The 136,411-nt window shown below is 49.2% G+C and overlaps 35 protein-coding genes across 35 annotated transcripts; 23 read left to right on the top strand and 12 right to left on the bottom strand.

The window, feature by feature from the left end:
• Positions 1 to 1,440: 1,440 nt before the first annotated feature.
• On the top strand, positions 1,441 to 3,722 carry Triagg1_10328 (uncharacterized protein; the record flags this gene model as incomplete). The annotated part of the gene is made up of 3 exons (XM_062894388.1): positions 1,441 to 1,543; positions 1,739 to 3,315; positions 3,411 to 3,722. The coding sequence occupies 3 exons, from the start codon at positions 1,441 to 1,443 to the stop codon at positions 3,720 to 3,722; spliced, it is 1,992 nt and encodes a 663-aa protein (XP_062750751.1).
• A 272-nt stretch (positions 3,723 to 3,994) lies between these two features.
• Positions 3,995 to 7,413, bottom strand: Triagg1_10327 (uncharacterized protein; the record flags this gene model as incomplete). The annotated part of the gene is made up of 3 exons (XM_062894387.1): positions 3,995 to 6,913; positions 6,986 to 7,300; positions 7,381 to 7,413. 3 exons carry the CDS (start codon positions 7,411 to 7,413, stop codon positions 3,995 to 3,997), a joined length of 3,267 nt encoding a protein of 1,088 aa, XP_062750750.1.
• A 2,315-nt stretch (positions 7,414 to 9,728) lies between these two features.
• On the top strand, positions 9,729 to 12,382 carry Triagg1_10326 (uncharacterized protein; the record flags this gene model as incomplete). The annotated part of the gene is made up of 5 exons (XM_062894385.1): positions 9,729 to 9,844; positions 9,931 to 10,067; positions 10,574 to 10,886; positions 11,114 to 11,646; positions 11,739 to 12,382. The coding sequence occupies 5 exons, from the start codon at positions 9,729 to 9,731 to the stop codon at positions 12,380 to 12,382; spliced, it is 1,743 nt and encodes a 580-aa protein (XP_062750749.1).
• A 999-nt stretch (positions 12,383 to 13,381) lies between these two features.
• On the top strand, positions 13,382 to 14,978 carry Triagg1_10325 (uncharacterized protein; the record flags this gene model as incomplete). The annotated part of the gene is made up of 2 exons (XM_062894384.1): positions 13,382 to 13,611; positions 13,679 to 14,978. The coding sequence occupies 2 exons, from the start codon at positions 13,382 to 13,384 to the stop codon at positions 14,976 to 14,978; spliced, it is 1,530 nt and encodes a 509-aa protein (XP_062750748.1).
• A 3,115-nt stretch (positions 14,979 to 18,093) lies between these two features.
• Positions 18,094 to 20,809, top strand: Triagg1_10324 (uncharacterized protein; the record flags this gene model as incomplete). Its single annotated transcript, XM_062894383.1, has 2 exons — positions 18,094 to 20,326; positions 20,424 to 20,809. The coding sequence occupies 2 exons, from the start codon at positions 18,094 to 18,096 to the stop codon at positions 20,807 to 20,809; spliced, it is 2,619 nt and encodes an 872-aa protein (XP_062750747.1).
• Positions 20,810 to 32,179: 11,370 nt separating this feature from the next.
• Triagg1_10323 (uncharacterized protein) lies at positions 32,180 to 32,578 on the top strand (the record flags this gene model as incomplete). Its single annotated transcript, XM_062894382.1, has 1 exon — positions 32,180 to 32,578. The coding sequence occupies one exon, from the start codon at positions 32,180 to 32,182 to the stop codon at positions 32,576 to 32,578; it is 399 nt and encodes a 132-aa protein (XP_062750746.1).
• A 914-nt stretch (positions 32,579 to 33,492) lies between these two features.
• On the top strand, positions 33,493 to 34,181 carry Triagg1_10322 (uncharacterized protein; the record flags this gene model as incomplete). The annotated part of the gene is made up of 2 exons (XM_062894381.1): positions 33,493 to 33,862; positions 34,054 to 34,181. 2 exons carry the CDS (start codon positions 33,493 to 33,495, stop codon positions 34,179 to 34,181), a joined length of 498 nt encoding a protein of 165 aa, XP_062750745.1.
• A 5,439-nt stretch (positions 34,182 to 39,620) lies between these two features.
• On the top strand, positions 39,621 to 41,140 carry Triagg1_10321 (uncharacterized protein; the record flags this gene model as incomplete). Its single annotated transcript, XM_062894380.1, has 2 exons — positions 39,621 to 39,894; positions 39,996 to 41,140. The coding sequence occupies 2 exons, from the start codon at positions 39,621 to 39,623 to the stop codon at positions 41,138 to 41,140; spliced, it is 1,419 nt and encodes a 472-aa protein (XP_062750744.1).
• An 898-nt stretch (positions 41,141 to 42,038) lies between these two features.
• Triagg1_10320 (uncharacterized protein) lies at positions 42,039 to 42,917 on the top strand (the record flags this gene model as incomplete). Its single annotated transcript, XM_062894379.1, has 2 exons — positions 42,039 to 42,678; positions 42,775 to 42,917. The coding sequence occupies 2 exons, from the start codon at positions 42,039 to 42,041 to the stop codon at positions 42,915 to 42,917; spliced, it is 783 nt and encodes a 260-aa protein (XP_062750743.1).
• Positions 42,918 to 44,725: 1,808 nt separating this feature from the next.
• On the top strand, positions 44,726 to 47,050 carry Triagg1_10319 (uncharacterized protein; the record flags this gene model as incomplete). The annotated part of the gene is made up of 1 exon (XM_062894378.1): positions 44,726 to 47,050. The coding sequence occupies one exon, from the start codon at positions 44,726 to 44,728 to the stop codon at positions 47,048 to 47,050; it is 2,325 nt and encodes a 774-aa protein (XP_062750742.1).
• Positions 47,051 to 49,164: 2,114 nt separating this feature from the next.
• On the bottom strand, positions 49,165 to 49,719 carry Triagg1_10318 (uncharacterized protein; the record flags this gene model as incomplete). Its single annotated transcript, XM_062894377.1, has 1 exon — positions 49,165 to 49,719. The coding sequence occupies one exon, from the start codon at positions 49,717 to 49,719 to the stop codon at positions 49,165 to 49,167; it is 555 nt and encodes a 184-aa protein (XP_062750741.1).
• A 2,146-nt stretch (positions 49,720 to 51,865) lies between these two features.
• On the top strand, positions 51,866 to 53,232 carry Triagg1_10317 (uncharacterized protein; the record flags this gene model as incomplete). Its single annotated transcript, XM_062894376.1, has 2 exons — positions 51,866 to 51,877; positions 52,132 to 53,232. 2 exons carry the CDS (start codon positions 51,866 to 51,868, stop codon positions 53,230 to 53,232), a joined length of 1,113 nt encoding a protein of 370 aa, XP_062750740.1.
• Positions 53,233 to 55,778: 2,546 nt separating this feature from the next.
• Triagg1_10316 (uncharacterized protein) lies at positions 55,779 to 57,466 on the top strand (the record flags this gene model as incomplete). Its single annotated transcript, XM_062894374.1, has 2 exons — positions 55,779 to 55,948; positions 56,098 to 57,466. The coding sequence occupies 2 exons, from the start codon at positions 55,779 to 55,781 to the stop codon at positions 57,464 to 57,466; spliced, it is 1,539 nt and encodes a 512-aa protein (XP_062750739.1).
• Positions 57,467 to 58,378: 912 nt separating this feature from the next.
• Positions 58,379 to 59,715, bottom strand: Triagg1_10315 (uncharacterized protein; the record flags this gene model as incomplete). The annotated part of the gene is made up of 3 exons (XM_062894373.1): positions 58,379 to 58,706; positions 58,787 to 59,432; positions 59,538 to 59,715. The coding sequence occupies 3 exons, from the start codon at positions 59,713 to 59,715 to the stop codon at positions 58,379 to 58,381; spliced, it is 1,152 nt and encodes a 383-aa protein (XP_062750738.1).
• Positions 59,716 to 62,280: 2,565 nt separating this feature from the next.
• Triagg1_10314 (uncharacterized protein) lies at positions 62,281 to 65,752 on the top strand (the record flags this gene model as incomplete). Its single annotated transcript, XM_062894372.1, has 2 exons — positions 62,281 to 62,706; positions 62,798 to 65,752. The coding sequence occupies 2 exons, from the start codon at positions 62,281 to 62,283 to the stop codon at positions 65,750 to 65,752; spliced, it is 3,381 nt and encodes a 1,126-aa protein (XP_062750737.1).
• A 3,440-nt stretch (positions 65,753 to 69,192) lies between these two features.
• On the top strand, positions 69,193 to 71,341 carry Triagg1_10313 (uncharacterized protein; the record flags this gene model as incomplete). The annotated part of the gene is made up of 4 exons (XM_062894371.1): positions 69,193 to 69,220; positions 69,640 to 69,926; positions 70,047 to 70,509; positions 70,593 to 71,341. The coding sequence occupies 4 exons, from the start codon at positions 69,193 to 69,195 to the stop codon at positions 71,339 to 71,341; spliced, it is 1,527 nt and encodes a 508-aa protein (XP_062750736.1).
• A 905-nt stretch (positions 71,342 to 72,246) lies between these two features.
• Positions 72,247 to 73,833, top strand: Triagg1_10312 (uncharacterized protein; the record flags this gene model as incomplete). Its single annotated transcript, XM_062894370.1, has 2 exons — positions 72,247 to 72,498; positions 72,613 to 73,833. The coding sequence occupies 2 exons, from the start codon at positions 72,247 to 72,249 to the stop codon at positions 73,831 to 73,833; spliced, it is 1,473 nt and encodes a 490-aa protein (XP_062750735.1).
• Positions 73,834 to 74,010: 177 nt separating this feature from the next.
• Triagg1_10311 (uncharacterized protein) lies at positions 74,011 to 77,207 on the bottom strand (the record flags this gene model as incomplete). Its single annotated transcript, XM_062894369.1, has 2 exons — positions 74,011 to 74,555; positions 74,636 to 77,207. 2 exons carry the CDS (start codon positions 77,205 to 77,207, stop codon positions 74,011 to 74,013), a joined length of 3,117 nt encoding a protein of 1,038 aa, XP_062750734.1.
• A 1,777-nt stretch (positions 77,208 to 78,984) lies between these two features.
• On the bottom strand, positions 78,985 to 82,869 carry Triagg1_10310 (uncharacterized protein; the record flags this gene model as incomplete). Its single annotated transcript, XM_062894368.1, has 3 exons — positions 78,985 to 79,107; positions 79,165 to 80,012; positions 80,103 to 82,869. The coding sequence occupies 3 exons, from the start codon at positions 82,867 to 82,869 to the stop codon at positions 78,985 to 78,987; spliced, it is 3,738 nt and encodes a 1,245-aa protein (XP_062750733.1).
• A 1,462-nt stretch (positions 82,870 to 84,331) lies between these two features.
• Triagg1_10309 (uncharacterized protein) lies at positions 84,332 to 85,113 on the top strand (the record flags this gene model as incomplete). Its single annotated transcript, XM_062894367.1, has 6 exons — positions 84,332 to 84,376; positions 84,442 to 84,472; positions 84,545 to 84,627; positions 84,685 to 84,797; positions 84,854 to 85,024; positions 85,077 to 85,113. 6 exons carry the CDS (start codon positions 84,332 to 84,334, stop codon positions 85,111 to 85,113), a joined length of 480 nt encoding a protein of 159 aa, XP_062750732.1.
• Positions 85,114 to 85,681: 568 nt separating this feature from the next.
• On the bottom strand, positions 85,682 to 86,522 carry Triagg1_10308 (uncharacterized protein; the record flags this gene model as incomplete). Its single annotated transcript, XM_062894366.1, has 2 exons — positions 85,682 to 86,322; positions 86,441 to 86,522. The coding sequence occupies 2 exons, from the start codon at positions 86,520 to 86,522 to the stop codon at positions 85,682 to 85,684; spliced, it is 723 nt and encodes a 240-aa protein (XP_062750731.1).
• Positions 86,523 to 87,980: 1,458 nt separating this feature from the next.
• Triagg1_10307 (uncharacterized protein) lies at positions 87,981 to 89,374 on the top strand (the record flags this gene model as incomplete). The annotated part of the gene is made up of 2 exons (XM_062894365.1): positions 87,981 to 89,112; positions 89,184 to 89,374. The coding sequence occupies 2 exons, from the start codon at positions 87,981 to 87,983 to the stop codon at positions 89,372 to 89,374; spliced, it is 1,323 nt and encodes a 440-aa protein (XP_062750730.1).
• Positions 89,375 to 90,045: 671 nt separating this feature from the next.
• Positions 90,046 to 91,374, top strand: Triagg1_10306 (uncharacterized protein; the record flags this gene model as incomplete). The annotated part of the gene is made up of 1 exon (XM_062894363.1): positions 90,046 to 91,374. One exon carries the CDS (start codon positions 90,046 to 90,048, stop codon positions 91,372 to 91,374), a length of 1,329 nt encoding a protein of 442 aa, XP_062750729.1.
• Positions 91,375 to 92,355: 981 nt separating this feature from the next.
• On the top strand, positions 92,356 to 94,289 carry Triagg1_10305 (uncharacterized protein; the record flags this gene model as incomplete). The annotated part of the gene is made up of 6 exons (XM_062894362.1): positions 92,356 to 92,562; positions 92,623 to 92,644; positions 92,733 to 92,818; positions 92,872 to 92,914; positions 92,976 to 93,530; positions 93,598 to 94,289. The coding sequence occupies 6 exons, from the start codon at positions 92,356 to 92,358 to the stop codon at positions 94,287 to 94,289; spliced, it is 1,605 nt and encodes a 534-aa protein (XP_062750728.1).
• Positions 94,290 to 94,620: 331 nt separating this feature from the next.
• Positions 94,621 to 96,024, bottom strand: Triagg1_10304 (transcriptional regulator family: Fungal Specific TF; the record flags this gene model as incomplete). Its single annotated transcript, XM_062894361.1, has 1 exon — positions 94,621 to 96,024. One exon carries the CDS (start codon positions 96,022 to 96,024, stop codon positions 94,621 to 94,623), a length of 1,404 nt encoding a protein of 467 aa, XP_062750727.1.
• A 730-nt stretch (positions 96,025 to 96,754) lies between these two features.
• On the top strand, positions 96,755 to 97,689 carry Triagg1_10303 (uncharacterized protein; the record flags this gene model as incomplete). Its single annotated transcript, XM_062894360.1, has 3 exons — positions 96,755 to 96,977; positions 97,350 to 97,543; positions 97,606 to 97,689. The coding sequence occupies 3 exons, from the start codon at positions 96,755 to 96,757 to the stop codon at positions 97,687 to 97,689; spliced, it is 501 nt and encodes a 166-aa protein (XP_062750726.1).
• A 389-nt stretch (positions 97,690 to 98,078) lies between these two features.
• On the bottom strand, positions 98,079 to 99,716 carry Triagg1_10302 (uncharacterized protein; the record flags this gene model as incomplete). Its single annotated transcript, XM_062894359.1, has 2 exons — positions 98,079 to 99,162; positions 99,226 to 99,716. 2 exons carry the CDS (start codon positions 99,714 to 99,716, stop codon positions 98,079 to 98,081), a joined length of 1,575 nt encoding a protein of 524 aa, XP_062750725.1.
• Positions 99,717 to 100,846: 1,130 nt separating this feature from the next.
• Positions 100,847 to 103,107, top strand: Triagg1_10301 (transcriptional regulator family: Fungal Specific TF; the record flags this gene model as incomplete). The annotated part of the gene is made up of 3 exons (XM_062894358.1): positions 100,847 to 101,251; positions 101,330 to 102,015; positions 102,087 to 103,107. 3 exons carry the CDS (start codon positions 100,847 to 100,849, stop codon positions 103,105 to 103,107), a joined length of 2,112 nt encoding a protein of 703 aa, XP_062750724.1.
• A 1,707-nt stretch (positions 103,108 to 104,814) lies between these two features.
• Positions 104,815 to 106,674, top strand: Triagg1_10300 (uncharacterized protein; the record flags this gene model as incomplete). Its single annotated transcript, XM_062894357.1, has 1 exon — positions 104,815 to 106,674. One exon carries the CDS (start codon positions 104,815 to 104,817, stop codon positions 106,672 to 106,674), a length of 1,860 nt encoding a protein of 619 aa, XP_062750723.1.
• A 1,050-nt stretch (positions 106,675 to 107,724) lies between these two features.
• Positions 107,725 to 109,105, bottom strand: Triagg1_10299 (uncharacterized protein; the record flags this gene model as incomplete). Its single annotated transcript, XM_062894356.1, has 2 exons — positions 107,725 to 108,840; positions 108,899 to 109,105. 2 exons carry the CDS (start codon positions 109,103 to 109,105, stop codon positions 107,725 to 107,727), a joined length of 1,323 nt encoding a protein of 440 aa, XP_062750722.1.
• An 803-nt stretch (positions 109,106 to 109,908) lies between these two features.
• Triagg1_10298 (uncharacterized protein) lies at positions 109,909 to 111,225 on the bottom strand (the record flags this gene model as incomplete). The annotated part of the gene is made up of 1 exon (XM_062894355.1): positions 109,909 to 111,225. One exon carries the CDS (start codon positions 111,223 to 111,225, stop codon positions 109,909 to 109,911), a length of 1,317 nt encoding a protein of 438 aa, XP_062750721.1.
• Positions 111,226 to 111,989: 764 nt separating this feature from the next.
• Positions 111,990 to 113,717, bottom strand: Triagg1_10297 (uncharacterized protein; the record flags this gene model as incomplete). Its single annotated transcript, XM_062894354.1, has 5 exons — positions 111,990 to 112,627; positions 112,679 to 112,796; positions 112,844 to 112,858; positions 112,934 to 113,070; positions 113,132 to 113,717. 5 exons carry the CDS (start codon positions 113,715 to 113,717, stop codon positions 111,990 to 111,992), a joined length of 1,494 nt encoding a protein of 497 aa, XP_062750720.1.
• A 1,526-nt stretch (positions 113,718 to 115,243) lies between these two features.
• Positions 115,244 to 117,228, top strand: Triagg1_10296 (uncharacterized protein; the record flags this gene model as incomplete). Its single annotated transcript, XM_062894351.1, has 2 exons — positions 115,244 to 115,382; positions 115,442 to 117,228. 2 exons carry the CDS (start codon positions 115,244 to 115,246, stop codon positions 117,226 to 117,228), a joined length of 1,926 nt encoding a protein of 641 aa, XP_062750719.1.
• Positions 117,229 to 117,559: 331 nt separating this feature from the next.
• Positions 117,560 to 120,523, bottom strand: Triagg1_10295 (uncharacterized protein; the record flags this gene model as incomplete). Its single annotated transcript, XM_062894350.1, has 1 exon — positions 117,560 to 120,523. The coding sequence occupies one exon, from the start codon at positions 120,521 to 120,523 to the stop codon at positions 117,560 to 117,562; it is 2,964 nt and encodes a 987-aa protein (XP_062750718.1).
• Positions 120,524 to 120,953: 430 nt separating this feature from the next.
• Positions 120,954 to 126,958, top strand: Triagg1_10294 (uncharacterized protein; the record flags this gene model as incomplete). The annotated part of the gene is made up of 2 exons (XM_062894349.1): positions 120,954 to 126,818; positions 126,875 to 126,958. The coding sequence occupies 2 exons, from the start codon at positions 120,954 to 120,956 to the stop codon at positions 126,956 to 126,958; spliced, it is 5,949 nt and encodes a 1,982-aa protein (XP_062750717.1).
• Positions 126,959 to 136,411: the final 9,453 nt, after the last annotated feature.

Below are 136,411 nucleotides of genomic sequence, written 5' to 3'. Positions count from 1 at the left end.
AAAATATTTTAGTATTAGTTACTAATACTAAAAGTTTCAGTTTTTTAGTATTAGTTACTAATACTAAAATTTTAGTAACTAATTTACAACCCTGGCTACGAAAGAACAACAACGGCAGAGATTTGGTCCTGCTGCTGGTCTACCCCGTTGTCGGGGGAGGCGTCGGAGGAGGCACCGAAGGTAGCTTTACCAGGGGTCTTGTCAATGCCTTCCAAGGAGACACGATTGCTGTTGTCGGAACACAGAATGCAAATGGATACACGGGCTTTAAGGGCATGACGATGGACGTGTTTATGGAACAAGAGCACCCAGAGTGGACCAAGGTGGTACAGATTCCCCTGCCAAGCTTTGCGGGCAAGGATGAAGCACTGTACGTCTTTCAGAGAGGCGACAGAGCGCCCAACAAATCAAGTTGAAGCGGGAGTGGGAGAGTCGAGTCGAGTCGGGGTTGAAGTGGAAGTGGAAGTGGAAATGAATGTGACGTGTCTCGGGACGCAAGGGGAAGGACGTACATATCATGCCTGTTCTCTGTGGATATAGAGCCCAGTGCAGTGGAAATGAGATGAATGAAATAGAAATCAAATGTGTTAAATTATCTGATGTACCTTGTTGGTTCTTTGAACGGCTATTGTCTACCTATTTCCCTTGTTAGATGAAGTCAATCTATGTGTTTCGTGAGATATAGCTCGAAAGGTCGGACAGACTGGACGCGGTGTGGACTGCGTACTCGCACTGCACACACAAGAGCCTCGGCGCTGCCCGAGTCCCATCATGGCATGGAGCCAAACAGCACATCCACGATGCATGATGATGTCTGTCCCTCGGTCCCTTGAATCGAAACACGCACAGTGGCGGAAGTAAGCTTACCTGCACTCACTCACGGGACGGGAGCCTTTATTTTCAAAAATGCATGTCGAGCACATGATTGAGGCTCTGCAGGGGAAACCGCTGGCACCGGCACTAGTGGTCGGGTCATGCTGGCCCTTTTCCTAGTCGGTGTAGAGAGACTGATGCCTGCATTGCTCTACTGTCAATGGTGTACTGTACGAGAAGAGCACAGACGCAGATGCGGATACGATGATGGCTGTGAGAGGGCGCCATTCACCCACCATCTTCCACAAGGCTGGCTGGTGTGAGTGAGAGGAAACAGCGCGCTGGGCCTAGCACTCGTATGACGGCGCGAGTTTCAACACGTTTGACCATGTGCAATCGGTGTTTATTCTTCGAGGCGCGCGCCTGTAGCTCTGCTCTGCTGTGTTTCCAAGCTGCTGATTTGTTGGGTTGCTGCAGGCAGGAGCCTCAATGTTTGAGCCGTATCGATACTATATGGCAGCACTCCAGAGCCGTCTGCTTTCGACACCGAAGAAACAAAAACTGTCAATGTTCTGCTACATGCGTGCTGTACTCGTCGGCGTCATTTCAGCTTCCCGTCGCGGTCAAATGAAAGCGATGGAAGCGATCAGCAACGATAGGCACGGCCTTGACCGCGCTCAGCTCGCTGGAACTGCCGCAGCTCGTGCAGCGGCTCTGCGCTCTAACCACGGTAGGGCGTAGCGCACATGCAGGTGGCCTGGAGTTTACTAGCAGCCCCCAGCTAGGTGCATATGCGCTGAGTCCACGGATTCTGTAACCGCCATCCGTGCTGAGAGGCTCCGGCGTCTTTTCATCCTGTCTTTTTTTTTTATTCTTCTCTCCTCCATCACCATCCTCGCCGCTTGCCATTGTCGCTGCTCGCCAGAGATCAGGTCAAGTTCTGCGCTTGTTCTCGCCGGTTCTCGACAGCTTCCGGTGGATTTCGCACTAAGCCAGCGGCTTCACAAACCCCAAAATCCAAATCCCCTCCCCCAGACGCCACCCCGCGCCCCAGCTTCCCAAGCCATGGACCATCCCGGCGCGACCATTTCCCTGTCCTCAATCACCAACCCTAGGGCCAGGTCCAGGTCTCGCGATGGCCGCTTCATCGAGGAGCCCAGGCAGTCGCGGCCTTCGTACGGCGACTCGCGCGAGTCCAGCTACGTGTACCCGGATGACGACCTGCGATCCCCTCATGGGTCTGGTGGCCATCTGCCGTACCCGAACGACGACAAGATGAAATATCTGCCACAAAAGTATGGCCGCACCCTACTCGATGACGAGGACAATCTGGCCTACGGCATGCCGGCGCCACATTCGGGCCGGCCCAGCGGCCATCGCGCCTCTCAGTCGGTGGACCTGCGAAAGCACTCGGACTCGGATCGGGACGACCCCAGGGGTCACCGACGGTCCAACACCCTGACTGTCGATGCCGCCAGCCGTGACCGCTCGCGTTCGCGGTCCAGGGACGGGCGAAGCGGCCGGGACCGGTCACCGCAGCCGCCTACCGGTCGCATGTCAACGCTGACGGTCAACACCGGCCGAGGCGCGAGCCTGTCGCTTGCCTCGGCACCGGCTTCTCCGCTGCTTGAATCATACCATGGCACATATCAGAACTGCTCGCCCATGCCCTCCCCTCTGCTGCTCGCGTCCAAGCACCCGGGAGACCTCCCGAGAGTCGTGGATGCCCTGTCGCCCATTTCTGACGGCGAAGGCGATGGCACCAGGCTCAATCGACGGGCTCGCTTCCACGATACCGAGGACATCTCCTCTCGTCTTGCACGCGCGCTAAAGGGCACTCACAAGCCCGACGTTGCGCCCTTCATTGAAATCCTCCCCAGCCTGTCGCACGAGCAAGTCATGGAGCTCCGCTCCGAGTACAAGCACATCGTCAAGACTGGCACGGACCGCAAGGGCGTCAACATCGCCAAGCACATCCGCGCCCGCTTCAAGGACGAGGATCCACTTCTCATGAAGGCATGCTACACCGTCGCTCTTGGCAAGTGGGAGAGCGAGGCCTATTGGGCCAACTTCTGGTACCAAGGCGACAAGACTCGTCGCGAGCTGCTCATTGAGTCGCTCATGGGGCGGACAAACGAAGAGGTCCGCCGCATCAAGGACTCCTTTTCCGACAAGAAGTACGACAACAGCCTGACCAAGTGCATGAAGACGGAGCTCAAGGAAGACAAGTTCAAAAAGGCCGTCTTGATGGTCCTGGATGAGCGCCGCATGGAGGAGTTTGACTACGAGGGCCGCAGGCTCCCGCTCGACTATAAGCTCATCGACCAGGACGTCGACGACCTGCACAAGGCGGTCAAATCCGAAAAGGGTGGAGAGACGTTGATGATCTCCATCGTCGTCCAGCGAAGCGACGGCCATCTGCGTGCTGTGCTCAAGGAGTACGAACACCAATACCGCAGCAACTTTGCCCGCGACGCGCTCAAGAAGAGCAACAACCTTGTGGTATGTAATTATTCTCTTTCCATGCCCCCTTTGCGAACTATCTTTCTAGAAGGCATACGAAATTCCAATGCTAACGAATGCTTCTTTCAATCCAGGGCGAACTCCTCGCACACATCCTCAACGGCGTCATCAACCGCCCCGTCCGAGACGCCCTCCTCCTGCAACACGCCATCACCGCCTCGCGCAAGGACTCGCTCCGCCGGGAGCTGCTCATCTCGCGCCTCGTCCGCTTCCACTGGGACTCGTTCCACATGCAAGACGTCAAGAGGGCCTACCGCGAGCGCTACGGCATAGACCTGCAGGATGCCGTGCGCGAGGCCACGAGTGGCGAGTGGGGGATGTTTTGCCGCGAGCTGTGCATTGCTCGGATGCCCAATGAGATACGAAGAATGGACAACACTAGGTAAGTAAATTGGTAAAAACTACATATAGATATATAGATAGATATATGTTAGTGAGATGTATGAAGTATGATGGTTTCTATTTGGTTTGATATTGTTCGAACAACACCGGTTTGGGATCGGTATGAGGCTAGGAAACGACTGACATGGCACGATTACGATTGCGTCCAATTTCCCAAGATATGACGACTATTTATAGCTATATATAGGCATATATAGATATATACATATACATATGTGCATGCTTGCTTACTTGCTCTCTTTAAACCATCTCTAGTCTACTTCTTTGATCCTTTACCCCCTTTGCCCCCCTTTCCTTGACTCTTCCCACCACTTTTACCCTTCCCGCCGCCGCCGCCGCCAGAACCACTTCCTCCGCTGGCTCCGGCCATCATGACTCTCAGCTTGCCAACCGGCACACTGTTGGCAATCTCCTCCGGCTTGAGTCCCTTGATGAGCTCAACCTCCCTGGGCCACATCTTCTCCGAATCCCTCGCCGCCTCGTCAATGACTCCCTTTCTGGCAGAGTCCGTCTTCAGCCGCTCCAGCACCTCCTTGATCGCCTTGCCCTTCTTCACGGAGCCCGGCTGCATCTTGACCTTGTACTTGTATCGAACCAGGGCGCTCCACGGCGCGCAAACGGGAAGGACTTCCAGAATCTCGTCTCCAGCCAGCGGCGTGCCAACCAACGCGTCCAGGTTCGTCGCCTTCTCTGCCTCGTCTGGCTCCCCAGCGTCCAGGCCCTCGTTCATCATGGCGCGGCGAATCTCCTCTTGCTCCGCAACCTCCTTCTGTTTCCGCTCGTGCTGGGCCCGCCGGCGCTCCTTTTGGGCTTCCAGTTCGGCCTGGCGCTGGGCTTTCGCGGCAGCTTCTGCTTCGGCCCGCTGTCGTCCTATCGTTGCTCCTATCAGTGCTTCTGCTGTGGCGCGGTCCTCTTCGTCCTGGTCCTTGTATTTCTGAGCCATCTTTTTCGCTTTTCCCTTTTGTCCACGTTTCTGGCCTCTTTTCTTTGTGGCAGCCGAGGCTCCCGTTGTATATGAAGCAATATCAGAAGCTTTGGTAGGGGCCTCAGAGATCTCGGTGGCCTGTTCGGAAGGTGTCACCTCGTCTTCCTCGATGTCATCCTCTTCTTCAATCGTATCTGCCTCTTTTTCTCCCTCTCTTAGCTCCTCTTTGGATGCATCCGTGGTCAATGGCTCAGCTTCATCGTTCTCAGGCTCGTCACTGATCCTCACAGCTGACAACTTGTCTGCTGTGTCGACTGTGGCCTCATCCTCGTCGCCAGAGCCTTGTAGGGGGTTGGCTCGTTTGTCCTCACCAGGCTGATTCTCTTCGGATTCGGCCCCCGAATCATCTGAATCATCGTTTTCTTCAACGGCTTGCAACTCATCTTCGCCTGTCGTCGCAGTCTCGGTTGTTTCCAATGAAGAGCGCTCGTCGTGTACCCGGTGTTTCAGATGCTTGCTTTTGCTTTGCTCGCTAATCTTGAACGTAAACCCCAAACCAAGCAAAAGTTGTGTCGGAGGAAGATAGTTCTTCTTTCCCTGAATTGTGAAGCTCCCAGCAGGTAGAATGTCACCCGTCGGGGTCGACTTAGATACTTGGTCCGCATTCACCCACCATCCGCCCATGCCCGCCTTGGAATCCCAGGCATCCGAGGTGCATACCGACAGTGAACCTGCCTGTGACAGAGTTGCCGGAGGAATAGGGGCATCTGGCGTATTTGGGTTATTTTTAATCACAATATGCGCAGCGCCACGGATATCGGCGTGACAGTAAATGTCTCCCTTGCGCAAATACCTTCTGTACAGGATTTCAGTCTGCTGAGGGTCTTTTCCTCCAAGGACCAAGTACCCATCCGAGGAAATGAACCAAATGAATTTCTCAAACCACATCTGCTTGCGAATGGGCTGTAACAGGGCCTTCTCCTGCTTTAATCCCTTCTTCAGATCTTCTGAGATTTTTTGCTCGGTGCTCTTCAGGGCCTTGTTCGCTTGAAGTTGAGTTTTTTCCTCCTTCATGGCAGCAGACCTTCGCTCTTCGTAGTAATCTCTTGCGGTGCTCCAGGGGCTTATGTTGAGAGCGATGTCGACGGTGAGTAGCTTGTCGCTTTTTTTATCTTTAGCTTGGGCAACTTCACTCGCCTCTGCTTCAGAATCACTGTCGTCCGTTTCGAAAGGATTATCTTCTTCCGCCTCGTCTTCATCAAACTCTTCTTCTGCGAGGAAGAGTGTAATAGTGTTTTCCGCTAGTTTCAGGGGAAGGCTGATGGTCTCAGCAACTGGATTCTGCCGTTTCTTCTCTCGCTCAATGAGCTTTCCAATATCAACCCAATCCATGCCTTGGGCGAGAAGGCCATTTACCGCATCCATGGCTTCCTGCACACGCTCCACATTGGCTTCAATTGCAGCTGCTTTGCGGAAATTCATCGCCTGTGCATCCTGTAAACCTTCGATTCGCTTGGACTGTTCGTGCCGGGCTGCTTCAAGCTTCTTCCTGGCAGCTTCTTCTCTCCCAACAAGACGAGATTCCAGCTTCTGGCCCTCTAGAGATGAAAAGAATTTATCAACCGTTCGATTATACCCTTCAAATTCTAATACTTGAATAGACGGGTCACTCTTGAACTTTTGCGGGACAAATGGATGAAAGTCTTCATAGAGCAATCCCTCATGCTTAGGGGTTTCGTCTGTCTCGTCCGTTCCGCTCGAGAGGGTGGCCTTCTTCTTTGCAAAAATGTAACCCTTGCAAGTTGTAGATGCGATAATGTTTTCAACAATATCACGAGCCTCAGACAAGTGTTTGACCAATTCGTCCAGGAGCAGCTCATTATCAACCACATCGGCCGGCTTAGCAGAGACATCAAAGTTATTTGCCTGAAGAATATTCTCAACCAGGGCAGGGGGCAGCTCTGTTATAGAAACTGCCAACGCTTTTCGCAGATCGCCACCAGCTTTGCCTTTGGCTTTCTTGCCGGAGAAAGTAGCGGCCACTGTGCTCGCTTCGGCCTTGTCGGCGGCAGTATTAAGGGCATTCCTTATCCTTTCTTTTGTCAAGGCCGGAATTCCACCAAAGTTCTGCCTATTCTCCAGGGAATACTGGAGACCAACCCCTTGTGGCTCCTGCCCCTCTCCCTCGCTGACATTGCGAGAAATGGCCAATATCTTCAAGTCGGCATCGGTGAGAATAATATTTCCACTCTAGAATAACACCATTGGTTAGCCTCGTAGAAACATGCTGACGGGGCAGCCAAGGTACAGTAATTAACTTACGGCAAAGAATTCGAGAAACATGCGATATTGGCCATCGCTAAACTGGAACTCGAGGATTCTGTCGGTCCCTACTTGCGCAACGGACGTCAACCTCCTGGTCTTGAGATATTTCCGTAGCCGGGCTACAAAGGCAGACGGTGCCGCCGCAGTCGTTCGGGCAAAGTCGGTCAAGTGGCAGCGAAATCCATTGTCGATGAGAAGTTGCTGCTTGTTATCCGGTTTGGCGAATTTTAGGAGCAGGATCTTGGAGGAGAGGTCGTAGACATTCGAGAGTCGCAGAGTCACCAAGCTCCCTTGGAGCTCATGCGCAATGACCTAATCAGGGCAGTGATTAGCGGGCGATTGGTGACGCTGGTTTGCTCATGCAGAGAGGAAGAGGCGGAATCGCAAAGTACCTTGACATCGAGAGACGAAAACCTCTGCTTCATGCTGGTAATTGAGTTTGCGCAGGCCCTGAAGCGTATATATTTGAAGCTTGATGGGAAACTTCAACATTGGCCTCCGTGGGGCACTTTGGCCGCGGGGCAGCTGTGACGACATAAGCATGGGCATCACGTGGCCTGGCATAACGCATAATGGCAAGGAACCAGAGCCGAGATGGGCAATGTAAGTAAGGCTGAGGCAAACATCCTCGCCTTTGGGGAAATAAGAGATTGATTGCTATGGATGGCTAAGATGTAGAATAGTGAGTGTACAGGTATGATCTACAGGTCGCTGTTAGACGAAGCGTGCATTGATGGTATCTAGGTGGAAGACACGGAATGACAAGCTCAGCATAGCTCTAGCACTGACAGCTACGCTACCTACTAAGGTATGCAGAACACCAACTGCTGTGCATTGCTGTGGCGGCAGCTGACGCTGATTTGCAGCACATGCAAGCGCTGAGAGCTGAAGGCAAGCAGAGCCAAAAGACTGGCTGGAAGAAATCTGTCTGAATCTCCGGCTTACGTTTAGCTTTTAGTCGAACATGCAGTCGAGAAATTAGTCTGCCAACAGGTGAGACACTCTGATACGAGTGAGAGGCACTAGAAGTTGCCCAAAGCGGACATAACAGTCAAAGGAGGAGGCTGGTGTTATTAGGGAAGGACCTTTGCAGCCAAATTCCTCGTCGCCTCCTTACAGCTGCGCTCGTAAGCAAACACGCCGACTCAACTAACCGTCGACAAACAACCAGGGCAAAAAAAAATGAAAAGTGAGAAGTGAGAAACAGCAGCAAAAAAGCAGAGATAGAAGCAGACGACCACGCCAGGAGTCGAACCTGGAATCTCTAGAGAAGGTGATTCTCTGAAACCGAAATCTAGCGCCTTAGCCATTAGGCCACGCGGCCGCTAATCTTGAGTTGGTGTGACAGCTGCTCCAATGCACTCAACAAGGCTTCACGCTCTTCCGGGCAAACCTCTGGGGAAACCAGCAGCTGAAGCCATTCGACCGAGGCACATGCGGCCACGATTGGCCCCGCCGCGTCCATGTCACCACTCCAATCGAACGCGAAACTGAGCTTCTTCCTCGGTCCACCCGCGATTCGCGAGAACGACGCGTCGCAGCACAGCACAGCACGGACCTGCTCCCTGCCACCTTGTTGGTGCTGTCCAAGTGGTACAGATTACAGCACGGGTTGAAACGCTGGCGATATCCTTGTCACCCCCCCAGAGCAGAGACAGAAGGATCATCTTGGGCAAATGTCGTCCCAGCAACCAGATAATTGAGGTGGAGAGGGAGACGGGAAGACAGCCAAGGTCCCCAGCATTTGGCAGCTCCTCGTATGCACGAGACGTCGATGCCCACGAGATCCATGCTGATGTTCAGGACGAATGTACGGGCAAACCAGGGGCGCCCGACAGAGCGAGCTTAAAGGCACAGATCTGCCATGGATTGGGCACAAGGCACCGCTGCGTATTCCCGCCAGAACGTCATGGCCAACTGAGAAGGAAATGAGCTGCCCGAAAAGCGGACCGAGGCCTGGCCCGCGACTGGTCGACCAAGGTTGCCAGCCATCTCTATCTGAGCCTGAGTCTGGAGCTAGGCAGGGGCCCCCTCTGGGACCGATCCGACAAGTCTGGATGCTTGTTGCCACCCAGCCACATATTTCGGGTACTACAGCACAGCTGCCGTACAAACGAGTACGCAATTATCCTGCTGCATTAGCATCAAACAGCCCAATGGCGGCTTTACACGATGTCAACACGCACGGGTGGCAGGGAGCGAGCACCCTTTACATTCTGTACGTGCAGCAAACCGCAGCCATAGTCTCAGACGGGCGGCACACCAAGCTGGCCAATCGCAGCCCCGTGTGTGCAGCTCCCCGAACAACGACGGGCTCTCGAGTCTGGCCAGCGAATAGCCAGAGCGCGACAAGATCGAGAGTCGCCCTCCCCCAGCCATCTCTTGTTTTGCGCTGCTGCAGCTAAGACTGCATGTGCATCACAAAAGTGGGCGCTTGATAGACCTCCTCCAGCCGGTATTGGCGAAGGAGGATAAACGATGGACAAAGATGCAGCATCAGCTCGGACGGAGCCTGCCCTCCCTTGATAAGCCAAACTCTTTCCCGGTGGCGCCATACGAGTGCGGCACATGCTGCTGGCAGGACTATCAGTATTACCAGACTCAATGGCACGGCACGGGCTGCTCCCCAACCTCTCTCGCTTGCTGTCTCGTCTCTCTCGCTCTCGCCCGCCGTCTGCTGCCCCCAGAGCCGATGAGGCTGGATCGGGGAACCCTCTAGGCCAGGAACCAGTCGCGCCAAATGATGGCCAAAAGGCAAAGAGGGATGGCCAGAGTCGCGCTTAAAAATGGGCCGGAGCTGACCACACCAATACTTACTGTATGGGGAGCTACCACAGCTACTACGGGGTACTACAGGTACTAGATTACATTACCGGTTTATTACTGCCACTAGTGGCAGGGTAGCCATGAACATCAATCGCCGAGCCTGACTGGTCAATCAGCGGCCGATTCAGGGGGACGCAAGGGAAGCAGGGAAGCAAGGAGGCTGGGGAGCTCTTGGTCGCCCTTGGGGTCCCATCCGCTTACCGCTGGGTTGCAGCATCATGTCCGAAGAGTCCACTGGCGACTGGAGACTCTAGTACGCCTGAGACGCAGCCTCGGGAAACCAGTGGACGAGACGCCTGCTGAGCTTGCTGAGCTTGCAGGGGAGTTGGATGAGGTTGGCTGAATGTGGAGACGATGGCGGAGACGAGAGGCCAGGATACGACCAAGACTAGGCCGCTTGTGATGAGAATAAACAATAACATGGCCAGTCCCGGTGGCAGGTAAACATGGAGGGCCGATAGGCTTACCCTCCTTGGCAACGCAACACAGCGAGCACGCCCTCAATCGCAGGCCTAGCCCCCGACCTCAAAAGCCCATCGAGCGTCGTTGCTTCTGATCCGCCATTCCTTCCCTCCAATTATCTCAATCGCCCACCAGAAACAAAGGAACAAAGAAAGAAAAGACTCTCAGAGGTATCCAATCCCTCTCTCTTTTCTCTCTCTCTTCGACTTTTGTTTCAGGAACAAAAGCTTGAGGATCCTTCTTGTCTTCCTTTCGTGATCTTACGGAAGGTTGTATGAGAAGATTCTCTCGCGCCAGCGCAAGCCGTCAACCTGGACTTTGAAGCCCGAGTTCCCGTGCCCTTTAGCATCTTCCCGTCCACTTATAAGGACAACGAAGCAGCACGCCCTCAGACTCAAATCACCACTCACGAGGAGGTTCAACTAACCCTCCCTCAAAAGAAGCCAGCCGGACGGGAGGGTCAACTCTCTTCTTTCCCCCCAAGCACCGAGCTAGCTCCTCCTCGCAAGGAACACCGCTTTGAAGAAGAGGTCCGTATCACTCGTGAGGAAGAACGTCACCGCCGTCCCGGTTCCCGCCAGTCCGAACGCTTCGTAAAGGAAGAGTTCCGGTAAGTTGATATCTGTTTCTTTTGGTCTTTTTACAATTTTCTCTACCCTTATTCTGTCCCTTGCGGTGTGAGCCGCCGAGGGAGGGAAAAGGGGGGGAAAGGGAGCAAGCGCCATGGGGACCCCGAGTGAGCAACGCAAAGACCGCCTGCCAGCGCGGCTGCTGAAATTGCCCTTCGTATTCTCCTTGCAGCTTGTGCCGCGGCTTCTAGAACGCGTCAATTGCGAGTGGGGATGAGAATGGGCACGGGGAGGGCGGCGGAGCTCACTATGGGGAGCTGACAGCCGGGGTGGGAGTTCAGCTAGGGTTCCCAGCCATGCCATTTTATCCCGGCTCAGGGGTGCCCGGGCCCACAGGTGTTGGCCCAGAGACGAAGGAAGCTCAAGCACAAAAGGGAATCTCTCCAACTAACTCGAGTACTTTTAGACCTATCCCACCTCCTCCTCGAGACTACACTGAGACTCAGGTCAAAGTTGATTCATCTCGCCGCTTCTCCAACCCCATTGACGTTGCTGAGCGCGAATATCGGGAACGTTTCCGTCCTCAACAACCCGAAGCCACTACCGGTCTTGAACTAGTTCAAGTCCGTCGTCCTCACCACCAGAAGTCCTCTACCAAGGTCTCTGACATCACCGTCGACGAGCGTGTTTCCATTGCCCGTCCCAACTTCCGTGAGGAAATCAAGATCACTGAGGAAATCCGCGAGTCTACTCCGTATCCTTCCGAACAATCAGCCAAGATGGGTTACTACGACGACGAAGGTAAGCTACTACTAACCTTTCTTTCTGTTATTGCTTTCCTTCTTTGGTCTGCCAAACGCGTGCAAGCGTACGCTAACGCGTGTCGCCGGTAGGCTCCTACCACTCCATCCGCCAGGATGTCAAGCACGGCGTGGCCAAGGCAGTGGACAAGCTGCTCCCCCATCACCATCACCACCATCATCATCATCACAGTGACAATAATAACACCACCATTACAGAGCACGTTGAGGTCGATGTTGTCCGCCACGATGCTAACTCTTCGCGCCGCCCAGCTCCTGCCACCGAGTCGCAGCCTAACACTGTGTCCATCCCCTGCCACCACATCCGTCTGGGTGACTTCTTGATGCTCCAGGGCCGACCATGCCAGGTCATCCGCATCTCGACCTCGTCTGCCACTGGCCAGTACCGCTACCTCGGTGTTGACCTCTTCACCAAGCAGCTGCACGAGGAGTCCTCCTTCATTGCCAACCCCGCCCCCAGCGTCGTTGTCCAGACCATGCTCGGCCCTGTCTTCAAGCAGTACCGCGTCCTCGACATGGCTGACGGCTTCGTCACTGCCATGACCGAGACCGGCGATGTCAAGCAGGGTCTGTCTGTCATTGACCAGTCCAACCTTTGGTCTCGTCTCCAGCAGGCTTTCGAGTCTGGCCGCGGCAGCGTCCGTGTCCTCGTCCTCAACGACGGCGGCCGTGAGCTCGCCGTTGAGATGAAGGTCATCCACGGCTCTCGCTTGTAAACAAGCTCTGCTTTGTTCGCAGGGAGGGTTATCCACCCATCCTATGGATATTCCAGGCTCGGTTCTAGTCTGAATAATGTGAAATATACCCCATGGGCTTGGAGGGTGCGCGGAATGGATTGTCATTTTTGGATCGGTTAGGGTTGTATTTTGGTTATGAGGCAGAGTGCCCAGTAGATAGGATCTACCTATATGCCGCACTGTAATTAAGATGGATTTTGCATAATGTCCTTGTACCGCACTATGTCTTGTGATTCCATCGTGTTGTGTGATTTCAGCCTTTGTCGCGTATTAATGCACAGCCTCCAAGCGCGTACAGTACCTAAACAACTTGACATGTATCATTCAAGTACCATTAACCGGCTGAGTGGTCATGAGATGCATGGGGAAACCCCACAACTTACCTAGTAGGTACCTGTATTGCTGTACTCGTACACAATGGCTGGTTTATGAGAGCTGATAGCGTTCTCTGCCCGGCCCCACAGTGCCTGATTGTGGCTTTGTGTTGCTCAGTGGTCCTAACCTTGGTACCCAAGCTACCCTATACCAGTATTTGACATTCATGGATCATTTATTTCCGTTACAGATACCAGTAGTATTGCCCAGCAACAGAGAAATATGACCTTGATGGCCAAGTGATTGTAAGCAGGCACCCTAAGCTGGGGACGGGACGTGGAATCGCCAAAAGCAGATAGCGTGGCAAAAGAACCAATCTGGAGGATTATAGCCGACAAATGACAGCCCGCGATTTTGACTTATAGAGAGGGGAATGAGGGGGAGAGGCCGGATAAGCAAAAAAGTATATGCAGATGATCCATGTCTGTGAGATAAGAAGCTGCTCCAGCGTTACGTCGACTCGCTGGTCGTGTGCCGAGAGTTTGCTGCTTCAGATATACTACTCGTATATCCTGTGACATACGCCTGAGAAGGCTGCCACTGTCGGCAAGAGAAGGAAGATACGTGAGAAACACCAAATAATAGCTTCCACGAGTCGTCATCATGGGTGGCCAACCGTCCAAGCCGGTCACGGCGTCGGAGAGCGAGAAACTCATACTGGAGCGCCTCCGCAGCTTCAAGGTGGAAGATGAGGACTATCTCAAAGTCCAGGCCAGCGGCGATGCTGAGAAGACGGAGGGGCATCATGAACATATCAAGCGGGAGCCCGAGGGCCTGCCCGTCTCGTCACTCGAGCTCTGGATAGACAATGTGATGAAGGATCCTAAGAACAGGTGAGTCGACGGGCTTCCTTGAGCGGCGACATGATTTGAGATTCTGACGGCGATGCTTCCTCTTCAGACTGGCGCATGCCACCTTGAGCTCGTCTGATCCTCGGCAAGCTCTGGTTTCGCCATCGGTAAAGATTGCGAACCAGCACGTCTTCAACGTCCAGATCCCGTTTGAAGGCGATCCCATCACCAACCAGCGGTCGAGTGGGCGTTGCTGGCTCTTTGCCTCGACAAACGTGTTCCGCGTGGCCCTCATGAAGCGCCACAACCTGGCGTCGTTTGAGCTGTCCCAGGCCTACCTTTTCTACTGGGACAAGCTCGAAAAGGCCAACTGGTTCCTCGAGCAGATTGTCGAGACCGCCAAGGACGACCTCGACAGCCGCGTCGTGCAGAGGCTGCTCGGGGACATTGTTTCGGACGGCGGCCAGTGGGACATGGTGTACAACCTCGTCGAGAAGTACGGCCTCGTGCCCCAGAGCCTGTACCCGGACAGCTGGAACGCACAGAACTCGAGCATCCTCAACAGCATCATCAAGACCAAGCTCCGCGAGTTTGCGCTGCAGCTGCGCGGCCTGGTCAACGGGACCCCGATCCCGCCGTCCGTCATCAGCGCGTATAAAGTGTACATGATCCAGGAGATTGCACTCATCATGACGCTCCTGCTGGGACAGCCTCCGAAGCCGACCGAGGAGTTTACGTGGCAGTTCGTTGACAAGGACGGCAAGGCTCGCGAGGTCAAGACGACTCCCAAGGCGTTTTCCAAGGACATTTACAGCTCCGAATTCCGCGTCACTTCGGATGTCATTACGAGCATGGTTTCACTGGTCCACGATCCTCGCCACGATCCGCTCAAGAAGCTCACCGTTTCGAGACTGGGCAACATTGTTGGTGGACGGGACATTACATATGTCAACGTGGAAATGGACACTCTCAAGTCAACGTGTGTCAAGATGCTCAAGTCCGGGTTGCCCATCTTCTTTGGCTGCGATGTTGGCAAGTTCAGCGACAGAGTGGCGGGCATCATGGATCTGGATCTATTCGACTACGAAGCCGGCATCAATACCGGCTTGAAGGGCATGACCAAGGCGCAGAGGCTCCAGACGGGCGAGAGTCTCATGACGCACGCCATGGTTCTGACGGCGGTCCATGTGGATGAGAAGACGGGCAAACCAGTTCGATGGAGGGTGCAGAACAGCTGGGGCACTGCAGCTGGTGACAAGGGCTGGTTTGTCATGAGCGATGCCTGGATGGACGAGTTTGTCTATCAAGCTGTTGTGGACCCGAGATTCTGCAGTAAGGAGGTGAGAGATGTGTTGAAACAGGAGCCCATTGTGTTGCCATTGTGGGATCCGATGGGTTCACTGGCTTGAACCACACATCAGTCGTGAGTAGAGTTGGCTCATGGTTATCTATTAGTTCTTATTCCCATGTTGACTTACTGTGTATGCCTAATTCCTGGTTGCAAGTTATAAGTATGTTGAATGAAATGGAAGCAATTTGCAAACTTGTCGAGTCCAGCATCTTTCGGTGTCTGTATCTCATCACGCCTTGCAAGTATGACTTGCGAGATGAAGATGTGCACGTGTAATTGAACCGCTTCCAGAAGGCCATGGTGAGACTGCCACAATTTTACACATGTATATACCAACACACACCTTCAAGGGCAATAGCTGTGTGGCATACAAGTCCAGCTCAGAAACCAGCAATTGACCCGAATACGGCTCGGACGCAACCGTGACGGCTCAGCGTCTCATGGCTTCTGGAATAGTGTACGGATAGCATCCCCCCCCCCCCCCCCCCCCCCTTGTCATATGTGCCCAACCCGCGCTTGTTCTTGGCGGGAAATGGCCGCATTGGGCTTCAACGGGAAACAGGGATCCAGCATGTGCTATTTAAGTGCTATTTAAGTGCGGGACTTGTCGAGCGGGCTTTTGATGTCGATGCTGCCAAGGTTCTGGGAATGCCCAGAGACTGCTTTGCCCTCATCGAGAGACCGCAGAGCAGGGAATACCATGCCTTGCCAATCTTCTCATGGGTGGTACAGCCATGGTGCTGTCCTTACCTAGCGCAGCGTTCTGAACTCTCCGTGCTCGCATGCCCTTGGTTCCCTGCCGTCAAGGTTTGGAGGCGAACCTCGCCCAGGCGTGCAACGGGGATGCGAGCACGCCTCCATGCCCACATATGCCCACATACGGGCGTCCGCAGAGTATCTGTATGTATTTCTTGCCTATGCATGGCATATGCCAGTGCATGCACGTGTCAGACGGGAAGGACTCGAGATCAAGTGCCGTACTGGGATGCCGCATGCCAATAGTTTGACGTATAAGTAGACGTAAACTCAATCCATATCCATATAGGCAAGGCATTAGGGTGAGATGTTGGCCTCCAATAGCATCCCTCTACAGAAGCCATTGCATGCTGAGAAGTCATTCGCTTTGATGGGACCACGTAAAGAGCCATGCTGGTATCTCGGCTAGACAGCAATGGGTGTCACGTCTCTCTGCACATGCTTTGCAAATCGTCCCAAACGGTTGACGCTCTCCCGTAGGAAAAGGCCCGAGGTTTGTTCGAGCCCTTGTCAGGTTGGGCACAAGCATGGACCATTATGGCAGCCCAACGTTACGAATGTGTATTGAAGCCGATCCACTCGAGAATTAGCCATCAGGATTGGCGTGTGGTCTGGGAAAAGACTCCAAGGGCAGCGATCAATCAGACGGCGTTTTGTAACCATCAAGACGAAAGCCGGCGAACTTTGGTTTTCGTATGACGGTGGAGTAAGGTTTTGCTAGTCGGCAGACTCGGTGTAGGGGAGGGAGAGAAGCCGTGGCTACCGACTGATTCCATATTCGACTCGGGTTCACGTAGTCTGTCTCCCACACCACATACCGGAGAAACGCCCTCTTTGCGGATTCCCAATTCAGCAGACGGACATGTCTCTGGGTCGGTAAATTCGAAAGAATCCGGAGGTGACACCAGATCAGATGCGGGATATTAGCTTATCCAGTGCGTTCCTGGCTAATTCCTCGCACGAACGGGTGCGGGAACATGGCTAACCAGGGGGGCCACTCCTCCGGCATGGGAAGGAAAAAAGAAACACCATCTCGGTGCTTGGCTTGGGCACGAGGAGATTGGCAGAGCTATGCACATGGCCCCGATAAGAGGAGGGGGGAAAAGGCAACTGGAGGCGTGCAGTTCAGCTAGCTCTGACGCTGGCGTGGTGGCGATATCAAGTCGCGACGTCATAATCGTATTTGTCCCAAACTTGCAAACGAGGCTATTCCAGCCCACCAGCGTAATTCTGCGCCCAAGGATTCAAGGCAGCTTCTCCAGAACTGCGAGGCCCGCGACCTGGACGTCTGTGCCCAAGGGGAGATGATGGTCCGGATAATTGAGCCCCTTTGCTGGTTTCCACCGTGCCGGCAAGTCGACTACAGCAGATGCCAGCCCGAGAACTCTCTGGTGTCTTCCTCCGTGTTCCTTGGTGTTCCTCCACATCCGAACGTCCGGGAGAAGCTTACCAAGTAGGGCTGCGTCGACAATCAGCGAGCCGAGGATAGCAGCAGAGCTTAATCGTGTGTAGCTCAGCTTAGGCAATTCCCGTAGCAAAGCTTCATTTGTTCAGTCAGTCATCAATCACGAAGCCGCAACTCTGATGCCACCGCAGAGGTTCCACCGCCATCCAACAGCAACTACATTACTGTAAGCAGCTTCTCATCAGCTCGAGCCGCAGCAACGGGCGCTGGTTGGCAACTACCGGACCGCCACTAGGGCCTTGTCCCGCTAAGAATAGGCACATTTAGCACGCTGATCGGTGCACTTACAGCGCCTGTAGTGGTTGGTGGCTTCTCCCTAGCCGTAACCTTACGGGGACTCTGCCCACTATCAACCCCTGGCACTGGACAAAAGTCGTCATATAACCCCAGACCGTTTTGCCTGCATCGCGCACATTAACCGTCTGGTCTGGTGTCCCCTCTCCCTTGCGTCGGGCGAATCACTCACCAAGGCAAACCCTTCCTTTTTTCTGGACCCTGCGCTGCATGGCTCTGGCTGGGGCTCGGGCCTTTGAAGTTTTTTTTTTTTTTTTTTTTATCCCTGCCTGTCTTCAATTCTTATTATCCTCGTAACCGTCCCGTGGGAGACCCCCTGGTAGAGCCGACAGATGCAGTGCTGGTACTAAGGCTGACGGAACCCCGCGATCATATATACAAGGATTTTCTCCCACCAGAATTATTATCTCACGACGTGGACGGCGACCCCTCATTCCTTTGCAAACCCGGCTCTTTGCATTGCCCGGTTGGCTGTGACGGGATTTTGACAGCCGCCCTGTGACGTGTGTCTCTGGCATCATCTGCTTCTGCTTCTGCTCTGGCGCAGGACGCTCTCAGTCTGCCTCCGTTCTACCTACACCCTTTTCTCTATACTGCTGTCGGCCGCCTTTCGCATCTTGTCTAGGGGACACATCGTCTTGTGTCCGGGCCCAGCACCATGACTGATCGATATCGAGGGTATCCTGCGGCTGGCCGGTCCGCCACCTTCAACAACCCGGCCCGGATCTCTCTGCCCGCTGTAGGCGGATATGGAGCCTTGTATGCCAACGACCCGGATTACGTCGCTTCGCCCACGAGATATTCCGCAGCCACGCCCAGAGGCTACACAGCAGCTGCGCCTCCTGCAAGCGTGCCTCCGAGATCGTACTCGACCGTCAACCCAGAGCCGCGGGCTCCCAGGCCGGGCCCTCGTGAGCCCAGCCGCAACCGGCGCTCTACCCTCGATGCGTCCGCCAGGCCTCCCATCATCGTCACGACCATGCAGGATCACCGTCCGCACACTACGGGTCCGCACACTGCCGATGTCCTTGCCGCCCACAGGGGAAGCCCCGTCCTCCAAGACACGTACCGGTCCAGCGACGGGAGGCTCTATTCCCAGCCGGCGTCGTCCATCAGATCCCGGAGCACCGCCCGGCCATACCACACCTCCTCTGCCAGCGACGACTTTGGCCGCTCCCGGGAGCAGGGAGAGATCGTGCTGGCCAGTCGCGACGCCGATGCCTATCGCAACTCTCGGCCTCACGTTGTGTACCCGAGCAACTCTCGCCACAGCAACGCCGCTATTGACTACGGCGATGACGGGTACCAGTATACAAACGCCGGCGAGCTGGTTCGATATGATCTAGACCATGGGGCCGCCCCCGCTCCGGCCCGATCCCGCAGGCATGACAGCTTTGACCGGGCATATTCCCGTCCCAACATCAATTATAACGCGGATCAGCGAAGCTTCAACGTCAACACGACGCTCGATCCCACCCGAGCTAACCGGCCTTACGACAGTCGAGGTGGCCCTCCACCTTCGACCCGTGGGTTTGACAAGATCGGCCGAGCATATGAAAACGTTCCCCCCGCTGCACCAGCTCCCCCCAACCCCAACGCATCTGGGCCGCTGGACGTTGTTGGAGGATCTGCAGAGCAGCGTACCATCCGGCGTCCCAGACCTCTTTCGCTCACACAGGAGCCAGGTGCTCGTGGCTCTCATCCTGATGACTATTACAGAGGCTACGATGATGATGGCTATGAACCCCGGCGCTTCTATGACGACAGCGTCAACGCCCGAGGGTTCGGTCTACGGGTCCAGCCTGATGAAATCGAGGACCCCCGGGGCCGCTACTATGATCAGCGAGACGACCATGAGAGGGATGATTCAGCCAGGAGAGACCATTCTCGTAAGAGAATAGAAGCTCCAGTCAAGGAAGGACAGCGGCCTCATGGTGAAGAAGATCGGGGATCTGACCGCGAGAGGGAAGATTGGTACCGAAATAAAGATAACCTCCGTGAGAGGCTAGATGGCAGGAGAGACGCGGATCAAGAAGACAGTGACCGATCCCGCCGAGAGAAGGTCGCTGCCGCGGGTGCTGCTGCCGCAACTGCGACTGCAGCTGCAGCTGCCAGTGGCCTCTCATCAAACGCCAAGAAAGATGAGATGCCAGAGCCAAGTTCACCACGCAGACGCCGTGCTTCTGATGAGTCTGAAGAGCGAGATGAGGACCGCGAGCGCCAAGCCGCAAAGTCAGAAGCTGAGGCCAGAGATCGAAACAGGCGATCGGCTGAGGCCAAGCTGAATGGCGATTCGGTAGCAGTTGTGTCCTCTGATTCCGACGAGGGGAAGAAGAAGACGGCGCGCAGACATCGTCCCTCTCACAGCTTTGATCCCAACGACACTGGCGATCTAAGGCAAATCCGTGAGCAGCTCGCCGCTGTGAAGACGTCTGACAGCGAGAAGCCCGAAACCAATGGCAAAGACCGGGCATCTCCTCCGGCCAAAGAAGACCGTCGGTCCGAGTCACCACCTGCCGGGGAAGACAACCGTGGGCGCGACCTGGTTCTCCGCTCCCCAGAGGAAAAGCAAGTCCGCGTGGTATCGCCGCCGCGCGAGAAGAAGGAGGAGAATAAGCCCCTCAAGGGCATTCTCAAGCAGCCAAGCGCCAAGTTTCCCGAGGAACTCAATCCCATCCGCGAGGGCGTGGCACCGCACAAGGAGGATAAGAAGTTGAAAGAAGTCCCACCGGGCGCTCGATGGACCAAGATCAATCGCAAGATTGTCAACCCAGAGGCCCTTGAAATTGGCAAGGAGAGATATGAGCTCCGTGATGACTTTGTCATTGTACTCCGAGTCCTTAGCAAGGAAGAGATTCAGGCTTATGCTGCTGCCACGCAAGTTTTGAGAGGTAAGACGACTAATACGCTCCCATACACATCCCCTTCCCCCCTTGTTCACTTGTACTGCTTATGTACATGGCTAACATGTGGACTGCGTGGAAACAGAGAGGCGACGGAACAAGGAGTCTGGTGGTGATCATGACAGCGACCGTGACCGAGACCGTGAATCCCACGGTCGAGATCACGAACGAGAGTATGATGACCGAGATTATGATGGAGAGTACGGACGTGAGTACGATCGCGAATATGACCGGGAGTACGATCGAGAGTACGACGACGATAGGGGACGTCGTGGAAGCCACCGTCACCGCCGTCACCGAGACGACCTCGATGTGGTCGACCCTCGTGAGGCCGATCGCGAACGTGACCGTGACCGTGATCGTGACCGAGAGAGGCGGCGCCGACACAAGCGCGATGACGATGACGAGTATGAGTCCAGATCACGAGACGCAGACCACCACCATCATCACCGATCCCACAGAGAGGCATGATGATGTTTTACGAAAAGCATTCTGGAGCAAGATCGCAGCATTTCCCAGCTTAGGCGTGCAAGCTTGTTATGCGTGCGTGTTGTGATGAGCGTGTTCCGCGAGATACGATGTTGATTATTTGGCGCCTTTTCTTGGGTTCTCTTTTCCTACAACTTTCTTCCTCTTCTTTTTTTTCTCTTGTCTTTTTCCATCTCATCTCTTCATGGGTTGAAGCTACTACACAAGGCGTTTTCCTCGGGTTATATCAAAGTTGTTGTTTTTTTTACTTTTTATACGTTGAAGTAAAATGTTTTTTCGACGAATCTACGCTGGTGGTAGGTAGAGGATTACGTGCCAATGAATGAATGATGGCGAGCGAGAGATTTGGTTTTATTGGTTTCTCACATTTACTCTTGTTTCTCTCTTCATGAGTTTTTCTTCATGAGTTTTTCTTCATGAGTTTTTCTTCATGAGTTTTTCTTCATGAGGTTTTTTTTTTACAATTGGATCTAAGGGAATAAAAGCTTGGGTTGATTTTCTCTTGTACATTCACGTTAACGCTGTGACGATGTCCTATAACTGCTTGCATACAATGTGGCGATATACACACACTATCGTCTATTCCCATCAGCCACGAAAGGGAATCTACAACAACTACAATCTGCTCTGCCGCATCGTCAATCTGAGACATGCCCGCCATCATGGGTACCGGTCGCTTCTTTTTGCCTCTGCGCATGTGCCTGTACTCGTACATTCCTCTTTTCATTGCCCCTCGCATGGCCAAACATGGGGGGGAAGCATGGGCTAGATGCTCGGCTATCCCAGCGAGACGGAGCAACAACTCCATGTCCCGTTTACTCTCAGCCCCAAGCCAGAAGCACGAGCAGTTCCTTGCAGGTATTCCCTCCCCCTTCCCCCTCTCGCATGTCTTGGGGGTGAGGGGGGGGGAAGGCAAAAAAAGGCGTACTAACTACAGTACGAGTATACGAGTAAGTATGTACATACAGTAGAGATTGTCGCCCCCCGAACCCTGTCTCGCCTGGGGAGATACAATGTGTGGCGATTGTGTAGCAGAGAGAAAGAAAAAAAAAAAAGAAAAGCTGGGTTGCTGGATGCTTGTACTTTGTTGCTTGTCTTTGGTGTTACCCCTCCCAGGGCTTCTTTTCTTATCCCGGAGGAGGGGGGGGGGGAGGATCTTTGCGGGCTGTGCTCGTGTATCGCATCGGGCTCAGATTGACGGGAGGGTGCATGTTGCGTGGAACTGGGTTTTTGAGTTATGGGGATGGGGAGTAGATGAGATGGAGAGCAAGAAAACCCCAAAAAAAGTTGATGCTCTTGGAGATGCGATATAGAGTTGTAGGGTAGGTACCTCAGTAGTAGATGGTATTGTTTTCTTAGCATCTAGGTACTTTACATGGAGATCTCGCAATGTCATGCCTGGCAATTTACAAAGTAACATTTGGTTGACTGGGTTTAGTACCTAGGTACTCTATACTTGAAGATTCGCTCCAACAGGTACCTCTAGACCTGCAACCACACCACAGCCCACCCCCTCACCACTGAAAAAAGTTGGTCGCACGACGTGTAAGAAAAAGAAGAGAGAAAAAAGAGCGAGACAAGAAAAGCCCCAAAAGAATACGAAGTTACAAATGACGTCCTCCTCGCCGAATCTCAATGGCCGATCTTCTGGCGTGGTAAAACCCTCCTTGAATCCTTCATTCTTGTTCCCCCCCAACACAATCTCCTTCTTCTTCTTGCCTTGGTACCAGTTACTTGTTTACGAGCACACACCGCATCTTTTTTTTGTTTTGTTTTATTGCCCGTCGGATTCTTTGGTTCTCCCAAGGTCCTCCTTAGACTTGTACTATATCTGCCATGAACCTGGAATCAGGCACTATAATACCAATACTACGGAGTACTCGATATACCCGGTACCTTAGTAGCTAAAGACGAGATATGTCTCTGCTCTCATCGACATTCTCTTCTTTCATCTCCTTGTCCTTCTATGCTCTCAACTCGTACTCGGACTGTACTCCGTGGACACTCCAAGTGTGGTAGCTTAGCATCGCTTTGTAGCCACACAAGTTCCTCTTTTTCCTCTTTTCTTTTCTTTTTCTCTCTCTTCGTAGTGGTGGGCTGCTGTAACTCCAACATGTGCTCATGGTGCCATGATATCATCCATCAGTATCAAAATCCACCTCATTGGGTGGTTCAGTCATTACGAGTACCTGTGTGTGTACCGGTACCGGTACCGGTACCAATACCAGTACCAGTCCTGCCTGTACCTGTTGCCTCCCCCTCTCCAGGCCGCGCACCGGTTTCTGCCAGAGCATCGCCTTACAGCGCCATCAGTGCCAGCCAAGCGCCAAATGTCACCGCTAGTGTCCCGTTACGGGGTCAAACATCACTAACCCGTCTCGCCCAACTGTAGGTACATGTACCTGGTACCCTCGTTTGTACGTGTACGATACCGGGTGGGTACTCTCCTCCGTCTTCTTCTTTTGTTTTAACCCATTGATCCTTTTAGTTAGTGCTTTGCTCGCTTCTTTTCTTCTTTTCTCTCTCTCTGTGTTTTTGCTTTTTATAACGCACAGCGAATTGCCCTTCCCCTTTCCGTCACCGCGTTTGCCTTTCTCTTACCCGCCTGCAAAGCCGGTTTTGTTTTCCATCTCATTCGTTTCCTCCCAGCCCCCAATTATTGGCCTTTCCCCCCCTCATCTGGAATGTCACCACTGCCGTGAGCTGCCAGTCGCTGCCAGCAGATGGCTCGAAACCTTACCAGCACGTCTAAATGGCACACTGACAAGCTGCCAGGCCCCCCTTGATCACACATCTGCACTGCATACGTAGGTATTGGTAGTCCGGGTGCTGTATATCGTGCTGTCCTTGACCCCAGCTCCTGGACAGCAAAGCAGGTACCAAGTACGAGCCCTCGCCCGGACCGGACAGTTGCAACACCCCACACCCGCCACCGTCTCTTGTCCCCCCGGCGAAGCACAAGTATCGTCTACCTGGAGCAGGGGGTGTGGTTTGGCCAAAAATCCTTCCAGGCCCCCCCGCGCCCCTTTTCCAGGCCCTCGCCTCTCCACCAAACCCACCCACACCCCCTTAATCTGTGCAGTTCATTCAGACGCGCAGCAAAAGGGAATCTCACTACTTCTGTCCTGGACCGCCGACCGGCTTCCTGTCTGCTTGTTCCCGGCGCGTCGTGGCGGTTTGCTTTATACCTTGCAGGTAGTGCCAGTGGAAGTACCGGTACCGGTACCTGTCGACTCCCTGGACGGACTCTGTGGCATGGGCATGGCATGGCATAGGATTGAGTCTAATAATATGCACTCGACATCTGCCAAAGCTCACCCGTTAGCATCGGCCCACTCTCTCCCCTGCCCGACAGTGCAAGGTCAGCAAAGAACAAGTCTAGAAGAGTACGATACTCGTAGAAGCAAGCTGTGAGCAAACAGGCGGTAACAGATGCTGGCAGATGGCACTCCGTCCTGTACCGTACGAGTACTCCCACTCATGATGCTGCTGCTCTGTACGGGACGGTGTGATGGATCGCGTCCGTCTGGACTCGCTCATCAAAGGGTAGCTGCGGTTTAGCATGCTCGTACAAGGACCAGCACTGTCCAATGCCAGTACCAGTACTTGCGGTGGTATGCCGCTTGTACCACTCCGTTCTTAGCAGACTTCCTGTTAGCCTCACATGATGCTGTCGCATGTGTTCTCCAGTGTGCGCATAGGTACCTACACACACACATACTGCATGTACAGTATGTACTCGTACTGCCTGGAAAGAGGCAAACCAACACGGCACATGGAAATACGCACTCGTACCCAGACTGCCGTGTCCAGGCCTGTACTGTGCGTACTCCGTCCCTGTTCATCAAAGCAAAGAGGCTTCAGCGTCAACCCCGGAACACGCCGGTGCTCTCTCCCCTGCCCTGTCCTGCGCTTATTCCAGCCTCCATGCTTTGATAAGTCACAGAGCATCAATCCCGCTCTTCATCATTTGTGGCTCAAGTTCGTACCTGGCAGCTGGATTAGCAGAGTACCAAGACGAGTGTTGAGCATCTTTGATTGATTTGCACAAAGTACAGTACCTCAACGGGTATTCCATACTCCAACCACCAGCCCCTCTTTCAAAAAGTCCCTCCAGAGCATTACCAATCACACGGATTGTCCAGCTCCAAACTTTAACAATGCGCTCATTTGTCCTTCTGCCTGCGGGTTTTTCTCTCTCTCTTGAGCCCTTATACTGCCATATCAAATTTCCCCAATGACGACCGGGTATAGTCGCCCCCACCCCTTCATCACCATCTCACCGTGCAAGAAAGAACCGGACCAATGAGCCATGTGCCAGGTTGACGCAGAGCCTGCTTTAGTTGATATGGTGGGACGCGTTCTTTTCACAAGAGGGGCAGATGAAGCCGTTTGAAGGTTCGATATTGATGGCGGTGGGTAGCTGGTACCTAGCGTAAGCCACTTGATAGCACCAAAAGGTTTTTACATTGCCAATGTCATATGTAATTGACATGAGTTAACGGGGATCGGCGGGCCGTTGCGGTGCCCATGCATAATAATAACATGTCAGGACGTATGATTAGTCTTGGAGCTATCGAACGCCGCTAAAAGAGAGTCAACAACAAGTACGAGTATGTACGAGTACTGCAGCAAATTGGGCAAAGAAAGGAGAAATTGGAAAAGTGGGTGAAAACATGAGAATGCCCACTCCGAATTGCTCTACTCGGCGAAATAGCAATAATACCACTTCGTGCCCTCTGACAAAGCGCGGCTGCTCCTCAAGACTCCTGTTTTAGAACATGTCATATGCCATTGGATCGTCAAGTCGTGGCGGACAACAGGGCATGCTGACCGTCGGTAACGGAGCGAAGCTGATTCCGAGGTGAGAAGCGTCAAGTCTCCGTTAGCCCTCAAAGGCACAACTCGCGCCAGCAGCAGGCTAACTCGTTGCGGCGAGAGTGCACGCTTCTCTCTCTCCACTGTACCGTGGCGAATGGTGCCCTGGTCACGATGACATACACGCGGCTGCAGCCGTGCTGGCCGTCTTACCTCCCCACGAAGATTAGCAGGGAGTTTCGGATGCTTCTTGACGGGTGCAGTGGGCTTGCTGCAGAGGGTGTAGCTCAATGCGTCCGGACCGCTTGCTGTCTGGCAGGGGATGCAGACTTCTCACCAGGATGACCGGGAAAGGCTCCATGCACGTACTCGTAGAAAGTTGCTGGTGGTGGTATTGCAGCACCCACCCCCCCGTTACCATGTTCGTTTTAGGGCAGATATATTGGATAGGGGTCGGTCCTTGGGGCAGAGTTGGGAGATCTCTTACCCACTTTGTCCTCCAACAAAGCTCCCTTGTTTCTATCCTTACCGAAACTCCATACAGTACCTGGCCCCATACGGTACGGAGTACTTCTCCAACTTCTTTGTGGATTTTCTGAAAGTGATTTCGACAACAAGCTCGTGTGCCTGGCATAGCGGGTTCAACTCCATTAAAACCTCAGGGTCGTAGCATGAACTAGGAGAGCGAAGATGGGTATATGTAATGAGAAGCAGAGCAGAGTGACTGTAGGAAGCCTATTGGTAACTTGCTTGTTAGTCGCCGATACAACATACTGTAGCTCAATTGTCATAGGGCAAAGTGTTCCGTCTTTGTAGATACGACGTATACTTGTGAGGTAACAGATACCACCGCGAGGTCAGCGAATGCTACTGCTGGGAGATTGATGTGTCCAGCACATACGAACATATAAGCAAGTACTCGTACAGTCGCAGTGCTCGGGAGAAACTGCCACAACACTGCAGCCGCGTATCATGTGCATTGCCAAATATGCCAACTCACATATGTATGCAGTGCCACTCTGTATGCAATAGTTTTCTCGAAGCTCACCGGCTCACCGCTACCTTGAGGCTTAGAGCCAGGGAAGACGCGGAGCTGAGGCGGGGACGTGTCAGGCCACTGTCACATTTGGCAGTTGCAGAGCCCAAGTGTACCGGTACCTATCGACCAAGTTTAGCATCTGTAACTCCAGGTAAGAAGCCAGAGTGATCTGTCATATAACGCAGGTGGTGAATCAACGCCGCCTACGGAGTACTAGAAGTAATACTCCGCAGTGCCCGTACCTGTATGCATATTTTATTCTCGACCTAAGGACACGAACCGTGCCTAGCCAACGGCTGCAGGTAAACAACAATATTAGTGCCTGGATGCCATGCATCACAAATGCGTTCTAGGGGTTGGGCTGGTTTGGACCTGAGAACGGCCAATTCTATGCGCAGATCTGTTGCCGGGATGCCACAAACTGAGAGCCAGCCCAGTGTATAACTACGGTCCCGCAAGAAGAACCAGCTGATTTTGCTTGCTTCACTTGCTTGACCTGTCGTTGAGCACCGAGTATGTATATGGAGATATCCGGAAGCTTTGAGTTGGGCACCCCCACGGCCAATCGCTTCAGGAGCATGCTTGGAGGAGCATGTACATGGGTATGCATATTGACCTCCCAGCTCGGCTGGAATCCGCTCAAGCCAAGCAACCTCATCTGCAAGTACGAACCACATGGTACAGAATAACACTGCCATTTGGAGAATACTCCGAGGTTGAAGAACAGCAAGCAAGACGTTCCATTGCAACGCACAGCGAATCTTGGCATAATGCCCGACTCCACGAGCCTCGGCAGAGCCAAAGAAAGCTGCTTGTGTGGTCAGAGGAATATCCATGCACCAAGAGCTAGGAGACAGTGAAGAAGGTCTGACCGCCATATGCGAGGTAACGCAGGTTTGGATGACATGAAGCGCGTGGCAGTTGGGAGCGGGAAAATAGCAGCGAGGCCGGTAGCTATTACGAGTACCGCGCGCGAGATGATGACTGCCAGGTGGTTCTAACCGCTGGAACAATGTACTCGTACCTGGTGTGAGCACGGAGTTCAATCGGCCTGCAACTCTTGCCTGTTTAATCGTGTACATCGCTTCCAATGAGAAGGCCTGTCGTCCTCTTCTGCAGGCAGTGACCGGAGAGCCGGAAAGCCCTCCTAGCTCCCATCTCCCGCATGCAGCTAGTAGATTCAGTAGCATCCAAAGTGCGAGGAGGATGAGACTCGCGAGCTAGGCGACAATTCTCGCGTGTAGATAGGTATGAAGTACCTGACAGAGTACTGGTACATGCGCATGTACCAGTAGTACACATGCACCGTCATGCACTGAAGACGAGACGAAGAAGAGGGAAAGGGAAGGGGGGGGGGGGGGGGGGGGGGTGACCACAATAAGCCGTGCAGACGGCGAACTTGCGGGATGGGGCTGTTTCTTTTGGGGGCCGTTTCTGCAACACGATGAAAGAGCCTCCGGTCTTGTGACGACTCTTGTTGCTTTGGTAATGCTGAGTTCCCTTGACCGACATCATGTTACATCTCAACAACGGCGATCGGCCAATCTTCATCCATGCCTCGGAGTATCCACTACTTGTGATAGCTCTTATTAGCCAGTAACAAAGCCACTCTCTGCTTGGCCAAAGAATCGGCACTTGATACGGAGGATTGTACGGAGTATGGGCATGCAAACAGTCCTGCCTAGTAGAAGTATGGCTAGGCGACAAAACGGTGAAAGACTTGCTATGTCCTCGTACGGAGTACCAATTCCGCACAGGGCTTGTCTGTATGAGCGCCAGGAGTGCTGACCTGTATGAGTAGAGGCACACAAGAGACACTGATTCTAACAGCGGCCGTCTTCGAAGAGGTATGCGGCGTTGTATTGTGCCTGTTGCCCGTCAGTATGAATCACCGGGGCTAAGTAGACCCAATATCTCCGGGCAATGCCTCTGGCCACTCACTCAGGGCTGTGTCTCGTGTACTCGTCAGTACAGAAGCTCGCTCTCAGCAACTTCAAATCATTCACAACGCATGTGCCAACCTTGGAGTCGCGCACCCGTCTCGTTGAGCTACTGGTACTGTACTGTACTCGTACGCGATGGCCGGGTGCTACGCCGTATTAGAAAATCCGCGTCATGGTGATTGTCCGCCAATCGAAGGTTGAATTTGGCAGGGACATCTGCTCCGTCAGACCTGGCAGGATGGGGCATCGCGTGGTGGAGTAGCTCGAGACGTGAGATGAAAAGTCAGCCATTGTGGTGTAGCGCCATGTTAAAGGTTTCTCGTGTTTAAAATTTGAGCCCACACTGCTTAGAGCAAACGCAATAACGCTCGGATATACTGCATTCCGCACTCCCGTACCTGCAAAAACTCGCACGTACGCGCACGTAACACTCCAAGGTTGCTCATTGCCTCGAGGGCTCTTGCCATGTTACAGTTATCACACGCCACAGCAAGAGGTATCTACCAGACCTAGTAATAGGTACCTTATTAGTACTACTCGGACCTTCTTCTGTCGGCCACCAAGTGAGGTACTACGAGTAGGTAGGTACGCAAGGTCTTTCTAACCCCGGATTATCCAAGCAACTGGTAAGGTCTCCGAAGTTGTCTAAAATCTGGTACTCTTATGTCCTTGGAGAAGAGGCAAGATAGATTAGTAAGGAATCTATATCTTGAATGTCCTTTAATCTCCAGTTCCTTGCTATGAGTAGGCAGGTGCCCTCGAGTTATCGTTAAAGTGAACTGCCGCGACAACATACGTAATAGTACCTTAGTATCTATAGAGCCATGTAAATCAAGAAACTGCAATCAGCGAATTCTCACAACCATTCTATCAACTGCTCACCTCCGGAAAAAGGTAGCTCGCAGTTGGCAGCAGTGCCTCAATGTCCGCACAGGTCAATCAATGCCAAGCAATTCGGCTCAATTCCAGAGAACTTTTGAGACTCTGGACGGAGCAGCGCATGGTCGGCGACTTGATGATACTTAGTACAATGAGCGGTAAACGGTGCAGCATGCATGGAGCGTCTTACATACGTGTACTTACGTACATGTACCCGTAAGTAGAGCAATCGGCGCTCCGGTGACCTGCTAATGGTGTTGCTAACCTCCAAACAAGTGCTAACCTCGAGTTCGAGTCCTAGAGAGGCAGCGCTCAAGCACTAACTTTGTCAATCATTACACCAAAAAAAGACATCCAAGAATAAGCGCTTGTCACAATTCGAGTGTCCTGATGTGACCTCGCAGAAGAGCTACTGGGCGCCTATTGTCTCAACTAAACAAGTGCAAGCCTAATAAGAGAACAAAGCCACGTTCAGATGGCCCGGCGGACTGGTCTCTTCCGTGGGGCCGGAAAGCCCTTGCCGGAAACCATGTCGCCACGAATCTTCTACCGAAGCACACCCACAGCGGCCGAAGATCCCTGCTCGCACCCTTCTTGTCTCCTCCCTGCCTTAGCGAACAGGCGTTAATAGGTGCACCAAGTACTCGTACTCGCATGTACCTGTATCTTGCGTGTCTACGGGCGAGCAGTACGAGTACACGTATCAACCAACACAGCATCAAGTAGGTAATGTACAACTCGCGATGTGTGGAGCCGGGATGACACGCTGAATCATGTGGTGTTGAAGAGCAGTAATCCAGAGGCAGACTTACCCGGTACAGATAGATATCCATCTCGAAGAGAGAGGGGAAAGGGGATGCAAAAGTGGCATGATGTGTTTTCAAGGTTACGTTACCAAGGCAGTCACTGGCCGTCGCAGGTCAAAAGAAACCATCTGCGCTTGGTCCTACCTATTCGCCCATCGTTTCTAGCTGTGTCGCCATTCTTGTAGTTTATGGAGGTACGTACGGAGTACGAAATGCTGCAACGAGAGCCATGACCTGTCGACCTCTGGGTAAGCGCAGGCAGATTCGCCGGCCGGGGAGATCCCATAGCCTGCTCTCCGTACCGCGGATGAGATGCTCGGAGCTTGCTTCCGCACAAACCACGCGGTAGGGATACCTAGATGGAATGAACTGGCCCATCGATATTCCATCCAGAGTAGGTACTCCGCACCAACCGCCTATCTTCACTGGTCCAAGCCAGGGGCGACCGAAGCGGCGTCGATGAGAAGCATCTGCCGTTATAGGATGGCCACTGCTTGTGCTCCAGCCTCGTGCAAGGACGTCGATATGGCGCTTACCGCCATTGAGGGCAGCCGACGACATGGTTGCCTGAAGGCCTGCGCAAGAATATGCCGGCGTTATTGATTGGCAGTAAGCATGTTCTATTTGGCTTCCATCGAGGTCACCATCGTCTCCATCATCATTCTCCGTGTAATTGTAAAAGTCCGTCAACCAGACGCTTTGCTCTTTGCAGAGGAGTTAAACGTTACAGGTACTAAGATCTCACCGCTAACCCTTACTCAACACGTCGAGTCCAGATAAGTAGGTATAGACGGTTAGGTACTCATCCACGCCCTCGCAAGAGATAGTACATAGTATCATTGGCCCCTATTCTTTAGTTGGCCTACCATCGCAGCTGGATATCGCGTCAGAGCTGGATTATCTCACCCCTCAGAAAAGATCTACGGAGTACCACCGGATGAATTGAAATCGACGATTGCCGGCTGCAAAAACAACAGTAGCGCCGTGACTGAGCCGCAATCAAAACGGTCATTTGGCCGAAACTTGCGAATCGGCTTGCCAGTGCCTCTCCACCTGCAAAAGGACTTGCGTCTCCAGTGATGGCTAGTCGAATATTCAGCCTGAAGCAGAATCAACCATGGGAATATCAGTCGCTGAACGTGTCCAGGTATTGCCCCTTAACACCGAAGGCGGGCTCGAGTAATAGTTATTTCCTGTTTTAGTTGTGCGAATGACATGCCTGCAGTCGGCATGTCCGGGCATTGTCAGTATGATTTCACCGACGTCGTACGTGTAGTTGCATCGACGACTTGAAAGGGTACCTGCTAGAGTACATCGTAATACTCGTACTGGTGTCTCAAGTGCCCATTCCCTCTCCAGCATACTAGGTAGTAAGAGCCCGATGCGATTACTAACGGCCATGGCGAGTTTTGCACTGGTAACGCCGTCCTCTGAAGCAAAAGTCGCCGTTTCAACCGCAGTCTTGGCGCTGACATATTTTCTGGGTTTGGAGCGTCGCTTTAACCACCAAGCGCGGATCGCCGCGGCGTCAGATGCTGAGATGAATTGAGCGATGGTTTCACAGGTTGGTACTGATGTATCACTGCGGTAGTGCATTGATTCTACCTTGCCTACTAATTCTCCATTAGCAGGTGGTACTGTAGTGGTATTCTCGCCTAGGAGATCCAGGGTCTTTGATGAAGAGAGATCTCGAGTTTCTAGAAGCGTGCCCAAGATCCTTCTCTTGGGGTCCTCACAGAAAAGATACATGTAGCTTACGCGGGATGTGGAGTATCCTGGACATTGATCAAAGCGTTGCGGGAAGAGAGATGCAAAGTACCAAGTACTGCGCCGTGTGTACTGTACTGGGGGCCATGCGACAGGCGGCATGGGAAAGGGCGAAGAGGACCCTCGTATCTTCTCCGCGCTAGGAGAGGCAGCAGCGACCAGGAGCCCCGGCCAGCCGAGCTTGAGATTCCACAAGGGCAAGGATTTCCCTCTCCATCGACCAAATGGCTGGACTCTGTCCATCCCGGTCTGCCGTTCGGCCGCATATCCGCCAGACTCTGGCCGCTCCAAATCCCTGCAGCGAGCACGCGTAGGTATTGCACCGTCCTGTGTCGACAACTCTAAAGATGTCCGTGCCATGGGGGACGACGACGGAGTCGAAGCTCCTACTCCGTACACGTACAAAGCATACGCTTATACTCCGAGATTTGTCGACACAAGGACCTCCTTGAACGAGCATAATCCATGGAGCTTGAGCATTAAGCGCGTCGGCCCTTAGCGGACCAATTCGGTAGCAGCGGCTTTTGCGATTGATGACAACCTCCGTGCACGGGCAAGCCGCCAGAGGGACAAGCCAAGCTGCAACATCAGAGAAGAGCGTGGGCGTCGCTGCGACTTCCGCCGGTGACAAACCGGTGTCTGAGGGAGATTGTCCCGGCTTCTCCCCATCTGACCGCTCCGCCCAATGCAGTGTACGAAAGGGTATACTCCGTCATGATATAGTATGGTAGAGACATTCCGCTGCGCGGCCATTAACTGATATTGGGAATCCGGACAGGCTATCCACTTATGACCCCTCGTTGCCGCATCGGAAAGTGATATGCCGCTGCTACCACAGATGCGATGCGCAACGAAGGAAGAAGGCTGGATCTTGGACGATCTCACGAAGTCTGGTGCGAACAGGCATGCGCATCTGGAGAGGGTTGACTGCCTGTCAATAATCCTGGGCGGCGCCAACGTTGGCCCATTGATCTTAGTGGCATTCCATGTTTCCACGTGCATCAGCCTCCTCGCCCTGCAGCCGGCAAAGCTGTCTTTCTGCGAGTCAAAGGACACCACGGCCACTCGTCGCCGGCGGATACGACAAAGCCTTAGCGTACCAAGTTACATTTGGGTACTCGTGCTCGGTTCTACTGTTGACGATATCTCCCTCGAGTGGGCAATGGAAATTTTTTTTACCGCCTTCTTCTGTGTCTACTGCGGACGATTCAAAAGGAAATTAAAAATGTGTCATTTTGCCTTAGTGGCATTTGGACGTACTAAGGCAGGCAGGTAGCGGCACTAGTTGGATTTATGCGGCTACGAGAGGGTTGCTATCCTCCGCATCTGCGCCGAATTGAGGCGGCAGAAGTGAGCCCGAGCCCCTCATCTCGTGCCACTTCATCATGAGAGCTCTGCTGAGCATGAGAGACTATGAACCTTGTGGAACACCACAATTTCCTCGTCCAAGTCTTGGCATCCGCCCGCCGCCCTTTTACTTGGGAAAACGCCACACGCACGCCCAGCGTGTGCAGTGCTTCGGACACGAACTACAAGTGCCTTACTATTAATAACCCCCCAAAAACATTTGCTTGCCTCGCCCCTATGGGCGGCGTCAGTGCCACAGCATTGATTGCTAGCTCAAACGTCGACCCGATGTTCTTCGCTGAAGAGAACCAGACAATGAGGAAAAGAAGCAGTGGAGGAAAAGAGGAGGCCTCTCCCCCCTCCCCAACGGCATACGCGCATCGGGCTAAGCAAGAAATGCGGCAGCCATCTTGGACGCCGTCTACTGACCTCCATGGTACACTATCGTGAACTCGACGACGCAAGGTACGAGATAGAAGAGTCGGTATTGCCGCTTGCTTTGTTTGCTCGTTCCATGCACGCAGACAAAAAAATCTCTAGTCCAGGCGGCTGGTCCGGCCCGTTTTGTACATGTGGGTATTCTGAGAGGGACCGAACCGCGACTAAGCTGCGAGAGGTTCTCCGCAGCCACGACAGAAACGGAAATTGACAAGAGTGGACATGCTCGATTCGCAACGTACGAGTACGAGTACCAAGCCGCGATGTTCCTCTTGACAGACAAGCACTTTGCTCGAAACATGGATACCAAAGAATAGGATCACGGTCGCTTGGGGGAGGGCGTGGGATATTAGCATTCCATACCACTACCGTTACCTCTTGGGCGTTGCACCTGCAAAGTGTCTTTGCGGCTGGATACCAAATGCTAATTCTCATGAACAATGTCCTCAGCTCATTACGCCTGTGGCGACTGCGCAACATGCGTCTTGGAAGCCGCTTGCAACAAAGCAGCAGTCAGCAGTGCAGAGGTGGCTACTCTGTACTACTGCTACTAAGGACAGAGGATGAAATCATAAAGCTAAGGAGAAACAGGCAATCATCTACTTAAGACGCCAAGCCGGGGCTTAATATCGACACGCACCGGCACGAGGTCAATTACAAATGTTGCGCAGATATTCCACACACAAACAGGCTTTGACATGTCCCAGGCCAATGGAAGTTGAAGACGAGAAGACGACGACTCCACGCCACTCTCACGCGCCGTATCTGAACAGCAGCATGTACCTCCCCATACAAGTTAATATCGCGACCTACTTATGCAGGACTTGTCTACTCTGCTCTATACTGCCATGTCCCACGAAGGGAGGCCCCACGGTCAATCTGCCTAGAGTGGCGTCATGAAGACTTTCGTAGAGCAGTTTCTATTCCTGGATGGCCTGGCTATACCGGGACATGCGGCTTGGGCATTGCTCAGCGTGACGCCTCTCAACCGGCTTGAGCGCAAAGATGCTACTCGTACTGCCACCACTACAGACGTACAAGTGCTGTTATTGACATGGCATCGCCACTGCGCGACATGCACCGGTCTCTGGGTGCCTGTATCTTTAATCGCCCTTCCAGAGCAGACACTACCAAAATCGGACAGTCGCAGTTTTTGACTTGCAAGCATCTTGCCGCACCTTGACCAGGGCTTTAGTGCTGACCAAGTCCACTAACCATTTGGCAGGTCTTTTCTCCCTGGACGGTTCCACCATCGTGTCCAAAAGAAACGACCTAGCCAGATTGGCATGCTGCTACGACGTTTTCTGCGCTTGGCCTTTGGAGGACGCGAGATTGGTACAGGTAATGGTATATGGGGCTTTTTCATAACTGAATGCCTCGAAACGTGATTCTCAATAGCATTGTTGGCATAAGAGAGGTAGCATAATCGAGCCTGGGCTTCTCGAAATAAAAAAGAACCTGAAAGGAAAAGAAGAAAGCAGTTGCTGCTACGTGACCAGCTGATGAGCTCGACTACCTGTTCTTAGGATACACCAAGCCGATCGATATACCACTGTCCCTTTAGTTAGTACATCCAATGTACATACAGTACCACTAGTACCCGTACTACCTAGCATCACCACTGCTTTGGAGAGCACCCCTGTTCAGGTCTTTAAGCCGAAGCGTGAGTGCCGATGCCTCGGAATCGCCCGCCTCCCAGGGTAAAAGGGGCCAGCACCAGGCCTGCGCGGTACGCGAGTAGGTACCTACTCGTACGTGTACAGCACTGAGCTGTAAAGAGGAGGTACGAGTACTTGCCCGGACCAGGTACGGAGTACCTGTACTCCGGCTCGCCAGAGAAGGTACATGTACTTGTGCCTACCTTCTTGCTGCAGGCAGTAGCACCGCTAGATTATTCCTGTCCTGTCATCTCCTTACCCTCTTCGAGCGATGTCGTGTGCATAGGATGATCGCCTCGAATTTCTTTTTGTGATTGAGCGTATCCCGGCTTTGCATTTTCCCCCTCCATCATTCTTCATTTTGCTTATTTACTCTACGTGTTCCGTGTTGAATCACATTGCGTCTTTTCCATCGAGACATTTGCGAGACCGGCTCAGTTCCTCAGTTCCTTTTGTACGAGTACCTGTGCCTCAGTGATCCGGCTGCTGCCATTCTCCCTCTGCTCTGGTTTGTACGAGTACGCATTGCCACGAGCGTCGATTGGGATGCCGCAATATCCTTGGACTTGCATGAACTAATGTAACAACTCGAGTAGCACCTACCGCTGAACCTAGCACCTGAGCGAGACGCCTGCAGGAGGCTTGCCTCTTAGGTACGAGTAGTCGACGCAACCGTGCCGCCACAGTTCAACGTTGGGCGGTCGAGATATCACAAGCCATCTGGCGACTGGGTGTGGCTTTGCATCCGGTGTCTGGTCTGTCACGGTACAAGATATTGCTTCAATTCAAAGCAATTCCTTCAAACAAGCGCACTCTTTCAAGAAGCGACAACTCTGCGCGTTGGTCCTTGTAGCTGGCCCAAGTTGGATACCGAAAGCAATCTCGTCTTCGAAGTGAGTACTGCTTCATATATTCTGTGCTACCTATACCCATTGTTCGAATTCGATCCCAATTTCCTCTTGGAGCTTCCTTGCCATGATTCCATGATGACATGACTGGATTGATTACACTCTTCTCTCTGCATAAACCACACCTCTGGTTTCCCGGAACCTCTCCATCCCCTTATTTCAGACATATCGCTTTCTGCACTGGAGCATGCCTGGACGCGTTTGTCCCGCATATCCCAAAAAGGAAAAAGAAAGAAAAAGAAGAGCAAAGAGAGAGAAGTGGCGGCTGATCGTCTGAATCAGCGAACCCCCAAAAAGGCCAGATATAATAGCCTATCCCTAATTCTTCACCTGGATGACCTGGCTTGCGGCTTCATCCTAAATCTAGTCTTGAAGAGCCAGCTATTAAAATAACATTCAAACAAGGTAAGCAGCCTTGTCGCTGTACAAAATTTCCAAAGCAGAACCTTGATTTTTTTTTTTTTAGATTACTCTTCAAATTCATGCCGGGCTTCACTGATTTGACACTACCTAGCATCTCCAAGCCTTCGATTTAATTCTTCCGATTCTGCCATCATGGCGACCCTCAGCCAACCCCGAGCATACTTTCAAGATCACACCAATGAACTGGTAGGCATTCCATTCTCTCTTGACCTTCCTGCGCCCCCCCTTTTCCTTCACGCTCGACACTTGTCTTTCGTCCTACGACTTTCATCCAGAATCACAGCACCAAGCGGTGTCAGCAAGCAATCTGTAAAGGCTCTCTCCGTCGTTCAAACCTGGTATGATCTGTGGCCTTGAAGGTCGCTAGCGTGCCATGTCGCAAGGTTAACCACGCCGGGACTCACTGAGTGGGCATGGGAAAGCAGCTCCTGTTTCACCAGCGGCCAGGGCGCGCCACCTACGACAGGGTCGAGTGGACCCAATGGTACCAGTCTGGTTGCTCCGCAGTGTCAGTCAGCGGTGTTGGAGCAATGAAGCTAGGCGAGAAGAGCCCTGGCCTGGATTGAGAAGAAACATGGCCTAGTGGTCAAGAGGTAATGAAGGCTGCGACCAACGGCTCTGGCTCTCGTCATTGCACCGCCAGAATCAACCGGCGTCCTCAAGCGATTGGAGGCCCTGGGAGGCGGTTTGGCGTGGTTGTACCGAATTTCACAGCACTCCACAATCTTTATTTCGAGCAAAGTTGCGTCAAGGGCAAGGGGCCGCCCGGTACTGGAACGAGTACAGGTACATGGCATTGCGTTGGCTGCTGGCATCAGTCTGAGCCGCGCTTACAGGCACAAGCACAAGCACAAGCACAAGCATGCTGGTGCGAGTACGGAGCACGGTACCTGGTACTGGTACTCGTACGCTGGACATACCTGGGCAAGGCTACGAGGACGAGGACGAGGACCTCTACAGTACCCAAGATCAGTGGAGATTGAGCAGTCAGATGGCAACACAGTTGGATTCCACGGGTCCAATACCACCCAATCGTCAAGCTCTGAGTGGGGGGCCATAGGCACCACATCTCTCACAAAGCCTGTCTCGTCCCAAGGCTGATTCAGCTGCCCGGAGTGGCGTGCCGCGGCGCCATGCCATGCCATGCCATGCCATGCCACTGCTGCTGGACGAGAAGCCCTCTTGCTCAACGAGAGCAGCCTGTTACTGGCCAAGATGCGCGCAGGTCACTCTCATCTCTGCCATGGTGGTGCAAGACGCAAAGAAGAAGAGAGGACAAGGATGAATGGGGCACAGAATGGCTCGTCGGGGGTTCGGTGCCCGCCGCGCCGGTAGCCGAAACCGGGGAAACTTCATCTGGTCTATCACCAAGTCTCTGTCTTGCCTCTGTCTTGCCCAGGTGCTCCCATGCCCTCCCGTACGAGATTGAGTACGACTCGCTGCGTGTGCGGTCCGGAACCTACCTGCGCTTGACTGTACGAGTACAGGTGCTTGGTTGTGGTACGAGTACTTTGCTCATACATACTCACACGGCACTGAGCCTAGCCTGACTTGCCGGCTTATGGATGGCTCCTTGTTCGCATTGTCGCTCCGTCAAAGAGAGTCTGCTGGCCCTTGGTACCGGTACATGCTGTCGACCTTGTCTCGCCCACCCACACACACCGCCTGTGGGCTAACGAGACGGAACATGGTGATGGCAATCCCGGCGCAATCCTTGTCGACTGGCTAGGCCCGGCTGGCCAATGCCTGATTGGGCAGCTGGTCCTGGTCGTGTCGCCCCTGGCTCGACCTCGCAAGGCCGTTATTGGCCGTTTAATCAAAACCTCTGCGCCCCTGTCGCGTCTCCCATGCGCTGGTCTGCCCCGGTCCTGGCCTATCCCTGCTCCCCGTCGCTCTCAAGCTGCCTCCCCCGTCCGACACCCCCTCCCCCCTGCTAGCAGACCCAAAAAGTATATGGGACTTGGGTCACCTAGGCCCTTTTTCTTTTTTTATTTTTTTTTCTCAATCCTCTGCGCGTTCCTCGATTTTTTCTTTTCTTTTTAAAAAGCCCGCTTGACAATTTCTCGGACGAGAGAAAGCCGAGCAATCTTTTTCTCGCCGAGCGCGTTTGCCCTTTGCGTTTGCGTTGTTTTCTGCGCTGCAATTCCCCATAGAAGTCGTCTCGTTTCAAGGAAGCGTACACACGATAGCAACTTTCAATTTCGACCACACCGTTCTGTACGGTACGGCGGTAAGCATCAGTCTGTACTTTGCATACCACGTCAGTCCTTGGTTCCAAACGCTTGCTGGCTCCCCCTGCTCTTCTTCACCACCCCTCCTTGTCCTGCTCCCAGGTCTCCTGCTCTTCCCCCTGGCTTGTCCTCTCTGTGCCTGCGACGGCGCAAGAAACCGCCCTGCCACTTTTTCCTTCTCCCCTTCTTCGCAAGCCATGCCCCCCGGTCTCCCGCTCATCCCTCGCTGGCGTCCCAATTCATCATCTGGAGCTAGGCGGTACGACGTCCCCACGTTGCCTCTACCCCAAAGCCCTGCCCTCCGGTACGCGAGACCAAGATTGCTTCTACCGGCGTTGTCCTTTCAGGCCTAGCACGCCTCACCCGTGTCATCCCGGTCAGTCGCCAGGGGATGGCCCACCCCACCACGACGTGCTGGGCCATCAGTCTGCCAAGGGGGCAGATAAAACATCAAACGCGTCCTATCTCGACATGTTTTTCTCTACCAGCTTAATGAGTTATTCGACGTTGAAGTTTTACTGATGCGTCTTCTCCATATGCAGCATCAAGCCCACCACCAGCAACAAGGTCACCCGCCTTCACAGCAGCTCCAGCACTCGCGCCCTCCAAGCATTGTCCACCAGCATCACCAGCAGCATCCGCAACACCAGCCGCCGCAGCATCACCAGGGCGCATACTCGTCGCAGCACACTCTCCCACAGGCGTACCAGGCCAGCAACCAGGCTACCAGCACGCCCGAGGCCCTGAACTACTACAACCACCCGAGTCCGTACAGCACACCAGGTGCTACGAGCGGATACACGTCCGCCGGTAAGTCGTCTTGCGCCGCAGCAAACGCACGCACGCACGCGCGAGCGATTCATCGGCGTCCCAAGATTTGCTAACGCAAGGTTTTTTTTTTTGCTTCCTAGATACCTCCGACATGATGGCCGCCGCCCAAATGCCTAGACCTCCCTACCCTCCAATGTCATATCATACACCACAGTCAAACTCTCCCGCATCAGTAGCGTCGCCGTCGCAGCATGACCAGCACAGAAGTTTGTACGGCCAGCCGCCGTCTCAGCATTTGCAGCAGTCCATGTACTACCAGCCTCAGCCCCAATACCAGTCAATGCCCCATCAGGCGGCACCCTCTCCCTACGCGCAGCACGCCCATCATCACCAGCAATCAATGGCATCGCAGCCCAACATGATGATGTCGCATGCAGCACCGCAGAACCAGATGCCGCCGCACGCGGCGCAGCACGCACAGCATGCGCAGGCTGGCATGACGGGCAGCCCGCGGCCCAAGATTGAGCCCCAAGTTCCCCTGCAGCTGCAGAAACAGCAGCCGCAGCCTTCTCCCATGGCGCAACCCCACCATCAACAAGGCCCGCCGCAGCTTCAGAGTCCCTCAAACCCGACTCCCGCCGTCAATCCCAATGCTGCCCCCGGCCCCATCCCCGCGACGACGCCCCTCGTCGTAAGGCAGGACGGCAACGGTGTCCAGTGGATTGCCTTTGAGTACTCGCGGGACCGGGTCAAGATGGAGTACACGATCCGCTGCGACGTCGAGTCGGTCAACATCGACGAGCTCTCCCCCGAGTTCAAGCAGGAGAACTGCGTCTACCCCAGAGCGTGCTGCCCCAAGGACCAGTATCGCGGAAACCGTCTCATCTACGAGACCGACTGCAACAGGGTCGGCTGGGCCCTGGCGCAGCTCAACATCCCCCTGCGGGGCAAGCGAGGCCTGATCCAGCGCGCCGTGGACAGCTGGCGCAACAGCAACCAAGATCCCCGGCTCCGAAGCCGAAGAGTCCGCCGCATGGCCAAGATGAACAGCCGCAAGCAGCAGCAGCAGGTCCAGGGCGCTCCGCATCCCGGCGCCCACATGTCGGGCCCCGGTGGACCAGGAGGTCTCTCTGGCGCTCCCGCACCCATGCCCACGGCTCATGCACCCAACATGGGCAAGCCAACGATAGGCAGCATGGGGCAGCCTATGCACCATCACCATGCCGGGGGCCACCCTGACGGCGCACCGGGTGGAGAAGAAGTCGGTATGTTTCACCAGATGTGATTGATTTCTTGCTGTCGCATCTGCTGTATTTGCATCACTTTTCTGCCTTGCAAACCTCACTAGACAGTTTTTACGCCGTCAAAACGTTGTGTTGATTTAATGATACCAACTCATTTTTAACCCTCCTGCAAAAAGCACTTTACACTCTTGTTTGAAGGGGGGGCCTTCTTTCTTGATTCACCGGCCCCCTTTTTGCTTTTTTCTCACTGGTTTTTCTATTTATCTTTTCCTTTACAACTTTTCCTTTATTCCCTCTTCGGCTCTCTATGACTCTCTCGGAATTGGGGTTCTGTAACAATTTTTTGTGTGTTCTTGACGTCTTTTTGTTAAATAGCAATGGGCCGGCTTCGCTTGTCTTACCGCGCATCATATTACCTATCTTATACAGCATGCCTTAATGGCAAGAGGTCGATAGTCGGTCCCTCGGTTGGCACAATCCTGTATATTACCATAAAAGTCGCATCGGCTGCCGCTGCTGTCAAGTTGTCTGCTTTGCTGCTGGTTTTCGCGCGACTCTTAGATGAGTTCAAATACGCCTTAAGGCTATAAAAAGTTATCCCCCCCTCCTCCCGCTGGCAGTTACAGATTGCTATGGCTAATAAGGGGTTCATTCAATTACGCATCTAAACACTCTTATCCCTCTCTCGCTCTCGTTCTTCAGTTCGTTTTGCTTGATCCCGTTGCTTTTTGCGTCTTTGCTATATAAAAAGTTCGAAGACGGGTTTCGTGTGCTTTCCTTGTCCTTTATCGTACTGGTCTTTTTCTCCTTGTCACTGTTATTCGCGTTTGCCCACCGAGTAGTAATTATTGGAGAGTATAATGCTAACGCGTTTGTTGAGGCGAAGGAAATAATTCCTACGAAGACCATCACCACCACCACCAGGCGCCAACAGCTCAGATGCCCCCCGTGGGCAGTGACGATGTGAGACAGGCTCACGTCTTTGCGGGATACGCGGGCCCGGGCTCATACCCTGTCGGCCCTCAAGGCGGGTCGATGTCTCATATGGCTCCCCGGACCAGCGGGCCCATACCGGCGAGGAGCCACGGTCGCGTTGACGATGCCGGGGACGGTCTGTTTCCCGACATTCCCGAGGCCAAGAGGCGCAAGTTCATCCTGGTTGAAGACAATGTTCGGGGATCACGCCTTCGGGTGCGTGTCACGCTCGACGGCGTTGATACCAATGAGATCCCGGACAGCTTCCGCAAGGGAGCCAGTGTCTTTCCCCGAAGCTACTTCCCTCGCGAGATGCAGAGCCCGCCTCCCAGTGCTACGGGCTCGCGGTTCTTTGTTGACGACTATTCTGATGACGGCACACAAGAGACTGAGGGCCGCGAGGCCTCACGTCGTGGCGCCGAAAAGCTGAGGGGAGAAGTGGTCAAGGTTACCATGGCAGAGGGCCAAGAGGGAGAGGCAACTATCCCAAGACTGAGGAAGTCTGGCCGCACCAAGGAGGTGCGACTGAATGATCTCGGTTATCGTATGGCCTGGCTGCAGAGCCGAGTCTTTTCTGGAAGGACTGTGTTCCTTCAGCGAGCCCGTAAGTGTTTTTTTTTCTCCCCCTCCTCCACTGGCCCGCAGCCCTCACGCGGATTTATGAGTATATGAGAGAGCGAGGGCTGACCGAACTATTCAGTTGACTGCTACCGAAACAAAACCCGTGCGGCCATTGAGAGTACCATGGCTGACGTCCACGCCGTTGCACCTCATTTCGAGACAAGGCCAGGGAAACGGCGATGGGCCGGCCGAATGAAGCGTGGGGCGAAGAACGACGATTAAAGCTTTTCAGGCGATGCTTGTCATGACGACTTCTTTTGACTCTACGTTTTTGTACCTTTTCATTTTGTAGCTATTCGATATGCGTGAGTGTGTATGGTGGCAAACCCTGTATTCCTTGGTTGGATTGCTTCCAACCAAGCTGGGATTATAATGAATACGGTGTCGTTTGCTAGTTGGCATTGTTTGATGGAGATTTCCCCCTGTTTGTATGCTAGGGCTTTGGAGCAGGAACATGTCGGGCAAGCGGTTTGCGTGCTGTGTTGGAATATGGAACTAATTGGCGGCTTTTGCAAGCGGGTTTTTATGTTTGTTTCTTGGGGGGAGGGTTACAGAGAAATATAATGATGGATCCGGTTTGTCTGAGGATATATGTATGTATGTGTGGCGGAGCGGGGGTAGTAGAGGCATGATTTAACGTCCAAGCATGAAATTGAAATTTTGTTGATCACATCTTGTCACATCTCACTTACATCTGCTTCTTCCCGGGGTGAGCGTCGAGGTCTCATCTAGCGTCTGGGACTTGTAAGGTATATATAAAGTTGAAAGGGGAGTGGGTTCTCTTCTGCTGACAGGGTGGAACTGTCATTATTCCTAGCATCATCCTCTGCCGTCGACGAAGTTTGAATCGAGTTATGATGTGACGATGTGATTCGCAGATTCGATGGGCCTCTTTGTCCAATGGGAAAACCGGGTGTACGAGGATGCTGGTGCTTTGCCGCTGTGGTGTACAGAATCGAATGTACTCGTTACATACATCTGGAGGCAATGCAAGGGGGAGGGACCTCACCATGTAATGCCATGTAATGTAAATGTACCTACACACTGACTCTTGCAGCAAGCAGGGCCCATGTTTGGTTCCCGTTGCAAAAAACGAGAGGCAAAGACACAAAGTGGATTCCAGCTGGCACATGGCAGATTCCCTGCCCCTTGCGCAGATCGCATGCCAGCACTAAGGTTAGTAGGTAGTTTTGCCCGTCCGAAAGAGAGACCTTGTTCGTGTCGTTTGTTGTCTCGGCGCGGGCCCCCTCGCCCCTAGGAGAAAAAAAAAGAACGACGAGGTTCAGCAGGAAACGTGCCCCAATCTAGTCACTTTGGCCGCAAAAAAAAAACCCACAGCACGCAAGGCCAGGGTTCAGCTTTTGATTGCCGGCATTATGAACTAGCCAGGCGGCGCGATCCAACGGCCGCAGGGCTGGCGAGGGAGTACTCGTACGCGTGAGTAGCAGTACTTTTTGGTTTGTTACGAGTACTTTGCGCTCTGGCCTTACGTGTTGGAATGTGGCTGGCTTTTTTTGGTGGCCCGCTTTTGCGCGGCTGTGGCTCGTTTCGTGCCTTTTACAGGCAAGTTGCTTTGCTCTTGTTTGTACTTGGTACACCAACGACATCCTGAGTCTATTGCAACGACGAGCCTTGGTTTTGTGTGTTTTGATTTCTATTTTCCCAACTTTTTCTGCTTTTTCTTTTCTTTGTTTGTTTCTTGTCATTCGCTTTAAGAACAGCTGGAATAAGGGGGGAAGAGGCAATCCTTTACCGGTCAACTGTTCATGGCAGCGGTGGCGTCCGCGTGATTCCGTCGGTTTCAGCTCCTCGGCGTTGCGATTGCGCTTGCGATTGCGATTGCGACAAAGCCCCATCTGCGCAACGACAGCGAAAAGCGACGACGATTTACGACGTGCACTCATAGACGCAGCAGCAACAAACGATTAGACGCGGGCGAACGTTGAGAAGAATTAAGAGGGAAAGAGAAGAAACCAAATAAAACAAACCTGCGCATTCGCATCCTCCTCCCCCTTGGGCTCCCTTCGGCCATGGCGCATCCGCAGTATCGCGGCGCCGTCGAGCTCGACACCTCGCCTCGGTCCCACCTCGACGGCGAAGTCTTCGAGATGCCCGGCGACTCCGTGGTGCCCAGGGCAGACGACGAGCCGGGGAGAAAGCCGGTGCAGGCGCAGGACGGAGACGTCGTGCAGGCGAACCCGTGGCCTTTCTATCTGGACCAGGACGTCAAAACGGAGTCGCGGGTCGACGTGGAGGAGCAGGAGAAGAAGAAGCAGCAGCAGCAGCAGCAGCAGCAACCTGGCAAGGCGGAGGCAAAGAGCGAGGAGCAGCCGCCGCTGGCGAATCCGTGGGCGTATTTTGGGCCCATGTCGCCGAGTGAAGAGGACGGGCCCAAGGCTTCCGTGGCGGTTGCGGCTGGACCTGATGTTGGTGGGCTAGGGGTCAAGGCTGAGGAATTCCGAAATGCAGAAGCCAAGGTTGAAGATGTCACGGCAGCACCGCGGCCGCTACGCCTCAGCACTCACGGCGAACCAGCCGGAGACGGCGCCTCTCCTCCTGCTCCTGCCCCTGCCCCTGCAGCAGCGAGCAAGTCTTCTTCGCCGCCGTCTTCGTTTTATGTCGCGCCTCTCCGGGTGTCGAGGAAGCAGATCCCACCCGCCGGCGCTGCACCGGCGTTCATACCGTACAGCCCGCCGGCAGAGGACGTCGCGCCGGTTGCGCCGCTTAACGTGAAGCACCAGAGGCCTTCTAATGGTCCCCAGGGCGATGCGACGACGGCGTTGCCGTATCGGCCGTATCGTCCCGCCGGATATGTGGATGATGCGGCGGCAGCTTCGACTCCTCCGGTGCCTCCGGTGCCTCCACAGCCTGTATCGTCGCCTCCGCCGCCTCAGTCTCATGGGCTTCCGGCCGTAGAGGCCGTTCCTCCTCACGGTGTTACTCCGCAAGCCGTTCCTCCTCCGGCGGCTCCTCCAGCTGCTCCCCAGGGGACGTCTTCGCAATCGATGAATGCGGTGGGGTCCGCATCTCCGGATCTCGCTCAGCAACAGCAACAGCGACGGCAACAGGATCAGCACCCGGCAGCAGATTCATCTGGTTCGGCAGAGGTACCCTTGGTGGGAGTGGCACCGCAGCATCCACATCAGCACCATCAACCAAATCAACCTCCGCCGCCAGCAGCAACTGGTCCTCCTCCTCCTCTCCCGCCTCCTCTTCCCCTGGCTGCTGCTCCCCCTATCCAGGAGCCCGTTCCAGTGGTAGCTGTAGCAGAACATCCACCCATGGCCGCCCCAACTCCACGTCTCAGCTCTCAACCTCCGGTGCCTCCGCATCCAGCACCGGCGGGTACTCCGTATCAACCATCACCGAGTCCTTCACATCCAAGTCCTGTCATGGGCTATCCTCATCCATCACCTAGTCCTTCACACCCAAGCCCTGTAATGGGCTACCCTCACCCATCACCAAGCCCTTCACATCCAACTCCGGCAATGGGCTACCCTCCAAACTCAAGTCCTATCCCAGGCCACCCAGCATACGGACCGCCCCATTCGGCGCCGACCTCGTCCGTTCCCAGTCCACAGCTGGGCTCTTTTCAATTCCAGCCCATCAACCAGGCACCCGCGCAACATCTGTATGCTCCCCCGAGTCCCACGCCTCCAGTGGCATTAGCATCGCAAGCTCCCCCGAGCCCGGCGCCTTACCCTCCTCCTCAGCACTATACGCCTCCACCACCGACTTCAGGCTATGAGATCCCGCAACCTACCTATGCATCTTCAAATGCGAATCCACCTCCTCAGCCGCCGCGACCGGAATTCCAGCAGGCAGCGGTGGGTGCTTATCAACAGTATCCGCAGCCGCAGCCGTCGCCAACTTATGGGTATGCTGGTGCTCCAAGACCAGGCACGCAGCCTCCTCCTGCTACGCATCCTTCAGGATATAACGCACCATACGGCGGACCGGCAATAGCCCCTCACCAGCACCAATATCCAACCCAGCCTACTTATGCGGCGGCTAATGGTAATATCCCCTCGTCTCCAAACGTGCCGCAGGCTCAGTATGCGTCTCCTCCTCTGCCGCCACGCCCAGCAACAACGCAGCCTCAGCTGTTTGTGGGGTTCAACTCTCATAACGTCGTGTCATATCCCCCGCCGCCACAGAGAGTGTTTAGCCCGCCGCCTGCGGCTCCAGGCCAGGCTCCTCGGCGGTCGTCCGGAGGAATGAGCAGTGGCCGGCTATTTAGCAGCTCGTCGGCGTTGAAGTGGATAGACAAGACGGGCAAAGGGCTGGAGAATAAGCTTGATGCTGTGCTTGGACCGTCTACCAAGCCACCGCCTCAGCCCCCTCGTCCTACTTAGACGGGCGAGGGAGGTTTGATTTCTGCTTTTCTACCATTATATATCTGTTATATAGATGTTGTTGCATATCTGGCGAACATCTTTTTGAATCGATGGAGGTATTATTACGTCGATAATGAGAGCGAGAGAGAGAAGGTTGTTTTGGCATAATTATTTGGTAGAGCATGGCTCCGTACATCTTAGTTTCACAGCGAATATATTCATCTTGAAATGTTGGGAATAGGAGCACAATGTGACCATATGTTTGTTATCAAGAGATGTGATCAACTGCTGTTCAACAACTTAGAATCTGCTCTTGCTGTGTCTTGCATAGGTAGACATTGGAATGAACACAATTATAGAGATATTTCAATATGACGTCAAGGCCGACTCTCTCACATATGGTAGGGAGAGTGCCTGCGCTTAACCTTTCTTACAATGTACAATTCTCTGGGTGCTCACCAAAGACAGACTTTGTCAATGTAATCGTATCTGCCTCCCCCTCCTTTACATTGTACATGTGGACTCTCCGAAGACGGACCGTCTAACTAAAATAACCCGCAAAAAAAAAAAAAAACCGGAAATAAAGACAAACGGAAGAGAGAGAAACGACCTCCGATTTCGTATGAGATGATTATTATTATATAAGTCAAAGTGAGAGATTTTACGGACAATTACGGAGGCGGAAGAGGTAAAAGTGGCTTTTCCTCCCGATAGCTGTTTTTCAGACGGCCCGTCCCCATGATTTCGGTATTAGCACGGTTTTGATACGTCAAACATGGCTGCCAGGCTGCGTGCGAGTGATGAGGAGAAGAGTCATGATGATGAGGGGGTCATTCGCCTCTCTGCCACTGTCTCGGTCTCGCTATTTTTCATTTCATTTCGCTTCTCTTTCTCTTGTTGGGGATGAGAAGCTGGTCAGAATGCTTTGATTCCCTTCCTATAGAGTACGGCCGAGATTACTTGCATGCTGTGCGACCGCACTGACTGACGGCCTCTCTAATGGCGCGGTTGTGATGTCTTGAGTAGCGAGTTGCGTCTGCATCAAGTCTGCACGTCTATAGTCTGTATAACGACTACTGCAATACTGTACAGTCACATTGTAGATACAAGGTCTGGAGTCGTAGTATTTACTTCTACTACTGCATATATTATTGAAGTACCGTGATATGATACTGTGCTCATTGGAACTGAAGAAACGCCGCAGAAGAACGTTGGAGGCTGATGTGATGAGTGTGGGGGACAATCTATTTTGGGCTGTGCACAGAGCCGTGCCGGCGACTAAGAAATAGCTGCTGGCGGCCCGACATTGTGCGCAGCTACGCAGACACCAAGGCCGAGTTTCAATTAATTTTGGCGCCGGTTTTTGCTACCTCATGCTGTGCAAGTACAGTGGTGTACATAGCTGTGTGTATTAGCTGCGTGTACTAGCTGGGTGCTGCACCAGAGGAGAGGAGAGACCGAGGACAGGAAATCTATGTAACGGCGGGAAATAGACGCAACATGGAGAAAAGGGGCAACACTGCTGCTCTCTTGGCCGGTTTCTTGATATTACGAAAAAAAAATCACACGACGGACAAGGGCTTCCGAGACATTTGTGGTGAATCGAGGCGAGAAACCCGGTACGACTTGCGCAAGGGAGTCACTGTTTAGATACGCTCTCCCGCGGAGACTTTAATCTCTGCGCCATCACACCTCACTTGATACTACTAATGCAGAGGCGCCCAAAGCGATAACCCTGTGCTCTCGGGTCTTTTTTTTGTCGATTGAGCTGAGCGCTTAAAACGACACACGAGTCTGTCGCATGCATTGTGCATGTCCATCAGTCAGCTGGTCCGGTCTGGGTAGCGGCCTGCTTCGCTTCGTACAACTTAGTAGGGAAACGCTGGTTTTGTTGGCCGGAATTAGCGAGTTGAAAAGGCGGAAATGTACATGATCAGTGCGAGTCCTCGTACCATGTTTCCCCTTCTGGACTTCTTTTCTTACACTTGACATGGCCATTTTCCCTCTCTCCCTCGTAGAGGCTCAGACTACCGGCCGGTGTCACCGACCCGGGTAGTGTTACCAAGGGCGCAGCAAAAGGAAACACAACACAGTAAAAAAACTGTTGAGCCCATGGGCGCTCGGGATTCCGCCTACCCCAGGAATTTGGTCAACCGGTGCCGATCTGGCTTCGCATGCCAATGGTGGTCAGGTGAGGGCGCATGGGTGGCGTTTTGAGGGGTTTGCAGGCGACTTGGTGAGGCTTTCCGACTTGCAGATGCAAGCATTTTCCTTTGCGGTTTTTGCTGTGCACTCTCGCTTCCCGCCCAAATAACGAGCACATGCTCTGAGCTTCTCTCGCTACCAATCCAGACGCGGGCACGCGCTAGGTGAAGAGAGAGCTCGGGCTCGGGCTCGGGCTCGGGCTTGGAGCTTTGGCCTGTAGCCGAATATTTGAACATGGCCAGCGGCGTCTCAAGAGGCCACGAGCTCTGGTACTGCGCAATATACTTGTACGGAGTAATTGTAGCCGTGTTTCTTCGTGAGGAGACTACTCGTACTGTCTGAGGCGGCAAAATCATGGCCACATCATGCACGAATGCAAAGCCAGCCCGCTCGCGAGCCCTCTCGGGATTCTCGTATCCCGAGATGAGGATGCAGGCGGACAGACGATAAACCCCCCGAGGGCTTGCCACATTTCGAGGCATATTTGCCAGTTCATCGCCAGCGCACGTCAGCGCTGCACGTCTGGCTGGCTGTTACCTAGTGATCATATGCAGGGCGGTAAATGAGGCATCTCGGTGAGCCACTCCCCTGTCCTTGTGGCTCAACAACCCTGGCAATGGCAGCCAGTGAATGCGGCTGAGGCCGTCTCTCACAACGCAGACTCTTGTACTCGTCTGGATGCTTGTTTCCCCGTGCTCTTGCTTGCTTGTTTCAATATTGCCTCCAGGACAATCAATTTTTAGCGCCGCCATACTTCACCGAGCCTCAGCTGTATTTCCCATCATCGTACAGGTATGAGCGGCGATGGACTCGAGTCTCTGGTTGGATCTGTCTTCTTCCCGAGCTTTTTCTCCGTTTCACTTCTATTTTGGCGTCTCCCCCCGAAGCGGCTCGGAGGCATACAAAGGCACCTAAGCGACCGCTGAGCTCCACACTTGGGTTGAACTGGGCTTCACCAGGCTGCAACGACGGGGAGAGGGGCTTAAACGACGAGCACTGGTTGGAACACGAAATCAACCCGATACGTGACTTGCATCGTGACCCAATTTTCTTATATGAGCGTGCTGGTGGGAAGAAGACGGATTGATATCTGAGAGAAAAATGGGTTCAGGGCTTGAAGAGAAAAATAACAATCGAAGAGAGGGAGGGCTGGTGCGCTCGGACGGTTGTGAATGAGGCAAGTACTTCGTAGTAGGAAGTTGGGCACGATTCAGCAACCTGGTCCTCCGTCTCGTTAGCAGGCGAAAGAGGCAGCACAGGCACTGTAAGCCGGGGCATTGGATCGCTGGCTGTGGTGCGATGTACTTGGCAGGTCACCGCATCGTTCCCTCGAGCGGACGCACCAAGCAGCGTCGGCGCTCTTTGACGCCGTGGCTGGAGAGCGATGCTCCGTCGTGGTACTTTGCGGATACGGGGCATCTACTTACGAGTATACCTGCGCCTGCACCTGCATCTGCATCCTTTGGCCATCAGCAACGGGCCAACGCAGGAGCAGAAGCAGTGGCAGCAGCAATCCTCCTATTTGTATTTTTGTCTATTTGTGGACAATCCGCCGTCGCGTTGCATTGCCCAAGCAATCTGATTTGCAAGGGCCTGTTCGGTAGCACCCGGTGCCTTCCCCCGCCTGGCCAGTCACCAGCGGCCTGAAATGCTACTCGTTCACTGCTCTGCCCACTACCCACTGCAGCTCAGCGCCAAGCGCCCAGTTACAGCGCCCACAGCAGCGCGCGCGCCACAGCACTCGCCCGCGCACAGGCTCAGGCTCAGGCTCAGGCGCCCTTCCAAATCTCAGCTCTCCCCCTTCTTCTACTATCCATTCCTCTCCCTCCGCTTTTTTCTCCCTCTTCCCTTCACTTTCTCCCTGACAACCTTCGCCCCGACGAGAGCATCGCTTCGTTCGGCACTTTTTCTTTCGAGCATCGCCGCCTTTCCGCTCGACTCGATTTCATCGACGCGCCCCGCCGCAGCACCTTCGATCTGCAATAATTTTTTTTGATTTTTTTTCTCTTCTTTTTTTTTTTTTTCGCTCAGGCCTGCCTTTGTTGCCACGCACCCGCTACCTCGTCACCGACATATCGAATTTGGCGCCCTCCCCGTCGGCTGCTGTCCCAAATTCTCCTCTGCAGGTTAGTTGGCCTCTGGGTGTTTCCATCTCGGTTACTTCGTGCCCATCTTTGCCATTCTCCCCTGTTTTGCATTGATTCCTCCTCCGTGGCATATGCAGCCCTGATGGCGTGGTTCTGCCTCCTATCCTGGAGCAAACGTTGCTCTCGTCAGGCTCTTGTCATGCATGATTCGGCCTAGCACCGGATTTTGCTGGTGGCGGATCTAGCCACCGCCCTTCAGCAGGCCCCTAGGCCCACTCCCTTTGTCCAACCATTTCATCACAGCCTCTTTGATCTCCCTCCCTCCATCTCTTTGATTTTTTTTTTTTTTTGGTTCTACATCTTACGTTTTGCGTCCTTCGTCGCTACTCTTCACGCTCGCTTCATTTGTATGGCAATTATTCGGCGGCCGATATTGACAACCTCTCAGGATTTGCAGTTTTACCGATCCCGATACCCAACATAAACCGACCAGCCTGCTTCTTTCCCTCGAGGAACGAAGCATACAGTCAATACAGTCACCATGACGACCATGGTAAGCATCAAATTCTCCTGATTTTTTTCTTGTCTCGCGTGGTACGCTTTCAAACTGGGTGCATCGGTCTCGGCGTCCAAACCGCTGGCCAATGCACCTATCGGCAGTGCCGAATGGACTCACCGCTGCTCTACTCTAATCTATGCCCTTTGGAGAGAGTTTCGAGAGATGGTTGCATCGGTGGAGCGACCAATATCGCTGGCATCATGCTTGCTTTCTTCAATCATTTGCTAATCTGTCTTTGCGTTGCTTAGGACCTTCGCGTCGGTAATAAATACCGGATTGGCCGAAAGATCGGCTCTGGTTCTTTTGGCGACATCTACCTTGGCACCAACATCATCTCTGGAGAGGAGATTGCCATTAAGCTCGAGTCTGTCAAGGCCAAGCACCCTCAGCTTGAGTACGAGGCTCGTGTCTACAAGTCCCTTGCTGGCGGCGTTGGAATTCCCTTCGTCCGCTGGTTCGGAACTGAATGTGACTACAATGCCATGGTTCTCGACCTCCTCGGTCCCAGTTTGGAAGATCTCTTCAACTTTTGTAACCGCAAATTTTCCCTGAAGACTGTCCTCCTCCTTGCCGACCAGCTCATCTCCCGTATTGAGTACATCCATGCCAAGTCGTTCATCCATCGAGATATCAAGCCAGACAACTTCCTCATGGGCATTGGCAAGCGTGGCAACCAGGTCAACGTGATCGACTTTGGTCTTGCCAAGAAGTACCGCGATCCCAAGACTCACTTCCACATTCCCTACAGAGAGAACAAGAACTTGACTGGCACGGCCCGTTATGCCTCCATCAACACCCATCTTGGTGTTGAGCAGTCTCGCCGTGACGACATGGAGTCGCTCGGTTATGTCATGCTGTACTTCTGCCGAGGCTCTCTCCCCTGGCAGGGTCTCAAGGCTGCCACTAAGAAGCAGAAGTACGACCGCATCATGGAGAAGAAGATGACCACTCCTACCGAGGTCCTCTGCCGTGGATTCCCCAACGAGTTCGCCATCTACCTCAACTACACTCGGTCCCTGCGTTTCGACGACAAGCCCGACTACAGCTACCTGCGCAAGATCTTCCGTGATCTCTTTGTTCGCGAGGGCTTCCAGTATGACTACGTCTTCGACTGGACCGTGTACAAGTACCAGAAGAACGCCCAGGCCATTGCTCAGGCTGCCGGCCAGGCTAACCCCGAGGATGAGGACAAGGCTCGGGCTTCCCGTATGACCGTCGCTGCCGCCGTCACTACGTCTAAGCCCGGTGCTGTGCCCAGCTCCCGCCGCAAGATGCTTGAGCGTGGCTCTGGTGCTGGCGTTGATACCCCGGACACTAGCCGTGCCATCGGTGGAAGCGATAGGATGTGAGTTTCTAATTTTAGCTTAGCCCAACAGCTCTTTCATCGTAAGGGGTCACTTTTCCTCCGCGCGATTTGTATTTTCTTGATACCGCTAAAGGGAACTGTGCTGACAAGTATGGCTGACTCAGTGGACGCTAAACAGGCTTCGCTCTGCTTCAAAGGGAGCGGGATATGCCTCCGGCAACTATCGGCCAAACTGAAAGATAGTACTTTGGGCTTTTTTTCTGCACCTCTCTTGTGAGATCTGAGCACAGTGGTTGCGGGTTGCTGCGAGAACCTCTTTTTCTTACCCTTAGTCGACATTCCCAGACACGCAACAAGCCAACTGTGGTCATCTGATGGTGGCTCTGGTCGTCTTGGCGCCTGATATCGATCTTTTGTGGTTCTCAAATTCGCCTTTATGCACCTCCCCTCCCCTTTGTTTCATTTCTTTTCATTTGCCCCTACGCATCGCTTTATCTTGTTCTTCGACGCATCTCTAAATTCACGACTTGACGCATGGCTCGGATTACTCTGAATCATGAGGAAGTGCTTTTTTTTTTGGGACTGGAGCCTTTCAACACTCCACCCAAAAGCACCTCCTTGTGATTTAGGGACGTTAATCTGAACGGCACGTCCGGTAACATTTCGTTGTTGGACCGTTGCAGCAATCTCAAAAACTTGGTGGCTGCCGTCTCTGATGGCTTGCTATCAGTTAAGAGACGGCCGTACAAGCCTTGCCAGCTCGAGCGCTTAGAATGCCGGGCTTGGACCCCAATGGTTCTTGACAATATTCTTCCGCCATGGTCCCAAGCTCAGTCGTTGCGGTACAGCTGCGTCTCGGTGAGCGGGTGGTTCTCCTTTCTTTCCTTGGTCAATTAATACTACGCATCATACTTTCTACTTCTCGGTTCGATTTTTTTGTTTTCTATTTTTAGGCCGGCGTGTCGAAGGGCAGCTTCTGGGGAAGTCGATGAGATTGGCCTGCAAGTGGAAGGGGCAATCTCTTGGTGCGGTTAACCGATATTTCATTATTTTTGATGGTGAAAGGTTGTCCGCGAAGCTCGCCTTGAGGAACGTGGTGGAGGGACGGCAATGGCGACTAATTCGACACGACTTCGCTTGCAATTGGGCTACCGACAAGACAAGATTTACATTGAAGTGAATCAGCCTAATTTGTCAAGAAGGGGGGTCGTCTCGAAGGAATTGGTACTATGGCTTAACTATATGGTATACGGATCACGGCCATGGCACCTGACGCCAACTCGTTGTTGTTGCCGCCAAATACACACTGGTGTCTGTCATTGAACTCGTCGCGCTTGGACAAGGGATTTGACGGCACATGGGACAAGAAGACTGTCAAAGCTTCATGGCACGGTCAAGGCATCAACAACGAGTCTCTTGTCGCAAAGAAACAAGCTCAGCTCAGCTCAGCCAGTAGGTCATATAGTCTGCAATCAAATTTGGTTTTTGTTTTTCCTTTGACACAGCTGATGCAACTGCCACTCAATGTCTCACCCGCAAAGTGTAGAAATGTGTGTACGAGTATGAAAATGTCCATGTAGTCGCGTGCCTGGGCCAGCAAAGGGTCCCACGAGGCCACCCGTGATCACATGTTGTCTTGCCTGACTGAACCCCATGGCGTTGTGCCAATTAATTAGTCTTGACGGAGTATTAGTGGCGTCGCAGCGGCAGTCGCCATTGTTACCTGGCCCTGTGCTAATCTCCATGGATAGCTTGAATAGCCAATACTTTACCTGTGGCCTAGTAGTCAATGGTAGTACTAACTACGGCTGCTGCCTGAGCGAGGGCCTACGGTGACGGGTTGATCAAGTCTGCTGTGGTGTTGAGGTGGATTTCCACGATGGATTCAACACTTCAGGTTGGCGTGGATAGTAGAACTGCTAGCACCACATACCTTAGCACCTAGTGCTACCTGGCACCGCCTAGAAGCAGTCGATTTTAGCAGCATGCACTGCCTGCAGCTGACCTGAGCCGTCCAGTTATTCTTATGCGCTGACGCAGGGTTAGCCGGCAAATCGAGCACTCCGTCTGGCACCCTGGCGATAGTTGCATGACCCGCGACGGTACATGACTGTACCTTTCAGCCACACGGGATGCCTACCGGCGTTGGGCGTACAGCAAAGTACCCGCCGCTGTCGTATCGAGAGCCAAGCTGAAGAGATCAATGGATATATATTAGGAGGGCTGTGTCTTGGGCCTGGGAGGAAGAAAGCTCCAATCGCAAAGGCCAGATTCACTATTCACTCTTGGTTCAGCCCTTTTGTTCATTTTGTCGCCCACTCGCCGCTTCCTGCTGCAGAGCTAAACAACATAGGAGCTGCGAACCCCGCTTGAGCGGCCTCTCCTTGTTCTTTCTCTGTTCAATCAACTGAACACGGTGCCTGGCACGGTGCCTTTTTTTTTTTTCTTTTTTTGGCTTCGCGGCAAATCCAACAAAGCGAAGCAAAGCAAAGCAAGAAAACCCCCCCAGCTATAATAATACCGGACCAGACGCTCCAGCCGTCATTTGACATTCGTTTTCTCTCTTCTGTTTCTTCAATCCGTCGCAGCATGGGAATCGACCAGCCGAGCGACGCGGCAACGATGACGCCCTCGACGCTGGACCTGCTGGTGCTGACGTTCAACTGCGCCGCAAAGCTCATCAACGTGCCTGTTTTCGCGGGTCATTTGCAGACTGCTCTGGCGCGGAATGCCGCGGAACTGCCAGAGGTGGTTGTCCTGTAAGTTGGGATTACCTCATCACGACTTCATGTTGCCCTCCCCCTTTTTTTTCGCATGCTTTGCTCTTATCCTTTCTTTTTGCCCTTTTCTCAATCTTCTAGCTTTTCTTGCTATGAAATGGCTGTATCGTGTACTTACTCTTCGAAAGGTCGCTGCAAGAGATTGCCCCCCTGAGCTATGCCTTCATTGGGGGGGACTACTTCCTGAAGCCGTACGTGGAGCGGTTTGAAGAGGCAATCAACCTCGCGGCTTCACTGCATTCGCATAATGGAGAGAGCAACGGCACCTCAGAAGCTGCTGCTACTTCCGCTCCTACATCACAGTCTCTGTCACAGTCACAGTCACAGCGTGGGAGAAGCCACTACACACTTATTAGAAGCCTCAACGTGGGGTACACGGCCATTATGATGTTTGCCAGAGATCCAGACCGGCTCAAGGACATCCAGGAGGCCGAGGTGGGATTCGGTGCTGCCGAGATGGGCAACAAGGGGGCGGTCGGCCTGAGGGCGCTGTACGAGGTCGACGGAGAGTCAACAGAGCTGACGTTTGTGGCGACGCATCTGGCGGCCATGGAGTGGAATCTGCCGCGGCGCAACGCCAACTGGGGCGCCATCATGCGAGGGTTGACGTTTGAGAATCCGGAAGAGGTGCTGAGCAAGATGAGGCGGGACGCCGAGTCGAGGAGCCAGAGCTTGTCATCCGAGGAGAGCGACGCTTCGGAGCAGGCCCGCTTGCTGCGTGAGGAGCACCACGAGCAGGACCTCCGGCTGCAGCAGCAGTTCCACAACCTTTCCGTCTTCAAGCCGTCGTCTCACCTGTTCGTTGCCGGAGATCTCAACTATCGCATTTCCACCACGTCTCCGACGCCCTACTCTGCGTTCCCGAATCTGGATCCCGGATCGGAAAACTACTACACCAACTTTTTGCATCTCGATCAGCTCACTCGCGAACGGTTGGCCGGCCGCACGCTTCATGGCATGTCAGAGCAACCTGTGGCCTTCCCGCCGACTTACAAGTATGTCGTGGACTCCAAGACTCCTCCTCCCGGCACCGCCGGCAGCTCCGTCGATGAGGTCAAGTGGGAGTTTGCCTCGCACCGGTACCCCGCCTGGACAGACCGCATCCTGTATCTTGAGCTCCCGTCATGGATCGGCTCGAAGATGAAAGTCCGGGCCTACGATACGCTGCCGGTCATCCGGACCAGCGACCACCGCCCCGTCTTCCTCCGTGTCGACGTGCCACTCATCTCGCCCGACGAACTCGCTCCCTCGCCCGTAGTCCGTGAAGTTGCTTCCGGGTCCGCTTCGCCCGGGGGCAGCGGCGTTGATCCGCGTGTGAGGCTACCTGTGGAGATCGATCCGGAGGCTTGGGAGCGCAGAGTGGCTGCGCGGCGGCGCGAGATCGCGGCCGGGTGGACCATGTTTCTCTGGAGCACGAGGCAAGGGGCGTACATTCTGGGCTCGCTACTGGCCACAGGCGCGGGCGGATACTGGCTATACCGTTCTGCATACATGTAAAGAAGGGCCGTGTGGCTTTTGGAGGAAGGGGATCTATCTGTGTGTCTAATTGGTTTTGGGCTTTGCATCTTTTGGTACCGGAGCATACTAGACAGGGGAGTTGTTTCAACACGGAAGTGCAGTTGGAAGGCTGGGGGCGGGGCTGGCGTTGTGTGTTTCTTTCATCTGGTTTGTCTTTGTAATGTTATTATGGCGGTTGAGGACTGGGTTGGAGCATGCGTTAGAAGTGCTTGCTGCAGTTCGCTCTGCACAACGATTCATCATTATCGGCCGGGTATTCGGCCAAGGTAGATAGATAACTTGGTAATATATACATACACGCGGTTTTTATGATCAAGATGTCGTTTCGTCACGCCTAAGACGCATATTAGTAGTATTCCTCCCCCCTATAGTATGCTGTGAGACTATACAACACAGGCTGACTTAGTTCCTATTCCTAGGAGGGTTGTCTCCTCTTTCGGTCTTTTTTTTTGTTCTTTTTAAAAACTCTTTTTCATATTTCATTAAATAACCATGTATTTGTGAAAAAACGTCGTCAAACGCTCACGTCTCCCAAGCAAACATCGACTCTCTCTTGTCTCTTTCAAAAGGTCCTCTCCTAAACGGGAGTATGCGCCGAGACCCCAAAAACAATTATGGCAATAACATTGGGAATAATAACATTGAAAAAGGCAGGTACCACGTAGAAGCGTACGTATAACGCAAATCATTTACCGGCGAAAGGGTGACACATCATACAAAGGGAAAAAAAAAAGCAGCAGTAATAACCTATTACACCCACCCACTCTCTGTGCCAAGTAAACGTAGAACCAGCGCCTTCGGAAAACACAAGAGCCAAAAAGGAATAAACAAGAAACAAGATTATGCAAGCTTATGGCGGGTAAGTAGTAATTTGTGTTTTTTTTTTTTTTTTCAAAAATCTTCAAAGTAGCGGTCGTATCTATTGGCCATGTCGGCGGTGTAGGGGATGCGCGTCCCGTCTTCCTCGGGGTACTGGTCGAAACACTGATCGTCTCCGGGATATCGAAGGGGAGGGATAATCGGGCCGCGGTGCCGACGGCTGAGCATATCGTCCCAGTTGACTCCGCGGAAGAAGGGGTGGGCCTTGACGCAGCCGGCGCCGCCGCTGATGTTGCCGAGGCGCCTGGAGCGGTCGATTGTGCAGAAGGACTTGATGATGTCTTGGGCCTCGTCCGATATGGTTGGCTCTTGCGGGAATATAACGGGCTTCTCAACGATTCTTGGTACCCACGAGGTAAGCGATTATACCGAGGAAGAAAAGGGGGAGCTCGTAAGAACTGTAGACATCCGAAAACTTACTGCTTGTAAATCTCAATAGGATTCTGATGCCAGAAGGGAGGGTAGCCCGTGAGGAACTCGTATATTAGAATGCCCAGCGCCCACCAGTCCACCGCTGTCGTGTGGCCCTTGTTATGAATGACCTCCGGCGCAAGATACTCGGGCGTACCGCAAAGCGTGTAAGTCTCGACAGGCCTGTCGTCTTTGTAGCCCAGCCGTTTCGCGAACCCAAAGTCGACGAGTTTGATGTGTCCTTCCTGGTCCAGTAAGAGGTTTTCCGGCTTGAGGTCTCGATAAGCCACTCCACCCTGCCGCTCGTGTAAAAACTCCAATACAAGGACAATCTCGGCGGCGTAGAAGCGCGCAACTTGCTCGTCAAACCGGCGGTACTTCCGTAGATAGCTGAAGAGCTCGCCTCCGGGAACGTAGTCGAGGAGCATGTATAATGACTCGTTGTCGGAAAATGAGCCTAGTAGATTGGTGATGAAGGGATAGCCTGCCACGTCTGCTAGTATGGCTCGCTCATTACGCACGTGGTCGATTTGCTTCAGCTTGATCACCTCCGTCTTCTTGAGAATCTTGAGAGCGTATACTTCAGGGTTCTTTTCCTCCTCCAGGGGTTGGGTGGCGCTGGCAGGGCGGACCAGACATACTCGAGCAAACGTGCCTATGTGAAAGAAATTATGTATTATTTAGTAAAACCTGGTTATCGCGATTCAAGCCTTGCTGCTGGATAAGCACAATGGTGGATTGAAGAAGGTGTAACACGAACCCGTGCCCAGAGTCCGCACCCGCTTGAAATCAGACAGCTTGAAGCTGCGAGTAGGTGGTAGAGGATGGGGTGCGGAATCGGTAGAGGGAGCGCTGCCGGCATGGCGTTGATGAGGCGATGCCATGCCAGCCGATAGCGCAGTCGTCGCCGGCTGCGTCTCAGCAACCGTGGCCGCCATCCGCGAGGCCTTGAACTTGCAGAACGGTTACGAGGCCGGCCGTAAGCGTGCTTCTGGCGATGAATTGGTTGGTGAGTTTGGTTGGCGGATGAGGTTCAGGGGAGGTCCATGGCCTCGTGAACGAACGAGAGGGCAAGAGACGGAGAGACGAAGGGCGAGGGAGAGATTTGCGCATGCGAAAGATGGGATGCGACTTGTGGAAGGCGACACAAAGGAAAAAGCGCAAGGATCGGAGGTAGATGTCGGGCTACAGCATCAATCGAAGCATGGCGGGAGAGGCAGCGGAGGAGCTGGCGAAAGGAATCCGGAGGATGGTGGGTAGGATCGATAGGACTGGTTGGCCCGTTGGACTTGGCGCTGACTGACGGATATCTTTCTCTCTCTCTCTCTCTCTTTTCAGAGCTCTTTTGTCCCAGTTTGCTTCAGTTTCCTTTCTATAGCCGGGGCTTGAAACAAGAGCACGTCGTTGGCTTCGCTTTGCCCTGTGTGTCTAGTTCTGCACCGAAGCCTCTGGACGTTTGGGTTTATCGTAGGGTGAGCACGAGGTGAAACGAAAAGAGGCGGAAAAAACAATGAGGCGGAAACTGAAGCCGAAGCAGAAAAAGATGGCAGAGGCTGAGGCTGATGAATATCTACTAAAACTAGTGCAAGCAGCTCAGCAACCATTTCATCGTGGGGATTCGGCGAGGGGCGGTTATGACGCAACAAGCCACAGGCTAGAGGAGCCCTAGCAGCCGGTGTCGATACACCAAGGGGCACGCTACGTCTGCGCTACCGGCTAGCATCGCGAGAGGGCAAAAAGAAGAAGAAAATTTAAAAATTGATGCTGGCGGTGGACCGGCTGTTTGTGTTTGTTTTTCTTGTTGTGAGAATGTTGGAACGATGGAACATGTCGATTCGAGAGAGGCAGCGTCCTTGGTACTCTGGGTGTAGCAAACATTTATTGAATACAGGAGACTCATGCTGTATTGGTCAGGTACATGTACTTAATAGAGCTTCGTGTTGGGAATGCTCCGTAGTGTCGGAAACACATTGATAGGCCCTGTCACATTGGTGGGTTACACGTTGATAATACGAGTCAATACCTGGAACTACCTTAGAACATTGAGTGAGGGTTTTCTCATCGCCTCAGTCAATTCAATACCTTGGCAGCCTCAAGTAGAGTCAAGTGGAAGGCATCCATCGCATCCGATCCGTTGGCACCGGACCAGCTGCCGTCACGACGTCCCATCCTCGGGTTGGGCGCATGCATGCAATCCGCCAAATATGTAAGTCATCAATCAAACCGCATTTGATTTGACAGGGACACGAGATTAGTGATGCTACCGTGCCCTCTTCAGGTGCAGTTGGCCCAGAGCCAATGAAAGACGACACGGCAGCCGTTTTATGGAGATGCGGCTTGTCAATCGCCAAGTGCTCACGGCTTCAGCGGCCGATGATGGATGGCAGAGTGTGTCGATATCAGTCGAGACGTAGAAAAGGTCACTGCTAGGTACAGGCACGATGTGATTGACGTCAAGTCGTATTCGATCGTGCTGATGACTCAATAAATGGATTCCAGGTTGCTTCTCCATCTCTGACAGTGCAACATTGGCTGTACATAGGACCTGGACCCTGAACCCGGCGCCGAGGACAGGGGATTCAATGACGATTTGGCTTCAGGTAGGTTGTTACCAAGCATCAACTTAAAACAGCTTCTCACACACGTACGAGAATGAACAAGGAAAAGCAAAAATAAACATGGACAACAGCACAGCATGGACAGCATTACTCGCACAAGTCTTGCCAACCACCTACCTAAGTAGGAGAGTTCGAGGCAGCGTTAGATCTCACCAAATCCCCCCCCCCTGGCCTGGCCTGGCCTGGCCTGGCCCCTTCTTTGCTGACGTCTCTCGACGCTGCACAGCGGAATTGAATTTTAGAGTACGAGCAGCGCCAGGTGCCGAGATGGGCACGTTCTGCCCCCTGTTGTTGCGCGGGATCAGCGGACCTGCTAGTGCATTCCAGGCACTCCAAGGTGCTACAGCGTCCACCAGTGCCGCCCGGGGAATGCAGTGCAGTGGTTGGCCGTGGAACTGCAGCCCTGCAGCTAAGGCAGACTCGCTGGTTGGCGAAGGGGGGACCGGGCTGAATGCTGAATGCCTCAGCACAGCACTTGAAGGGTTCAAGGTTCCGTCGAGCCCCGCCAACGGCCGCTAGCAGCAGACAGCTGCAGCCTGGACCGCTGCTGTCACTGGACTCCCGACCGAACTGCCCTCACCACCACAATCCCCCCTCGAAGCTCCCATCGCCGGCATCATCCCCAGCTCTCGCGCATCGCCACCATCTTGCTCGCCCTGTCAGCTTTCTGCCGCCCTCTGCTACGTCTCCGGGCTCTGTCGCAGCATCCTGCCCTGCTCCCCCCTCTCGCAACGGCCCAATTCCCGGCAGCCCGACGCTAGCAAACGGAGCAACCCAGCGGCTCATTCAGCCATCCGACGGCCGGCAGTCTCTCTGCGGTCGCGTGGGCTGGTGCCATCGCCTCTCTCATAACACCGACATGCGTCCTTGAACGTCCTCGGCACCATGTTTTCCAACCTGTCCAACATCGTCCAGAGGGCCCAGCAGCTCATCGATCCCACCCAGGGACTGAACCTCTCCAACTCGGATCGCAATCCCTCCAAAGCCTCCCTCTTCCAGAGCCAGTTCCGCCTCCCAACTTCCCAGACGCCCCTATATGAAATCAATGCCGAGTTGACCATTCCGCCCTCAAACACTACACGCGGCGATCCGGACCACGACAGGGGTTGGCACTACGCTGGAAAGCTACACCTTTCGGAAGCCTATCTTTGCTTCTCGACGACGCCCACGAGCTTTACGCAGTCGGCGAGCACGTCGACGTCTTCTGCCTTTACCGGACAAACCAATGGCAGTGGCCCAAGTGGAAGCGGCTTCACATTCCCCCTTTGCGCCGTCAGGCGAGTGGAGAGGCTAAATAGCCAAAACTTTCAGGTATGTGCAATCGATTGGATAATAGCATCGTCTCCCCCCTTTCAAAGTCTACCCCAGAAAAGCTCTACGGCTGACCAGCACATGCCTACAGTTTGCTCTCGCAATCACTACCTGGAATGGCTTATTGGCAGACGTCGCAAAACCAAAGGATGGCAACAACGGCAACAAGGATGTTCGAGAACAACGAATCACGATCCACCTAGCGGGCACCCGGCAAGCTTGTGAGAGGTTCTGCGATGGCCTGAAACGAGGCCTAAGAGCCGGAGTGGGCAACGTGGGCAAGCTGCGCAAGGTAGTGGCCGAATGCTACTCTGAGCATCTCTTGCGGACCGACGACAGGGCGAGCGTGTCACCGCCCGATGCAGGCTTGGGCATGGCCTTCCGGTACCCTGGAGACCCAAAGAAGCTCCGTGACAGGGCCAAGATGAGGCTCTGGGCCGAGTATCTTCGCGACAACGGTCGAAACATGATGCTGATCCGCCAGCCCACGTTTCACAAGCTCATCCGCGTTGGTCTCCCTAACCGCCTACGAGGCGAGATATGGGAGGTAACCTCTGGTTCTTTATATCTCCGGCTGGAAAACCCAACGTTATACAGCGATACTCTGGCCAAGTTTCAAGGCCAGGAATCGCTTGCCATTGATGAGATTGAAAAGGATCTCAATCGCAGTTTACCCGAATACCCCGGCTTTCAGAGCGAAGAGGGCATTGGCAGGCTCCGCCGCGTTCTCACGGCCTACAGTTGGGTCAATCCAGATGTGGGCTACTGTCAGGCTATGAATATTGTCGTGGCGGCGCTGCTCATTTACATGTCTGAGCCGCAGGCCTTCTTCCTTCTCTCCGCCCTGTGTGATCGTCTGGTCCCTGGCTACTATTCCACCACCATGTACGGCACTCTCTTGGATCAAAAAGTTTTTGAGTCTCTTGTTGAGAAGACCATGCCCATTCTCTGGGAGCATCTTGTTAAGAGCGATGTTCAGCTGTCCGTCGTATCACTGCCTTGGTTCCTCTCTCTGTATATCAATTCAATGCCCCTGGTGTTTGCTTTCCGTGTGCTGGACGTCTTTTTTGTCGAGGGCCCCAAGGTACTGTTCCAGGTCGGTCTTGCGATCCTTCGCATAAATGGCGAAGAGTTGCTGGATGCCGCCGATGATGGTGCTTTCATATCTGTCCTCAAATCATATTTTGCCAGACTCGACGAATCCGCACACCCAAAATCTGAAAACCCCAAACTGAGGGCGGTGACGAGGTTTCAGGAGCTCATGGTTGTGGCTTTCAAGGAGTTTGCCGGAGTCACTCATAGCAGCATCACAGAGCTTCGGCTCAAGAATAAGGATGCCGTTCTGAGCAACATCGAGAGCTTCGCCAAGAGAACGGCCATTCGCAACCTGGGGCCTGACAGCAAGTTACTGAGCCCCGAAGAGCTGGGCTCCTTGTACGATCGATTTTATAATGTCCTCTACGAGCGACAGCAACGAGATCGAATGATTCAGGAAGAGCTGCAGCGCCAGGCGAAGAGCCGCAGACTACGAGGCTCTGATGCCTTCGCTTCGGCTGCCCCCAACGAAGTCGAAAAGGGCCGCGTCGGACTTGGCCCAAGCACTAGCCTGATGGACTACGATGCCTTCCGCGAGTTCTTGGCCGGCATGTCGAAATGGGCCATCTCAGACTCCCAGGCGAACGAGGCCAAGCTCTACAACACCAGGAGGACGCCCGATGCAATGTCACCGTGGGGAAACGGACCCGAGCCTGCAGAGCACGAATTTTTGCGACGCATCTTCAACAAGTGGGACGTCGACGGCACATCAGCCTTGACCCTCCAAAATGTGGTAACCGGTCTGGCCAGAATTAAAGGCAAAAAGGATATCATGGGCACAATCACGTACTTCTTCGAGCTGTATGATGACGACAGCGATGGCAGGGTAGATCGAGAGGGCATCTTGCGTATATCCGAAGCCCTGCTCTTCTTGTCTCGTCGCGGCCTGGAGGGAACGTTGACCCCTGGAGCTTCAACCGTCGGACTCAACGGCGACGGTATGAGCGCCAGCGACTCGCAGAGCAGTCTACCTCCCGAGATATCCAATGCGGAGCGGTTTTTGGGCAGTGTCAGTGCGTTCATCAGGCGATGTTTTGAGTACGCCGACCCTGATCACCCGAAGAACCAAGACAGCACCGGCTTCGACGCATTCGGGTCAAACGACGAAATGGTTGATCCGAACGCTTTTGCCATTGGGGACGATGATGACAGCGAAGAAGAGGAGGAAGATCTCTTGGCGCTTGATTCACCGACGGCCACCCCCACGAAAGCCAAGAAGCCCGTCGATTTATTGAGTCCGAATGACCAGAACGACGGCGTGGACAACGAATCTCGTCGGCGTGTATCAAAGGCCAAGGCGGAAGCGGCTAACGCGGCGCTCGACCCAGCTCATCCCCTTCACATCACTTTGCCGACTTTCCGAATGGTTGTGCTGGCCGACGAGCTTCTCGAACAGTTCTTTGAGTGCTCTTTCCCAGCATCGCTCCACATCATCGAGGGTCTTCAAACTCCTAGTAGCTTCTCGTACGCCCCTTCGCTTACGACATTCTCCAACCTGGGCTTTAATACACGATCACAATCGCAGAACCAAGCTGGGCCCATTGGAGGCGGCCGTGGCCTGCGCGGTGTTTTGGATAATATTGTTACCGACGGAATGCGCGTGGCCAGCGAGGTGCGAAGGCGGATGGAAGAGGCCCAACGGGAGCTTGAAAAGAATGCCCTACCCAGCCAGCGGACGGAGGAGGATGAGGAGGACGATGATGACGTCGGGGTTGCGATTGGTGTAAGGAGGGGAACAGGAGGCGCCAGCACAGACGTTGAACGCCGATCAGTCATGAGCACAGACCGTGATCTATTAGATGGAGCAGACGCGGAAGCCGGGTCAGCGGTGGCTACGAAAGAACCAGGACACGATCACAACTTATTAGAGGTTGACACGGCAGCTGGACGGCGCCGAGCAAACAGCTCGTCGACTACAGGGGGGCCGGGAGTCGTAGAATTTGAAGGGTAATCGGACAGCTGGAAGGGGATGGAGATGAATGTCACAATTTATGTCAGGTAATTTGATCTCTTTGGTGGGAAATGAAGGTATCGGAGTCGAAACCCTCCTACTTTTTCTTTACTTTTCTTTTTTCTTTCTTCATCTCTCATGCCTGTTTTTTCTCTCTTTACACTATCAGTCGGGATAAGATGGGGAAGCACGTGTACATACATTGACAGAAGAGGATAGAGTAAGAGGCATGCAATTGGTTTTGACTTGACTGGACCATTGTTTTCTCTCTGCCTTTCCATGCGTGTGTTGAACAATATGGACATGCATGGTCTGACGCGGGATTTTGCCTAGACATGAGATAAATACATATCAATCAATATTTCGTCGTATACAACTCTCTTACGCATATTCGTGTAGTCCAACAATGTGTTGGGAGGATGTTTTACATATGGTTTCTCCGACCAATCGTGCAGAAAATGGAATAGCCGTCACATATTCATCGAGTGCAGGCTGAATCCACGTGTCGATTTGCGGCTTTAGGTTACATCTTTCTATGCTTTCTTTCTATTTGCCTCCATGTTATTGATGGAAGGCGTTTGCGATTCATTCTATCCAAGTAATGGCCTCCACGTATGTACTTGGTACCCTCTAATTAGAAAATCCATGTAAACAAAGCTGGAGGAAGACATGCAGTTGTTGGGGCCCTAATGCGAGTTAATGCCAGTCGCGAATACTAGGCGGAAGGTCGATATTGGGGATTCCGGGTTCGGTCTGGTCGTAATTGGCAATGGGGCGACTTGGACACGATACGGAGCAGGGTCTACGGGGAATATAGCCTAGCAGTGCTATTTACGTGTAATCTTGGATCCATGGGCCAAGAATGCTGAAACTGCTCGCCACATGCGTGAAGTTGTCCTCGTACGGGCCTTGATCCGTGCGGTATGGCATGAGGCCACTCGCCTCCTCATGGCAACGCCCAACTTGTTTCAGGGCCTGTCTCTCTTATCAGCCATTTCTTGCAGAGTTTTTCCAATGGGCTATTTACGGCATCTCATGCCGACAATTAAGCGTCTGGCATCCCCTCTCTCAGGAGCAAGGATCGTCGTCATTAAACATGGGATCTAGCGGCGGGCGAACACACATACCCCCTGCTTTGTTTCTACAGTGGCAACGCAAAAGCAAAAAGAGGCAGCAAAAAAATTTGGGCGGAATTGCATTTTTTTTCATTCATTTCCCTTTACCAAAGGAGAAAATAAAACAAAACAAAGCGGGATCACGGGGGGGGGGGGGGGGAAGGGCATTGATCTCTCATTTCCCCCTTCGTTGATGAGAATTGAGATTGTGGGATTGGAAGGCAGAGCGAGGCGATGCTTTGATTTCGGTCAAAGGCCAATTTGTTTGGAGGGGGGTTGCATGATTGGCTGGGGGGTGGTTGAGGAGGTACTCATACGAGCAGTTGATTGGGTTGGTTGCTTGGACATTGGCGACGGGACAGTTCTTTGTTCTCTTGAAATTACTCGAATCACTGAGAGCAATGCGTAGGTATGTACGGTACGAGTACGAAGCATTGAGGCTATATCGGTTGCTCTATCGCGTGTCTGGTGATTAAAGGCGGCTATTGATTTAAGAGTAATGTGGCTAAATCGGCAAGGCGCTGCTGCACCTCGGAGCAACTAGAAACTCATCAATGGGGTTGTCTAGCAACAGAATGACTTGAAGCTACTTGTACAGTCTCAACTCCCAAATACGGTATGAGATTGAAGAGCTGCTGGAGTTTCGAAATTCGCACTGGGAGGGCATTGAACACCAAGTTGCAAGTCACGAGTACAGCATCAAGTGGACAGGAATCACGGCAATTCATCACTGGGTCAGTCATGCACGCTCTTTGTCCTCAGGCGCAAAAGTACGGGGTACCTGCAAGTGCCAGCGTGATACGCTCTTGTTTCAGGTCGCCGTCATGTTCCCTCCACTGCGCGTGCCTGTGCCTTGCCTGTGCCTGTGCCTGTGCCTGGATGAGAAGCTCCAAGCTCGTACCAGGTACTTACGGGGCCGCCTTTGCCCTTTTGCCGCCCTTGTTTCTTTGTGGCTCCCGGTTTCGCCTTGAAGCATTCCTGGGCGGCATCTGGCATTTCTTTGGCTACCCATCTAATCTCATTGAATCTCATTTGCATCTCATTGTCTAGCCTAGGGGTTGGCATCCTCTCCTTGTATTACATGGTACCCGTACCGTATTAGTACCTAGTGAGTTCGAATACTCCTGTAAAGGCATTTTGATTTCATGCTTGTACGGGTACTGCCAAAGTCAGGGTCCAAGGCCTCCACTGGGAATCAATCTCCAAACTTGCACGAACCGATGCATCAATAGCGGCCAGCTGCCTCATGCGGAAAGACGCTCTAGCACTCTTGAGCTTTAGCCCGCCGTCTGCAAGTCAACTTCAATTGAACTTTGGCACAGCTCCGGCACTGAGTCCTTGCTGCTTTGGGCCTTGTTCGGGGGTCAACAATCCCAGGGTCCACCACTTCCGAGGCGATAATCTCGAGTAAAAGGGGGAACATGCCGAACGCTTTGATCATCGCGGTATGTAGTAGTAGTAGTAGGTATTAGATTACTACTACCACTAGCATCAAATTGATCTCTCTGCTTTTGTGATGGAGGTACGGAGCAGTGATAATGATGGAACGGGGGTCCTGGGTAGTAGCCGGGGTAGCTTTTGGCACTGTGCAGAATACGCTTGATTATGTAGGTTCTTTTACCATTTGGACTCTATGATGCAGTGCAGGCATTTCCGCATCCGTGCAAAAAGCCCCTCGTCTAGTCGCCGCATCTTGTCTGGCCGCTTGCGTTCTGGTGTGTGTTGATCGCCCATTCGCAGCACAAACACAACGGGGCTACGAGACCCCCCTTTTCTGGATCTGGACTCTGGAGCGACTCAACACTTGCGAGTACGTTCGCGTGGTATTGGCACAGTGTGGAGTTGGCCTGGCTGCAGAGCGCGGGACTGTGCAGCTCATCATTTCTCCTACATACTCGTTACTGAACAACTCCGGGGGGAACCACCTGCTAACCTCGACTAGCAATCAGCCAGTGTGCACTGTTGCTGCACTCGAGCAGAGCGTTTCGACAGTTGCCCGCCAACCAAGCCTGAACCTACAGATCCATCCTCGTCCCCCCCCTCCAGTGATTTGCATTTGCATTTGCGCACTCTCGCTCGCTCCCTCACCTCTCCATCAAATCAAATCCGCCGCACTCGCGCCTGGTCGAATTACTCGTTACAGGCCATAATACCGCTATTGGGTAGATGCTATTAGCTGCTGCTGCTGCTGCTGCCGCTGCTTTGCTCGGCTTGGAGTGACGCCAGGCCCCAGCCTTGCACCAAGGAATTTAACCTGCCATATTCCCCTGTGTCGCGAGTCAACCGGCTCAAGACCCCTTTGGACACTGTCAATTGATAGCCATCATGGCCGCCAACAGCTCTTACTTCGCCGGTAAGCGCCCTCCAATCCCCAGCCCTGATTCTGATTTGCCTTGTCGTGACGTCGAGAATCCCGTTTGATTTCCATGGGGGGGGACTTCATCTTGTTTGGCTGTCGTTCGATCTCGCCCCGGTGCCGCGTTGCCGACCGCGCTGCAAAGACCAAAGTGGCCAGCGGCAAAGACGCGCAAAGGGGGCAGCAGCCGTCTGCATGAAGCCTCTCATCATCGGGTCGAAACAGATCAAGGGGGGCCAAAGCGGACCTGGGCGGCGCATCCAAGATCCAAGCAGCCAAGCCAGAGCATCTCGTCATTCGACCCTCCTGCCTGTGTCATGTAGACGAGACGGGATGCCGTCTTGTTTCATGTTTGCCCATCGCTCGCCTATCTGGCCTGCACTTCTCCGTCGACTCTTGGCTGATGACTCCTATAGGGCAGCAACCCGCCGGCCAGGCGCCCAGCCTGTCCTTCAATGGCGGCAGCATTGATAATAATGCCGACAGCCTGGCCTCCAACAATCCGTTCCGCAACTTTCGCGCTGCCTCTCCAAGTCACCTCAACTCTTCCTTTCCCACGACGCCTACATCCCCCTTCGACGACCCGATGCCGTCCTCGCGCCCTCTGTCGCGGAACCCGTTCCTGGACCAGCCGCTCGCTCCACGGCCCGCCGATGTGGCTGCCACCGCCAAAACTCAGTCCCTCACTGCTGAGGAGATCTTTGTGCGTTTGCCCGTAGCCTTTATGGCCCGCCGGTGACCCCCAGACATGAGAGGGAAATAAGTTCAGAGAGTATCTAGCAGACCAAGCGCTGACCTTTGCCCGTTTGCTTTTTAATTATAGGGATCTCTGACGCTTGACGACTCTCCTGCGTTTTCGGTCAAGCAGCCCGTTGATTCAACCCTGCTGCAGAAGCGCCCAACAGACCGGCCCGTACCTCCTCGCCGTGAAAGCGAGAGCACGGCATCCGGACGAGCTGCTGACAAGCACCGCCCTTCTCACTCCCAGGAAGAGGCCCTGAGAGCCCGCAAGCCGCCTCCGCCAGGAGCAAAGGCGCCAGCACCCAAGCCGACAACCCGCCCCAGCCTTTTGGATGATTCGCCGCCTCGTAAGCCGGTGCAGCGACGCCCAAGGCGCAACTCCGACTCATCCGTCATGGACTTTGATTCCAAGACCCTTACAGCCGAAGAAAAGAGGATCATTGAGGCCAGACGCCGCCAGCATAGCAAGAGCAAATCGACACGTCCCAGCCGTAAGATGGACATTATTGATCAGCTGGACGCCACCAGCATCTACGGGACAGGCTGTTCGTATACCCTCTTCCCTAACCCCCTTGACCCCTTGACTATTGCTCTCGTGGCTGTGCTGTATTCTAACCTATCATCACAGTGTTCCACCATGATGGACCTTTTGATGCTCTGAACCCTCATCGGAACCGCCAGAACAGCAAAAAGCTGTCTCCGATGCAAGCATTCCCCGAGGGCTCCCTCAATAACACACTTGGCGGCTCCGGCCCCCTCAATGCGTCGGCCGATCACTCGTCCTTTATGGGTCAGGGTGGTGATGAGGCATTCCAGGACTTTGCCGCCAGCGGGAAGGGCAAGGCCCCCCGAGAACCCATGATTTTTGATCCCCAGGCCCGCGCAAGCTTGGTACACGGCGATGAAAGCCAAGGTTTGGGCACTTCAACTTTCCTCGAGGGAACGCCCGCTGCGCGATCGGCCATTGTTCGCCGACAAGTAGAGCATGCTCAGGAATTGGCCGAAGGCGGCTTGCAGCGGAAGAAGTCTGTAGCTCAGAGAATCAAGCAGAGGGTGCGACCCGACTATAGCAACAGGCCCATGCCTGGCCATGGCCGCTACGACTCGGACGATTTTGGCGAAGAGCGCATCAGCGTCCCCAGACCTCCCCCGCGCGAGCGCGAACGCGAACGCGAACGGGAAGGCAGACTTTCGCCGCCTCCCATGCCACGACGAGGCTCAGGAAGTGCCTTGGAACGACGAACGAGCGCAGACGAATTGCCGTCCCCGTCCAATGAGGCCCCTGCTAAGCCATCGGGCCTCCTGGGTCGCATGAAGAGTTTGAAGGGAGGAAGGCGACCAAACAGGGGTGGTGAGGCCGGAGGAATGGCCACCTGAAGCAGGCTGTGTATTGCAGTTGGTAGGGGCGTGAGTATTAGAGTAGCTGGACGATACGAATGTTCAGTTCCATGGTCCATAAATATGATATCCGCATGATGATGAGAGAGCGACAAAGGGGCGCTCTCTCTAGAGGAGTAACGTTCGGGCAGAAAGGTGCCTGTCCATTTAAGAGTTGAGCCTTGGTTATTCGTCAGGCCCGCATATGAAGACTTGTTCGTTTTTTTTTCTTATCTCAGCGGGCTGTGTACTTAATATATGGAATTGTTTTTTTTTCTGGGCGATGTCGATTCTCCTTTTTTTCTTCAATTTTCTCCTTGCGATACATGACAGAATCAGGTGGCATCTGAATCCCTCCTCTGCCACGGACAAAACGAAGAAAAAAATGGAGGAAGGGATTGGAGAGGCCTGGCGCTGGGTGCCAGGATTTGGGCTTGGTTTTCCTTATTAGAAGACGTAGATTGCTACGAAGAAAAAGATTATTTTGACTCATCACGATGCGAAGTGATTTTATAATGCGCCATCTCTTCGGTCAGGTGTGGTGGCATACTCGATTGTTGTTGTGTGTCGGCATACTTACTACAACAGACTTCTTTCTGCCATGTCCGCTCTCACGTACTTTCATCTTCTCCACCATCACATCACACACCTGTGCAGCAAATCATCCCATCTTAGCAATCTACAGCCACACAGCTAATTATGACAAGTACGAAAATGGTAATGAAGATATCATGAGCTGATTGCTTCAATTATATCACCATTCTGCGTCTACCTAAGCTTATGGTGCTAATGGCGCCAGTCATTCACACGGAGAGCTAGCTCACCACCTCAACTGGTCATCTGAGAAGCTCAAACACACGCAAATCGAAGTCTAGACTGGAGACTATTCAATATTATCTAGCAGAATGGCAGCACTGCATCATCAAACTCTCCCTTTACCAGCTCGCAACTCACAGGCTCCGGGTGCTTCTCAGCCAAGGCTCGTCTCAGCTTCAGCCCTTGCGAGCGTCGAGAAGCGGCGCCGGGACTTTGTGCGAAGCTTGGGCCCATGTCCAAGCGGATGCGAGGATCTGGATTCATATGTTCTCCTTGGGGGATTTGAGCGTGGGAGCGTGGTCGGGATAAGCGCCGAGGACGAGGATGGAGTAGGTGTGACGGTGAGTTGGCCGTGCCTTTTGTGTGTGAACCTGTGGAGAGGAAGTCCTTGGTTCACTCTTGTTCATTTCTCATATTTCTACTTCTCTACCAGATACTGATTCGTGTCATGGCAGCTAGGGCTACAAGTGCTGGTGTGCTCTCTCCTAGACAAGGCGGTTCAAAAAGTCCAGATTGTGACGCCCAAGCCTCCCAGCACCGTTGTCGTCTTACTCAAGAACAGCATCACGGCTGAGCTCAAGGCAAGAGGCATCGCGGCTCCTGGCGAGATCGCGGCCCAGGGGAGAGAGTGTCTGGACAGAATCTTGCTTTCGCGCGTCTTCGACATGGATGGACTGTGCGAGGTGCTGGCGGACTTGGACAATGCAGTTGCCCCCGGAACCGAGGAGCATGTTCTGCACAAGCCGGAAGGGGATGACGCACAGCCAACGGAGGAGAGGACGGCCAAGACACAGTCTAAGACCGATGCTGCTGCTAGAGACTTGGAGAATGAACCGCAGGGTCCATCTGTTGTTGCTGAGATCCAGGACAGCCAAGACGAGGATGAAGCCCTATCTCCTTCGCAGCCCTCGGAGACACCGCCTCAGCCCAAGGTACTGCATGAAGTGCAAAAGAGTGAAGCAACTACTTCCGGCGAGCAATCAAAACAAGATTCAAATGGTTCTAAAGACACTACTACCGCTACTGCTAACAACGACAACAATTCAACATCGACAACCCCCGACATCATCCTCATCACCCACTTCTCCTCCCTCCTCGCCAGCTTCTTCACCCAGCGCGACAACTCAGTCGCTCATGCAACCCTCCGCCTGCTCGCCTCTCACCTGCGTCGCCTCTCCAGAACACTGCCCTCCAACCCTCTCATACTGCTCATCAACTCCACCGACTCCGGCGCCGCGTCATCTACAACTCCAACAGCAGCAGCAGCAGCAGCAGCCCATTCTTCAGAGCCTCACAGCTACGACATCCCGCCGCCAGAACAACCAACCACGCAGAAACCTTCCGTCGACCCAACTCTCCGGTCTATTTTCAACCCGGCCTCCGAGTCGTCGGGACATGGACACGCCGGCGGGTACAAGCCCAATAAGCCAACCTTCGGCCTCGTCTTCACACAGCTGCTCGACGTGCACCTCCTTTGCACACGGGCTCCTCGCCCCGGCAAGGCGTCTTTACCGCGTGCACTGACGGTCGTCGAGGTGCTATTGGATGACATTGGCCTGTGGGGAGGTGAAAGGGGTCTTAGAAAGAGAAGGGAGCAACGTTGGACCGTCGTGGCCCCTTATAATGGCCGCATTATCAATGCGTCCGACGGTAAGAAGCTGATGGGTAAAGGATGAGTACTGAATTGATATGCTACCGTTCCAACTTGGCCGGTACAGCTTTCACCCCCAACCCCGACTGTCATCAATGTAGCAAAGGATTGATGAAATTCAGCGCATTCAAAATCTTCAATGATATTATAACGTCTAGACCAGTTAAAGATTTATTAATATAAACTACATCATCACGTCTATTTACTCGCCCTTGAGTTTGTCCTGCGTAACACTGAATGCCATCTGCAAGAAGTCCTGCTCCTCCCTGGTGTGAACATTCTTCAAGCCAGTTGCCACAGAGGCGCTGGGGTTACGACCAGCATACATGACGTGCTTGCGGTCGTGGTGTTGAGTCTGATTCAACAGCGTCTCGATACGCGGCTGTGTGAAGCTCCAGGCTCCCGCGTTGAGAGGCTCCTCCTGTGCCCAGACAATGGTCTTGGCATTGGGGTACATGTCCAGGTTCTCCTTCAGCTGCTGCCAAGGGAAGGGGTTCAGTTGCTCAATGCGGGTGAAGGCAACGTTGTCAATCTTGTTCTCGGCACGGTACTTGTGCAGACTGGCCCACACCTGACCTGTGCAGAGGATGACTCGGTCAATCTCTTCGGGAGCCTTGATGGCACCCGTCTCGTGCTCCGGGTCGGGAATGATCCATTGGAATCCAGCATTGGGGCCAGTGAAGTCCTCAATGTTTGATCGCGCCAATGGGTGGCGGAGCAGTGACTTTGAGAAGAAGATGATGAGGGCTGAGAGGAAGTGTTAGTCTATAACGGAGTAAAACACCAGATATATGGGTAAACTCATATCCCAGGGGAGAGAAACTTACGTTTTCTGAACTGTCGGTGCATTTGTCGGCGCAAAACATGGAACAAGTTGGCAGGGGTTGTCATATAGGCAATCTGCATGTTACAATCTTGGTGCTGTCGGTGAATCTTGTCCTCAGATGGGAAGACACGGGGGTCTTCGTTGCAAAGCTGCAGATAGCGCTCCAGGCGGCCGGAGGAGTGCTCGGGGCCCTGGCCATCGTATCCGTGGGGCAGAGACATGACCAAGCCAGTTCTTTGCATCCACTTGACTTCACCAGAGGCAATGAACTGGTCAATGATACACTGGGCATTGTTGGCAAAGTCACCAAACTGTGCCTCCCACATGACAAGCGCATTGGGCGACGACAGCGAGTAACCGTACTCGAAACCCAGGGCACCGAACTCGCTAAGAGAAGAGTTGGAGATGACAAACTTTCCTTGGTCCTTGCTAATGTGCTGCAGAGGGGTGTAAGTCTCCTCAGTCTCCTCAGTTTCTTGGTCGTGGAAGACAGCATGGCGCTGTGAGAATGTGCCACGCTCGACATCCTGACCAGAAACTCTGACATGATAACCCTCAGTCACGAGAGAGCCAAAGGCCAGAGCCTCGGCGGTAGGGAAATCAATGTTCTTGCCCTCGACAACAGACTTTGTTCGGCTGGCCAGAATTCGCTTCAGGTTACGGTGGATCTGGAAGCCTTCGGGGGCCGATCCGATGATCTCACCAATGTGGTTCAAGGTGTTGCGATCGACGCTGGTGTCGTTGTGGGGTAGGATTTCCGTAGCGAGCTCCTTGGGCGATTTGAAGCCGTTCCAGGCCGATGTAGTCCATTCCTTGGACGTAGGTTGGTAGTCTTTGGATTTGGAGAAGCTCTCTTCGAGCATACCCCACACCCACTGCTTATGCTCTTCGATGTCTTCCTTGGTGAAAGTGCCTTCCTGCAGCAGCTTGTTGACGTAGACATCAATCTGAGGAACCTTCTCCTGGATGCGCTTGTACATGAGAGGCTGGGTAAATGAGGGCTGGTCCGTCTCGTTGTGGCCGTGCTTGCGGTAGCAGATCAGGTCAATAACAACATCGTGCTGGAACTCAGCTCGCCAATCAGCGGCCAGCTGGCAGACAAAGTTGACGGCTTCGACATCGTCAGCGTTGACATGGAAAACGGGGGCGTCGATGGCCTTGGCGATGTCCGTGCAGTAGGCGGTTGATCGGGCAAATCGAGGATCGGTGGTAAATCCGATCTGGTTGTTGACGACGAGGTGAACAGTACCGCCGGTAGAGAAAGCAGGCAGAGAGTGGAATCCAAGACATTCATACACGATACCCTGCGCAGCAAAAGCGGCATCACCGTGCAACAGGACGCTCATGGCAGTCTTGTGATCTTTCTCATCGTTGTTGTAGTGCTGAATGGCACGGGTCTTGCCGAGGACAACTGGGTCTTCGGCTTCCAAATGGGAGGGGTTGGCGACGAGCGAGAGCTGCACGCGCTTACCAGAAGGCGTAGGTCGCTCGAAGTTCATGCCCAAATGGTACTTGACATCACCGGAGCCTTCATCTCCAGCAGTCAGGGTTCCGGCAAACTCGCTGAAGATGGATTCGTTTGGCTTTCGGACGACGTTGCTCAAAACGTTCAATCTGCCACGGTGAGGCATGCCAATGACAATGTCCTTGACGCCGTAATCGACACTGCGGTCGATCAAAGCCTTCATACCGGGGACCAGCGTCTCGCAACCCTCGAGGCCAAATCGCTTGTCGTTGGGGTATTTGGTCGAAAGGAAAGACTCAAAGCTAGAGCTCCAAATCAATCGATCGAGGACACGGCGCTTCTCATCGATGGAGTACTTGAAAGGCTGGGGAACCTCGAGGCGTTCGCGCAGCCAGTCACACTTCTCGCGGTCGGGGATGTGGATGAACTCCACACCATAGGAGCCAGAGTAGATTTTTTCGCACGCAGCAATGATCTCGCGGAGGGTCATTTTATCACGGCCCTCGCGCTTGAATCTGGGCAAGATGCCAGGTCCAAGAGTGTACTCGGTGTCGAGATCCTTCTCGGTGAAGCCATAGTGCTCGAGCGTCAACTCCTTGGGCTTGATGTTACCAAAGCCTGCGGAGGTGTTGCGGATGCCAAGGGGGTCGATATCAGCCTTGTGGTGTCCGCGAGCTTGATATGCGCGCACGAGCAGCTGGACCTTCAAGTGGTTGGTGACGTCGGAGCCGTCCTCAAGGGTCAGGCCGCCGGCAAGACGAGGGACGCCCCCTGTCATGCCGGGAACCAGGTTCGGGGGAGGCTGGAATGCCTGCGAGATGGGCATGTCGCCGCTCTCAATGTTCTTGAAGTAGACCTGCCATGAGACGTGGACGCTCTTGGGGTCCTGCTTCCACTGCATGTACATCTCATCGACATAATTGGCAGTGCTTCCCGACAGGAAGTTGTCGCTGGGGTCGGGGGGCGAGTAGGTGGCATTGGGCGTCGTCGTCGCGGCGTACAGTCGCCTCGTCGTCAAGGGGAGGGGCTTGCGAAGGGCTGTAAGCCTCGTTGCCCTCGTTGCCAGGCGGGTGCCCTGGACACCCCTCAGCAGTGAATTTCTCCACATGGTGAACAGCTCAGCTCAAGCAAGAACAACAAAGAGGTCTATTTGGATGTGTGAGCATGCATCAGACCCAATCCGTTGAGCAATCGCGAAATGAGCGGCGGAGTAAGTCGTGAAGATGGGAGGCGGCAGAATTTGCTCGAGGGAGAAGTTGAATTGGGGATTTCGGGCTGTCGCAGTCAAGCAGTCACCTGCAGCGAAAAACTATGACGGCAGCGGGCTAATAATACCGCTCCTGCCAACTGTTAGCCAAGGTTAACGAGAATAGGGCGGGTGACTTGTGGCTGGTTAGGGGGGCGCATCGGGCTTGCCGGAACAAACAAGCCCCTAGAGGGTTACCGAGTATCGCGTACTAACAGAGTACAGCACAGTACCTCACGTACAATGGCTACTCGACATTGGCCGCTCCACCCAGCAGAGCCTTCTCTTCCAATGAGAATTCGCAGACCGCCATACGTGTTAGGTAATTGAGACGAGCACAAAGCAGGCTCTGGCATGGGAGTTGTCTCGTGCAGGGCATCCATTCAGCTAGTACGGAGGCCATCAGCGTCACCCGGGCACCTTGATGATGCAGATGAGAGCATGTGGCAAGTTAGAGGTACCGTAATACGGCAGCAGAGAAGTTGGTGTGCGTTTCGATACCCGCGATACTTGTGACTACCTTTGGCTGCTACGAATATTAGCGGCGTTGATGAGTTGTATTTTGAACAGTACGAGTATGTACGTGCAACTTCGCTTTGAGAAGCCGAAAGAGGGCTGCTCCAATAAACGGCTATATGCCCCCCCCCCCCCCAGCCCCTGGACCAAATAGCCAGGAGGCGTCTCCTAGTCTACCTACCTCATGGATACGTCAGATCCGATCGGCCGAACCAAACCTTAGGGATATGAGTTCCAAATCTCATACCCAGGAACAATGCCGAAATGACTTCGAAAATAACACTCGAGACTGACCGATAAACAAGGAACGTTGCAGACTCAAGTCGCCGCCTTAGTATCTAAGGTGTCCAGTACCTAGACAGTCAGCACCTCCTATCTACCTGACATAACCTCGAGAAATAAAGACTCGGCAGATCAGGGATTCTTGCAACTCTAACCTGCCAGCAATCATCGAAAATAGGGACGGGAGCTGCAAGTCAATGTAGTGAAATCATGAACAAACATGCCAAATGCTGCGGGCTGCCTCATCTACTATAAAATATGAATATGCACGTGAATCAATCCACCTCCAATTATAAAAACCTCTGCCCCAAAAGTATCCGTCGCTACAGCTCCCCAAGCTTGGGACGCATCCTCCAAAAGTTACATAAATTCCTTGTCCATGACTACATACATATCTTTCCTCCACTTCAATGCCACAGCTTCACCTTCCCATCTCAAACGGCCATGAGCAAGCTCACTCACCAGCCTCCTTCCTCCACCACCCACTTACAAACTTCAAAAGAAAGAAAAAGGAACCCAAACATTCAATGGAAATTAGAAAATAAACCGCAGAAAGATTTGAGACAATCCTGTGTAAGACGCTTAGTGGTAACCGCAAGGATGTCTCTTGATCTTCTGCGCCTATGTAAAAAAGTTACCCCTGTGCCCAACCCAGCGAGAGTCGCAACGCTTTATACGGTGTATGTAATCGGGGAGAGAGAAGAGAAGTAGGTCGAAAACAATAGTCCGCTCATACATATTGCCCTCAGAGTTGAGCCACAATATCTTTGCTCTTCCATGGATACAAGAAGGATTTCCTGGAAATTAATAGTTCTAATATGTTGTAGAACAAACGCCGCCACTATCGCGGGTGGGCAGGTTGTGATGGCGGCAGACCAAAGACGTCTGACCGTCTGTTGCTTTGCCAAAAATCGATAGATTCCACTACATCCTCTCCCCGTTCATCTTCATAGGCAAATAAAATCTGATGTAATAGGTTAGTAACACAGTCAGTGGGTGGAATTAAGCCACAGGCACATACCTCGTGAGTGCTGCTATGGAGCATTCTTATGTTCTTATGCGGTACAATGTGTACGGCACCATTCTCAATGTTGCGCAGCTCAATGAAGTTGGGCTCAAACGCAAGAATCCAAGGATAGCTAAGCGCAAAACTCTGGGGAGAGCCTTCCCAGTCGATTCGCCATTCCGGTCGAGCCCTCCACCCGTTTCGGTTGACGAAAAAGGAGAATTCGGAGTAGTTGAGTAAGAATTCTCCGTTGAGGCGTTCAATGTGAATAGGCTTCGCTCCTTCTTTGCGGGCCACGAAGTCCAATGAGGTATCCGCTTGATCAAGGAGCGACTGTGTCTCAAGAGTCTCAAGAGAGACGACTTCAAAGCCCCTCGCACAAGCCACGCAAAGCTTCGACTTCAGGAAGTGAACTGAGGACGATTCCGTCGGGATATAAAACTCCTTGAAGGGTCTCAGCTCATCAAAGCCACCGCCCATGAGTTTTCCGAGACCCTTCTGCTTCTTGCCCTTCGTCATGGCATCGTTAGGCTCAAACACCTTGATCGTGGTAGAAAGGGTTGAGGACTTGACACAGCAAACCAGATGCCGTCCCATGCAGATGCCGGTTTTGAAGAAACTACAGTGGTTCTGAATCTTCTTAGGTCTCTTGGCCAGAGCAGGATCGTCGGACGTCAGAGCAGACAGTGAATATGACTGTAATGTCTTGTTGGAGAGTACGAGAAGAAGTTGATATTCTTCGAGGATATCAATTTGAGTGACGCTAGTTGTTTCAAGAACACGTCGGGGCACCGCATCCTTGTTCTTGCGGTCTGAGATGTAGACGCCACTATCGGTACCGTAAAGAAGTTTGCGACCACCGTCTGGATTGCGTTAGACACAGACTACCAAGAGCAAAACAGGGAGGGGGTGGGAGCGAGAGCTATCACGTGTATGATGTATTAAAGACTTACCAAATGGCGAGACACAGTTGACCTGGTTAGTTCCGACAAAGAAGTTGCTTGAGATAATGTTGGTAGTGAAGAAATCTGCACGAGCCCGGAGGCGCTGTTGCGCGGTGTCAATATACTCTAGCCACTTCTTACGTGCTGCCTGGTTCGAGGCATAGACGGTAAGCTCATAGCCAGCTTTGCCAAGATGCCTAAAGGTAATTGGCCAGCCGTCTCCCTTTTTAGCATCAGAAGCATTGGTTCTTATGACTGGTATGATGCTGGAAGATGTGCGCTTGACGGTACCGTCAGAGGGGATGACTTCTTCCATCTCCCGAATTGCAAGCAGTTCTAGCGGAATTGGCCGGCGATAAGCCTTTATTTCCTCCGCCTTGCCATTCTGTTTAATGCGAACAAGCAAGACAGCATGGTCAAATAGGAAGGCTGTTAACTCGGCAGGGTCAGTTGGCGATTTCTTGAACTGGCTCTTGAACACAAGCTCGCGACCATCTTCAGTCAGTTTCAAATCGACCCGTTCGTTGGGTCGGAATCGAAGCTGCTCTTGAAGTCTTCGGAGGTTGAACCGGTTCTCGGCTTTGCCAGACTCAGCGTTTACTCTTCCGAGAAGATCTCGGATAATGGTAAGGACCTTTGGAATGTCTTCCTTGTCAGGGTTACCATCCTCCGTGTATTTCAATACATTCTCCAGTAGCAGAGGGTATCTGGCCAGACGCGTGGTGGGCTTGGTAAGGTAACCGTTGAGCTCCAATTTTCGAGACTCTTTTCGCCGCTCAATTTCATCAACTAGTTTGGAGAAGAGAGGGTTGACTGATCGCTCATTTTCGAATTCGAACTTGGCTTCCAGTTGTTTAGAGCCGTAGAAGATGAAGGGTTCGAATTGTGGCACATATTCCAAGAAAATATCACCAATGTTTTGCACAATGGGATCCTTTTGTTGTCGGGTCGTCAGAGAGCTTGCGAACTTGGAGCTAACACCGTGGACACTTGGATGGTCGATGATGTTGGTGAAGATGTTTTTGACAACTTTCTCTCGGCGCTGCAAGGGAATGGGCGAGGCCTTAGATCGCAGAGGAATAATCCAGAAGTCGCGGAGGTACTCGAGGTCCTTGACGAAATCTCGCTCGGTGTAGCATATTTCAGATATAACCTCTTGCCTCTTCTTTTCTCGCTCACTCACCGCATCAGCAACTTCCTTAGGTACTGAGTTGATCCACAGCTTCTGCTCATCGGTTTGGTCGACTTCGTCGTCATTGACATTCGCCGAATCCTCTTTACGCAGCCCACCAGGGTTAACCTTCAGGTTTAGTCTAGAAACCTGCTCTAGTCTTCTAGGGCAAGCAATGGAATAGCAGAGTTGGTCTCTCGTGCAGGTAGGCGAGTAACACTCTGAAAGCAAAACGAAGACACCATCGACAGGGTTTTTTCCTTCGGGCTCGTCCATGAGAGTTTCGCGGAATTGATACATTTCTGATTGCGAGTCACGCAACCGATGTTCATAAGTGACATCGTGAAAGAACTTCTGCGCATCCAGGGACCGACCAAGCAGTAAAGCCAGATTTCGATCAGTGGTCCTAATGATGTAGGACAGCACATCAACTGCCTCTGAGCCGCTGAAGGCATTCTTATACGTGAGCTCGTTCTTCGTCCTGTCGCCCACGATAATCTTCTGCCGAAAGCACTCAGCCACTCTTGAAAGCAGGGCCGGGTATACGAGCGGGGGCCGGATTTTCGTTGTGGCGGTCGTCGGGCGCTCGCTCTCAATTGACTTGCTCCTCGATGGTCTTTGCACGAGTGTGGCCGAGTCAGACTCGGATGGGGCTATCGTTGAGGCCACAGAGGCCATGGAGAAAGTCCTTCCATGATCCGCACCGCTAGTCGAAGAGGCCATGCTTGCTGTCCGTGTCTGAGTACCTGGCATAGGAGGATAGCCACTGTTTTGAACCGGATATCCAGCCCCTGAGGTGAGCTCAGCTGGTGCCCGCCGATTGGGAATCACTCGCCCACTCATGGTCTGTTGGCCATCGCGATCTTGAGGGTGATAAACCCCAGTCAAGGACATTGAGCGATCCTCATGACGATCTGGCACCACCCTACCCTGAGCAGTCGTCCTCGACTGGGCAGCATGATGAGTATAGGGTGCTTGTCGAAAATGATTTGCGGACGATTGCTGGTAAGAATTCTGCGCAGGAGGGTACATCTGTGGGCGAGGCATGGAAGCCAAAGACTGTGATCGGTATGGGTCACTATTCAATGCAGGGCCTTGTCCTCCTGGGTAAGGTCTCTGAACTGGAGCCCTGGGGCCTCCAGATGGCAACGGCGGACCACGAGAATCAAACCGTGGAGGCGCAGCGGCTGGGGGCCCCGGGTACGGGCGCCTCGCCTGCTGTTGTTGCTGTTGCAAGTATTGTGCTTGGGATGAGAGAACTTGGGGCCCACCAGAAGCAGAGCGTTGACCCGGATAATGGCCGTTTGCCATATGATTATCGCCCGGTCGAGGTCTTGGTGGTGGCTGCCCGCGGTCGTCATAGTATCCCTGGCTTGGGCGAGGAGGCGGTTGGCGCATACCAGAGGCAGACGACATTGTATGCGTCCTGCCTTGGTCAAGCATTGGCGGGACGGAGGACGATGTCATGGTCTGTGACCTCCCAGGAGGGGGGGCAGCGCCAAAGATGTTTGAGAACGCGGCATCTCGTTGGTAATTCCCGTTCTGGTCGGGATACCCCCGCTGACGTTGAGCAGGAGCCCGTGAATTGTATTGATAGTCGGCCATGTTCGCTGCGCTGCAAGAAGAGGGACAAGATCAGTCAGGCGGTAGGTACTCGGGAGGCCAAGGCGAGGGGGAACAAACAAAGATAGGCGTCAAGCGTCAAAACCGGCTGCTGGGCGGTCAGAATTCCTCCAATCCCAGCCAGCAACGTTGCCTCGCGTCTCACCGTGAAGCAGTGTAGAGAGTGTTGGATGCCCCAAGCCTAAAGTCAAGCGTCGTCCTTGGAAACGAATTCTCGGCCGTGCCAGAAAGGGGAGCAGGTGGAGCGCTCGTCTCCCTTTCCAAGGCGTTTGCAGTTACCGGGCCGGGATGAGTAAATATGCAACGCCTATATCAATGTCGCTATGTTCGTAACCTTGAGATGAGGAAGAAGAGATGCTGCGTCGTGTCAAGAAGGTGGCATCAGGGGAGCGGGCGCAAGATTTGTTTGCGGCGAGAGTGACGATGGCGGTCGCGGTTTGAGCCCCGGGTAGCCGTCCAGACGCAACAGAGCAGACGCTTCGCGATGCACAACCAGCAATTTGTATAGACAGAGCCTCGCAGCTGGATCGGCAGAGGCTGGTTGACGGCCGACCGACCTACCTTGTGGTCAGTAAGGCGGCTTTGCTGTTGTATCTGATAACCTGCTTGAGGCAGCTGGGGAATGAGAAGTACAGACGTACTACTAAGGGATACAGGTGGTATTGGCGGCGTGCTGTTGGCACCGGCGCACCGCCTACAGGGGATTTGACATACCCGGAAGACAGCAACCTGGAACCTGTGCTATCAATGCAGCGCGCCACTATGGGGGGGGCCACTGCGCTTTCAAAGCGACCCCGGGCTAGGCACGTTCTGGCGAAGTACTTGTACCTGATATGTAAAGTATGGGACTACTAACCTATAGGTAAAACTTGCGTGCTGCGGGCAGGAGATTTCAACTGCTAGAGCCACGAATAGGTACCTGGGTAGATATTCTTGAACAGCTCAAACTTACCTTAGTAGATTCCGAACAAGTGCTCCGTGCATTGCATATTGAGATGGTGGAATGGTCGGCATTCTGCATTCTGATACTTACCTGTACAAAGGCAAAAGTACACAGTTAGAATCATGCGGAGCACGCTCAACTGCTGAGGTACTAATGCTAACAGATAAGGCCAAGCGAACAAGTGCAACTTCAGCAAGACCCAGCGTCCTACTCGACTGGGAGAACTTCGGACAATGCTTCTTTAGTCGAAGTTGTCGTTCAAGCACACGGAGCACTAGTCTGCACTCCGAAGCTCTTCAAAGGATGCAGGGTAGCTCGCCGGACCAATCATAAACGAGAATAGAGCTCTATCACGTGATCTGCGATGCCTCTATTGGCCGTGATGACGCCTGCTTCAACACCGGGTGCCGAAGCCTCACTTCTCCCATCTTGTTGCGCGTGGTTGTGTCGTCGACCGTCTTTACTTCTCCTCCTCCTACGACAATAGCCACAGCTACAATCATGGAGTCGGAACTTGCTCCCAAGTTTGCGCCGTTCATCGGCATGGTGAGTCTTCTCCTTTGAGCGAGACGGGGGCCCCTGACAGCTACTGACTGACACGCTTCGTCAAGGGCGGCATCGCGGCTGCAATGATATTTGGATGTACGACTTCCTCTTCGCCGATTTGAACTCTTATCTATCGTTCGACTTTGCTAAGACCTCACGATTTATTAGGTATTGGTGCTGCGTATGGCACGGCGAAATCAGGCATCGGCATTGCTGGCGTGGGAACCTTTCGGCCGGATCTCATCATGAAGGTGCGTTGTTCAGGCTCGTCTCGTAATGTGGCACTCGGGCTCACTTACAATTTCTAGTGTCTGATCCCCGTCATCATGTCCGGTATTCTGGCGGTTTATTCGCTTGTCATTGCAGTTCTCATCGCCGAAGATCTTGCGGCTCCTTCAGCGAAGAGTTATAGTCTATTTACGTTCGTCGAATCGATCGAGAGTCTTCCTGATTCATATCTGCTAACATCCAACATAGAGGCTTTATGCACCTCGGCTGCGGCTTATCTGTGGGATTGACTGGACTTACAGCTGGATACTGTATCGGTATTGTTGGCGATAGCGGTGTCCGTGCTTTTATGGCACAGTCTAGAATATTCGTTGGCATGGTGTTGATTCTTATCTTTGGCGAAGTCCTAGGTCTTTATGGGTATGCAACCTTGCTCGTATCATGCCAACGATGCTAACCATTTCTTCTTTAGACTTATTGTTGCACTTTTGCTCAACACAAAGAGTTGAATTCGACAGTACCGAGACGGGCATGTTTTTTTTTACCGTTTAAAGGATGTTTACAGCTAAATGGCTCTGGTCAATATTCAATTTTTTTTTTTAAGTGTTTGTGTTTCTAGGCATCGTGCACATCAGAAGATGGACAAAGGAAATGTCTTACTTGCTACGCGATGTGTATGGCAGCGAAGTGCGTAAATAATGTACGAGGGTTGGAATTCAGGCTGTTCGTGTTAGAGATTTTTATTAACTCATCGGAACCGTGTCAAAGAGTAATACACTTCCTGGAGCGCTGATGTTGCGGAAGTTGGAATAAAGTGGCTTGTAAATAAACGATATGTGAGAACCGTATTTTCGGTACTAGATGCTTAAGGATAAGAGAATAACTACTGTTCAACCTAAAGAACTAACATACACCAATGTGGCCTACAATGGCTGGACCAAATAATTCGAGCAATTGTAAGTAACTTCCAAAAGATAAACTCCTCAACAGCAACCATGATGGCGTGGTTAACATGGTTAACATGACATGTAGATGTAGATGTGAATGATAGATGGTAAATGATAGATCAGTCGTCGCTTATAGTAGCCGTCCGCCAATTCGTCGAAGCAACGTTTTCCGCCGGCTGTTGACTGCCTCTTGTCGCATTCGGGTCCAGTTTCTATCTCGTTCCTGTCGCTTCATCTGAGCCAACATCCAATCCCACTGCTTATCCTCTTCCCTCAACATCTCCTCCCCAACCTCACGGGCTATCCTCCGCTGGCGGGCTTCAGCTGCAGCTTCCTCGCCCACGAGATAAGGATCCTCTAGCGGACGGAGAACAGGGTCTTCGTTGCTCTCGTTCTGCCGATTAATCGTGGAGGCAGAGTCCCGCATACCAATCAGGTCAGCCGCGGCTAAGAGTCGTCCATCAATGACCCGTCTCTCCGCTACCTTGCGGTAATGACGGGCTGCTGGAGCATTGCCAGCCGACCATGTAGGAATGCGAAAGTTATGCTCATTCAGGATCCTCGGGGAGGCTAACGGTGGAAGTGGCGGTAGCCCAACCGTCTGTCTTCCGGTTAATGAGCTTGAGGCTCCGGAGAAGATGCGCTGTGACGTCCCCGCTACCGCAATTGTTGCCGCTGTCGCTGTCGTCGTCGTAGTTGCTGCCCTTGGCGTATATGCTGGAGACGCCTCGTTATACGTAGTCCTCGAACGGTATGAGGGCACCTCCGAGACTGTCTTTTCCGTTAGTAATCCCCATCTCCAGACGTTCACCGCCAGTGTGGATCGACGACCGTTTATTTCCCAACAACATCGAATCTTAATCTATATTGGCCGCGGATTTACACATACCATAAGATGGAGCCGCGGAGCGGATTGAAGCTGTATCAAAGTCATCCGCGCTGTAACGCGGTGCGGAGACGAGTCCTGTCATGATGAGGGCGAGGCGGTCGGTAGAGAGTACGGGTAAGACGGTGACGAAATATGGGGAATATAGTGGTTATAGTTCAGGAATGTGTCCTTCAGTCTGAGTTTACGCAGAGAAGGGGATGTAGAATGTAGCAAATGTCAAGCAGCGCAGCGTTCATCAAGCGAAGGTTATATATCCATATGGTGGCAAGGATGATATGTGAACAAGCTTGATCACTGTCAGAGCGGGGACCTTGCAGATATCACAAGTATCGTGCGGGATAAGATGACGAGGTTGACGTCGACCCTGAGGCTCAGTTAAAGGGGTAGATGTACGATTTAAGTTTGGATGCACTGCGAACTCCGGGCTGAAATGCGCATGCCAGCAAGCTATCACGCGACTCTGCTCTCCGCAGATGGCTATCGAGAAGCCGTGGGGGCGGAGGGAGCGGCGGAGCAAACCTTGGCGCTGTGCCTAGAGCACATGGAGGAGGTCTAGAGATGCAAAGCTGGCCTGTAGTGGATAGGTAGGTCGGGCAGCTAAAGTTTACCGCTATTGGTGTTCTGCAGGTAACCTGGAAAAGCTCCGTTGAACCGCGGACTACGGTATGGTTATGTGGCTTTCCGCCATGTAGGTACATGTAGTACACGTACGGAGTACTAGGTAGGTTGGTTGGTTTAGTTGCATGTGCTTCTGGAACAAGTGAATGAACACTGCATCTGTATGTGAGACGAAGCGAGAGTTATAGCGCCCGAAGCTCTATCCTAAGGTACTAATCTTAGTACCTACTAGGTACCTATAGTAGTAGGTACAGACGGAGATACTGTCTATTAGGTCGATATTTGACCGGTTTGATGTTTCTGCACGATTACATGTATATGATGTTGTATTGAAGTCTTGGGATGAACCAGCCTAGCAACAAACAGCTCCAAGAATATCACTCATTGGTAGTGCACGTTGCGGGCAAAACAGCCAATAGTTGGCCCGATTAGCCGACGTTGGCGTAATTGTTTGCAAATCGGGGCCCTGTTCGGTTTATCAGGTACGAAGTGCAGTAGTGCTAAGCCATGTTCACCACCATGGTGCATACAAGTGGTCGTTTGGCCGTTGCTGTATTATCTGATTGCGGAGCATCTCCAGGATTGATACGAAGAACGGAAGCAAGTGCATCTCGAGGCACTAACGGACCTTGCGGGCCTTTTGACACGCGTGAATTAGCGTGATTGTGTAGGTGGTTACCGCCCAAGGCTAGCGCTGTATTACCGCGTAAATGGTTCAACGCAAAGCGCGTCCAGTGCTTATCATGCACTTTCGAGTTGAGACTTCATGGGCCGCATATAGACTTGCATCTTGCATGTATTTTGGCCTCTTCAAACGCCAAATAACCGAGCGGCTGTAAGCTTCACCAGGGCCTCAATTATACTCTGCTTATGAAATTCGTCCATCCTCCAATCACGACTATGACAACAATCATCTGCAGTCATGTCAGCCCGGAATCTAGAACCTCCAAGTGCACAGTTTGATGGCTCGGAGCAACCACACCACCTGCCCTCACGAGGAAGCCTGGCTGTGAGGCAGAGAGGAGACTCACAGGGCCAAACGAGCGCCAAACGAAAGCGCACCGACATGGCTTCGCGAGACCGAGATTCTACACCAGCTTCTACAATGGACGATGATGATCTGGACGATGTGTATGATCCGGATCAACCTCTAGAAGAGAGACGCAAGGTCCAGCAGGGATTCCGCGATCTCCTCCGCGACATCACAGAAAACAGCGAGGAATATCTGCAGGGCGATTCTCACGGTCTGCACGAGACCATCTTACGAGCCAACGAACTGTCCAAGCAAGTGCGACAAACTACGGAAGCCACCATTGATTCACGGCTGCTTGTCAGCACGACCGACCTGTCATATCGGAAAACACTACGCCTTACTCAAGGCAGCCTATCACAGGGGCTTGACGTTGATGACTTCATCTCCAGGTGCATCACATATATGCGAAATGGTGGGGGTATTACGAGTGATCAATCACTGGAGCTTTCAAGCACCCAGAGGCAGCGGAGGCGGACAGTACACGATAGATCAAACGACAATGATAATGACGATGTGGGAGACGAGGGAGACATGATGAATTGGGCCCACCTCGGTCGTTTTGCTTGCTTGCCATACATCAGACGACCTGCGCTGCCCGGATTCCTTCTAGGTCCACTATCGGTAGAAAAGAAGGCACGCAAGGCAGCAAAGCGAAATGCCCCGTTTCGCCCAAATAGTTTGACGGAGACGAGGCCTGAGATACTCAACGTGGACGACCTCGCCAAGAAGGAAAACGACCTTACCGTCATATGCGGGAAGATTCTTCAACAGCTCTACAAGATCCAGGCTGATACACAGCAAACAGTGGCAGACTTGATCACAGACGACATGGACGAAGAGGAAAACACCCGGATTATGCACCAGCATGGGCTTCGAAGCACAGGAGGAATCGACCTAATGCGATTCGTGGTCAATCCAAAGTCTTTTGGACAGACCATTGAGAATTTGTTCTACGTGAGCTTTCTTATCCGTGATGGGAGAGTGGAAATTGATTTCGACGAGCATGGTCTCCCCGCATTAGGTAAGTGTTGAATTGGTGCAGGGCACATATAAGCTTCCGCGTCGTGCAACTGACACTGATACCGCGCGCAGCACCAGTAGACCGAGAGATAGATGACACCACCCCTATTCGCCAGGCAACATCCAAGCATCAAGCTATTTTTTCCATGGATATGGAAACATGGCGAGACATAATCGACACAATGGGCATCAAAGAGCCCATGATTGAACACCGACAAGAACTAGCCGTTTCCGGCCCAGGAGCCAGGGGCTGGTATGGCTAAATATAGCCCCTTTAAGTAGTTGAAATGAACAAAGACGTTTTGTGCCTATGGAATGCTACCGGATCCTGATTTTTTTTTCATGTGTTGCTATAAACAAAGAAGTGTTGGAAGAGGAGTGGAGCAAAGCTTTGGATGAAAGACGAGCCAAATGGATTGCGCCCGCACGTTATGAACAGTGCCCGCTCGCCACAATGTTATTTACCCCATTAACATACTTTTTGGTCTACACAACAAAGAAGGCGGAATCAATCCCCAACGGGGCTACACCATGGTGTTGAAGCAAGCGTGAATGAAGCACTGCAAGGTGACAAAGAAAACACCTTTTCAGTCCCTACTAGATAGGAAATCATCTCTTTTGACTAGAAGCCCCTTTATTCATCACGTTTTTGTCAAAGGCAAAAGTTTGTATCGACAGCCCGTTTTGACGATTAAGCAAGGGGTTGGGTCTTGGAATGGGCTATATATTCTGCACATCTCTGCTAACCGTATACACTCCTTTCTGTGACCTTGAAAATCAAGACATTTATTTACACAGCCGAGCATATAGACATTTATGCGTCCTCTCTCGACATAACGATTCAATTTGGCCTTTTATTTCTAAAGACTTTTCAAATCATCCTACCCCTGGCCAACCCTTGAACTGCTCGGATCCGCGTCTCCTTGAACTGAATATGTCTGGAAACGAGCCAAACCCGGTTGGCACCGAGCAACCAAGCACATGGGAGGAGAAGGAGATTCCTAGTGACTTTGCACAAGCAGACTTAGGTTACTTTGCGGAACGGCGCAGACGGCTAGCTAGAAGCTCAGCCCCAAAGAGTGAACATGGCAGCCTGACGACAACTGCCACTGCTGAGCTAAATAAGAAGCACGAAGATGGCGAATCGATAGGGGCTACAGATGTAATTCCACCCAATGCGGACGACCATACCAACCCAGCAGTTTCTGGAATCGCGGTTTTGGACGAGCAGTCTTGTGAAGGAGAGCAAGCGGAGAAATCTGAAACCGAATCTTTGATGGGAGAGGAAAGCCCTACTTTGGAGGGCAACGAGATGCCGCTTTCGGTTGTGGATAACAATGAGACTGAATCCTCGTTTCCGCAAGACCTGGCACAGGAACTGGAACTGGCCGCTGCTAGCGATGAAAGAGACGAGGAAGACGGATACAACCCTACTACTAGAGAAAACAGCTTCCCAGTTAACCTATCACAATCAAGTCGGTTGATATCAAGCGATGGTGCGATGGACGCCGCAATCGAAACAGGAAATAACATCGTTTCCTCTATCGACAGAGAATCGAATCAGAACCCCGAGGCAAATCTTGACGAGATTCTTGCAGAACGCGATTCCTTGAGAAAGAAGATAGAGCCACAAGATGATACGATGGAAGCAATGCGTCGAGAAAATGCTTTGCTAAAGGAACATCTGGAGTCTTGCAGGAAGATCATATCAGCACGAGAGGCAGAAATCACAGCTCTCAAGAAAACAACAGTCAAGACAATTCCATCTGCTAATGTTGGTACAAACACCGAGACGCCCGCTAGACAGTTTTGGCAACCAAACTCCCCGAGAAAAGATGATAATGAGCAGGGACTTATCTCGTCCAAGAAGCCTTCACCATCGCCGCCAGTGTCTTTACTTGCGATGCAAAAAGCTACAGCGGTCCGATTTATCCGACCTTTTCTCGTTATGGCAAAGGATTTATATTTCGACTTCGCTAAGGCAGTGAACGTGGGATCAGTACCAATTTCTTTATCGGGGATGGCATATTTCTTCCGAAACTGGGCACAAATAGCAGTCACTTTTCTAGCAACTCCGTTTTGGGTGCTCATGAGTTTTTCTGTTTATGTGTCTATGCAGCACGAGAGGAGTTTGTGGTTGCAGGCAAATGCTCTGACTAGGAAACAGCTGTTGGGACATGTAAGCGGGGCAGCAGGAGAATGGAATTGGGACATCCTTTGCACCATTGGGAGCGTGATATTGTGGTATTATGTACATCTTTAAACACGTGTGGATGAAGATGTTGGGGATAAGATGCTTGGACGGTGGTGAGAGGTTGTATACAGGTGATGAGATTTTAGTTGTCGTTGGAGTAGATAGTCTACGAAAGTAGTAGTTTTCCTTACATTAAGTAATCAGTCGTCATTTTTGGATAAAGAGAGAAATACACAACTTAGATCTTGGAGCGTATTAGAAGAGCCGACTTTATTTGACAAACTAGTCCTTGTATTGGGTATTCATGGAGAGAAAATTCCAGCATCAATGAATTCGTGTATCCGGCGTCAAATCAAGCACGGGCTGGCTGCAAATGTGCACCTACCTAACAAGGCGTAGGTACCGAGGAAGAATATCCACCCCACTGCACCCCGCGACTCTCGGTTCCATGTTTAAAGGTGCGAACTATAGTAGCTTAGAGGCCTTTACGCCTTAGTGCCTGAATACCAAGGCGTTGAAGCGATGCGACCTGAAGACGAAGTAGCATATTTGTCCAGAAATACCGAGAAGAAAAGGAAATTAGAAATTCCGGTTGAGTGATTGTGTATCGTGCTAGACAGTAGAAGCCGGACTTGAGCACCGTGAACTGCCTACCTTAGTACCATTGTACCCCCTCACAAGCACAGGAGGACTGAGGCAGCACCACAGCAGAGAGAGCACGCCTCAGGAATATCATCAACAAATAGGGTTGGCAGTGCGGTAGTCGAAGAGGAAACTTGGCAGCGCTGCTAGCCGGAAAGACACGGAGTCCTACCGCTAGCACGCCGCTGGAAATCTCGCAGATGGGGGAATGGGGTCAAACGGCCCAAAATCCAATCCTAGTGGCTGCACGTGACCCGGAAGAAAGCTCTTACCGGAGTAGTCGCTTTCCCGTCCTAAACTGCTCATTTTGAAAACTTCTCCCGGCCTTAACCAACTCATTTGCATATCCATCGCTGATTGCTCTCTGTCATCTGCCAAGATGTTCAAGAGGTGAGTCCTCACGCCTCAATGTGGCGCCGCCCATTGATCCCTTGCCCTGCATGCGAATTGGAACAGACCTCTAACCGTGCCAAACCCGACAGCGGCGTTTCGTCCCTCGCAAGGGCTGCCCGCCCATCAATTGCCGCTCGACGAGCTATCCGACCAGCCTTCCCCCGATCCCCCCTCGTCAGGCTTGCAAGCACTCAGAGCGTTGGAGATGGCAAGATCCACCAGGTAAGCCGTGCCTGGGAACAAATGGTCAATGGTGAAAACTGTCGCTAATAACCGCCTTAGGTCATTGGTGCCGTCGTCGACGGTTAGTGAAAACCCTTGCGTTTTTTTTTATATCGACGTGTATAGGAAGCATTGCGGCACCATTGAGCACGCGGCTGATTTTTCCACAGTCAAGTTCGACACCGCCAAGCTGCCACCTATCCTGAACGCTCTGGAGACCACCAACAACAACCAGAAGCTGGTCCTCGAGGTCGCTGTAGGTACGCCTGGTTGCTGCTGTTAAGTACCGCATCTGACGTCTTTGTCTAGCAACACTTGGGCGAGAATGTCGTTCGCTGCATTGCCATGGACGGTAAGGATATTTCCGCTCTCTCATCTTCGCAATGGACTCTGAAAGCTCATGAGCATGATAGGTACTGAGGGTCTTGTTCGTGGTGCCAAGGCTTCCGACACTGGTGCTCCCATCACCATTCCCGTCGGCCCCGCCACTCTCGGTCGTATCCTGAACGTCACTGGTGACCCCATTGATGAGCGAGGACCTGTCAAGACAGACAAGTTCCTGCCTATCCACGCTGACCCCCCCTCTTTCACTGACCAGTCCACCTCTGCCGAGATTCTGGTCACTGGTATCAAGGTCGTCGATCTGCTCGCTCCCTACGCTCGTGGTGGAAAGATTGGTCTCTTCGGTGGTGCTGGTGTCGGCAAGACCGTCTTCATTCAGGAGCTGATCAACAACATCGCCAAGGCTCACGGTGGTTACTCCGTCTTCACCGGTGTCGGCGAGCGTACTCGTGAGGGCAACGATCTGTACCACGAAATGCAGGAGACCTCTGTCATTCAGCTTGATGGCGAGTCCAAGGTCGCTCTGGTCTTCGGTCAGATGAACGAGCCCCCGGGAGCCCGTGCCCGTGTCGCCCTGACTGGTTTGACCATTGCTGAGTACTTCCGTGACCAGGAGGGCCAGGATGGTAAGTTTTTTTTTTTGGGATCTCGATTTTTCTTTAAAGATACATGTCGCTAATATCCTCTCCACAGTGTTGCTCTTCATCGACAACATTTTCCGATTCACTCAGGCCGGTTCCGAGGTGTCTGCTCTGCTTGGTCGTATTCCCTCTGCCGTCGGTTACCAGCCCACCCTCGCCGTCGACATGGGTGGTATGCAGGAGCGAATTACCACCACCAAGAAGGGTTCCATTACTTCCGTCCAGGCTGTCTACGTCCCTGCTGACGATTTGACTGATCCTGCCCCTGCCACCACCTTCGCTCACTTGGACGCCACCACTGTCTTGTCCCGTGGTATTTCCGAGTTGGGTATCTACCCCGCCGTCGACCCTCTTGATTCCACCTCCCGTATGCTTGACCCCCGTATTGTCGGCCAGGAGCACTACCAGACCGCCACCCGTGTCCAGCAGATCCTCCAGGAGTACAAGGGTCTTCAGGATATCATTGCTATTCTGGGTATGGACGAACTGTCCGAAGCCGACAAGCTCACCGTCGAGCGTGCCCGTAAGATCCAGCGTTTCCTCAGCCAGCCCTTCACCGTCGCCCAGGTTTTCACTGGTATCGAGGGTAAGCTCGTTGACCTCAAGGACACCATTGCCTCCTTCAAGGCCATCCTCAACGGCGAGGGTGACAGCCTGCCGGAGGCTGCTTTCTACATGGTTGGCGACCTGGCTTCAGCCAAGGCTAAGGGTGAGAAGATTCTGGCGGATCTGGAGAAGAATTAAAAAGGCCTCAGTTAGCTCGTCCCAAGAGCTGGGAATGGTTGGCCTGTGTATAGACTAGTATAGTAGTAAACAGCTATCTGATAGTAAGAGTTCTTCAAACATGCTATCCATGGGCTATATGTACAAGAGCTGAGAAATTTTTGCGACTATTAATATAACAAAAAAAAGTTCATTCAAATTCACCGACGTAGGCTTATATGTTTGATCCATTCATCAATTCATCGTATTCTACCAAAGTTCTATCGAAACAAATACAAGTACTCAAGAAGATGATCCAAGAAGACAAAGGCTCCAGGGACATGACAAGACCAAGCTAATGAGGACCGTAATCTCACAGCAAATCTAATGATTGGTCTACATGTGTTTCGTATTCTAGAAGGTAGCCTTGGGGCGAGACCAGCTCTGTATCTTCAAGTATGATCTTGGACAGCTGTTTTCGGTCTTGAGCATCGAGGGCCGCGTATGGGACTTGCAAGAAGGCCTGCCATTCCAGACCGAGATGGCCGCAGATATCCCGTATTGTGCGATCTCCCACGCCCTCAAGCCACCAAACTTCCCACTGAACCAGCTTGAAAAAAGTTGCAAAGTAAGCAAGGATGACTAAAGCGCGCGGTTGCGACATGCGCGCAATGTCGATGAACTGGCTAGGGAGATATGTGAAGATGGTTATGATCCTTAGGCTCCTCATGGATGAAGGCCCTTGCGCCAAATCCATATATAGACTGCCAAGATACTTCAACGTCTCAACATATGCCTCCCTAAATGAGTAATCGAAATCACTCGGTGTGATGGAAGAAACCATCTGTAGGAGTTGACGGGGAATAAAAGCAGTCTTTTCCACATCGGTAGGGGGACGGAAGAATAGGCTATTCAAGCCGCTCTCGACAACGGTAGACTTGGAAACTAGATCCATAACGAGCATGATGCCCTTCCATACGACAAGCCAGTCAAGAATATATAAATGAGTGCCGTCTAGCTCCCGGAAGTTCTCGGACGACAAGGCCGTTAGAAGCAGAGAGTTTGCGACCAGAGCGGGGAAGTCTGCCGGATTAGCTTCTTCAATTGCCTTGCGATATCCTGCCAACGACTTGACCCGATACGCCAGAGCACGCTTTGGATCGAATTGTTGGTTGAGACGCTGCATATGCAAACTAGCGAGGGCGAAAATGGAGTCGAGCAGAAAGGGAGATTCGGATCCAAACCGAACCAACAGGCTTCTCATGATATTTTTATGGCCGTCGTTTGCGACAATGGAAAAGGAGCCACATGTCTGAGTCGCATAAAACCATAGTGCCTTCATATCCGCCACGTCAATCCCGACTGGACACCATAGTAACTCGGCAGGTATAGAAGCAGTCTGGTTGCTATACTTCTCCGCCAGCGAAAGTATAGGCGCTGAAAACAGGACAGACGATGCCGAAGATATACTTGTTGAAGTCGTCGCGGACTTGGTATGATGCGCCAGTGCTCGACCCCCGAATGACTTCGAATCCGAATCCCACGGCGCCGAAGTCGTCACGGCGGAGGGGCGCGGCTTTGGGGGTTCAACATAGACGCAGTCGGCCTTTCGCAGCTTACACGACCGGCACACGGGCCTCGATTCGTCACATTTCACCTTTCGCGCCTTGCAGTTCTGGCAGCCGGACCTGGACTTTTTGTGAGGGCGCTTCGCATGGTAGGGCTTTGGCGGCGGGCTATCTAGTTCTGGTGCTTTCTCAAGCGTTGTCTCAGCCATAGTTGGCGGCGGCAAAGAGCCTTGTTAGACGTTCCATATGGAAGTATTGGCGCAATGATGTGTGATGCAGTTTGGAAGGCTGCTGTTTGATGACAATGCAGATCCGCCATGCGATGCACAGGCTAGTTCGGAACAAGGCAGCACCGGGTACAGGGCCCTATCCCACCATGGTGTGATTTTACACGCTGAAGATGCTGGGTAATAGCCTCGGTTAAACCAATTGGTGATGATATTAAATTTTAAGCAGTATTTTTTTTTAAAAAAAAATGGCATCTTGTATCTTATCAAAATAAAAAGAACTAAATACAATATTATATGATATTTTTAATAAAGTTCCTTAAAAAAGTTCAAATGTTTAAAATAATATCAAAGTGCTATCAATTAAAGGGAAATAAAGCTTGAATAAAATAATGCTATTTACTAAAAGTTAATATTTCATTAGTAAACTGATATACTACTGCTTTTATGCCTTGAAATGCCCACCTGCAACATTTTCGTAGTGCGGCTGTAGATAGCTTAGCTGCCCACAAGGCAAGTAGTCAAAGATTTTTGCGCTAATCGCTCCATACTCATCACCAGCCAACTAGAAGTCGTATGATTTTGTCTAGTCAAAGACATATGGAGCACGGGAATTAAATCCCCTCGCTGCACTACCGCAACCACCGTCAACCTCGCTGCTACCTCTCAATTGAACTCCCCTCGAGCTCCGTCAATCGCAATCCCCTACAAGATGCTGCGCTCTATGGTTCTGCGAGGCAATGCCTTGACGCAGACCACCCGACTGGCTGCGTCCAGGGCCATGTCGAGCCAGGCGCTCTCCAACCCGACCCTGTCCAACATCGAAAAACGCTGGGAGGGAATGCCTCTCCAGGAGCAGGCCGACCTGTGGATGGCTCTGCGTGACCGCATGAAGGGCAGCTGGAACGACCTGACCCTGCAGGAGAAGAAGGCTGGTAGGTGGTGCACCTTGATTATATTTTTGAGAAAATCCCTCCCGGGAGAGCTGGCTTGAGCTTCCTGCCTCGATCCGGAGCTGCGGACTCTTTTCTTTTCTGTTTTTCTTCGCTCGAGGACCTACTTCAGCTCGGACGATAACGATCCGGCAATCCGCTCTTCATTGGCACGGAAACTGTCCACCAATTCGAGGCGAGCCGAGGCGCTTAGTGTCATCAATTCCTGGACCGAGTGGGCTGGGAATTTCATGCCAATCAATAAAAGAGCTTTTGCTAATACGCTTAAAACATACCTTGAACATGTCACCACCACCACCACCAGCAGCCCTATCATCTTCTTCTTCAGCTGCTGACTTTATATCATGACAATAGCTTACTGGATCGCCTTCGGCCCTCACGGCCCCCGCACCGTTGACGCTCCCGGAACCGGTGCCCGTGTTGCCTGGGGAGTTGCCGTCGGCCTTGCCGCCAGTCTCGCTCTCTTCGCCGCCATCCGAGTTGCCGCCAAGCCTGCGCCTTACACCATGAACAAGGAGTACCAGGAGGCCACGAACGAGCTTCTCAAGGTATATATATACGTTTTCAATCTGACGCTGCTAGGATATGACTAACTAAACTGTTTGAATAGGCTCAAGGTGCTGATCCCCTCACTGGTATCTCTTCTCCCGGCTATACTGGCAAGGGTGTTGTTCAGTCACCTCCCAAAAACTAAAAAAACACACGATAATATCGCTCCAAGCTTCGCGCAATCGGGGCGGGCATGGGAGAGGTTTTATCAAAAACGACATTTGTACATGTATAGCTTTAGTCCTAGAGAGTATGCAAGACAGGGTTCTCGCATGGCGTTGATTATTCAAGTGACGAGTCTAGAATGATGTTACATCAGGAGCCAGTGCCATTCTTCCAAATCATCACTTTATCCATCGATCCGTGATCAAGGTTTCAAGCCATTCACGGACAACAACCCCTACAAGATAAGTTTTGCCTCGAAAGTCTCTTCGAAGTGCCCTTATGCATATTACCACCTAGTCTAAAACACATACACATATACACACAAAAAAAAAGAAAAAGAAGAAACTGTTTCCGCATGCTTCTCAAATCTCATCCTCTACCTTCGTCTACCTGCCCCAGTTCCTCTAGTGAGTGCTGTGAGTTGTGTGGGTTGAATTGCTCTTCTTCTAGCCTCCGGATAAGCTCAAGACGTCCATCTTTCCCCCAGTACGGTGCTTTTTCATGCCCGTTGACGCAGGCTTCAGTGATGAGGACGTATGGCGTCGGGGCGTCAAACATTGGTTCAGCCAAAACGCGCTCCATCTCCATCTTCAGTCCTCGTGCCCCCGTTTCGGCTGCGAGTGCCCGTTCGGCAATGGCGCTTAGTGCTTTTTCCGTAAAGTACAGCTGGGACGGGTATGTCTCAAACAGCGCAGTATACTGAGCCACCAGGCTATTGCGTGGCTCGGTGAGAATTCGATAGAGGTCTTCCTTGGACAAGGGACTGAGAGCGCAGATGTTGTGCAGTCGGCCTATAATCTCAGGAATAAAGCCGAACCGCTGGAGGTCCTCGGATACTACCAAGTCAATTGGAGTGAAACTTGGTGCAGACTGTTCGCTGTAGTGTGCTAGGTGGGCGTATGTTTCAGGTGGCAGGTTGTAATTGTTTCCCGTCCCGGCTTGTCGACTTTGAACATCTCCTCCAAACCCCATGGCCGGCTTTGAGACCCGCCGAAGAATGATCTTATCCAGCCCCACGAAAGCGCCGCAGAAGACGAAGAGAATGTTGGTGGTGTCGACGGTGTACTGGTCCACTTTACCCGGCGGACTGCTAACTGGCATTGATGTTGTCGGGGCACCGGATGCAGTGTAATTGGTGGGAATGGGTGTAGCCGCACGAGAAGAACGATTGTCCTTGACGTTGATGGTGACCTTTGTTCCCTCAACGAGTTTGAGCAAGGCCTGTTGAACACCTTCGCCACTGACGTCCCGACCCGTTGCTGTCTCTCGTCTTGCTAGTTTGTCAAACTCGTCTAGAACCACCACGCCGTGCTCTGCCGCCTTGACATCATAGTTTGCTTCTATAAGTAGCCTTTCGATGCAGGATTCCACGTCTTGTCCAATGTAGCCTGCTTGGGTTAGGGAGTTACAGTCGCAGATGGTGAGCGGTACTTGTATCTTCTTGCTCAGAGTTCTGAAAGTTCCCATCAGCTAAAACGAGCCATACAATTATGAAAGGTGGGGATTGGGCCCTTACTCTAAGATATACGTCTTGCCAACACCAGTCGGCCCAATCACAAGGATATTGCTCTTGTCAATCTTGATGTGCTCGGCAACAGCCGGCTCCTCGGGCTTGAAAATCGGAGCATTAAAGCTTGCTTCGGACGCGAGCTCAGATGCCTGGCGGCCCAAGGAACTTTGTCCAGAAACTTCGTCTTGATAGACCGTGTTACCGGCATGGATCTTGATGTCTCTGTGAATAGTGAACTTACCTTCGAGAGGGAGAGCATCCCATCGCCTTTGGGACAGCTCTCTATCACGTGCGAACCGTTGGCGCATGAGTTTCTCATGCTTCTCCTTGTCCTCTTGCTCGTGCTGACGCCTCCTCCTGAGATTCTGGTAGTGGTTGAAGATGGCAGAGCAGATTGTCTTTTTAGCACGGTCCTGGCCCACGACGTATTCGTCCACACGCCGTTTCAAGTCACGAGGGTAGAATTGCGGCACTCCGAAATTTACTTTTCTAAACATGGGGCCACGGCCAGATTCCAATGTAGGATCATAGCTTCTGGTAAAGCCAGAGCTAAAGTCCGGCGTCTGCTTAGATCGAAGAGACGGATATACCGAGAGATGACGGCTATATTGACCTGGCAGCACCGTGACTCTATATTTCTGGATTGAGGAAGAGCACCAATGGGACAAGAGACGCCCCCGACTTAGTCTCATCATTGTTGAAAATGAGACTTGCGGTATTGCATATCTAGGAAATGGGAATGGCGGTTGTCAGGGATCCAAACAGTTGGATGGTTTGACTTAGGGGCGTGGCGACCCGTTCAGGTCATCGTATGGGGTCTCAGGATATCGTGTCAATGTGAAAAAATTGGGTAGAAGGGATGAGCGGTTTCAACGTTATTAGGAGTTCAGGTTGTAAACAAGAATCGAATCTCTTCTAGGGTGCGCCTTTAAGCAGACCAGGTGTATTTGTTCATATTGTCTTGCAGCAGGCCATGCGGTTAGAAGCCAAGATCCGCGAGCAGTGAGACGATGTCGGAGTACTCCAAGATGAGGTAAGCAGCTCTCCAAAAGTTTAAACTCCGCAGACCGGTTTGCCAGCCAATCAGCTTATGGATCACCGTTTGCATTGGAGCTTCATGTTTGACAAAGGAGTGTCTAGCGATGAATGCTGTAAGTGCAAACTTCCGTAAAACTGCATATACAATCAGTAAGTGGAGCAAATATGCTCTTGGACGTCATGTCTGCAAAGCCTCACTGGTTAGATGAATATCACATGGGAATTCGGTTTATGAATCCTGGATAGGTGAGGTACTAAATAGTGATGCTTGGTTGAGACAAGAAACCATCAACTCAACGAAAACGGTCGTTGAAAAATTTGTCGACGGACTTGGGAGCTGTTTCCGACAAGCAACAGTTTCTCTATTTCACAAGAAGAACTGTGTCAGTGAATAATACTACCTAAGCTATCATTGGCTGTCTCATGGCATGATGTCAGAAACTAATTCGTGCCCGCGGAAACTCCGCGGAAAATCTTTCGACAAGCGACTCCCCCAATGCCCATGGAAAATGAATGGCAACTGCTTCCTTTCATTCCATGGACTCTTCGTAGAAAATTGTTGGCTTATCCTGTTGAACCATATTCCAGAATGGGTCGCCAACCGAGACAACGCCCAATTTCGTGCCACCTGTGTAGGGTACGCAAGTTGCGCTGCAGTCGCCAGTTTCCATGCTCCAACTGTACGTCGCGCGGCGTTGTTTGCCAACATGAAGGGGTGGCGGCCGCGGCAGCGACGGGAAGTCAAGCGCAGGTCAAATCGCCTGCTCTGAAGGATGCGTCGACGCTGGAGCTGCTGGCTCGTCTGGAACGTCTGGAGAGTCTCGTTGCAGCCCAGGGGAGCGAAAAGGATGGCGACTCCGTGAAAGGGGCTGAGAAGCCAACACAACAAGCGCATACTCCTGCTTTGGCCTCACGCCCAGTGCCACCTAGACTGCAGCGCTTGACAGCCGACGCGCTGGAGCTGGAGCGATCCTGCTCCGATCAAAAGTTGATGGTGAGCCCGAGCATTCCTCCCCAAGGGGCTGTCTCTGCGCGGTAAGATGTGCTTTCGTGAGACTGAGATCTAGAGTAGGATTCCTTGATATCTGACCCCATCATCTTTCGTACCTGTCCCATTCGATTAGCCCCAACTCAGCCGTCCCATGCGTTTCAAAATGGTCATCCTGCGTCCATGACAGGGCCGGTGGATGCCGTCAAGTGCATCTGGCTGCCTCGCCGAGATGAGATGCGCATCATACTCCAGAAGTACATAGCTGATATCTCCTTGTTTTACCACATCATACATGTTCCCACGGTGCAGAGCCTCGTGGAAGACATATACGCGGGACTGGAGGCAAACGTTCGTGTCGACGTTGGCGGCATATTGCTTCTCCTAAGCATATGCGCAAGCACAACGTATGCGTGGTCAGCCCCCGATGACATCAGGTGTTTGTTCTCAGATTATTCCGAGGCGAATGTGCAATCAACCTTCTGGACCAAGGAGGCGCTAGATGTCGTCGACCATGCGCAGAGAACCGCACATGCGTCATTGGAATGCATCCAAGGCCTCATCATCCTGTTCTTCGTCTTCTGTAATCACGAGAGCGTCTCATACCGTGCCCGTAGTGTCTTCATGTCGGCCATTGCAATGGCCACGGAGCTGTCGTTGCATCGTCTCGATGATCCTCGAGGCAGCCCGATGCCGACGCTTCTTCGGATGAGCGAGGCCCGGAAAGAAATTGGAAGGAGAGTTTGGTGGTTCATGGTTGCAACTGACTGGTAAGTCTGAGCCTTCCAGCATATGATGACAAACACATCATCATCCAAAGACTGCTAACCGATCTCCAAAGGACACTGGCTCAATTCAACTGTCCTCAAGAAGGCTTTTATCTCATCCACCAAAATCAGATGGCTGTAAACAAGCCACGGAATGCAAACGACGAAGACATCATGGAGGGGGTAGAGATCGTTGATCGGCCAGCAACCGAGGCCACTTGCATCTCCTATTTCGTCCAGCGTATCCGTCTCGCAGAAGTATGTCGGGCACTGGTTGACCGCATGCCTTTGGCCACGCCGACTTCCGAGTCCGAGATATACAAAAATGTGCTGGATGCGGATGCAAAGCTCAACCAGCTCATTCGTGAAGTTCCAGACTTCCTTTCGATCGATTGCTCAAGCCTGGATGATCTCCCTGTCACTGATCCCAGACGCTCGCCTTTTATCACTGCGCAACGCTACATGTTGAATCTGTTACTACACCGACAGCTGTGTAAGATTCACCTTCCCTACTTAGCCCAGGGGACTGTCGATCCAGCATATGCCTATTCACGCGACGTCTGCCTGAGGTCAGCAAGGGTGATTTTCGAGCTCGACCATCAGCTGCAGGGAGAATGTCTTCCCTTCTTCAGCTCTCGCCTGAGGTTGGCAATGGTTCTGCGTAGCCTGTTCCTGGCCAGTACTGCACTTGTGTTGAATGCTTGTCTGAAGGGCGACTCGGAAGATAATGGGGAGGGAGAAGATGATGTGGCTGGTGCATGGAAGATTTTGCACGAGGCACAAGGCCAATTCCCACCAGCGGCAAGGCTGCTAGAGTTATCCATTCAGATTCTCAAAAAGTACAAGATCAAGCATCGCGCCCTGGATCTCCTACAACAGCAATTGTCGGGGATTTCATCCTACGGGGAATCGTTTCCTATGACACCTGATTCAACGAATCAAGATCTCCGCATGAATACGATGCAGCAAAACATGGCCTCTGAGCCTGATAACGTGCTAATGGATCAACATTGGCAAATGCTCGAAGGGAAGATGGATTTGAATACAATAGATTGGGACAAGTTATTCTGGGGTATAGACGCCCCGTTTATTTAATATCATTTTCATATCATGACATGACATATAATTCTAATGAGCTCAATGAATCTTACTTGACGTCGCAGATGTGATGTGAGCAATCTTGGCTTAAATCAAGTAAGCAGTGGCTTGCTTGCACTCACCGAAATGAGCCCCTGGGAGAAAGTCTACCATGCCCGCCGTTGATCATTTCTTTGTTGTCTCTGTAGGCGATTGCGCATTAACTACGGGTCACATGAGGATTTCATCATGCAGCAACCTCTCTTACCTCGCACCTTTTCCGTTGGTGATTGGTCTTGGGGAGCAAACAAAGGTTGGAAAGTGTAAAATCCTTTTCGAGAATTAGCAGTCGTGCCAAGCGCAGGGCTGTTCGGTGGCTACAGGTACTGACCACCCACAACACCACAGAATATAGTAAGCGCAAGTGGCAGCGCCCTTTGAAAGCCGCCACTCATGATGTGAGCGAAGGAGAGCGGGCAATGGTTATGGCCGCGATGGAGTTATGGGCGGATGGTATTAGTATTATAGATTTGTGTTCCATGTGTTGATATCCGGATTATCACTAATCGCGATAACGCTATACGGGTGTAGTGCAAAGGATGGATTTAAAGGGTATAAGGTTATCTTGAATAAACTAACCCTAAACAAGAAATGCTGATGCTTTTACTGCTATCGTCTTTGTCGCTGTCGCTGTCGTCGTCACTGCTGCTGCTGCAACTACCGCTGCTACATATGGCTACTGCTAAGCTGATTTCCTTTTCTGTGCAGGGTACTAGTAGGCAGCTTATAAACTTGATACAAAACTCTTTACATCAAAGCGAGGAATGCAAGATGAGATGCAGCCGGACCTTGTTCTCCCCCTCTTCCCCCGCATTTCCCGTTATAGCAGTATGTGTACGAGTACGACGAGCATGTACCGTAGCCGTTGAAATGAGGGGCTCTTTTTTCTTTTTTTTTTCCCTGGCAAGCCTGCGCTCACAGACCAAGAACTGCTCAAGTGGCGACCCCCGGCCATGCCCAATAAGATGCGGCCTGTTGCATCACTGTCTGTTGCACCTCATCATGCGACCGTCTCCGTGTATTAGGTTCAATTGATCTGCCTATCCAGCCAATAGCTTGGCGGCAGGCACAGTATGGTGCGACTGTTACTTTGTACGGTCGACCTGCGGCGTCAATGATCCGCTGTTTCTTTGTTTGCCCTGCTCTTGGACCCCTCCCTCGCGCTACCTTATCTGACATGGTAGCTCATGTGCTACATATCCAACGATCTCTTGCTTCTTGCATCGCATCCTACCTAACCTCTCGTTCCAGCCACCTGTTTTATGCACCCTCCCGCGAACATGCAGCTTCTGCAACCTGCGTCACCATCTTGACTAATCCATCCTCGATTTCTTTGTTTTTCTCTTTTTCTTCTTCTCCTTTTTTTTGGTCGTGTGCAGAATCCGAGCTTCTCTCATCCGAGACACAATCCCTGTCTCGTGGCCATCCCTCGCCCAGCCGTTGGGGTAACCTCCAAATCCTTAGCCCTGGTATAATACAAGTACGAGTCCGCTTAGCCGCCCGTTCGCTCGTACTCTCTGTCACAAGAAACCATCGCCAACCTCCGAAAGCCCGCTGGAGGAGATAGACTCCCCTTCCCACCCCCCAGGACAAGATGCCAGTGCTGCTGCTCTCCCAGCCTCTGTCCATCATCTTCCATTGAAGCTCCGGTTGCCGAATCCAGCCATGGCGACAATTGCCGTCCCCAGACCCGCTCTGCCTCCAAAGAACGCATCTCAGCGCGGAAACACTCCCGTCAACTCTGCCTCTCCACTCCAAACGCTCGGGTTGGCATCGCCCCCACAATTGCCTGGCTCCGTTCCCATCCCGATTCCCAATAGCCCCGTGTCCCTGTACGAGTACACGTCCGAGGAAGACTCCGGCTCGTATACGCATTCTCCGTCCCCAAGCCATCCCCGAGCCCTGTCGCAGGCTTCCCTGCTCTACCCGCCCGATGACTTTGTCCGTCTTGATGGCGAGCATGTTTCCATATATGAGATAGATGCTGCGAGCGTCGCCGAGGCGTTGGATTACGCCTCGAGGCAACTCCTCCCTCCTCCCTCGCTGGTCTTCCCCTGGCTGCACGGGCTACATCCGGACAACCACACTCAGCGCACCTACTTCGATGGCCATCAATGTCCCCCTGGAAATACGCCAAACTGTCTGAGAGCAATCACCATTGTCAAGGCGGATGGCAACCTCGGCTTTGCTCGCCTCAAGGGCGCCATTGCTCCGTCGGAATTCATGCGGTCGGGGGCAGCTCCCGAATTCATCGATGCAGATCCCTTGATGGGCTTGTCTGTTCGTAATTTTCACATCCAGCCCACCAAAGTCGCTGCCACCTCTGACATCATCGTCTATGGGCTGGACCCTGACGAGAGTCGGAAGGTCGCATGGCAAGCGGCTGTCGCTCAACAACGATGGCGGAATAAACAGCACGCACATGCGAGAAACATGCCCGTGTATAATACCTTCGTCTGCACAAGTCCGTTTTCTGCCTTTGAGGAAAACCACGGTAGCTTGGTAGCCATCGATGTCTCCGGCAACCCTACCGGCCAGGTCCTGGACCTGGTGCAGCAAGAACACGAGGAGATGCGGAATATGACAGAAACCTCCCAAATATGCCACAATGTCTACCTGGGCCCTAGCCCGGAGCCTGGTAGTGCCGAAGAGCAGCGCTTTGATGTCCTCATCGAATGCAGTGATACGGGCCGGCTGGATCCAAGTGCCATACAGTTCATTGCTGAGCATCCTCGCGAGTTGCCTCGTCCAACCTCTATTTGCTTCCCATCATCGGGGAGTATCATGCCCCCGACCTGGTCTCAAGCCGAGGCCGACGCCATCCTTAACACTTGTAAATGGATCCATCACATCTCCCATAACACTGTGCCAGAGTCCCATACCATTAGCTCCCAAAATCGCGACAGCGATGCTCTGCAACATGTTGAGTCCGATAAATCGACCGCGGACGCGGGAGGTCGAAAAATCCTTATCCATTGCCCCGACGGCTATACAGAATCAACTCTGCTTGCTATCGCTTATTTCAGCTATAATACGGGGTTGCCTGTGCCCGATGCTTGGCTCAGGCTTCATACGACTGAACGTCGCAATTTCTTTGCTTATCCCTCCGATGTGTCGCTCTTGTCGGCCATAAGTCCTCGTTTGCTGTGTGAATCTCCAATGTCTTCGGGGAAAAGCCTTGATGACATGACAAAACTTTTGAAAGCTGAACCGTCGTGGTTTTCTGATCTGGATGGCTCGCTTCCCAGCAGAATCCTGGATTATCTCTATCTGGGTAATCTTGTCCATGCGAACAACCCGGATCTCTTAGCGCAGCTTAATATTCACCAGATACTTAGTATTGGGGAATCTGCATCGTGGTCAGAGGAAGATCTCCAGAAATGGGACTCTGAAAACATTTGCTTTGTTGAAGGTATCCAGGACAATGGTATCGATCCATTGACCAAAGAGTTTGGGCGCTGTCTCGAATTCATTGGTGAGATGAGCCCCCTTCGAGTTCATTTAATGTGCAACAGAAGAGACTAACAGGCGGATGTATAGATCGAGGAGTTCAGAAAGGCATAGCCACGTTGGTTCATTGCCGTGTCGGGGTCTCCAGGAGTGCTACTATCTGCATAGCTGAGGTCATGCGGGCGCTCAACCTCTCATTCCCACGCGCTTATTGTTTCGTTAGGGCTCGCCGCCTCAATGTCATTATTCAGCCACATCTCCTTTTCGCGTACGAGCTGCTGCGATGGGAAGAGTTTATTCGACAGAAGGGAGGCTCTTCGGAGCCATATAGAAGGGAAATGGAGTGGGGAGAGATTGCCAGAGAAATTGCTCTCATGAACCGCCCCTATTCTAGATGACGACGCACTTTTGGCTTGTAGTACTTTTGGCGAAGTTTTTTTTTTTTTTTTTGATATCACTTTTGAACTTTCTGGATGGAATGCACACGTATTTGACTTCTTGGAACTTGAACTGCAGCATCTCGAGCCTTTTTTTCTTCTTCCTTTTTTTTGGTCAAGTTGGAGGGTGTTGGTTATCCAAGCTTTAGTTCACAATGCTTTACCAAACTACCATCCAAAATATAATCATAATTATGATTGCCCACTACTCCTACTTTTGAATCCCTAAACGGATTGACTGTGAATTGACCTGTTAGTGACATCCCAGATCTCAACCAGCTAGCCAAGCAGCACTGTTGAATCAAACCTCCAGAAGTTGGCACTTGAGTCCGCGGCATTGGTCGAGTGCATTATTAATTTAAAAAAAAAGAAAGGAAGGAAGGAATAAAGAAAGAAAGAAAGAAAGAAAGAAAGAAAGAAAGAAACCAAAAAAGACAAAAAAAACAGAGAAAAGTATAATCACAAAGACCCGCCCTATTACCCCTGAAAGTTACTACCTATCCCCCCATCTTGAAAATATTTCGAGAACTAACCATCAACCGGACCATGTTACATTGACCTACCTAATCATAATTAGGCCGAAGGATCGCTTTTGCTATCACCCTCTAGAACTCTGCATTGTGAAACGTCATGTTAGCAAAGCCTCAAGGTGGGATTGAAAGAAACACAGAATTGGAGGAAAGGGTTCTTACGAAAACTGCTTTACGAGATAACCCTCTCCGCCATTCTCCATATCAATGTTATAAACGTAAAAGCCGCCGTCACTAGTTACCACCATAACTTGGGGGCTGCTGCTACTCATTGCAACGACACTGCGAAGTGGGCCAGAGCTTTGCCCGCCGGGTACTCGAGCTCCAGCTCCGAGTCCAGTGGTCTTGGGGATTTTGATATAGGCAAAGTCTCTGAGTGGTTCCCACATCTCAGTAACTGATTGTGGTAGATAGGAGCCTACAACGCCGACAACTCCGCGACCCATGATTTGAGATGACCGTCGTAGCATACTGCTAAAAGAACCACTTTGGCCGCGATTAGCAGGTGCGGCACTGGCATCTGGAGCAGGACCATTGCTTCCAAGCTCTGCGGTTTCACTTTTGGGAGATTCAGTCGCGCTATTACTGGGTGAATCTGCACCGTCGTGGCTTCGCGCTCGGGACCACCGATCTTGTCTTGGGGAACCTAGGGATTCAATTGGGGCACCTGCCGGGGTGGTATGCCCAGGCGGAGGACTAAGTCGAAATATGTGCACTGTATCTGACGCAGAGGATACGCAAAGCAGCGTTGAGCTGAGGTTGAAGGACATGCTGTATATGGTTGATGGATATGTTCCACGCCGGAACTGATAGAGCTTTTGGCCTCGAGGCACCGAAAATATACGAATAATGGTACCCGTCTCGCTTGCAGTTGCCAACATCGTGCCTTCGCTGTTGAGACTGATACAAGATAGCGGCGAGCGATGAGCTTCTATAACGTTAACGGCTTTGAGCGTCAAGGTGTCAAACATGAGAACCTCGCCAGACGTAGGAGCAACATATGCCGACTGCGGTGGAGCATGAGGGGGCCGTCTGCTATCAGACTCTTCTCTAGGTTTGGGAAGTGGATATGCGATGAAGCAATTCTCGGAGGATGCTGATAGCGCGCATATAGCCGATGGGTTCGGGGAGGTGGGGATGGTGTAGAGAAGACTCATGTTGCTGATGTCGTAAAGGTATATTTCCTCCTCGAGGACAACGGCCAGCCGCTTGCGATTTAGTCGTACGGCCAGGACGGCGGATGGAAAGGTCAGTTCGCATATGACCGAAGCCCTCTGCAGTTGCAGCAATGAGCAACACGTCAATCTGGTTAGTTTGCTGCTAGGCACCTACCTTGGTGTTTTGAATTATGAGATGTCGAGGAGAGAGAATGAGCGCGACGAGGGAGGTTGAGAACAACATCTCAATGATGGCGATGTTGCCGTCATCACTGCTGAATATGCGCGAGAACGGGTCCGTATGGTAGATGCCGAAGCCTTTGGAGGTGCCTTGCAACAATCTGTCAGTCCACGATGCCAGCGAAGTCAGAAGAGGGGCCATCGCCCGGTATCTGGGCCAAAGTATTTACCAACAGCAAGGCAGCTATGGTCTTGGTTGAACGTAATGAAGTTGAGCGTAGGGGTCGCCATCGTCGCCAAGCACGAGCTGGTTCAAGGAGGTGTTTGGAAAGTGAGGCCGCTCGTGGGCTCTATCGCTGGGGAAGATGACGTCGATGGTGCCTCGAAGCGTCGCGCCAATAGATATGGGCCAAGGGAAGAAACATAGACGGAGCGCGGTCCGCTAGAAGGAAATACGGGCGGGCTGAAGCTTGTGAATATCTGACAGGGATACGATGTCGGTATCCAAGATGCGACATGCCATGTACAAGTACAAGAAGACGAGGAGGCAGCAGGGCCAGTGCAGCACGCTCAAGAGAGCTGTTGGCAGCCACAGGGACTAAGGCAGGGCAGGGCCTTGCAGAGTACGCTACTAGGTACGTAAAGTGTGATAGGAAGAGCGGCTACCGCTGTATCCTATCGCCATTATATCGATAGAACAGTTAAATGTCAACCTACCCAAGCTACCTTAGGTACACATTCATTTTATGTGGTATAAATATTTTAATCTTCATTTAATATTTTATAATTGCTGCTTTTGTCCTATATCCTATGTTTTCAATTAAACTCATTATCTCATCATGTCTTTTTGAGAATATTTAATTAATCATATAGAAATAAACCAGACACTTAAACAAGATGCATGGTCAATCAAGGTTAGATATATCACGCAGTCAATGTCACATGTCCCAGAGTACTCTCCATTTTGTTTATTATACCAGTTTATACACTGGGCACCTGTACCGGTTATGGAGATTTCACTTCCACTTGCCATGATTGGACTACTCCGTCGTCGCCTGTGGTGACTAGCATTTCCTCTTCTCCTCTTCTTGTCGAACCCGCATCGTGTCTCCGACACCAGGTGATATGGTTAATCTCGTACGGCCCGTGGGCATTGGGAACCGTGGTCGAAAGCTGCCACTGTGGACCACTGGCAGTGGAATCGTTATTCGAGTCATTAGGCGCATTATCTTCGGGGGTAGACTGGAAGTTTGAGACAACGTCGTTGTCTTCTTTGTACAAAGCAACGATTCCATCACTTCCGGTGCTGGCTACAAGGCCAGATTCAGCGCTCCATGTAACCGAATATACGTCCTTGTCGTGTACTTTGGGCAGCACGGCTGTGCAATTCCACTGTTCTCTAAAAGACCTTCTCATTGTGCTTGGTATGCCACCCAGCCGATCTTGGGGTATTGTTGAACCATCTGCATCGGTGCCGTCCTTCCCTTGCTCAAGCGTCCACACGCGGATCGTTCCATCGGCCGAAAACGTCATGAGTCTAGGAAATGCATCATTCTTTGGCCGTGGCTCCCATTCTACTCCCCAAACCGTTCCCTGGTGTCCCTGTAGGACAGCGACGCAAACCCACTCTCCGTCAGAGTCCTCGCGCCAGATGCGTGCTGTATTATCATAACTGGCGCTGGCGAGTACGTCGACACTGTAATAGCGCTGTCCAACATTGTTGCGCCCGGGTACATCGGGACACCAGGCTACAGCTTTTACATCTCCCTCGTGTTCGTTGAGAACCGCAATGGTTTCCCAGTCATCCTCAGACTCAGCACTGGCTATATCCTCCCAAATCCAAATAGACTTGTCACGCGAGCAAGTTGCGAGGTAGGCGCCGGAGGGAGAAAAGGCGCAGCCTTTGACTTCCGAGTCATGGCCCTCAAGCACAAGGTTATAGTCCCAGTCGCCAGTCTTGGCAGAATCTTCATGTACCAGCCCTCTCGTCATATCCCTGCCAAGGCCATCGGCAGAATCATTGTCGCCCTCGTCACCTCCGTTGACCCAGCGCCACACGCCAGCGGAAGAATCGAAACTGCCTGTGATGAGGCATAGATTATGCGGCGGCAGGTTGGGTTTCCACGACACGCTTCGGACGGACCGTGAATGGCCATCGGCTAAAACGCTGTGCAAAGAAAGTGTGGACAGGGAGAAGACGGTGACATTCTTTCCATGCGCGGTTGCAATTAGAGGGAGACTCGGATGCGGTATCGATACCCAGGCACGCTCGTGGAGATCGGGTGTTAGGGATTGCAACTGAACGATTTTAGCAGAGGCCATATCGGAGCCTATTAGGGCAGGAATATCCCTGCCAGCTCACTGTGGAAAAGGCTCTTGAGTGACTGCATCCGGTTTCAAAGTGTGTAGCGGTTCAAAGAGGTGGGATGAAATGCCCCTCAGCTAGCTATGCTTGATAATCCCCACAGTACTAACCGAGCTAGAACCGATGACGAACATAAGGCACCTATCAACGTTCTTCTACATAAGATTTGGTAATACCTGTAGATTTACTCTGCATCCCCCACTAAGAGGAGGGTAATCGTCTTCCCTTTTTTTCACAAGCGATGAGAAATAACCCATGAAATCACCCATCGTATACAGCAAGGCTATTTTGCTGCCTTGCAAAGATTGTGCCGTACAAATATCAGCTACCCAAGCTGGCATCGCAGCTTCGCGGTGTCATACGAACTGAAGCATTGGCAGCTTCCAGATTAGCTTCCATGATAGGGCATGGTTTCCAGCTATGGGGCGAAGCTGACGAGTAGTTGGTTAAAAGTATGTCTCCGAGTAATCATCACCGCCTGGAGTCTGCTGAATGCCTGTATATAGGCCTAGTCGGGAGAGTTAAGGAGTATCACATGCAAAACCCACTGGAGAGGTCCCCAGAAGACAAAAGCCATATAATCTAGACACCAGGTCCGATTTTTATCGATCGCATGTAATAGGGGGTCATCATGACATGTGTACGATGCACATAAATGATAATCATTGCTCAAGAATAACTGCTTAGCCAAACCCTGCCGCTCGTGTAGCTGACCAAAACCCTATGTTTTAGCTCGAGGGGGGGGTAGAGGATCTGCGTGAGCACTCGCGGCGTTTGCCATGTGCCTAGGTGGTGCATCTGAATAATCATCTTCGTAGTCGTCTTCATATCCGTCGTCAGAGTGGGTTGAGCGACCCCTTTCATTAGTCAGAGAGGGGGAAATATCAGCAGGTCGAGCTGTTGCGTGAGATTGATCCGAGATAGGCTCGACGGTATGGTTGCCTTTCGTGGCTACTTTGCTGTTCTTCTTCCCTTTCCTGCTTTTTGCTTTGGCCTTTTCTAGTAACCGCTTTCGATCTGCTTCTTCCTGCCGGTGTCGACGATCCTTGATTTCGTAATCTCGAATAAGAGTGCGAGGAGGCTCGCCAAAAATACGTTCATACTCGCAAAACTCGCAAATCCAAATCTCCGTCGAGTCCAGCAGGCTGTTATAATAGTTCTCTGTCGCAATCTGCCGTCGAGTACGCGCAGCCATGACAAGCTCCCTCTCTAAGCGGCTGCGGGTTTTCCTAGCAGAGCCACCGGGGATCCTATTGGCTTGCTTGGATGAACCACTCTGGCGTAGACTAGGGCTTTGGGGGGTGACAGTTGCTAAATGCTGTAAAGACTGAGCTGGGGCGCCATGGCCAACAGAACGACCTTGAAGATGATTAGAACACGACGGTCATGACGGAGGCCAAAGAAACTCACCAGGCCACTGGATAGCCCCAGGTGTTTGTGGTTCACAAGTGAATGTAAACTGCGTTGAAGCAGGCATTTCCTTATACGTGGTCATGCGCGGCTGCAAGAGACTTCCATTCTCCTGTCCCTGTAGAGTTACCTTCTCAGCAGTAGCGATTGCGTTAGATATAATACCGCTCCCAGCTTGACCTATAAGTGAAATTGTCAGCCTACGCACAGCTTGCCGCGCCTATATGTGCTCATATAGGAGTCAAAGAGACATACCAGGCGACGCCCATTGGGACGAGCCAGCTTTTGAACGATTTGACCAGGCGTTGCTTCCGTCCGACAAAGCTCGTAGGGGGCTACGTCCATTTCTTGATCGTCCAAGTCTCCCTCTACCAGAACCAGACAATCCTTGACTGCCTGTCACATGGGAACTATTCCCTAATGGGCCTGTTGGGGGTAGCTGTGCTCTAATACTGTGAACTTCGTTCATTGGCGATCGAGGTGGTATAGAGTTCGACAATGCGTTGACTTCGCTAGTCAAAGAAAGACTACTATTCGCTAATGAGTCTCCAGTAGTGGGAATTTTCCGCTTCTTCTTGTTGTTGGTGTTTTCAAAAGACTCATAGCCATCCACTGAGGAAGCAGTGGACGCGAGCAGTGGTAAGTCAATCGATTGGCGAAGCGAGTCCAATGTTGCTGAAGACGGTATGATCATTCCCTGGATTCTTTGGGAAGATCCCATTCCAAGGGATTCTCGCAATCCGCCGTTGATTACAGCTGTCATTGCAGCTCCATGCCGTCGCAACGTAGAGTTCCGCTTGGAATCATCACGGTGGTGTTGAATAGCGGAGCCAATTGTTGCCAAGGTCGATGTCCCATTATCATCTCTTGTGGTGTAGCTTGGATAATAGAAAAGAGGAACGTGGTCATGGATATAGGAGGGATATTTGATCGAGTTGGCAACCTCTGGTGATAATCTCTCGCGAAGTCGACGCTTCGGCAGGGGCCGAATAGGCCGATCGGGAAATAACAACGACACGGCATCAGGAGACATTATCATTTGCTATTCTGCTTCAGTGTTAAACGTATAACTTGTCAGTAGGTCAACATTTAATAGAGCAATGGAAGAAGAGCATCTGAATGTGGGGTAATAGGTAAATATCCAGGTTGAGGGCAATCGCAACTACAAAAAAAAAGGAAAGAAAGAAAGAAAAAGGGTAAAGCAGTGTGATATCATAAAGCGGGGCACCAAAAGATATCTGGATAACCAAGGATTCAACTGCGAGAGAGTTTGTCCCTGGTAGGTCCTTCTGACGAATGCACATTGCCAGGGAAATCGCACCTACCACATATCGTACAAAAAGGGAGATAATAGGCTTCCGCAGCAGGGTCGAGGGACTGCGGCAACCCTCAACTGCAGAAACCCACGGAAGATATGCGTCGGCGGCCTTGCTATTGACGGAAGAGCGTGGTGTGCCAGCTTCAAATATTCCGAGTCTTGACGTTTTGGCTGGTATCGTTTTGACGTGGGATTGGAAACGGCTGATTCAATCAGACGGCGCGGCGATGCTTGCCAGTCAGATGAAGATGAGACGGTGGGCAGTTGGATGTCGCGTAAGAGTTTAATCGGAAGAGACAGATGGTGAAGGCAAAGCCTACCAAGACTTTAATTTATGCGGGCGCTGTGATGAAGATAGGCAGTGGGCTTTCTTCAAAGATTGGGTGTAGCGAAACTGCTAAGCGCGGGCGCATAGAAGAAAAGACTCAGATGTTGAGCAAGTTCAGATTTCGAGGCCAGTGACGTCGTTCTTAACCAAGTGAAAACAAACAAGAGTCCAGAATGATCCGGTTCGTGAAAAAACAAGCTGTTCAGCAGGGCCAGTGGGAACAATCTATCGAGTACAGCAGTCGTAATTAATGAGTCGTGGTGGATTATCTTGTGTGGATTAGGAGGTATGGGAACCTAGGTACGCAAGTAAATAGGCTGCCCCACAGGTTGGTAAGCAGAAGGGAGGCAGTTTATGAAGAGAATAGCGCAAAAACAAAAAAACAAATGCCTAGTAGCATTCTCTTCCAAACAGTATATCCAAACGTAATATCTTGTTTTTTATTTTTGGTTTTTAAATAAGAACAAAGGTTATAATATTTGTATATACACTTATATATGCTATAAATGCATATACTCATGCGCCTATATATTAAATTAAGTAAAAATCATAATGTGTTATTTAATTAAGTAAAAACGCTCTGCTCATTTAATACTATTAAAAAATGTCAAAAATACGCTTTATACTATATCATATAGCAATTATATATATTTGCTCTAATAGTGGATTCTCCTTTAGTATCACAATCTCTTAACTTAGCTTGGAAATTTCCACGTCGCACTGTCCCTTATCGTGCACTAGAGGTATAGATAGGGCCCGCAGCATCCCTACTTCCGCATCCCAGCTTGTGCCATTCTGTGACGCAGCGAATTAACCTTGAGATGCAACCCATATAAATTGAAGCCAAAATTGGAGTTATTGAATCTTATGTTAACTCCCCAGATTACATCAATCATCATACCAGCAAATCAGAAACACCATGGCGAGCCCAACGGGCCACACTCTCTTTAAAAAAAAGGAGGGCATCCTATCATTCACGACTGATCAGAAAGCCATAACATGGACGCCAGTTTCGGGAGGCCCAGCAACCGTCTCGCTGCCAGTTACCAACATCACTAGTAACCATCCTCCGCAGCGTATATTCTAGCTATGAGTACTGCCGCTAACTCTTTGTCAGATCTTCAGCAAACTCCCGACAGCTCTCCCAAAGTTATGCTGAAAATATTCGAGAAATCGGAAAGCGCAAGCGACCCCATCACCTACCTTTTTCATTTCAACACCCAAGAAGCTAAAGCAGAAGCTCAAGCTGTCAAAGATCTGCTCTCACGATTGTTGGCCGATCTACGGAATGGCGATGCAAACATATCTAAGTTGGTGACTGCTACCTCAACACCCGTTGCAAATGGAGAGGGTGCAGGGGGCTCTGCCACGCTGGTATCCTCGGGTGGTGCGAACGCACAATCGGCACCTCCAAAATGGTTTGATGATAGCCAATTGAAGACGAATATTGAGCTACAGCAATCTCTCATGAAGAAAGACAAGAGTTTGCACGAAACGTACGTGAGCGCCATGAAGACTAAGCCAGATTCAATGACTACTGCTGCTTTCAACTCCCAGTTCTGGTCCATGAGGATAAACTTATTACGAGCTCATGCCATCGAAACAACCCAAAAAAAGGGGGCATACAACGTCCTCTCGACTGTTAAGCCTCGAACCGTGGACGGGGAATTGAAACTGAACATCAGCGTCGAGCAAGTTCAAATGATATTTACCCAACATCCATTAATTAAACGAATATACAATGAAAATGTACCGAGACTAACGGAAGCGGAATTCTGGTCGCGATTCTTCCTCAGCAAACTTGCTAAGAAGCTTAAGGGGGAGCGCGTCACTGACAATGACCCAGCCGATGCTATCTTTGACAAGTACAATATCGATAGCAGTGTGCAAGACGCTCATTCCAAGATCACGACCCAGCCAGTCCCTCATATAATTGACATTGAGGGCAATGAAGAGAACCAAGGAGGATTCAAAGGCGGCAACGCCAAGGATGTCGAAATGCGACCTCGGGCAAATATCCCTATCGTTAGGACACTTAACAGTCTAAGCGAAAAGATCATGGCAAATGTTCCTCCCTCGGATAACACGGCATATGACGCTCAGGGACTCTATAATACATCTCGAGAGCTAACTCTACGCGACCTAAAAGGAGATGGTGAAGAACAGCGCATTATGCTTAGTATCAAAGAAAGAAATAACTTTTTCTCGTCGAAGGATTCCCCTGCCCTAAGAGGAGGGGATGTTCTCGGAAGTCAACGGCCTGAAGATGTTCTCGCCAAAATGAGAAATTTGCACACTACCAGGCCTAATAAAACCGGGGACACTGGACTGCAAATCAACATAGATCTCGACATAGATAGTGACAGCGACAGCGAGTCAAAATCTAGACTCAGCGCCACCCGTGACGCAATTAGAGAAGCAGAGAAGGATGTCATGGCTGGCATACAACAACAGCGTTCTCAAAAATATGGACGCGCCTCGGATGATACATCTCCAATGGGGATACCTCCTGAAATCTACAAAGAGTGTGGTCTTACGCATGCTACAACGATTGAGTTTCTTCATCAGTTCTGGGACGGCTTTCTTTCCGGCGACCCTGACCGTGCCATAGAGGTGCAATACTTGGCTGAGTCGCTGGCGAGATCCATGACACGTATTCAAGCTGTAGCTGACGAGGCTGAGAAGGAAAGAGAGAATGCCATTCAAAAGCGGAAGCAGGAGATTCGTAATCACTTCGACCGCACAGGGAAGAAGGTTCGATGGAAACCAGATCTGTTTGGCGGTGGTCGCGATGGCGTAGGCAAGATAATGCAGCCGACGCTGGATGCATTGCGGCGAGCACAGGACACTTATTCTAGGGCACTGGGCGAGGAGGGTGTCCAAATATCGACGGAGAGCACATAACAATTTCCACTTCCTTTAGCTCACGACCCAGGACCAATGGCCTGGGTCTAAGTAAGCTTGAAGATGCCAGATACCGACCGACATCTACACACGCAAATGCTCTGGGTGATGAGAGCCGGTGGTTCTGATCCCGGTTACTTTGACCCTCCTACTGCATACTTGGCATACCATGCCTGGCTGGGCATAATAACGTATGTACATCACTTCTAATATTAATAGATTTAATCGAGATCTGACGTCTCTGTAAGGCCCCCGAGCATTTACAAGATTTATGTTGTTGTTATTGCTCCGTAATAGATACTGAACTCGTTGTGATTAGATAGGTCGTCAATCATCGTTTGATATGGCGCTTATCCTCCGCAAAACCAAAGCCCATATTTGACTTGGTGGCACTTCTTTTTCTATTCCCGTATTCCTCATCGAATTTCCGGATTAGTTTTAGAGATACCATATCTTCGTTGATACTTGCAGGAATACTTTTCAAGGCCTTTTCGAAATGAATCTTATGAAGAATTCGTCTTTCAGGGTATTGAAAGGGGTGAGGGCCTTTGTGTTTGGCCGCAGCCTCATTTTCCTCTTCCACCGCAGCCATCGCTGCAGCGACACAAATGTTTTTAAGGTCTGATCCTGAGTAGTAAGGAGTTCGTTTGGCATACTCATCCAATGATACGGAATCATCCAATATCTCTCCTTTGAGTTGTAATTTTAAGATCGCCAGCCGGTCATCCTCAAGAGGGAGATCAACAAGAATTTTACGCGGCAGTCGCCGCAAGACAGCGTCATCCAAATCAAAAGGCCGGTTGGTGGCAACCATTATGAAGGCGCTTGTCTCTTCCATTCCGTCCCACTCCTTGAGGAACTGGTTGATATGTTCACGATGAGAAGCCCGGTTGGCGAACATGCTTCGACTAGCCAACAATGAATCTGCCTCGTCGATAAAAACGACACATGGAGTCAATTTTTTGGCCAAGGTGAAGACTGCACGAATGAGCTTTTCGCTTTCCCCAACCCATTTGTCATTGATCGATGCGCCGCTAACTTCAAGCATGTTTGCGCCGCTTTCCTTTGCAACCGCCTTTGCCAACATGGTTTTACCTGTTCCAGGCGGTCCATACAGGAGACAACCCGAAATCTTGTCTTGCGCTAATACACCGTATGAGAATGCATCCGGCCTCACGAGGGAGAGTGAGGTGAGAAGCTTCAAAGCAGATATGGTTTCGGGCGGAGCATGAACGTCTGAAAATGTTGTTCGAAGATTCTCGCGATTTATCTGGCCAGAAGCTATTCGCTTCTCGTATTCATTCAACTTCAAGGTAGCACGACCCTCCAAAGTAGTAGGATCATCACTAGCTGAAGGAGCTGCATTGAAAACATCCCCTTCAGCATGATCTTCGCTGAGGAGATTATCGCCATGCCACTGTTGGAGGCGACCCAGGTTAAAGCGCTCTTGAAAGCCGGATTGTGAGCTATCAGCATTAGCCTTATCTTGTGACTTGAAGGCACATGCTAAGTGATAAATTTCGGGTGCCGGAAGAATCGAAGTCTGTAACATCGAAAATTTTGGGTTTGAAGAACGCAGATAGGTTAAAACGGATTCAAGTGACAGGCCAGAAACTTCCGACGATGATTCAGGATCCAGAGCTCTCAGCATGCGTGTAATATTGTCAACATTTTCAACAAGGTAATCGGCCTTTTGCAGGTGGAATGGCATTTGAGTTCGAACATGTCCCTTTGCTGTATTATACCGCTCAACATAATCTGGTTGGACTTGGCGGGTGATGACAAAGTCGTTAGTGGCAAATTCCCTGATCGTATTCAAGTATTCTTCTGACTGTTGTTCACATGATGAGGAACCGAGAATAGCGATTTGCAAACCTTGCTGCCAGGCAATGTCCGCGAGGGCTCGTAGCCGGCTAATCAGTAGAGAGCCTTCAATTGTCATGCCTAACTCAATGATGTCGTGGAGATGGATCAATACTGGTCGAGTACGAGATTGAGGAAAGCCAAGGCTAGCCGATCGAATAATTTGGTCCAATATTTTGTCAATCTTCAGATTTTCCCACTTGCTGAAACTCTCGTACTCTCCCTGGCGTAACTTCTGGAGCTCCTCTACCACAGTCGATGAGCTTGAATTACTTGTGGTAATTCCAGCGTCCGCATCGGAGTCGTCATCCTGGCTCTCAAGTGGCCTCTCATCCCGACCACCTGCGGTTTTGCCATTCAATTCGGCAGCTCTGAATCCCAACATTGAAAGAGGGCCCCGTGAAAAAGCCAAATTTTGACCCAAATAGTCACCGACAAGCTCCGAGAGATTATACGCATTCAGTTGGATCAAGTCTGCGCCGCTGTAGTGTGCGAAGTATTTTCCGACCGCCTCCGAAATTGACTTCCCTCCATATCCTGATACAGAAAGAATTGTGATTGGTCTCTTGCTGGTTTTATAATCGAACGATGGCGGTGGTGATGCGAGCAACTCGCGAGATATCAACTTTCGCAGAGCGACGAACGTGTCAACGGGGAGGTCGGCGATAACATGGGGCAGGGGATATTCATATTGTTCAGCAAAATCAAGCTGATCATCCAAAGAAGCCACAAGCGAAGAGAGCTGGTCACGATGGCCCGGCAGCCCACTGTTCAAAATTTTAGGAACATGAGACCACCAAAACGGTCGTACTTTGTAAGAATATTCGGATACTCGGGTAGGGTATATAGCATTGATCAAATGCATAACCGAGTCAACAGTCATATCCCCGATCCGGACTGCCCGTGCTATAATCTCTGGAGATTCCCATCTTCGATCCTCTTTGTCTAAACGAAAGTTTTCAAAGTCCACGGCGAGTTCATGGCCCCGGGCAAAGAGGTGCTTCAACGCTGCTTCAAAATATATCTCCAGGGCTTCAGACTTTTGTTTTATGGATGGTCCTTGGTCAATTGAAAGTGGGGATAATTTTGCGTGTTTTGCATCTTCCGCCAGCGCGATGGGCAGTCGTGGTGGTTCTTGGGGTGAGTAATGGCATATGTTATGTTGAAGGAAGCTCTGAGGTAGTTCGACCGGTGGCAAAGCAGAAACCTGTCTCCTCCGTTGCTGGCGTGCTCTCATAGAGCCTGTTGCGTTGCCTCTCCAACGCCCGCCGGATGTTTCTGTACCGGTTTGATGTTCGGTCTCGTCATTATGATCTATTACGTCCTCGGCGGGTTTGACGCCATTTCCTCCACTGCGATTGTTTAAGTGGATGGCAGACGTATGTATGGCGCGTGGAATGCGTGTCGACAGCCTGACGGTCAACGAAACCATTGGCCAGACTCCAGCAGTCCTCATCCCCATCCAATTGAGCAGCTGGCGGAGGGTTCCCTGCAAACCTCACCATCAAGCAATCAGAGAGCAGGTGGGTCTGGCCTTATGAATGTATTCGAATACGATTAAGTATATCGGAAGGGATGAAATACTCATTGGAAGGGAGGTTAAGCGGAAAGTGGTATGGAATATATACTCGTGCTCGTATATACTAGTACCTTTATCGCAGTGTTCAGCGTCGAATTGGTATCAGATGAAGTCGTTTGTAGTCGAATTGTAGAGTGGGGCAGAAAGAGGCAAACTCAGTGTGTGTAATATTTCCGACACTGTACGTACCTGGATGGATTGCTTGGCGGGGCGCGTAAAGCGTGTAGCTCTTTACGCGTTATCGACCCAGCGTTAACTTCAACCAGCATCATGGACATGGACAATGTCTAACTGGAGGGAGCTTGGAGAGATACCAGATTCTGAAGATGAAGGTGATTACTTTGCGGATGATGAAACACTACCTCTATCATCCACGCAAATACCAGTCACAAGCTCTATGTCCAAAGCCCAACACCCAGAAAGCATTTGGGACGTCCCTGAATCTGAGGACGATGGCCAAGCCGACACCCCCATCCCGGAGGTCCCTCCATTATCGCCGAGGCCAAGTTTACGAGAAAAGCCCGAGCCTGAGACTGCTGCCATCCCGTTTCCCTTAGCCGAGGATCTCTCTCAGAACCAGGTACAACCATTCCCTCTAAACAATCCAGAGACAAGCTCTCCCTTTCTCGTACCTACGTTTAACGAGGTAGCTTCTCGCAGCAGCCAGAATACCGAGGATATCAGTAGCTCTGGAGTCGCAAATGCAACTGCCTCGGGGAATAACGACTTCGTCTCAACGCTTTCAACCTCCCATAAAGCACCAGCGATATCTGGAGGTGATGACGTTCACCACTGTGCTACGAACTGGGAAGGGACAGTGGCCACGGTCGGCCACAGACGATCCTTGCGGCCTCGAACACTGATCCAAGAGCATCCATATGCTATTGACCTTGCGCGCCATAGCAATGATTTTAGGCAGCACGGACTTGTACCCGTGAAGATGGTGGTTGGTACAGAGAAGGTCTTGCTACCAAGAGCATCACAGGATGGGGACTTTAACCTGGACAGCCAAGATGATGATTTGCCGCCAGGATCCAACAACACAGAGGCTAGCAGCTTCACTACCTCCCTGCGAGAACGTCGTACGTCAGATGTTAATCTACTTTGGTCAAATGCTCCCCAACACAATAGCCAAACTGCCGGCAACAGTTCAGCTAGCTCGCCGACAAATGCAGTCAACGATGATGCCTTCGACCAAGACTTACCAGACTTGAGTCAGCTCCTGAAACGGAATTTGCAGACCGGGAAGACGAACAAGAAGATGCAACGGGCGTCTCAGATCCATCCCTTGACCCAGAGAATCAAGAGACGAGGCATTATCTACAGTGATTCGCCGGAACCCAGCTTTGCCGTTGGTCGAATATCACGGTCTCCCAGCCCTTCTGTAGAATGGCCAGATTCAAATGCTCAGCAGGTTGCACCCGAGAAAGTCATTGATCAGCAAAACTATACTCCAGTATTGTCTCCTAAAACTCTAGATCCTGCTTCTGTGATCTCAGTATCCTCTCAGGAGCTCAGCAGTCAAAGTGGACATGGCCAACACAGGGAACGAGAAACGTCAGAGACTCCGAGTGAAGCCGGGGGCGATGTACACCAAGCGGTGACTGAATTCAGGCGTCGTATTCGGGGTGTTCTTCCTGCTTCCTGGCTTCGTCTAGATCAGCAAACGAGTAAGGAGAGTTGTCACCAGGTTGTCAAGAAGAAATCACAGCTTCGGATTTCCAATCAACAACAACGGGGAATAGCTATTACCAAAAAAGTAGCGCCCGATTCCAATGCTTTGAATGACGTTCCGATGGAACTGGGTGAAGAGAGTCCAGACCGCTATACGGCAAATGAGTTATCTGAGCATCAATATAAGATGGCATTCTCGCATTCTCCAGGGCGAGAGAATGATGGAGCCGACGAACACTCGGCTCTGGAAAAAGACCGTGTGGTCCCCATGGTCATTGGTAGCAAGCGTCAGCTCCAACTTGCCAGGAATTCAAAAAGAAGCAGGAAACGAGCCAAGGTGTCAAGCAGAGGATCCCGGAGTCAATTTGCGCGATCTCGTCCAAGACAACAACAGACTATCACCGGATTTTTCCATTCTGAAAAGGACGAATTCACTGGATCATTGCCCGTCGATCATTTCTCGGATGACTCTTTATCGTCTGACAATAACTACGGGACCTCAACCAGCAAACCAAAACCGTCTTTCACATCCCCTCTCCTTGGTATCCTTGACACGATAGAGCCGGATGCTCCTAGATTTATACGCATTGCTGCACGCTCTGCTAAACAAACTATGAATCTAGGACGTAGTAGCGTACAGCAAAAAACAATCAGATTGGCTACTAGGCAAGACCAGATAGATGCTATGTCTATTATAGAGAAGTGGAAGTCAGGGTTGATTGCACAGCGGCCTTCAGTATCGGCAGCAAGCCAGTCCAATCGAAGACGACGTCAGAGGAAAAACATAGATCAAGACTTTTCAAAGGGGAAGCCAGCTTCCAGGAACACATTCGGTACATTCAGAGGGATTTCCCGCAAATTTGTCAAGTATCACGGTGAGAGTGGCTTTATTGGCTACCGACGAAATCAATCATATAACAGCACCAACGAAACCTTCACACCTCCATTAGGCGACAGCACCCGTCTGCCTTCGCCTGCTTCAAGGGAAGCTCAGCTAGAAGTCGATGAGAGAACTGGGGAAGCCATCGTTTCGTTTCGCTCAAAGAAGAGGGCGCTAGATCGTATTTTCAACAAGCAAACGCAAAAGAAATTTGACTGGCATCTGGCCGAAACTAATAATACCTTGGTCCCTGGTGATGCGGAATCTAGCATCACCGAATACACGCCGTCGCGTATATTCCAGGAACAAGAGCAAAAGGCAAGGCAAACAAGGCCTCGAAAGAGCACCAGGCCTCGTCGAATTGATGTCACAGCACCTCAATATACCCATGCTGCAGATCCCCTTCCAGTGGATGCTCCTATTTTAATCAATGACATTCCATCAGAAAAGAGCAAGCTCTATGGCCTAGGTCCTTATGGTACCCGATACACCCATCATTTCGAAATATTTCCTCTCATCCCTGGAATCCAGCTTCACAAATCAACAATACTTGGCAGTGGCACTTGGAAGGCCTTCCTGATGGACGACTCACGTATGAGAATATCCAGCCTTAACAGACAAATCTCGGTCAAACTCAATAACCAAATGTTTATTTGGAGCTCCTGGAATCCTAAAGTGTCATCTGAAATTGGGATTCTATTTGACTTAATCGCTGAGCAACTGGAAGATGGTCAGGAGGAGGGCCTCCACGACAGCCATTACGTTATTGATGCCGTCCATTCTACTTTGGAATACGTAGAAGATATCCTCGATCCAGTGCAATTGGACTTTCAAATTCCCCCTCTTATACCGCGACTACAAGAAGTTTTGGGGGGGTTCATCGATCGAGTCAATATCGGGCTTGGGCAGGCTTCATTTACCCGTGCCGCAAATCGTCAACTTCTTTTGAAAACACTGGACAGGGTGTTCCTAATGTCCTCCATGATGGTAAAACATTGTCAAACCACACCACAACTCATGGATGAGCTTCCCATTGCAGAACAGACGATGTTATTATCGGCAAAGTTGATGATTTCGGTCCTTCTCCGCTGCGGTATCAATCAATTCAAGCAAATTTATCAAGAATTCAGTCAACTACGTTGCAGTGGCCGCATGTTAGGGGAAAGTGCCGTCGAAATGCATTCATGGATCATGCTGATCAAATCTTTTGAGCATGTAGGCTCACGACAAGTTTCTTTCTGGAATGTATTAGAAACAGTTGTCTTGAAGCCAGAAGTTCTCTCCAACGCAGACGCTCGTGAATTAGAAAATGTCTGGGAGATAATCTTCACTCTCCTCCCGCTTTTCGAATTTGACGACGCCGGGAAAGTGGTGGCTGAGAAACGACACAAGGCGGTAAACGAGGGGTGGTCAATACCTCAGAAGCTTATCCGTCGAGTCTTTCAGCTGTACCAGGAGAATGATCAGCAGACTGCGAGCTTCAATAGCTACTGCCGTGCTCTTATTTCGCGATGCCACTACCTAGTTCAACAATGGGGTTGGCTCCGTAGCGCGTCGGTCATTGGTGTTATCTTTGACTTCTTTGGGTCACGGAGGCTTGCGCATCTTAGAAATGAAGAAGTCTATAGGTCACCGCAGTTCCTGGAGACTCTAGCCGATGGACCAGTTCTTGAAGTTGAGGAGGGTGACTTCTGTTTTCATATATTTCTGAAATTGCTTGCCATGAGCATAAAGAAACTTCAGAAATATGGCTCAGAGAAAGACATACGCAATCTAATCACTCGAACAATACCAAATCATAGTCGATTGTATCTCAGGGAACACAACATTCATGAACGGGACTTGGCTGCTTTAAGAAATCACCATGATCTCATAGGCACTCTGTTCTGGGCGGCACCACCCGACACCCGGCCTTCAGTGTCTCTTATCGAAGGACTTATCGCTCCCGCTAGTTCTCATAAAGAGGCATGCTTGATCAACATCAGATCATGGTCTCAACTTTCACGGTTTGTCGTTTCCTCTGGCGAGACGAAGGCGTCATTTAGCCCTTTCAACAAATGGAGAAATACTTTCTTCCAACAAATGTTGGTGCAATTCGGTGGTATTGCGGCAGACATCAATCAACAGTATCTGACCTTGTCCAAAGATAAGACTACTTTTATCACTCATAATGCTGTTGAGACCGCAATATCCAAAAATAAGGCAGCTGTGATGGACGTTCTTCATCTATCATTGACAGCATCATTGGACGTGTTGAGATACGCTCCAGATTTAGAGGCGGCAACATACTGCTTAAACACTCTTCACCTAGAGCAGGTTTTCAAGTACTTTACAGCGTCGCCTTCCGAATTAGACTGGTCTATTCTACGTGTAGCCTTGACTATTTTGGACGTATTTTTATCCGCTGTCGAAAAGTTCAAAGAGGGCCAGCAGAGTCAGCAGAGCGAGAGCCAAATTTTAGACTCTGCCCAAGCAGACGATGCTTTCTTGATTCTAGAGCAAGACATTTCTCGAACTTATTTCTCAATGGCCAGATGTATCTTATTAACTCTGCCAGAAATGCTCGGCCTCACTCGAGCAGCTATGGCTGATATGACTTGGTGTATCAGACAGATCATCGTATTATCGGCAAGAATGAGCATAGGCTTCATTAATGGCGGCTTGTTGACAATATCAGACATATTCAAACCTGGCAAATATAGCCTATTCCAGGACCGATTACACACAATGAATCCCCCACAGAGGCAGTATTTTGCGATGTTCATATCATCGCTCTTGGAACACAGATTCAATGATTTTTCTGGCGTTGATTTCAACATATTTGAGGTATGGGCTCTAGCATTGGTCACGCCCCTCAAATATTTGAAATGCGAAAGTCTCTTTGGCATACAACACCATTGCTATGCTGAGGGCTTCGCGCCTCCCAATATGGCCGGGTCGATAGCTCAACCGAGTTATAAAACAAACCTACTCTTATTCGAGTTTGCCGTTACATCAATGCGCAAAAGCATTCGCCGCGCAGATCCCAGACTTAGGCGCGCTCTTGATCTAGAATACTCCAAAACACTAAAGCATGTGATGGAACAGATGCGCAATGACTTGAGCTTGATGTATGGAGACACTTCACTACATCAGCGGTTTGTTACCTTCGTCCAGCACATCGTATCATTGATCAAGGCGCATGGGTCAGATATTTGCACGGTTAACAACTTCTTCCTCCAGGTCAGCGCGGTATACTCTCCGCCTATTCAAGATGTCCAACTGCAGATTGCAGGTATGCTCTCGTATGGCATTCGCATAGAAGAGGGGGATCCCAGAGCAGCTCACGAATTGTTCTTTCTCATGTTCAACAATTTCAAACACGCCCTAGTGAATGGAAATCTTACCCGCGATGTCCGTATGCTTCGGAGAGGCATGAAACATCGGAGCATACTGGCTTTTGTGCTGGGAAAGATGCTACCAGCCATCCTCAGAGCCTCATTCCTGGATAGCTCATCCTTTGCCCTGCTGGATGTATATGCCAAAGCTTTACACTTACTATTAAGTGGGCGCATATTGTCACGGCAGCTTGATAGCAATGATCTCCCCCACGTGGTAATTACCACTCGAGCTATTGTGGAAGGTATGAGAGTAATGCGTCGTGGTAATAGGAGTTTATCTGGTCCTCAGGTGCACGTATTAAGACGAGCGTTAGCTGTCTTCAACGTATTGTGGCCATCGCTGTTGATCATTAGGGCAGAGAGCCCTCAGCATAAATGCCTTCTTGAATTAGCCGCCATCATTGGCGACATTGCTTCATTTGCAACAGTCGCACAAGGGTACCTCAGTGATATCATAGAGATGAGAAGCGGTTCATTGGATGTTGACCTTTTGTTCCAAGGCTTTGATATCGATCAGCCTCTAGGTTTCGACATGCACGTTGACAGTTTTACGACCAGTATTAATGATGATATCTCCAGGAACTGGGTTTTGGGTCCAACGAGAATATCCATACGAATGCCTACTAAGATTAAAGAGAACAACCAAGAGAGTTCGGGCTTAGTTATCCCAACTTGGGTGGCTGAGGAAGTGGTTTATGGTTTACATAACCAAGTTAAGAATTGGTGTTTACAATGGTTAGAGTATAGTTAGGAATAAATATAGGGACCCTATATTAAGTATTTATCCTTTATTACAAAGTATTATTAAGCTAGGGTTTAGTGGCTATAAAACTTATAACTTAAGGGGTATAATTAATATTAGTAGTTTTTAGTATTTTATATAAAAAATAAAATAATATAAATCCCTTAGTTATTAACTTTTATAAGATTCATATTTAATTAAAAATTAAAGTGAAAATTATTTATAAAATATTATTATTTATTATTATTAATAAATATTAAGTTATTAATAATTAATATAACCTTAGGATAGCTTTATATTTATTAAAGTATTAGTTACTATAGAAAAGTAAAAAGGTTAAAAGGGAATAAAATAGTAATTAATTATACTTTAGTAATTAAGTATTCCTTTAAGTATAATATAATCCACGCTATATACTCAACTAGGGTTATAGCTAATTAAATTATTATAAATTAAAAGTGTATTAATTACTTACTAAAGTTAGCCTATAATATAAGTCTTAGTAATTAAACTTAATATAAATAACTATAGTATACTTATTATAACTTATTATAATCCTTAAGGTATTATAATTAAAGTTATTTTTACTTATTTTTATAAAAGGTTTTTACTTTTTTAACTTTACTAAATTAACTTATAGGCCTTAGTAAGCTATATAATAGTTTTATTTTCCTTAGTAAATATAATTATATTATACATAAAGTATAAATTTATTATTAACTTAAAGTTTTTAATAAGTTAACCTTAGTTTACTATATATTTTATAAATATTATTAATAAAATATTATTATTATTTAACTTAACTAATATAATATTACTAACTTAGTTATTTATATAGCTAAAGAAAATAATTATTAATAAAAGTAATATTTAATAAGAAAAATTATATAATTAATTATTAACTACTTTATTTTAAGGAGTAATTATAGCTTAAATAACTTTAAAGCTAATTACTTAAATTTATAATATTTATATAATTATTATAGTTAATTATAATAAATAACTAAGTTTTTATTTTTTTATTTTTTTTACTAAAGGCTTTTTTTATTAATTAAGCCTATAGTTATATTATATTAAGTTTTTATTATATATATTATTAAAATTTATTACTAAAATAAATAATTAATAATAATAAAACTAGTATATTATTTTTTAAGTTATTTAATTAACTTAGGATAAATTAATAAAGGGATTTTTAGTAAAAATATTAAATATAAACTATATTATTTAGTATTAAAATAGCCTTAAGCTTATTATATAATTAATAATAACTTTTTATATTCTTTACTTTAATAATAATAAAGGGCTAATATAAGCTATAATTTATATAGTAAATACCTATAGCCTTAATTTTTTATTAATAAAAGACTTAGAAAACTAAAAGTAATAAAAATAAATTATTTAAAAAAATATAATAGCTAGCTTTAGGTAGTAAATTAATAAGGGTAATAATTATTAACTATATTAAATTAAGGCTATTTATAGTGTTTTTTTTCCTAGGCTACTACTATTATTACTATTACTTTAAAAAGTTAATAATCTATAGTATATACTAAATTTACTTTAGAAAAAAACTATATTATACTATAACTTAGTTTCTATAACTTATAAGCATTAGTTTAGTTAGAATTATTACCTTTTTATAAGCCTAGCCTTTAAAGTATAAGATATATTTTTTAATAGTTATTTTTATATTTGGGTAGTGAATTTAATATAATATAGTTTATAAATAAATAAATTCTATATTAACTTAGTTATAAATTATATAGCTGCCTTTAACTATAGTAATTATATTATATAGTTATATATATTAAAATAATAATTATTATTAATTTTTTATTATAAACTTTGTAATTTAATATATTAAAAGCTAATAGCTTAGTTATAAAGATTTTTAATAATTAATTTTTTTAAATTTTTTATAAATACTTATATAAATAATTAAGCTAAGCTATAAGTAAATTTCTTTAATTATTATATTAGTTTATTAAAGATTTTATAATTTTTTATTAATAGCTTTACTAAGCCTAAAATATTATTATTTATAAAGGCAGCTTACTTAATAATAATTAAAATAAGTAAAAATAATTAAAATAGTAATAGTAGTATTATTAGTAATATATTAATAATAGAATTATATTATTAAATTTACAAAAGTTTAAAATAATACTTTTATAAAAGCTTTAGCTAAAAGTTTAACTAAATTATATTACTATTAGTTAGTTAATTAATTTAGTAACTATTTAGTTATGTATTAAGTTTATTATTAAATTTATTTTAAATAATTATATTTCTAATATTTATTGAAAGGTATTATTAATAATAATTATTAGTAATTTTAATATAATTTTTTTATTAATATATAAAATTTTATAATATAGTTATTTAGTATTAAATAAAAGTAAATATAAGTATATAATATAAATTATATTATACTTAAAAGAATATAATAAAGACTATATTTATTTTTAAACTTTTTTAATAAAAAAGATTTTTTTATAAACTTTCTTTTAATTATAAAATTATAACTTTAGTTTAAAAGCTTTTTTCCTTTATAAAAGACTTTAAGTACTTAATAAACTACCCCTTTTTCTTTAATATTATCCTTAGTATTAATTATAATAAATTTTTTATAAATATTTTATATATTTAATAATAATTTATAATAACTTTATTTAATTAAATATAAAATAACTTAAATTTTTTATTTAAAAATAAAAAGTATTTATATATATATAAACTTATAATTTATTAAGTTTTATTAAATTAATTTTTTAATTTTTATTTTTTATTATTTATTAAAAATTTATATTTTTTTATTTTTAAATACTTTTTAAAATAATTAAATAAAAAAAACTAATATTTTATAATTATTTATTATAATAATTATATTTTAATTTTTTTAAAAAAAAATTTAAATAGTATTTTTTTATATTTTATTATCTATTATTTAATTAATAATTACTTAAGTTATTTTTATATAAGTATTATATATTTTATTTTAATAAATAAAAAATAAGTAATATTATTTTAATTTATTATTAATATAAAAAATTTATATAGTAAATTTAAATTTAATATAATTTTTTTTAACTTAAGATTTTTTTATATTTAAAAAATTCTTTTTAAATTAAAATTAAAAAATTATAAATATTTTATAAAAAAGCTTATTAATAATAATATTATTATTTTAAATATTTATATAAAATAATTTTTTTAAATTTCTTTTATATATTTCTTTATATAAAAAAAACTTTTTAAATAAAAGAAATTTATATATAATATTTTTATTTTAAAAGTAATTTATAATTACTTTAATTTTAACTTTTTTTGAAAAAATATTAGTATTTAATTTTTTTTTTTAATTTTTAAAGTTTTTATTATTATAAATAATATTTTTTTTTATTTAACTTAAGTATAAGTTATAAAATTATTATTTTTATTATTTTATTTTTAATTTTATAATTAATTTATATTTTTTTAATTTTAATTTAAATTATTTATATATTATTTAATAATTTAAAATTACTTAATTTCTTTTAATATATATAATTAATTTTTAAATTAAAATAAATTTATATTTATTTTAAAAATTTATTAAAATAATTAAATATTATATTTATTTTTATAAATAATTTTTTTAATTTTTAAAATTTCTTTACTTTTACTTTAAATTACTTAAAATAATTTATATATTTAATTTTTTATAAAGGTTATATTTATTATTAAAAGGTTTAGTAAAGCTATAATAACTAAGTTAAAGAAAGACTATATTTTAGCCTTTAGTTTAAAATCTAAAATTAATTTATAACTTAACTTAATTAATTATAACTAACTAAGTTAAACTTTAAAAATTTAGGCTATAAAGTATAATTACTAATTAAAGTTTAAAACTAAATTTAAAATATATAAAAAAGCTTAAATAATAAAGTTTAAGTATAATATAATTAGCTTTAAGTTTATAATTTATAATTTAATAACTTAATTAAATTAAATAAGTTAATTATTTTATTAAATTATAAAAAGTAGTAATAATTTTTAAAAATAAATTATATATATAATATAAAAAACTACTTAATAAAATAATATATTATAAAAGTAATAACTCTCCTGGGTACAGAGAATAAACTGCCTAAGAGCTAAGATTAGAATAATTATTATTAAACCTTTGTCTAGCAGCTATTAGCTAATAATACTCTGCTAATTCTTTTACTTAGCAGTAGCCTAGCTAATCCACGTTTTCTCTTTTATAGTCAGTTTAGGTTGCCCTCTTCTGCCTTATTTATTCTTTAGGCTCTGGCAGACCTTTTCTGCAGCGCTAATAGTATTAGAATTATAAGTTTTCATAGCAGTAGCTATTATCTTAGTAGTAGTTACCATTAGTTTTTTATTACCTTTAGCTATTATGGCTGTTTATGACTTTAGTTGGCTGTTGACTTGTTTTATAGTAGTTATTGTAAGGGTTTATTACTTTTGTGGTGCGTTATCTCGTCGGGTGGTCTTTTGCATTATATATATAATCTATTTGCAAGGATTATCACTGCCTTTTATAACCTAACGGAACGATTAGCCTATCTAGTTTAGTTAAGTTATTAAACTATAAGTTGCGGGCTTAAAGCCAGTTGCGTTATGCTTAAACCTTATTATTTAGGCCTTTTTGCGTATTTTGAGTTTAGTCTTGAACCTTGATGCAGTAGTAGTTATACTTTATAGCCTAAATCTTTAAGGTTTAACTTAGTTAGCTGTGGCTAATTAGGTTAAGCTATGGATTAATTCTGGATTTTAAACCAAAGGCTGGGGCGTAGCCTTCCTTTAACCTAGCTGTTGCAGCTTTACTAAACCTCTTAATAATAAATATAACCTTTATAAAAGTAATAAACCCTTATAATAATTATAAAATAAGTTAATAATTAATTAAAGATTATTATAAATAACTATAATAACTAAAGGTAATAAAAAAATTAATAGTAATTATTATTAAAATAATAACTATTATTATAAAAACTTATAATCTTAATATTATTAATATTATAAAAAAAGTTTACTAAAGCTTAGAAAATAAATAAAGTAAAAAAGGGTAACTTAAACTAATTATAAAAAAGTTTTTTTATATAAAAATAAATAAATAAAAATATATTTTTATTATTTTTATAATATTAATATAAGGGATTTAAATTAAAAAAGCTTAATTATTATATATAATAATAATTTATAATATTTTTATATATATAACTAAAGTTATTTATATTATAACCTTAAATTAAAATTAATTTGGAAATATAATAAAAAAGCTTAATAAGTTTTAAATTATATACTTATATATAATTATTAAAGTTTATAAAATAATATTAATTTAAGTTTTAAAGGTAAAAGTAATAATATTACTATTAAATTTATATATAAATATAAAAGTAGCTTTATTTAATAATTAAATAAAAATTATAAATATTAAAAATTAAATATATTTTAAATATATTATAATTTTTAAAGTATTATAAAAGTAAAAAAGCTTTTAAAAAAATTATATATTAAAAATAAAGTTTTTAAAAAAATAAAACTTAAATAATAATTAACCTTAGGAAATTATATTTATAATATAATAAAAATAATAATTAAGCTTAAACCTTAGACTTAAATTATAAATAAAGGGTTTTTAATATATTTTTAAATTAAGTAATATTATATTAATTATTAAGGGTAAACTAAGGAAAATATTAAAAACCTATTTTAATTTATATAAATATAAAAGTAATATATTAATTTAATTATAAATTAAAAAAATAAACTTAAATACTTTTTTATTTAATAAAAATATCTCTAGGGTATTATTTTTTCTATATTAATATAATATAAAACTAAAAATATAATTTTATATTTTTCTTAACTACCCCCTTTATATTAACTAAACAGCTTTTTTACTAATATCAATTTATAATTAATATAATTTATAAATAGTTTTATATTATAAAATAATAGCCTTAGAACTTATATAATAGTTTCTTAAATTTAATAAGTTAAAGTAATTTAAATTAGCTAAATTACTTAAATATTAAGCTATAGCTAACTAAAAGTAAAAGTAATTATATTATAATATTAAGGAAAGTATAAGTATAAAATTAAAACTAAAAAAATTATATTAATAAGTATATTGAAAAAATAATTAACTAAAACCTGGGGTTATAAATTTATTACTAATTTACTTAAAATTTATTACCTTTCTTTACTTTTTATTTAATAATTCCAGCTTTAATATAATATATATTATAATATAAAAAGTACTAATAAATAGCCCTGCCTTTCTAGTTTTTGAAAATATATAATTTGCTTATATAATATTTTTCTTAGCTTAGTAATTTTATATTTATTATATTTTACTTATTTTTTACTTAAATAAATAAAGAAAAAATAAAAAATTCACTTTAATTATTAATATCTTTATAAATAAGGCTTATATAAGCAACTAAAAAACATTACGTAAGTATATAGCTATTTCTATATATTTTTTATATTAATTAATTTATTATATATAACTTTATTTAACCTTAAAATAATATATTTAGAAATAAGACTTTTTAAGTAAAAATTAAAGAATTTTTACTTTTATATAACCTTACTAAAACCTTATAGAAAAATTAAATTAATATTACTTAATACTTAGGTTAAAAATACTAAGGCTTTTATATTTATTTTTTATTAAAAAAGCTATAATAAGTAAAAAATACTTTAATAAAACTAAGGTAAGCTTAAGAGTAACTAAGGGGAATTAAATATTAAGCTTTTAAAAACTTTAAGATAAAGTTAAGTAAAAGTTATTATTTTAATATTTTAATAATAATAATATTATTAAAAAAATAAGCTAAAGTTATAAAAAATTTTTCTTAAGTAATATAATAAATTAGTTTATACTAAATAATATAGGGTAAATTCTTAAAGTAATAAATTAATTATAGTTTATATTAATAAAAGTAATAAAATATAATAAAGTAATTTTATTATATAATTAATAAATTAAATATAAAAATTAATTTTATTACTATATTAATAACTAACTATTTAAATTATTTAATAAGTATTTTAGTTAAATTTTATATATTTAATTATATTTCTATAAGTAACTTAAGTTAATTATTACTAAGGGTTAATTTTATATAAAAGTAACTTAATATTTAAGTTAGCCTTTAATATTAATTAATTTAATTAAAGGTTAATTAATATTTTTTTTTAAAAATATATACTTTTCTAAAGTAATATAAAATATTAAATTATAATATAATATCCCCTTTTTATTAATTTTATCCTTAAGGCTAATTATAATAATTATATATTAGTATAATTATATTTTTATTTTATATATAACTTATATTATTTTTATTATAAAATATATTATAACTTACTTTTTTTATTACTTTATTATATAATTATATTAATAAAATATTAATAAAGTATTATTTTTAAATTTAAGTATATATTACTTTTTATTTTATTAAGGAAAAGTGTAAGTAAGTAAATAATAATTAAAAAAAGTTTATTTAACTAAATATTAATTATAAGGATTATTAAAATACTTTATTTTTATTATATTACTATAAGGAAAAAAAATAAATATAAATTTAGTAATAAATTTATTTATTATTAATACTATATTTTAAAAAAAAATTATAATAAAGGTATTATAATAACTTTTTATAAATATTTTTCTTTTAGTAATTTTAAATTATAGTTTATTTTTTTAATAACTTATTTATAAAAAATTTATAAAAAAGTAATTACTTAAGAAAAAAAAGCTAAGGTAGTAGTAATTAAAGTATTAATTAAGCTATAATATATTTATAAATTAAAATAAAACTCTAAAAAGTAAAGTAATATAATATTTAATTATAATATTAAAGTATTAAATATTTAGAATAAAATTATTACTTAAGAAGCTATTTTTAAATAATTTCTTATTTAAGATATTTATTTTATTAAATATATTTAATAATATTAATTAGTTTTTCTTAAGTATAAATTTAGGGTTTTTAGGTTTAAATTCTTTAAGGTTAGTAAAAAGTATTTTTTTATTACTTTTTTAGCTAATTTTATTTTTATTTAATATTCTTAGTTTATTTATTTTATTTTAAGTTTTATTTTTATAAAAAAATTATTTAAGGTTATTTTTAAGTAATTAAGGTTATTAATAAATTTTTATATATTTTTACTTTTATTATAGTTTTTTTATTTTATAAAATATTTATACTATTTTTATTTTTTATTAAAACTAAGCTTAATAATAATAATTATTTTAATTTTATATTTTTTTTAATTACTTTTATAATAATTTTATTATAAATAATTTCTATAGTATTTTTATTTACTAATACTTTTTTTAATAATAAAATATAAAAAATAAAGTATAATTTAATAATTTTAAGTAACTTAAGTTTATAATTTTTTTTTTAATTTCTTTTAAAATTTTATAAAGCTTAAGTTTATAATAATTAAGTTTATTACTTAGTTTATATATTTTAATATTAAAAAGTTTTTTACTTTATATATATTAAAGTAAGTAAATTATATTTCCTTTTTAAAAATTTAATTTTTTAATTTTTTTAAGTTTATATATTTACTTATATATTTATAAATAAGTTTAAGTTATTTTTATAATTTTTTATAAAGCTTTTTTATATTTTTTATATATATTTTTACTTTTTTAATATATAATTTTCATCTTAAGGGTTTATATATTTATAAAGTATAATTATAATTAATATAAAAAAATATTACTTTTATTAATTTTAACTTAATATTATTATAATATAATTAAGTTATTAATTAGTTTATAACTTAGTTATTTTAAGCTAGGTTAATATAGCTTTTTAAATATACTTTAATAATTTAATTTAGTTATTTTATTTATTTATTAATTTATAAATAATAAGTAATATTAAGTTTATAATTAATTCTAAAGTAAATTATAAATTTTTACTAAAAGTATAATATATAAGTAAATCTTTAATTAAAAATTATTTTTTTAAGTACTTTATATTTACTTTTTATATATTATATATAAATATAAGCTTAATTTT

Source organism: Trichoderma aggressivum, assembly GCF_033847375.1.
Source record: "Trichoderma aggressivum f. europaeum strain CBS 100526 chromosome Unknown scaffold_070, whole genome shotgun sequence".
NCBI classification, from domain to species: domain Eukaryota; kingdom Fungi; phylum Ascomycota; class Sordariomycetes; order Hypocreales; family Hypocreaceae; genus Trichoderma; species Trichoderma aggressivum.
Note: the sequence above shows the minus strand (reverse complement) of the source record. Positions and strands in the feature narration are given on the sequence as shown.